The sequence below is a fragment of the Thalassophryne amazonica genome, chromosome 4 (genome assembly GCF_902500255.1).
Source record: "Thalassophryne amazonica chromosome 4, fThaAma1.1, whole genome shotgun sequence".
Taxonomy (NCBI): Eukaryota; Metazoa; Chordata; class Actinopteri; order Batrachoidiformes; family Batrachoididae; genus Thalassophryne; species Thalassophryne amazonica.
The window spans coordinates 134463447-134607625 of record NC_047106.1 but is presented as its reverse complement, the minus strand read 5'-3'; the positions used below and the strand labels follow the sequence as shown (position 1 = coordinate 134607625).

General features: G+C 41.5%; 3 protein-coding genes across 4 annotated transcripts in view; 2 read left to right on the top strand and 1 right to left on the bottom strand.

The window, feature by feature from the left end:
• The window catches only part of rsf1a (remodeling and spacing factor 1a), a 63155-nt gene extending 28069 nt beyond the window's left edge, over positions 1–35086 (top strand). The window contains exons 6-17 of the mRNA XM_034168626.1: positions 4077–5409; positions 5562–5724; positions 5828–6025; positions 6478–6582; positions 21170–21249; positions 21332–21380; positions 21490–21593; positions 22852–22916; positions 23586–23748; positions 24866–25077; positions 32537–32725; positions 32862–35086. Of these exons, the coding sequence (XP_034024517.1) occupies positions 4077–5409; positions 5562–5724; positions 5828–6025; positions 6478–6582; positions 21170–21249; positions 21332–21380; positions 21490–21593; positions 22852–22916; positions 23586–23748; positions 24866–25077; positions 32537–32725; positions 32862–33622 (3422 nt within the window). The 3' untranslated portion in view covers positions 33623–35086. The remainder of the gene's footprint in view (positions 1–4076; positions 5410–5561; positions 5725–5827; positions 6026–6477; positions 6583–21169; positions 21250–21331; positions 21381–21489; positions 21594–22851; positions 22917–23585; positions 23749–24865; positions 25078–32536; positions 32726–32861) is intronic.
• A 9024-nt stretch (positions 35087–44110) lies between these two features.
• clns1a (chloride channel, nucleotide-sensitive, 1A) lies at positions 44111–94087 on the top strand. Of its 2 annotated transcripts, XM_034168625.1 has the most exons (8): positions 44115–44226; positions 44300–44430; positions 55016–55152; positions 59892–60026; positions 61404–61511; positions 73379–73552; positions 81318–81384; positions 93834–94087. In XM_034168625.1, coding segments are annotated over exons 2-8 (741 nt in total). In that variant the 5' UTR covers positions 44115–44226; positions 44300–44311; the 3' UTR covers positions 93835–94087. The 2 variants fall into 2 exon arrangements, with proteins under 2 accessions (XP_034024515.1, XP_034024516.1); XM_034168624.1 differs by having other exon boundaries at positions 44111–44430.
• Positions 94088–108384: 14297 nt separating this feature from the next.
• aqp11 (aquaporin 11) lies at positions 108385–133432 on the bottom strand. The gene is made up of 3 exons (XM_034168969.1): positions 132835–133432; positions 127827–127943; positions 108385–108827 (listed from the first exon to the last, which is right to left on the bottom strand). Exons 1-3 carry the CDS (start codon positions 133430–133432, stop codon positions 108736–108738), a joined length of 807 nt encoding a protein of 268 aa, XP_034024860.1. The 3' UTR covers positions 108385–108735.
• Positions 133433–144179: the final 10747 nt, after the last annotated feature.

Sequence of the window (144179 nt, the reverse complement as noted above, 5' to 3'; positions counted from 1 at the left end):
GACGGATTTCATCCACCTCAGGAGCCTTGCCACCAAGGAGCTTTCTAACCACCTCGGTGACTTCGGCCTGGGTAATGGATGAGTCTGCCTCTGAGTCCCCAGTCTCTGCTTCCTCTTCGGAAGACCTGACAACGGGATGGAGGAGATCCTCGAAGTACTCCTTCCACCGGCCGACAACATCCCCAGTCAGGGTCAACAGCTCCCCACCCGCACCGTAAACAGTGCTGGTGGAGAGCTGCTTCTGCCTCCTGAGGCGTCGGACGGTTTGCCAGAATCTCTTCGAGGCCGACCGATAGTCCTCCTCCGTAGCCTCCCCGGAATCCTCCCAGACCCGAGTTTTTGCCTCTGCGACCGCACAGGCTGCGGCACGCTTGGCCTGCCTGTACCTGTCAGCTGCCTCTGGGGTCCCACCTACCAACAAAGATAAGTAGGACTCCTTCGGGTTCGGGGATTGCCGCCGCGACAGGCACCAGAGACCTTGCGACCACAGCTACGAGCAGCCGCATCGACAATGGAGGTGGAGAACATGGTCCACTCGGACTCCATGTCTCCAACCTCCCCTGGGATCTGGGAGAAGCTCTCCCGAAGGTGGGAGTTGAAGACCTTGCTGACAGAGGGTTCCGCCAGTCGTTCCCAGCAGACCCTCACGATACGTTTGGGCCTGCCAGGTTTGACCGGCTTCCTACCCTCCCAGCGGATCCAACTCACCACCAGGTGGTGATCAGTCGACAGCTCTGCCCCTCTCTTCACTCGAGTGTCCGAGACACATGGCCGAAGGTCAGATGATACAACTACAAAGTCGATCATCGACCTCCGGCTCAGGGTGTCCTGGTGCCACGTGCGCTTATGGACACCCTTGTGCTCGAACATGGTGTTCGTGATGGACAAATTGTGACTAGCACAGAAGTCCAACAACTGAACACCACTCGGGTTCAGATTGGGGAGACTGTGCTTCCCGATCACCCCCCTCCAGGTCTCACTGTCTCCTCCCACGTGGGCATTGAAATCCCCCAGGAGAACAATGGAGTCCCCAGTCGGAGCGCTATCTAGTACCCCTCCCAGGGACTCCAGGAAGGTCGGGTACTCTGCACTGCTGCTCGGCCCGTAGGCCAAGACAACGGTGAGATACCTGTCCCCGACCCGAAGGCGTAGGGACGCGACCCTCTCATTCACCGGAGTGAACTCCAACACTTGGCGACTGAGCTGGGGAGCAATAAGCATTGCGACCCCAGCTCTCCACCTCTCCCCGTGGGCGACGCCAGAAAAATGAAGCGTCCAGCTCCTCTCCAGGAGTTGGGTACCAGAGCCCAAGCTGTGCGTGGAGGTGAGCCCGACTATCTCTAGTCGGTATCTCTCAACCTCCCGCACAAGCTCAGGCTCCTTCCCCCCTAGCAAGGTGACATTCCACGTCCCAACAGCCAGGGGCTGTGAGCATGGACCGGGCCACCCGCCCTCGACCGCCACCCAATCCTCTCTGTACCCGACCCCCATGGCCCCCTCTGCAGGTGGTGAACCCACAGGAAGGCAGGCCCACGTCACTCTTTTGGGTTGAGCCCGGCCGGGCCCCATGGGCTAAGGCCCGAGCACCAACCCCAGACCTGGCTCCATGGTGGGACCCCGGATCCACCATACCGGGCGACGTCTCGGTCCTTGATCTTTTACTGGTCATGGAGGTTCTGAACTGCCCTTAGTCTGACCCGTCACCTAGGACCTGTTTGCCTTGGGAGACCCTGCAGGGAGCACAAAGCCCCCGACAACATAGCTCCTAGGATCATCCGGGTACGCAAACTCCCCCACCACGATAAAGTGGCAGCTAGAGGGGGAGACATTTTGGATTTAACAAAATTAATATGCGTTTTCCATATTATGTACTTACTTTGAAGTTACTAAGTGAAGTCATGCACACACACATGCATGCTTTTAATATATAGATGATTTACCTCCCCCAGCTGCAGGGCTGTGAAAACTCTGCGGATCCGAGGAATTCCGCAGCTTTCATCATGGGGAGGAGTGGGGGTGGGTGTTAGTGTTGTACTCTGTACTTGTGATCGTCACTGAGGTTTTAAAATGCCTTTCGCAAAGTGTTCTTTTTTTAATGAGATTGTGCAAGTTTTATAAGTCCGCAGACACTGATCTGTGTGTTACAGATAAAATCTGTGTCCTCGGATCTGAGGAACTCCACAGAGAAAAATCCCTCGCTCAAAGCGTGGATGTTGCGACAGTTGTCGTAAAGCGGGGCTGGTTGGTTGCTACGGCTGCTTCAAGCTAAACGGTGCATGTGGACATTGCATACTTTAAGAGTCATCAGGTTTTTAAAATAAGAATTTTGCGGCATGTTTGTGTAACGGAGCGATGTTGGACAGAGGGAAGATGGTGAGAAAGACTGTTTGGGAAAAAGTTTAATAAGGACAAGAATCCATGGAATTGTTGCTGGGTTGAATTTAAAGTTCGTCAACATGAACACATAAAAGAAACTGGAAAAGCTCACCGCATCTTGTGCCCTGAAGAAATACGATAGGAATTTTTATCTCCCTGGAAAATAAACATTGTGCTGTTCAAACAGGATTTCAGACAAGATTATGTGACTTTTTTAATTAATGTAGACTTTCTGTCACTGGAAAAAAGATATTGTGGCTTTGAATAGATTTACAGGAATTTACACAAGGATATAAGTGACTTTTTTACTATAAGGTATGTATTGATATTTTACTATGATTTTCAAAATATTCTCCAAACTTTAGCTGTGGTTTTTGAAATGCTTTAACAGTCTTTTCAGTCTTCATGAATTTCATGTAGTTTAATTGTTCTGAGTTGATACATAATTTGGTTTACAATTAAAAGGAAAATCATTCCAGGTCCTACTTCCATGTCATATTCTGTTATTTCAACATTATCATTGACAGTGCAAATGAAAGTTTGACTCTAGGATCATTTAAATATGCACTTCTTTTGGGATTTTTTTTTCTTCCAGGAGATGCTGAAAATGTATCATTAGATACAAAATGAATTTGGTTTCTGGGGCCCCATGGGCCCTAAACCCCGGCTCCTGGGGAGCTGTGCTCCCCAGACCCCTTGCAAATTTTCCTTGGATTTCGCAATTTTCATTTCACAGCGCTGCAGCTGGATTGGCATGTGAGTCCAGAATGTAAATATCAATGTCCAGTGTTCAACGTTGTTAGCTAATATATGTAGCTGTTTCTCTAAAAATATTAGTCCTATCAGCGTTCGGTTTTGGCACCATTCATCTTGCCCTAAAATATATAAATATGCCTAATGGCAAATCCCAGCTCTCCCCAGTTTGTGTGTGACCAAATTGCACGCACGCAGAGCTTTTTGGCTTATCTGCATTCTGCTGTAGGCAGGTGCTTTTCATTTGACAAACAGACCATGGCGGAAGACATTAAAAGCACTGCACTTTTCACTTCTGGTACCAACATGACACTTAAGTTACTCATGGTAATGGCAACATAAGACTTAACTAAACTGAGTAAACCAATTGAACTACAAAAACAAAATAAATCAATAATACTAACAACACTGTTAAACGAACATGAACCACAATAACATTTAAAACCCCGAACTCTAATGGTGCATTGCAGCACACTGTCCTTTGTTTACTGGTTAGCTAAAATCGCTAATTTCTTAAAAAATTATTTGTCTTATAACAGCATTCATTCTTGACCCAAAATACATAAGCATACCAAACGGCAATTGTCACCTCTCCCCAGTTTCCTCGTGATCGACGCCGCATGCACGCACACAGAAGCCACTTGTCTATTATAATATAGATGACAAACATTTATTGTAACATCACTTTTGAGGTGCAAATTGACAGATGCTGTATTTGGCATAAAAAAAAAAAAACCCTGCTGAGTTTGAAAATGCATTAAAAATGATTTAAAATAGGCATTTTGTTTGACTTTCTGTAATATTTCTAACATTGAATAAATGTTTATTTGTTAATGTGGGGGACAGGGCATCGTTGTGAAGGGGAGGTGGTAAGGTTGGAACCACAACTAAAGTTTCCTTCCTTCCATTTGCCTCTCTCTCTGATCTTCCGTGTCTGTTTTTGTCAGGAGATCATTCCCAGTCTGTCAAATGGGAAAATGATGAGTTTGAGGTGAAAAAACCGGAGGCAGAGGAACAAACCTTGGGTAAAGTGGAACCACTGTCTGCCATCTTTGATAACCGTGTGAGCACCATCACCACAATCATCAAAGCAGAATCAAAGGATGAAGATGTCACCAGGAACACGGTCTCTGTTGTCATGGCACCAGGCTCAGTCTCGGCAAAGCAGGAAATGAAAAGGGAGGATGATGCAGAGCGAGCATTTGTAAGGAGCAATCAGCAGGCCAAGATCCCACTGAAGAAAAGGGATCTCAAACTGACTGAGAGTTTCCACAGCAACCACCTTAGCAACAATACAAACAGCATCATTGTTTGTAACACTTCAGTCATCCAGGCTAAGGACAGAGAGGCCAAGCATCCAAACTCATCAGCCTCCCCTAGTGGTGCAGCCACCTCACAACTGCAGCAGCAACATGCAGATGCTGCATCATTGCAAGAACTGACCAATGGACGCACTGGCCTCATGGCACACAAAGAGGGACAGAATGGGGTCATTGGGGTCATAGGTCATATAGGAGTCATAAGTCGTGTGGGTGTCATCCGCAGCTCCATGGACCATCACAGAGTGCCTCATGTTGAGCAGTCACAGCAAAATGGTCCGAGTACAGAACAGCCAGTGTCTGGAGTCGTGGATGAAGCGAAGATGATGCGACGGCTGTCTGTGCTCGTAAATAAAGCAACCGCTGAAGAGCAGGTGGCAGCATCGGCCATAGTCCCACCTCACGTAGGAATGGGAGTGATGAGGAAACTTGATTCATCATCATCCCCCAAGTCTGATGTTCTCTGTCAGCATGTAGAAAATAAAAACTCTTTAAATTCTGGTAGCATCTCCTTTCAGGAACAGACTGTTAAAGAGCAGGTTAAAACGCCAGCAGAGGAACCATTGGAGGAGAAAGAGGTGGACAGTGCCGGACACCAGCAAAGACCGGAGGAGCTGAAGGAGAGGAGAACAGAGGGGTCGCTGCATCTTGTGGCTCAGACAGAGTGTCTACAGAAGAAGGACGATAGAACTGTCCAGCCTGGTCAGGATCCAGAGGCCCCTCAGACAGAGGGGGTCAAAGCCCAGACAATAGCAAAGGATTCCAGGCTTGAACTGAAGGACCAACAGGGTCCTCTGGAGGAAGCCTCATCTGAGCTCCAAAAAGAAGGAATCAGGCTGAAGATCAAGATTCCTCCTCACAGGAGAAACAAGCTAAAAGGAAGTGAGGGGAAAGACAAGAAAGACAGAGAGCAGGAGACACGAGAAGGGAGGACCCTGAGGAGATCTGCCAGGATCTGCAGGTACGTTAGGAGTCTGAAGTTGAGGTTGGTTTTTCTCCAGATATCTCAGGGTTTGGCCTAACTAAATTCAGGCTCATCTCAGGTTTTTCTGATGAAGGTGCACTCTGTTTTGTGTGTGTGTGTGTGTGTCTGTGTATATTTTAAATCCTCAGACCAAGCACAAAGGCAGCTGACAGCCCGAAGAAGAAACTTGAAAGGAAAGACCTTTCCAGAATAAGAGAAGGGGCGCAGGAGGAAGAAACTGTGGATGAGCACAAATCAGTTTCAAAGAAAGAAATAAAAGCAGTGCCTGCAGGACAAATCAGGAAGCGCAAGGTAGTGTGTGTGTGTGTGCGCGTGTGTGTGAACATCAAATAAATATGACCTATGTGCCCCCCCTTCTCTAATCGATGTCTGTCTTACTCACTCGTATTTCCAGGGTAAACGTAGGCACGGGCACCCTCGCTGGTCGAACACTCGCCCAAAGAGGCATAAGCTGGATGAGCAAGAGGAGGACAGAGGAAGGGAGCCGGGAGAAAGAGAGGGAGAGAGCGACTCTCAGCAATCCAGTAAAGCAGAAGAGTTTCAGAGTGAGGACGCCTGCACTCACTGTGGCCTCCCCAACCACCCTGAACTGGTGAGTGAGTGAGACATGGATTAGGTGGATCAATGTGACTATTGTTGAAATGAAGTATTGACAATTTGAACACAGAAGATACAATAGACACACACGTATATTATTTGCAAAGATGATATTTGATTCTTACTGATCACTTCCATTGGTTGAGCACTGTTGATTAATTGCAAACTCGGCATAGTGTGAAATATAGTTTTATTGTTTCAGTGACTTGTTTTTAAAATAATAACTGTGTAAATCTCTATGCAGAGTTGCAATGAAATCCAAGTGTGAGTGGGGAAAGCAGCTGCATGTTCATGTGAATGGAGAATGTTAAAAGCAGACAGCTTCTGCCACCTATAGAAATTTTGAATATATATTAAAAACTAGTTAAACATTTAGAGTTCGAACAGTGTAGGCCTATGCATTGCCTGCTTAGGTGACAAATGCTTGTTGGTATTCTGTGTATCCAGATTCTGCTGTGTGACTCCTGTGACAGTGGTTACCACACTGCCTGTCTGCGACCACCACTCATGCTGATTCCAGATGGAGAATGGTTCTGTCCCCCCTGCCAACATGTAAGCTTTGTCACATTCTCACAGTTAATGTGGATGTCTGGGTTTTGTGGGGTTTTTTTTTTTTTTTCTTTTTTTCTTTTTTTTTTTCTTGTTTTTGTCTTCCTGATTCTAATGGTTCTGCTCATCAATTCTCTTCATATTAGTTACCAGATTCATTATAAAATAGTTAAGTAAAAAAAGAGGTAAAATGTCCAGGTAACTAATCCAGCCATTGTTTGCATGTTAAATAGTTAAAGAAGTGGAGTGTGAGCAAGACTGCATGACCTGGGCATGAAATGAGGCCCAAACATGCCTCCCATCTTCCGTTTATTTAACGGGCTAAGCTAACAGGCTAACCTTTGTTTGGATATTTATTACAGCATATTTTTGAGGAGTGGGTGTTAGTTTCCATAATGATAATATTTGTATTTCCTCAGTAATGGTGAACGACTTGGACGATATGTCATCAAAGTACCGACAGCTGCTAAAAGTGCCAATGCTGTTAGCATACAAAATTAAACAAGACAAAAATTTTACTTAACAGAAGTAGAAATACTGGAGCACAGAACTCTTACATTACTATTGCATTATGTTAGGACAGTTAGCCACACAACAAGCTATATTATTAGATATTTATAATAAAATGCTTAGAAAGGACTAAAGTGCTTTTCACAGGAGCACACAAACGCAGCACGCATCGTTTTAAAATCCGTTATTTTCATTAATGAGCTTTGCGCAAATGGTGAATCACACCAAGCTTTTGCGATGCGACGACCGTAGCATGTGGCCACTTGACGTTAAACTCACAGCGGTCAAAGTTCAGCTCAATCCATCTTTCACCACTGTGCGCTATTATGTAGTTTCATGCATCCAATAGAAATGAGGCATCAGGCCAAAACGTGGAAGACAACAGAGTGTAGAATAGGGATGCACCAATCCATGTTTTCTCACTTCCAGTCCAATCCCAATACTTGAATTTGGATACCTGCCCATACCGATACTTTTCCAATTCGATACCAGAGCTCTGTTTGCTTTAATATTTTTATTATTGTCATTATTGGATTTTATATGAGGACTTTCTTAAAAAGGAGACCTGAAAGTTCAGCTACAATTTGCCAGGTGTATCTAAAGATGAAAGCCTAGATTTGATGTTTTGGTGAAAGAATTAAGTACTTTTATTATTTTTTTATTTTTATGGACTTATGGAAAGAGAAAAGACGGCATTCTCTCTCTGTCTGTCTCTCTTTCTCAATTTTCAATTTCAACGAGGTTTTATTGACATGGAAAACATGTTTACATTGTCAGAGCAACTGTTAAGAGAAAAAATGAAGTCCTCTCTCTCTCGCTGTGTTCCTGCTGAACAAACTTGGAATTTTTTAGAACATGAACCCTTTCAACTGTAAAATAAGCCATAAATTTCTAAATGTATCACCAGCTATGCTCGCTCAACAAACTCTGAATTAATACTGAAGGATTTTAATGGATATTTTTCCCTTTCAGTGGACAGAATCTCTGTTCGGCTGTCCTCCTCAGCTGCAGTCTCAGCTGCCATTTCACAGCCTTGGGACGCTGAAGTGGCTAACTTTAGCAACAGTTCACTTAATTTTTCGGAAAATCCGTGCTTGACGAACAGACAATTTGAACCCGAGAGCCTTTGCGGAAAATTTGCCGCCACCCTCAGCTTCGAACACTGTGGAAGAGAGCTCTCTCAAACAGCTCGGCTCCAGAAATCTCCCCCATCCCCTCCTCCCCTCGACAGCAAACAACAGCAGTTGAGAGGATTCACAGTGGCTCCTCTCCGGTATCGGAAAATGTCGCAGGTTGGATCGGTATTTTCCGATACGTGAATTACATCTGTATCGGAAGCCGATCCCGGATCGGATTGGCCGCACCCTTAACGTACAAATGTGTGACAGAGGAGCATCAGAACTGCCACAAAGCAGTTTTTTTAAAATTCCTTACAAGTGTCTTTTTTAACCTCCAGATTAATTTCTGATTACTATACATTTTGAAGTTAAAAAAAAGTTTCTTAAAATAACCTTGTAATTAATGTCTAGTTTGAAGTTTAAAAAAGATTCTTCAGAAATCTTTGATGTTCATCTGTAAATTAAAACCATAACTTATCAGTGGTTGTTGTTGTTTCAGATGAGATAATTTCTTGATTAACATCAATCAATCAATCAGTTTTATTTATATAGTGCCAAATCACAACAAACAGTTGCCCCAAGGCGCTTTATATTGTAAGGCAAGGCCATACAATAATTACGTAAAAACCCCAACGGTCAAAACGACCCCCTGTGAGCAAGCACTTGGCGACAGTGGAAAGGAAAAACTCCCTTTTAACAGGAAGAAACCTCCAGCAGAACCAGGCTCAGGGAGGGGCAGTCTTCTGCTGGGACTGGTTGGGGCTGAGGGAGAGAACCAGGAAAAAGACATGCTGTGGAGGGGAGCAGAGATCAATCACTAATGATTAAATGCAGAGTGGTGCATACAGAGCAAAAAGAGAAAGAAACACTCAGTGCATCATGGGAACCCCCCAGCAGTCTAAGTCTATAGCAGCATAACTAAGGGATGGTTCAGGGTCACCTGATCCAGCCCTAACTATAAGCTTTAGCAAAAAGGAAAGTTTTAAGCCTAATCTTAAAAGTAGAGAGGGTGTCTGTCTCCCTGATCTGAATTGGGAGCTGGTTCCACAGGAGAGGAGCCTGAAAGCTGAAGGCTCTGCCTCCCATTCTACTCTTACAAACCCTAGGAACTACAAGTAAGCCTGCAGTCTGAGAGCGAAGCACTCTATTGGGGTGATATGGTACTATGAGGTCCCTAAGATAAGATGGGACCTGATTATTCAAAACCTTATAAGAAGAAGAATTTTAAATTCTATTCTAGAATTAACAGGAAGCCAATGAAGAGAGGCCAATATGGGTGAGATATGCTCTCTCCTTCTAGTCCCCGTTAGTACTCTAGCTGCAGCATTTTGAATTAACTGAAGGCTTTTCAGGGAACTTTTAGGACAACCCGATAATGAATTACAATAGTCCAGCCTAGAGGAAATAAATGCATGAATTAGTTTTTCAGCATCACTCTGAGACAAGACCTTTCTAATTTTAGAGATATTGCGTAAATGCAAAAAAAGCAGTCCTACATATTTGTTTAATATGCGCATTGAATGACATATCCTGATCAAAAATGACTCCAAGATTTCTCACAGTATTACTAGAGGTCAGGGTAATGCCATCCAGAGTAAGGATCTGGTTAGACCATGTTTCTAAGATTTGTGGGGCCAAGTACAATAACTTCAGTTTTATCTGAGTTTAAAAGCAGGAAATTAGTGGTCATCCATGTCCTTATGTCTGTAAGACAATCCTGCAGTTTAGCTAATTGGTGTGTGTCCTCTGGCTTCATGGATAGATAAAGCTGGGTATCATCTGCGTAACAATGAAAATGTAAGCAATGCCATCTAATAATACTGCCTAAGGGAAGCATGTATAAAGTGAATAAAATTGGTCCTAGCACAGAACCTTGTGGAACTCCATAATTAACCTTAGTCTGTGAAGAAGATTCCCCATTTACATGAACAAATTGTAATCTGTTAGATAAATATGATTCAAACCACCGCAGCGCAGTGCCTTTAATACCTATGGCATGCTCTAATCTCTGTAATAAAATTTTATGGTCAACAGTATCAAAAGCAGCACTGAGGTCTAACAGAACAAGCACAGAGATGAGTCCACTGTCTGAGGCCATAAGAAGATCATTTGTAACCTTCACTAATGCTGTTTCTGTACTATGATGAATTCTAAAACCTAATGAATTCTAATTCTAAATTCTAAAAACTAATGAAAATAACTCAGACAGAACAATCAGATAGAAAGAGTCTAACCAAATACCGGCATCACTGAAAGCAGCCAAAGATAACGATACGTCTTTGGGATGGTTATGAGTAATTTTTTCTCTAATAGTTAAAATTTTATTAGCAAAGAAAGTCATGAAGTCATTACTAGTTAACGTTAAAGGAATACTCGGCTCAATAGAGCTCTGACTCTGACCCTTTGTCAGCCTGGCTACAGTGCTGAAAAGAAACCTGGGGTTGTTCTTATTTTCTTCAATTAGTGATGAGTAGTAAGAGGTCCTAGCTTTACGGAGGGCTTTTTTATAGAGCAACAGACTCTTTTTCCAGGCTAAGTGAAGATCTTCTAAATTAGTGAGACGCCATTTCCTCTCCAACTTACGGGTTATCTGCTTTAAGCTGCGAGTTTGTGAGTTATACCACAGTCAGGCACTTCTGATTTAAAGCTCTCTTTTTCAGAGGAGCTACAGCATCCAAAGTTGTCTTCAATGAGGATGTAAAACTATTGACGAGATACTCTATCTCACTTACAGAGTTTAGGTAGCTACTCTGCACTGTGTTGGTATATGGCATTAGAGAACATAAACAAGGAATCATATCCTTAAACCTAGTTACAGTGCTTTCTGAAAGACTTCTAGTGTAATGAAACTTATTCCCCACTGCTGGGTAGTCCATCAGAGTAAATGTAAATGTTATTAAGAAATGATCAGACAGAAGGGAGTTTTCAGGGAATACTGTTAAGTCTTCAATTTCCATACCATAAGTCAGAACAAGATCTAGGATATGATTAAAGTGGTGGGTGGACTCATTTACATTTTGAGCAAAGCCAAATGAGTCTAATAATAGATTAAATGCAGTGTTGAGGCTGTCATTCTCAGCATCTGTGTGGATGTTAAAATCGCCCACTATAATTATCTTATCTGAGCTAAGCACTAAGTCAGACAAAAGGTCTGAAAATTCACAGAGAAACTCACAGTAACGACCAGGTGGACGATAGATAATAACAAATAAAACTGGTTTTTGGGACTTCCAATTTGGATGGACAAGACTAAGAGTCAAGCTTTCAAATGAATTAAAGCTCTGTCTGGGTTTTTGATTAATTAATAAGCTGGAATGGAAGATTGCTGCTAATCCTCCGCCTCGGCCCGTGCTGCGAGCGTTCTGGCAGTTAGTGTGACTCGGGGGTGTTGACTCATTTAAACTAACATATTCATCCTGCTGTAACCAGGTTTCTGTAAGGCATAATAAATCAATATGTTGATCAATTATTATATCATTTACTAACAGGGACTTAGAATAGAGAGACCTAATGTTTAATAGACCACATTTAACTGTTTTAGTCTGTGGTGCAGTTGAAGGTGCTATATTATTTTTTTCTTTTTGAATTTTTATGCTTAAATAGATTTTTGCTGGTAATTGGTGGTCTGGGAGCAGGCACCGTCTCTGCGGGGATGGGGTAATGAGGGGATGGCAGGGGGAGAGAAGCTGCAGAGAGGTGTGTAAGACTACAACTCTGCTTCCTGGTCCCAACCCTGGATAGTCACAGTTTGGAGGATTTAAGAAAATTGGCCAGATTTCTAGAAATGAGAGCTGCTCCATTCAAAGTGGGATGGATGCCGTCTCTCCTAACAAGACCAGGTTTTTCCCAGAAGCTTCGCCAATTATCTATGAAGCCCACCTCATTTTTTGGACACCACTCAGACAGCCAGCAAGTCAAGGAGAACATGCGGCTAAACACGTCACTCTCGGTCCGATTGGGGAGGGGCCCAGAGAAAACTACAGAGTCCGACATTGTTTTTGCAAAGTTACACACCGATTCAATGTTAATTTTAGTGACCTCCGATTGGCGTAACTGGGTGTCATTACTGCTGACGTGAATTACAATCTTACCAAATTTGCGCTTAGCCTTAGCCAGCAGTTTCAAATTTCCTTCAGTGTCGCCTGCTCTGGCCCCCGGAAGACAATTGACTATGGTTGCTGGTGTCGCTAACTTCACATTTCTCAAAACAGAGTCGCCAATAACCAGAGTTTGATCCTCGGCGGGTGTGTCGTCGAGTGGGGACAAACGGTTAGAAATGTGAACGGGTTGGCGGTGTACACAGGGCTTCTGTTTAGGATTACGCTTCCTCCTCACAGTCACCCAGTCGGCCTGCTTTCCCAGCTGCTCGGGATCTGCCAGAGGGAAACTAACGGCGGCTAAGCTACCTTGGTCCGCACCGACTACAGGGGTCTGGCTAGCTTTAGAATTTTCCACAGTGCGGAGCCGAGTCTCCAATTCGCCCAGCCTGGCCTCCAAAGCTACGAATAAGCTACACTTATTACAAGTACCATTATTGCTAAAGGAGGCCGAGGAATAACTAAACATTTCACACCCAGAGCAGAAAAGTGCGGGAGAGACAGGAGAAGCCGCCATGCTAAACCGTCTAAGAGCTAGTAGCTGCGCTAAGCTAGCGGATTCCTAAAAACACACAAAGTGAATAATGTGTAAATACGAGGTCTCTTAGATAATAAACCGACCCTTTTATTTTTTTTTTAACTATATGGATTTGAATGACATGCGATTACACCAATCATGCTTGAACCCTCGTGCGCATGCGTGAGTTTTTTCACGCGTGTCGGTGACGTCATTTCCCTGTGGGCAGGCCTTGAGTGAGATGTGGTCCCGCCCTCTCGGCTGAATTCCTTTGTTTCACACGCTGCTCGAGACGGCGCGCGTTGCTTTATCAAAAATTTTTTCTGGACCTGTGAGGAATATCCGAGTGGACACTATTCGAGAAATTAAGCTGGTTTTCTGTGAAAAGTTTAACGGCTGATGAGAGATTATGGGGTGTTTCTGTCGGTGTAAGGACTTCCCACGGAGCGGGACGTCCTGCAGCGCTTCCAGGCACTGTCGTCGGCCTGTTTCGAGCTTAAAACATCCTAATTTAAGGCTTAATTCACCCAGGACATCGTGAGAGAACAGAGAAGATTCAGAAGAGGCCGGCATGAGGAATTTATGCGGACATTCCACTGTTTAAGGACATTTTTTTAATGAAAGACGTACGCGCAAATTCGCCGAGTCGTTTCCGTGACGACTCGGCAAATCTGTGTGCGCCGCGACAGGAAAAACACCTCCGTGTTGAAAACCATTTGTAGAATTCAGGCGGCTTTTAATGGCTTTCAACAAGTGAGTAACTGAGAAATTGTTTAACAGCTTGGGCATGTTCCAACTTGCCCGTTAAGATTTCCAACGGAGGTGTTTTTCCTGCCGCGATCCCCCGCGGTCGGGTCCAGCCCGACATGCGACTCTGCCCGCACGTTCTTTCATTACAAAATGACCGTTAACAATGGAATGTCCGAATAAACTCCTCATGCCGACTTCTTCTGAAAGTTCTCTGTTCTCTGACGACTTACTGCATCAACAGAGCCTGAAATGTGGAAGTTTTCAACTTGAAACGGCGAGACGCTGCCGCCTCGAAGCGCAGATCGCCGTCAGGCGCCGTGGACCGTCCTTACAGCGACACTACCAGACCAAAATCTCTCATCAGCCGTTAAAATTTTTACCGAAAACCAGCTGAATTTATTGAATGGTGTCCACTCAGTTGTGCCTTACAGTTTTGAAAAAATTTTTATCAAACAAAGCAACAGTCTCTGAGCCATTCCTAAACAATGAAAAAAATCGACGAGCGGGTGGACGACTCCTCACTCAAAGACTGTCCACAGGCGAATGACGTAACCGACAGGCGTGAAAAAACTCTCGCATGCCCACGAGGGTTCAAGCATGTCTGATGTAATCACACGTGATTCAAATCCATATGGTTTTTGAAAAAAAGATCAATTATTATATCATTTACTAACAGGGACTTAGAATAGAGAGACCTAATGTTTAATAGACCACATTTAACTGTTTTAGTCTGTGGTGCAGTTGAAGGTGCTATATTATTTTTTTCTTTTTGAATTTTTATGCTTAAATAGATTTTTGCTGGTAATTGGTGGTCTGGGAGCAGGCACCGTCTCTGCGGGGATGGGGTAATGAGGGGATGGCAGGGGGAGAGAAGCTGCAGAGAGGTGTGTAAGACTACAACTCTGCTTCCTGGTCCCAACCCTGGATAGTCACAGTTTGGAGGATTTAAGAAAATTGGCCAGATTTCTAGAAATGAGAGCTGCTCCATTCAAAGTGGGATGGATGCCGTCTCTCCTAACAAGACCAGGTTTTTCCCAGAAGCTTCGCCAATTATCTATGAAGCCCACCTCATTTTTTGGACACCACTCAGACAGCCAGCAAGTCAAGGAGAACATGCGGCTAAACACGTCACTCTCGGTCCGATTGGGGAGGGGCCCAGAGAAAACTACAGAGTCCGACATTGTTTTTGCAAAGTTACACACCGATTCAATGTTAATTTTAGTGACCTCCGATTGGCGTAACTGGGTGTCATTACTGCTGACGTGAATTACAATCTTACCAAATTTGCGCTTAGCCTTAGCCAGCAGTTTCAAATTTCCTTCAGTGTCGCCTGCTCTGGCCCCCGGAAGACAATTGACTATGGTTGCTGGTGTCGCTAACTTCACATTTCTCAAAACAGAGTCGCCAATAACCAGAGTTTGATCCTCGGCGGGTGTGTCGTCGAGTGGGGACAAACGGTTAGAAATGTGAACGGGTTGGCGGTGTACACAGGGCTTCTGTTTAGGATTACGCTTCCTCCTCACAGTCACCCAGTCGGCCTGCTTTCCCAGCTGCTCGGGATCTGCCAGAGGGAAACTAACGGCGGCTAAGCTACCTTGGTCCGCACCGACTACAGGGGTCTGGCTAGCTTTAGAATTTTCCACAGTGCGGAGCCGAGTCTCCAATTCGCCCAGCCTGGCCTCCAAAGCTACGAATAAGCTACACTTATTACAAGTACCATTATTGCTAAAGGAGGCCGAGGAATAACTAAACATTTCACACCCAGAGCAGAAAAGTGCGGGAGAGACAGGAGAAGCCGCCATGCTAAACCGTCTAAGAGCTAGTAGCTGCGCTAAGCTAGCGGATTCCTAAAAACACACAAAGTGAATAATGTGTAAATACGAGGTCTCTTAGATAATAAACCGACCCTTTTATTTTTTTTTTAACTATATGGATTTGAATGACATGCGATTACACCAATCATGCTTGAACCCTCGTGCGCATGCGTGAGTTTTTTCACGCGTGTCGGTGACGTCATTTCCCTGTGGGCAGGCCTTGAGTGAGATGTGGTCCCGCCCTCTCGGCTGAATTCCTTTGTTTCACACGCTGCTCGAGACGGCGCGCATTGCTTTATCAAAATTTTTTTCTGGACCTGTGAGGAATATCCGAGTGGACACTATTCGAGAAATTAAGCTGGTTTTCTGTGAAAAGTTTAACGGCTGATGAGAGATTATGGGGTGTTTCTGTCGGTGTAAGGACTTCCCACGGAGCGGGACGTCCTGCAGCGCTTCCAGGCACTGTCGTCGGCCTGTTTCGAGCTTAAAACATCCTAATTTAAGGCTTAATTCACCCAGGACATCGTGAGAGAACAGAGAAGATTCAGAAGAGGCCGGCATGAGGAATTTATGCGGACATTCCACTGTTTAAGGACATTTTTTTAATGAAAGACGTACGCGCAAATTCGCCGAGTCGTTTCCGTGACGACTCGGCAAATCTGTGTGCGCCGCGACAGGAAAAACACCTCCGTGTTGAAAACCATTTGTAGAATTCAGGCGGCTTTTAATGGCTTTCAACAAGTGAGTAACTGAGAAATTGTTTAACAGCTTGGGCATGTTCCAACTTGCCCGTTAAGATTTCCAACGGAGGTGTTTTTCCTGCCGCGATCCCCCGCGGTCGGGTCCAGCCCGACATGCGACTCTGCCCGCACGTTCTTTCATTACAAAATGACCGTTAACAATGGAATGTCCGAATAAACTCCTCATGCCGACTTCTTCTGAAAGTTCTCTGTTCTCTGACGACTTACTGCATCAACAGAGCCTGAAATGTGGAAGTTTTCAACTTGAAACGGCGAGACGCTGCCGCCTCGAAGCGCAGATCGCCGTCAGGCGCCGTGGACCGTCCTTACAGCGACACTACCAGACCAAAATCTCTCATCAGCCGTTAAAATTTTTACCGAAAACCAGCTGAATTTATTGAATGGTGTCCACTCAGTTGTGCCTTACAGTTTTGAAAAAATTTTTATCAAACAAAGCAACAGTCTCTGAGCCATTCCTAAACAATGAAAAAAATCGACGAGCGGGTGGACGACTCCTCACTCAAAGACTGTCCACAGGCGAATGACGTAACCGACAGGCGTGAAAAAACTCTCGCATGCCCACGAGGGTTCAAGCATGTCTGATGTAATCACACGTGATTCAAATCCATATGGTTTTTGAAAAAAATAATAAGGTCGGATACTTTTCTAATAGACCTCGTAATTTAGAGGTGATTCAGCAGAGGGAGTGCTTTAGTTAAGGCACGTGAAGATTACACTGTGAAACAAATCGTTATCTAGTTAAGTAGATCAATCTAACTGCGTAGATTAAACAGCTAACAGATACAGCAAAACACCGCTGTGCTCCGGAACAGGAAGTGATACAATACCGCAGTGAGAGCCAACCACCAGTAGAGGCAAGCAAGCTAATGAACTGTCTACATTTATTTTTAGACAAAATAGCTTGAAAAGTAATGAGTACATTTTTAAGACTGGTAGATTCATTAATTGATATCTGCATTTCAACCAGGAAAAAAAAAAACACTGTATATAAATATTTATTATAAAGACAGCAGGAGATGATGTAACAGTGACTCCAGTGTGTTTGTTAAAGATGTGCTTTCTACAGTCACATTTCATTTACATTTGATGGCTGTCAGCACATGTAGTCGTGACATAAACCTCATGATGAAATCATTTTTTTAATTTCGGAATTTCATTTGATTATGTCCTCATTGACTGTGTGATTGCTTTTAATGTAATAAGGACAGAAATATATTAATTGGACTAAATGTCTTTGGCTGAACTTTGACTTCACGGACATGTTTAATAATTCATTCATTTAATGTTAAAACATAAAAAGAAACAGCTTTTTCAAATAAAGTAGTTGCTCTTTAAAGAGCCTTTGTTTTATTTAGAAGCATAGCAGCAAGTGTGAGTTTTCAAAGACAGCAGGTGAGCTGGACCCTCAGGACATTTAACCAGATGAAGGGCTTTTCTGCAGCTTCAACCTCATGGTGGAGTTTTTGAAGAAATTTTCCTCACATTTTGCAGAACAGAGCTGTTCTCTTCTTCCTTCTGGACTTTAGGGGCCTCATGTGCTGTGCGCCATGCCAAGTTCATGCCTGGCATACGCATATTTCCACAGCTGTTGTTCCACTGCAGATGCATACAGGTGGTGCTGGGAAGCTGTTAATAGTGTGAAAACAAGAAGTCATCAGTGATGTGCACACCAGAGACACACTTATGAACAATTAACACACTCGCGTGTTTGCAATTATATGGGTGGATATGCAGTTGTGCTCAAAAGTTGACATACCCTGGCAGTTTTTTTTTGGGGGGGGGGGGGGGGGGGGGGGGGGGGGGGCATTTTTCAGAGAATATGAATGATAACACAAAATCTTTTTTCCAGTTAGTGGTTGGGTGAAGCCATTTATTATCAAACAACTGTGTTTACTGTTTTTAAATCATAATGACAACAGAAACTAACCAAATGACCCTGATCAAAAGTTTACATAACCCCGTTCCTAATACTGTGTATTGCCCCCTTTAACATCAGTGACAGCTTGGAGTCTTTTGTGTTAGTTGTGGATGAGACTCTTTGAAGGTAAAGCTGTCACTGAATAAGAATGTCATCCAGGTACGTCACATTCCAACATGAAAGCGCAATTTGCAGCGAGACCGGTTTCCCTAATGTAATCAGAGCTATTGGCTGCACACATATTGCTATAAAGGCACAATCACATGATGAATTTGTGTTTGTTGGGACGTTGTGTGAAATGTAAATAAAAACAGAATACATTCATTCATTCATTCATCTTCTACCGCTTAGTCCATTTAAGGGTCGCGGGGGGCTGGAGCCTATCCCAGCAGCCATAGAGCGCAAGGCGGTGTACACCCAGGACAGGACGCCAGTCTGTCGCAGAGCCCCAAAAAACGAACACAGACACACACACCTACAGACACTTTAAAGAGTCCAGTCCACCTAACCCGCATGTCTTTGGATTTGGGAGGAAACCGGAGCACCCAGAGGAAACCCATGCAAACATGAGGAGAACATGCAAACTCCACACAGAAAGGCCACGGGAATTGAACCCACGACCTTCTCACTGTGAGGCAACAGTGCTAACCACTAAGCCACTGTGCTGCCCCAAAACAGAATACAATGATTTGCAAATCCTCTTCAACCTATATTCAATTGAATACACCAGAAAGACAAGATATTTATTGTTCAACCTGATAGACGTTTTTGTTTTTGTGCAAATATTTGCTCATTTTGAACCTGTGCCGAATCAACATGCAGATCCACCTTGGATTTGCTGTGGTGACCCCGAGTGCAAACAAGGGAGCAGCCGAAGGGACTTACTTTTTATTTGCTCATTTTGAAATGGATGCCTGTAACACATTTCAAAAAAGCTGGGATGGGGCAAAAAAAGACTGGGCAAGCTGATGAATGCTCAAAGAACACCTGTTTGGAACATTCCACAGGTGAACAGGTTAATTAGAAACAGGTGAGTGTCATGACTGGGTATAAAAGGAGCATCCCCAAAAGACTCAGCTGTTCACAAGCAAAGATGGGGCAAGGATTACGACTTTGTGAACAACTGTGTGGGAAAAAATAGTCCAACACTTAAGAACAATGTTTCTCAATGTTCAATTGTGAGGAATTTAGGGATTCAATCAACTACAGTCTGCAATCAGAAGATTCAAAGAATCTGGAGAACTTTCGACATGTAAGCAGCAAGGCCGAAAACCACCATTGAATGCCCGTAACCTTCAATCCCTCAGGCGGGACTGCATTAAAAACCAACATTGTGTAAAGGATCTTACCGCGTGGGCTCAGGAACACTTCAGAAAACCATTCTCAGTTAACACAGTTTGTCGCTACATCTACAAGTGCAAGTTAAAACTCTACCATGAAAAGTGAAAGCCATATATCAACAACATGCAGAAACGCCGTCGCTTTCTGTAGGCCCGAGCTCATTTGAAATGGACAGACGCAAAGTGGAAAAGTGTGCTGTGGTCTGAAGAATCCACATTTCAACTTGTTTTTGGAAATTATGGACGTAATGTCCTCCGGACAAAAGAGGAAAAAGACCATCCAGATTGTTACCGGTGCTAAGTTCAAGAGCCAACATCTGTGATGGTATGGGGGTGTGTTAGTGCCCATGGCACAGACAACTTACACATTTGTGATGGCACCATCAATGCTGAAAGGTACATCCAGGTTTTGGAGCAACACATGTTGACATCCAAGCAACGTCTTTTTCAGGGACGTCCCTGCTTATTTCAGCAAGACAATGCCAAGCCACATTCTGCACGTTACAACAGCATGGCTTCATAGTAAAAGAGTGCAGGTACTAGACTGGCCTGCCTGCAGTCCAGACCTGTCGCCCATTGAAAATGTGTGGCGCATTATGGAGCAAAAAATACAACAACGGAGACCCCGGACTGTTGAACAACTGAAGCCGTACATTAAACAAGAATGGGAAAGAATTCCACCTACAAAGCTTCAACAATTACTGTCCTCAGTTCCCAAACACTTATTGAGTGTTGTTAGAAGGAAAGGTGATGTAACACAGAGGTAAACATACCACTGTCCCAGCTTTTTTGGGTGTTGCAGGCATCCATTTCAAAATGAGCAAATATTTGTACAAAAATACACACACACACGTTCCTGCTAACTCCAAAAAACAAACAAACAAACAAAAAAACAGATCAGAATGAAACATGAATGAACATTCTTGGGACACAGACCCTGGACAAGTTCAAAGATGGCTAACCTTGATGTATTTTAAGAGGTTAAAAAAGTCACATTCTGTTTCAATCTGATCTGTTTTGTTTTTGAGTGATGCGGGTGACCTAATCAGAGTAGAGCTGCACTGTGATGTCAGTCGGTCTCCTTAAAACCGCTTAGTTTCATGTGTTTATACACATGCTTCTCATATATTCTGTAAAAGCTAGAGAGAAATAAACACTTCTAAAACTGAAAATGCTGTTTTTGTAACCTGATAACACCTCTGGAGTCATTTAGAAGATGTTTTGTAGACGTTAGCTTGCACACTAACTTTTGCTAACTCAAAGCTAACTTCCTGTGGAGATAACTTGTCTCATTAATAACTGCAAATGCACAGAGGGTGATCCACAAAATATCCCTTGACTTGGACAACATGAACAAATGATGATTTGATTTGAACATGTACAAATTGTACGTAAGACAATAAGAGCTTAACAATTAATGAAACAACTGCCAGTTATAAAGAACACAATGCTCTGTAGCAGAACCAGGAAGAATATAATATGTGTTTTAGGATATTTGAAATTATTACTAATAATTTTACCTCGGAAAAGGGCACCACCTATCACTGATTTTAGGGTCAGTTCCTAGCGGGAGTTTTAGGAGTTAAATTCGTCCCAATCAGAAGGGAATTTACTTTGGTATTTATTAACGTGAAAGAAAATTAATAATGTTATTGGATAGTTAAATAAAGCCACTCTGTTTATCTGACATTGTAGCCCATTTTGTGAGCTTGATCACAGATCTTTCATGTTAATATAGCTGATTTTTGGTTTCTGCTCCCAAAAGAAACTGTTGTGTGAGAAGCTGGAGGAGCAGTTGCAGAATCTGGACAGTGTTTTGAAGAAGAAGGAGAGAGCAGAGAGGAGGTAAGCACAATCCAACCAGTTGGCATCCTAATAAACGGTCTCAAATGCAGCAGTTTTCACTTTCTGGTCTTCGTTTGTCCAGGAGGGAGCGGCTCGTGTATGTTGGAATCAGCGTGGAGAACATCATTCCTGTGAGTAAATTCTATGAATTTTTAAAAGCATACAGTGCATCCACATGTTTTTACTTGTTTGTATTATATGCCATTAAAACTTTTTTTGGGCGGGGGGTGGATGTCTCAGGAGAAAGATGAGGAAGAAGAGAAAACTGTGAAAAAGAAAGACAGCAAACACCTTAAAAATCTGGGGAGGAGATCAACCAGAACTCGAAAGAACATCAGCTACAGGTGGGTGTGGCCTATTGAGGTAAAAGTATGTAGTTTAACAATACATAACACCTTTCAGTCCAGGGGTCACAATATGCAATGGGGATTAAGAGTACCCAGAGGGCATATTTCCACCAACACTGGTCAACCTTTGTGATGATTTACTGCAAACACCAAATTATTACATCATAGAAATGATGAATCTGTTCGAACCATGAGCTGCTTGATAGCAGGTGTAATGTACTTTTAAATGTGTTCATGGAGCTGATCATGTTGATGATGTGTTTGTCTTTACATTGCAGCTCTGGATTCAAGTTATTGAGCTTGTCAGTCAGATCAGTAAGAAAGGCTAAATCCAAGAGCCACTGACTGCCTTCTAGCTGTGCCAATTCAGCATGAGTTGAATGTTTCAGAAATTCTTTAATTTCGGCAAACAATTCAAAAATTTACCTCTGCTACGCCACCTAACATCTGTGTTCAGCACCAGATCTGTGTGTGTTCTGCACCTGTGTCTTCCAGCTGCGCATGTAATAATCGTCTCTGCAGACTTCTGGTCCAAACAGAACAAGCAATCTTGTTAGCTACATCCATCACATCTTCCATATTTAAAATCTTTCAGCACATCCCTTGCTCATGAATTATACAGTAGGACATCTGGGAAAGATTCACACTGTTTGCACAATCCGATGAAGCCAGCAGTACATCCAACCATTGCTGGAGCCCCATCGGTTGTAATGGAGACGAGTTTGAAGAGACGCAACTGGCTCTTCCATAAAACCTTGAAAAATGCCTGTGCTTCTTGTGTGCCCTTCCAAGACACAATGGTCAGCAGTTTTTCTTTTATATTCATGACATCAAAAACTAGTCTAACGAAAACACATAGCTGAGCCACGTACACAAAATCAGTGAATTCATCAATTTGGAGAGAAAAACCCTCGCGTGTCAGTTGCCGTTCATCATCCTTGCCATTCCCTCGCATCGCTGTGTAACAGAATTTCTTGATGCAAATCCTGAATAGCAGGATGACCAACAGAGTTAGTTGTCACTTGAAGTCTAGTTGATAGATTCCGAAAGAACAGAATGCTGGGTGACACAGTCTTATATATTGTTACTCCAACAAAGTCACACCCACTAACGTGACTTTGTTGGATAAGATCTCGATCTCTGTGCATGTGAGTGTGGGATAATCCAGGTGCTAAGCACCGCCCTTTGGCAGTCATCCAGAATTCATAGGCCCGTACATAGTTAACTCCATTTTCGTTGTTTGTGTGCATTGTAGGTTTGATGACTTTGACGATGCCATTGATGAGGCAATAGAAGAAGACTGCAGAGATATTTGTCCAGGTGAGTGGATCAATGACCTTTATTAAAATTGAATTTGTTTAAAAAAAAAACAAAAAAAAAAACAAAAATGGAATTTGACCATTGGGGTTTTTCTGTAATTATTGTATGGCTTTTGCATTACAATATAAAGTGCCTTGGGGCAACTGTTTGTTGTGATTTGGCGCTATATAAATAAAATGTATTTGATTTAAAAAGTGTCACATTTTTTAAAATGCCTCACTTTCTCATTACACGTAGCCAATGGCAGCTACTTGGACTGGACTGCATTTATACAGTACTTTTCCATGTGAATTAGAAGCTCGAAGCGCTTTACATTAATGCCTCGCATTCACATACACACACACCGATGTCAGGGTGCTACCATGCAAGGTGCTCACTACAGGCCGGTAGCAACCTTGGGTTTAAGGATCTTACCCAAGGACGCTTAATGTTGTTGTCTGGCCTGCCTGGGGTTTGAACTAAGTCACGTCCACCACTTTACCACTAGACCATCAGTTTGAATGATGCTGTCTGTGGTGAACATGAGATGAAGTCAAATCTAGTAATTGGTAAGTATTAATATTTGCATTGATAAGTGTACAGGTGTACCTAGTAGAGTGGCATATGATTGGAGCTTCATTAAAATTCTGATGGTTGTACCTAATCTTTTTTTTTTTTCTCCTCTGCTAGGACAGGGACAAAATATTGGCACCATTGTGTCAGATGAGGGGAGACAGAGCCAGCGGCCAATGAGAAGCTTTTCTGCAAGGAACAAAAGGAGGCGAAGATTGAACGACCTGGAGAGCGAAAGCACAGCAGGCGAGAGTGAAGAAGAGTTTATGCTCAGCAACAGGTAACTAACTCGACTTTACAAGAGCGGTGCATGTGAGTGAAGCCTGTGCGTGCATACTATGCATGGTATTGATAAGATTTTATCAATATCAGTGACATTATTGATCCGATTCCTTATCAATTCCCTTATCGATACCGCTTGTGAATTTTCTTTGTACTAAAAGTATGCTTTAAGACACATTTTATTGTGTCTTAAAGTAAATAAATATGAAATTGGTCACTGGATCCTTGATCTCTGGACATAAATAGAAATAAACTCTAGTTTTTTCATCAAAAGCATTTCCTTTCAAACATTAAATGTCACTCCATACCTCTGAGCTCAGGTGACTGCACATCAGCATCAGTGTAATTCATAAAGAATGCAGCATGTCTCATTTTGAGAGGGGAAAAAAACATTTTAGTTGATTGTAGTTTGTTTGTATTACAGTGTTTGGAAAGAGGTGTCATTTGATTTAAAACGGTGATTTACTTTGAGGTTAATAATTCCGATTGGACTCTGACTTGACTCGGCAGAGAGCAGCACAGTGTTTGGAGCTGTGCGAATGGAACAGAGGACAATTCTCATTTCTTGACTGCAACAAGACAAGAGTCTCAGTTAGTGAATTTAATCCACACAAAAGTGACTCAAGATTGACATTTTAATGGCTTTGAGAGGGTTTAAGAAGCAGACTTGCTGCTTCTCAGGCGCAGCGACTCAAAGAACCAACGAGCCAGCGGATCGAAGCATTGATTCATTGGTTCATGCTTCAAAGCAGTGTCGTGCTGCACAAGTGGTTGATTACAGACCTGCTGCAAGGTCTTTAATCAGTGTAAAGAAATGATAATTTTCCTGATAAACACCCTCAAAAACAACGGCCGCTCTGAAGGGACTGATAAGAGAATCATTAAGTAAAAAGACTATTGATATCTGTGGATCAAATCATTTCTTAACGATTCTCGAAAAGAACCAGTAGTCGATACCCATCCCTGTGCAGACACGCTTATACATGTCCTCCTCCTTAGTATCTACTGAGTTGACGTGTTCAGCGTTCAGATTGGTCATAGAGTTGAGGGTGTGTTTGTGTGTGAGAGTGAGTGGGAACTCAGAAATGGACTGTTTTTCCTCCCTCCTGTTACAGCTCAGATGAGGAGGATTTTGCTGCATCGGGAGCAGATGATGACTATGGAGATGGGGGCAGTGAAGTGGGCAGCCTGGACAGCGGGACCCGACCCAGGCGTATCCTGAAAGGAAGACTGAAACGCAGACCCAGCAGGATCCAGCGGCGAACCAGAAAACCTCTGAAGGGAAGGCAGAGGCACTTCTCTGAGGATGACAGTGATGAAGTCCTTGGTGAGTTCACTGCCAGACTTCAAAACTCTGTAAAAGACTTTGCAGTATGACTAACACTGGCCCTTATATTATCTTGATTCACATCAGTGTTATCAGAATGTGCATTGTTTTGTACAATGGCTCAGTTTTTCAATCATCTCTGTGTCCTGTTGATACAACTCATTAACTATGACACTGTGTTGGCCCATCATAGTTTCTTGATGAGCTGAAAATACTTTTACACTTCTCATAATAATGTGTCTAATGTAGTACTCCAGCAAAATGTTGTGAGCCTTCTTGTCTCATTTATATACTATATTGGTTGGCTGATAGCATCGGCCGATATGAGCCTTTCATGAACATGTTGTACAGCTGTTATTTTTTCTGATATGAAAACTTTTTTTAACTAAATTAATGCAGAGAAACACTCTGTTGGAAATGGTGTCATTGTGTAGTTTGTCCAGCAGAGGACACTCTGACTGCATTGTTTAAGGCTGCATTTACAGTGGGACCCCATCACCCCTTTGTCACATCAGCTGCAAGATACAGACAAAGCAACCAGCTGTCATTCATTTCCAATCAGATTAGATGTTTTACAGCAACAAGAGACAAGTGGTCGCTATGCTGCCAGTTAAGCTGATGTCAACAATAGACGAGTCTAGTTTATGGAAATGCCGAGTGGTGCAGTACGATGCTTTTCATTCTAAGTGAAGGCAGCGTGACAACAGTGTAAGACAGTGCGACTGCTTTATTGAGCTGAAAAATTCATGTAACCCCAATAATTTGTAGCCTGTGTGCAGTTACTGTGATTGCTGTGCAGAATAGATGGAGGTTGTTTTTTTTCCCTCCACTGGATTCTAATGTTTGTCTGGGTTATGTTCTGGCTCAGACTCTGTTTAGGACTGAGTGGTAGGTTGGGGGGGGGTCCAGTAACTTAGATGTCATTGTCAGTGATGAAAGGTTTACTGACCTGAATTTGTGGATGATGCTGTGCTCGTTGGGCAATCAGTGGATGCTCTGATTGCAGCACTGTATAAGCTGTGTAAGGAGCTGCATTTGTGGTTGTCCTGACTTGACCATCAGAACTGTATCTGTTTGTGGTGAAAGTGTTGAACACAGTGACATGCTTGTCTGTGGGTCCTTGATCTTGAGGATCAAGACACACCTAGGAAGAGCTTATGGAGTTATGACATCACTGGACAGAGGTGTTTGGTGGTGCTGATATCTTTGCAGGAGAATGAAGGTCCAAGTCTTTAAGGTCCTGGTTAGGGCTGTCACAATTATTACAATATTCGTCAATCGCAATTATTTTTCATATTCGCGATTACCGTGAATTATTTATTTTATCCACAAAGCATAAAACGACTCAATCTGACGTCATTGTGCTGCAGCCTCGCTCTCGTCTTAACGCAGGACAATAACAAGGAGGCTGACAGCCGATTAAAACAGTGCCGTCTTCTTCAAAAGCCGTCTAAAATGTGGAGCTGTGTGTGTGTGTGTGTGTGTGTGTGTGTGTGTGTGTGTGTGTGTGTGTGTGTGTGTGTGTGTGTGTGTGTGTGTGTGTGTGTGTGTGTGTGTGTGCGTGTGTGTGTGTGTGCGTGTGTGTGCGCGCAGAGTTAACAGGCTGCAGACTGCGAGGGAGGGGGTGGGTGAGGGAGATTCCTGAATGCAGGCGCGACACGTTCAGTGCGCAGCGAGCGTGGAGCAGAGAGTGGATTTTAACCCGAGTGAACATGTTAACAAAACGAAAACGTGAAGCTGCTTTTACTTCTCTCTGAACTTTCTCTAAAGGTGTGATTCTGCTGTTACTGTCCTGTTCACACCATGTGCGCGTCGTATGCTGAATTTATGGGATCATGAGATGAAATAAACGGTCAAATATCTTTAAAAACATATTTAAAAAATGAGAATATATGAATGAACTGAGCCACAAAAAAAAACAATGTTCAGACGCACAAATCACAAAAAGCAGGTGAGAACTCTGAACTTTAACAGCTGTTATTTTCCAAAGGTATTTATTTGTTCAATCTTGAGCTTAATGCAGTGTTTAAGCACAAAACGTGACTGATGAGGAGAAACAATTTCAGAAATGCAACAGAAACAACCACAATTCAGAAAAAGTTGGGACTGTATGTAAAATGAAGATAAAAATAAAAATGTTGCACTATTCCCAGTTTCTCCACTCACAGAAGCCAAACATTCTTCCAGAGTTGTGTAATTATACTACAATAGTAGAATATAAAGAAGGGGAAAAAAATTAAAAAAAATAGATAATATATTCGTCAGTCGCAATTATTTGTCTGACAATTAATCGTCTCCAGAAATTCCTAATCGTGACAGCCCTCGTCCTGGTGCTACCTGTCTTAATGTACGGTTGTGAGACTTGGATGCTACAACTACGACTACTTTTGAGACACGAGGGTACGAGGGTAACCAGGTTGTCTACATGGGTGTCTGAAAACCAATCAATCAATCAACTTTTTTTTTATATAGCGCCAAATCACAACAAACAGTTGCCCCAAGGCGCTCTATATTGTAAGGCAAGGCCATACAATAATTATGAAAAACCCCAACGGTCAAAACGACCCCCTATGAGCAAGCACTTGGCTACAGTGGGAAGGAAAAACTCCCTATTAACAGGAAGAAACCTCCAGCAGAACCAGGCTCAGGGAGGGGCAGTCTTCTGCTGAGACTGGTTGGGGCTGAGGGAAAGAACCAGGAAAAAGACATGCTGTGGAGGGGGGCAGAGATCGATCACTAATGATTAAATGCAGAGTGATGCATACGGAGCAAAAAGAGAAAGAAACAGTGCATCATGGGAACCCCCCCACAGTCTACGTCTAAAGCAGCATAACCAAGGGATGGTCCAGGGTCACCTGATCCAGCCCTAACTATAAGCCTTAGCGAAAAGGAAAGTTTTAAGCCTAATCTTAAAAGTAGAGAGGGTATCTGTCTCCCTGATCTGAATTGGGAGCTGGTTCCACAGGAGAGGAGCCTGAAAGCTGAAGGCTCTGCCTCCCATTCTACTCTTACAAACCCTAGGAACTACAAGTAAGCCTGCAGTCTGAGAGCGAAGCGCTCTAATGGGGTAATATGGTACTACGAGGTCCCTAAGATAAGATGGGACCTGATTATTCAAAACCTTATAAGTAAGAAGAAGAATTTTAAATTCTATTCTAGAATTAACAGGAAGCCAATGAAGAGAGGCCAACACGGGTGAGATATGCTCTCTCCTGCTAGTCCCCGTCAGTACTCTAGCTGCAGCATTTTGAATTAACTGAAGGCTTTTTAGGGAACTTTTAGGACAACCTGATAATAATGAATTACAATAGTCCAGCCTAGAGGAAATAAATGCATGAATTAGTTTTTCAGCATCACTCTGAGACAAGACCTTTCTGATTTTAGAGATATTGCGTAAATGCAAAAAGGCAGTCCTACATATTTGTTTAATATGCGCTTTGAATGACATATCCTGATCAAAAATGACTCCAAGATTTCTCACAGTATTACTAGAGGTCAGGGAAATGCCATCCAGAGTAAAGATCTGGTTAGACACCATGCTTCTAAGATTTGTGGGGCCAAGTACAATAACTTCAGTTTTATCTGAGTTTAAAAGCAGGAAATTAGAGGTCATCCATGTCTTTATGTCTGTAAGACAATCCTGCAGTTTAGCTAATTGATGTGTATCCTCTGGCTTCATGGATAGATAAAGCTGGGTATCATCTGCGTAACAATGAAAATTTAAGCAATACCGTCTAATAATACTGCCTAAGGGAAGCATGTATAAAGTGAATAAAATTGGTCCTAGCACAGAACCTTGTGGAACTCCATAATTAACTTTAGTCTGTGAAGAAGATTCCCCATTTACATGAACAAACTGTAATCTATTAGACAAATATGATTCAAACCACCGCAGCGCAGTGCCTTTAATACCTATGACATGCTCTAATCTCTGTAATAAAATTTTATGGTCAACAGTATCAAAAGCAGCACTGAGGTCCAACAGAACAAGCACAGAGATAAGTCCACTGTCCGAAGCCATAAGAAGATCATTTGTAACCTTCACTAATGCTGTTTCTGTACTATGATGAATTCTAAAACCTGACTGAAACTCTTCAAATAGACCATTCCTCTGCAGGTGATCAGTTAGCTGTTTTACAACTACCCTCTCAAGAATCTTTGAGAGAAAAGGAAGGTTGGAGATTGGCCTATAATTAGCTAAGATAGCTGGGTCAAGTGATGGCTTTTTAAGTAATGGTTTAATTACTGCCACCTTAAAAGCCTGTGGTACATAGCCAACTAACAAAGATAGATTGATCATATTTAAGATTGAAGCATTAAATAATGGTAGGACTTCCTTGAGCAGCCTGGCAGGAATTGGGTCTAATAAACATGTTGATGGTTTGGATGAAGTAACTAATGAAAATAACTCAGACAGAACAATCGGAGAGAAAGAGTCTAACCAAATACTGGCATCACTGAAAGCAGCCAAAGATAACGATACATCTTTGGGATGGGTATGAGTAATTTTTTCTCTAATAGTCAAAATTTTGTTAGCAAAGAAAGTCATGAAGTCATTACTAGTTAAAGTTAATGGAATACTCAGCTCAATAGAGCTCTGACTCTTTGTCAGCCTGGCTACAGTGCTGAAAAGAAACCTGGGGTTGTTCTTATTTTCTTCAATTAGTGATGAGTAGAAAGATGTCCTAGCTTTGCGGAGGGCTTTTTTATAGAGCAACAAACTCTTTTTCCAGGCTAAGTGAACATCTTCTAAATTAGTGAGACGCCATTTCCTCTCCAACTTACGGGTTATCTGCTTTAAGCTACGAGTTTGTGAGTTATACCACGGAGTCAGACACTTCTGATTTAAAGCTCTCTTTTTCAGAGGAGCTACAGCATCCAATGTTGTCTTCAGTGAGGATGTAAAACTATTGACGAGATACTCTAACTCCCTTACAGAGTTTAGGTAGCTACTCTGCTCTGTGTTGGTATATGACATTAGAGAACATAAAGAAGGAATCATATCCTTAAACCTAGTTACAGCGCTTTCTGAAAGACTTCTAGTGTAATGAAACTTATTCCCCACTGCAGGGTAGTCCATCAGGGTAAATGTAAATGTTATTAAAAAATGATCAGACAGAAGGGAGTTTTCAGGGAATACTGTTAAGTCTTCTATTTCCATACCATAAGTCAGAACAAGATCTAAGATATGATTAAAGTGGTGGGTGGACTCATTTACTTTTTGAGCAAAGCCAATTAGAGTCTAATAATAGATTAAATGCAGTGTTGAGGCTGTCATTCTCAGCATCTGTGTGGATGTTAAAATCGCCCACTATAATTATCTTATCTGAGCTAAGCACTAAGTCAGACAAAAGGTCTGAAAATTCACAGAGAAACTCACAGTAACGACCAGGTGGACGATAGATAATAACAAATAAAACTGGTTTTTGGGACTTCCAATTTGGATGGACAAGACTAAGAGACAAGCTTTCAAATGAATTAAAGCTCTGTCTAGGTTTTTGATTAATTAATAAGCTGGAATGGAAGATTGCTGCTAATCCTCCGCCCCGGCCCGTGCTACGAGCATTCTGACAGTTAGTGTGACTTGGGGGTGTTGACTCATTTAAACTAACATATTCATCCTGCTGTAACCAGGTTTCTGTTAGGCAGAATAAATCAATACGTTGATCAATTATTATATCATTTACCAACAGGGACTTAGAAGAGAGAGACCTAATGTTTAATAGACCACATTTAACTGTTTTAGTCTGTGGTGCAGTTGAAGGTGCTATATTATTTTTTCTTTTTGAATTTTTATGCTTAAATAGATTTTTGCTGGATATTGGTGGTCTGGGAGCAGGCACCGTCTCTATGGGGATGGGGTAATGAGGGGATGGCAGGGGGAGAGAAGCTGCAGAGAGGTGTATAAGACCACAGCTCTGCCTCCTGGTCCCAACGCTGGACAGTCACAGTTTGGAGGATCCAAGAAAATTGGCCAGATTTCTAGAAATGAGAGCTGCTCCATCCAAAGTGGGATGGATGCCGTCTCTCCTAACAAGACCAGGTTTTCCCCAGAAGCTTTGCCAATTATCTATGAAGCCCACCTCATTTTTTGGACACCACTCAGACAGCCAGCAATTCAAGGAGAACATGCGGCTAAACATGTCACTCCCGGTCTGATTGGGGAGGGGCCCAGAGAAAACAACAGAGTCCGACATTGTTTTTGCAAAGTTACACACTGATTTAATGTTAATTTTAGTGACCTCCGATTGGCGTAACAGAGTGTCATTACTGCCGACGTGAATTACAATCTTACCAAATTTACGCTTAGCCTTAGCCAGCAATTTCAAATGTTCTTCGATGTCACCTGCTCTGGCCCCCGGAAGACAATTGACAATGGTTGCTGGTGTCGCTAACTTCACATTTCTCAAAACAGAGTCGCCAATAACCAGAGTTTGATCCTCGGCGAGTGTATCGTCGAGTGGGGAAAAACGGTTAGAGATGTGAACGGGTTGACGGTGTACACGGGGCTTCTGTTTAGGGCTACGCTTCCTCCTCACAGTCACCCAGTCAGCCTGCTTTCCCGACTGCCCGGGATCTGCCAGGGGGGAACTAACGGCGGCTAAGCTACCTTGGTCCGCACCGACTACAGGGGCCTGGCTAGCCGTAGAATTTTCCACGGTGCGGAGCCGAGTCTCCAATTCGCCCAGCCTGGCCTCCAAAGCTACGAATAAGCTGCACTTATTACAAGTACCGTTACTGCTAAAGGAGGCCGAGGAATAACTAAACATTTCACACCCAGAGCAGAAAAGTACGGGAGAGACAGGAGAAGCCGCCATGCTAAATCGGCTAAGAGCTAGTAGCTACGCCACCTAGCGGATTCCTAAAAACACACAAAGTGAATAATGTGTAAATAATTTAGAGGTGATTCAGCAGAAGGAGTGCCTTAATTAAGGCACCAGACAGGCCATGAAGCAGCACAGGTAACGCACGACAACAGCGAACGCACGACAACGGTGCTAAAATAAAATAAAAATCGACTAGACACGCTGTGGAGCAGCACAGGTAACGCACGACAACAGAAAAAAAAAAATAAAAACGAAAGCGTTAGCAAGCTAGTTAGCTTGCCAACGCTGATGAAAGTTAGCTGATAAAAGTGCTCCGTCGCGATGTTTCGACCGTTAGAGGTCTTCCTTAGGCGTTGGAGCACAGTGAAAAAGTAAAAAAAAGTAAAAAAGTCTTGAAAAAGACTGTTAGTTCAAAGTCCAAAGCAGCAGGTAGCAGTCTCTGTGTAAACAGTCCCAACAGAGAGCCAAAATTCTGATGCAACGTCTTCCTCCTTCCCACATAATGCCAAAACCAGAGGGTGGTTCTGTAGTGTGGTGGATGCGGTGACACACAGCAGTCCCAGACCAAATCTGTTGCATGTTCTGTTGTTTACACAACTTTAAGTATCTTTTCCTCTCTTTGTCCTTGCCAGGCTCCGACCAGTTCAGCAACATGTCTGACAGTGACATGGACAAAAAGAGGCTGGGTCTGAGGCGGGGCCAGCGACAGCAGGTCAACTACTATGAAGCTTCTGATTCGTCAGATAACTCTCCAGGTTCTGCCAAAGATAAACCCCATGGCAGCCGACGCAAGGAACACCTCTCCAGTGATTATAGTGATGGTTTGTTACCTGTAGTAGCCACGGGGCAAAAATGGAACATTCGTTTGGCATTGCAGGACCTAAAATGTAACTTTCACCCAACAAACCCTTTGCTCTCTTTTTGTTTGTTTGTTTGTTTTTTCTTTTCTTTTCTCAGAGTCACCTTCATCCAGGGACTCAGAGGAGGATGACTATGAAGAAGACGATGATGAGCAAAGAAGGGTGAGAAAGAGGAAAAGAGAGAGGGAGGCCTGCAGTCGATACATGACAAGACCAAAGAGAAGGCGGTACAAGGACAGCAAGGATGATAGTGACACAGAGAGCAGGAGGCAACCCAAAAGAAAACTGGAGGATGAAAAAACAGACATGACACCAGAGAGGACTAAAAAGGAAGGGGAAGATTTGGAGAAGATGGGCCGGGGGAAGAGGAGAGAGATACTCTCGCAGCAGAGGCGCAGACGACTTGCTCAGATGCTGAAGAATCGGCGGCCTTCAACTGATGACGAGGATGACGAGGAAGGGTCTGAGGACTCGGACTCTACCTCAGAGGAGGATCGGCCCATACGGAAAAGACTCAACCGCATAGACTCAGATGAAGGAGAAGATGAGGAGGAAGGAGTTCAGACGGCGACGACCCAAAGGTTTTCAGAAGCAGAGGGGAATTCTCGGGTTTCTGCAGACGATGACAATGAAGACAGTGTCACACAGGAAATGGGGAGGGGCGATGACCCCACCCCATCAAATGGACATTGGACCTCCAGAGGGTCTTCGGTGCCTGATGGGGGCAGTTCTGCAGGACACAGTGCAAGAATAGCCCCACAGGAAAGACAGAATGGACCCTTACACCCAGAATCTCCTGATGATGAGGAGGAGGAGTCGGACTCTTTAAACTCCCTCCAGAACAGTCCACAGTCCTGATAGATGTTTTTATGTAAATAAACACCCCCCCCACTGTCAGGCCTTTCACCATCTTTAAAATCTGATGCGTCTCCCTTCTTCTCCTACCTCTTTCTCTTCTCACCTTTTCTTTTCCTTGCTGTTGTATGATGGTGCCGTGCTCTCCATCATCACCACACACCATCAGCATAACTTAACGGTACCCAGTTAAGCTCAGCGTCACCGCCAGCACATTGGACCAAAAGCATCTCAAACACACACACACACAGGGTTTGAGCTCATTTCCCCAAGCCGTACCTTCTTTGTTTTTCTGAGTCTATCACCAACACAGTGGCCCATGGTGACGCAAACACGCCCCAGCTGGGTGTGATCTAAATGGACCCAATAGCTCATTTGTAGTGTATATCATTTCAAAATCTCTTGTTCTCATAGCACTTAAAGCTGCCAGCCAGGAGCGTGCCATTGACAGCCTGAGCACAGTCTGCCTTCAGACCCCATGCTCAAACTTTGTTGTAAATATGAAATTGTAGACTTGGTGTGAAAGTGGCCAAAAGAAAGCATAACCTGCTAGAAAAAAAGTTATGGATGCTTAGTTTTCTCAATGCAAGAGAAAGTTTTTACACCAAAGGGGAACTCCCTTAGAATTGGAGCTTGATTTTTTTTTAATTATTATTATTATTATATACACACAAATGTATATTGTGCAGAATGATTGCACAAGTCAACCAAGTAACCATAAGAGCATAAAATACAAATTCATAATTATGTTCTGTCATTAAACCAAGCCACAGGTGTGACAGTGTTGCCTCATTATTGGAGGTAAATGAAGAAGAACGGTCTTGAAGCTGATTGGCTGAGGCTGTGCAATGGCTACTTGACATAAGGCGAAGGAACGATGGCGAGGGCGCACTCTGAGAGCCACAGGGTTTGGCTTCACACTGGTCACTTTGACAGAGTTGGTCACATTTCCTGTACATAGTTTGCTCGTGCACTGTTCTTCCTCTGATAATAGACGTCCTGTCCTCTTGTAAAGTATAGTGTTCTATTTTCTATATGAAGGAGAGGAGGGTTCGTGCGAAGCTTCAGCAGCACGTTTTGTTTTCTTTCTTTGCTGTTGATTCTGTAAAACAACATGAACTCACGTTTGGAGATTAAATTTGGAGGGATTATTGGAATGTGTTTTTAAGAAGAAATACAGCTTTCTTCTGTTTTTTTTTTTCTCTTTTTTTTTGATTGAAGCTCAGGGGAGACAAAATATAAACACTGATCGCCAATCAGATGTTATGAGCATTTGGTTTCTCTGCTGGCTGCTTCGTCTTTGATATAATCACAGTTTGAGGATCTCTGACGTGTATAAAAGCTGTTGAGTTTAGGTACTCTAATGTACAAACACAGAATGGTCGAAACAATAGTTGCACTGTGTGGGTTTTAATTTTTATCCTGTTGATTGTTTTAGTTTTAATCATGGGGCCCAGGTCAAACTCAGCATTACGCCCGGAGATCTTTTCAAAACGTGGTAATGCTTTGAGAAAAGGGTTCAAGTGTTATGAGTCTAAAATACAATATTTCTTGATTTTAAAAATTGATAAAGGTCAAAATAACCGTTTTTAAAAAGTTGTTGAGAGAATTTACAAGAAATATCTTTCTGTATTCTCCACATTGCAGCTATTTTCTTAGAATAATTTATTTTAATGAGGTAATCTAAATCCACACTGGATCTGCTGTGGTGACCCTGAACAAACAGCAGCAGCCAGAAGACTTACAGATGTACAGTTACAACAAACTCTCATTAACCTTGAACCATTCATTCCATTTCTGATGTTTTCTGTATCAGTTGACATAAAGTGACAACTTTTTCATAATGTTGAATGTGGTTTTTTGTTTTCCCCCATAGAAATATGAATTACAACTATTTTCAACAACAATGATAAAGATTCTGATGTTAAACTTATAAATTACAACTTGATTGTAATAATTTATTAGCATCATTTCCACTGGGGCCTGTCTCCCCCCCCCCCCCCCCCCCTTTTTTTTTTCCTTTTTTTTTTTTTTTTAGAACTTATGGCAGGTTAGAGTGAACTCATAAATGTTTTTGTTTGTTTTTTCAGCCCTGTTTGGCTCTAGAAAACAAACATCAATGTGTTGAAGTAATGTCCCCACAAAGGTGCCCTGACTGAACTGGGTTTCTGTAACAAACACAGTTTGCACCGTGTGGATGGTATGTGTCACTGCAGCAAATCAGACAGGAATTTCACTTTTTTCTTTTTTGTTTGTTTGTTTGTTTTTCCCCCTGGACTACTGACAAGGTGTCTTCCCCTCCCCTCCAACCACACAATATACAGAGGTTGTGGTCAGTTGTCTGAGGCAGGTCTGATCTGGAAAAAGTGTATTTTTATAGCTACCTTTAATGTGTAAAAAATAAAAAATTGCATTTGTCACAGATTATAAAATGGAGGTGTTAAAACACTATGTGGAAAAAGAAGTGTAAAACTGAAGTGAAGTTGCACATAAAGAAGAGCTGTTACATGAGAAGGAGAAACATTCTGGAGTGTATTTTGTCCTGTATTCAATTTTCAACCAGAGATGTGATCTTTTAGAGTTTGGCACTTTATGTTTGCCAAGCTTTTGATAATGACTGCAGATGTGTAATAGTTTGTCTCAGAGTGTCTGTAGCCATGTGACTTTATCAGTACTCTTAAATCAGGGTCTGAAATGGCATTATTATTACTTTTTATTATTATTGTAGGAAATATCATTTTCTACAATAGCAGTAAATCAAAAGGACGTCTGCTCACATCTCAGACTGTGATGATTGTCTAGATTTAGCTTTGTGTCACTTTTTTTTTTTTTTTAAACCTGGAATTGTCAGCTTTAAAAGTAACTCCTTGGGCTCATTTTTGGGTCGTAACCTTTCAGTTTGTCACATACTGTAAATTGAGTTGAACCCGGTGGATGAAAGTGTAAATATTGAGTTGGGAACAAAGTGCTTATTGTTTTTACATACTGGTCCTGCTTTCTCACAGTCAAATAAATGGATATTGATTGAGTTTGCGTCATGTGTGGATGACCGGGTTTTTTTTTTTTTTTTCAGATTTTGGGTCATTATCAATGCCATTTTGGCACGAGTTCAACATAGGTGAGAAGACAGTTCAACATTTTATGCAACATCTGTTAAAGTATCCATAACCTTTGATATTTTCATTTTAGTTTTGTTTTTATTTAAAATGTACATCAAAGTCTTTAATGGAAGTGAAAATGGACCATGATCCAGATTAATTCCAAAACTGCAAGAGACACTCAAACTACATAATGTGCACCTTTTGTTTGACACGGAGTCATGCAAATTAAGTTTTAGGGATTCTGTGTTGCAGTAATGTGACTAAAAAGATTAATCTAGGTTTTGAGTATATTTCTTATTGTTTCATGGGAAACAAGGTACCACTAGATTCAGTAGGTTCTCACAAATCCAACAAGACCAAGCATTCATGATATGCACACTCTTAAGGCTATGAAATTGGGCTATTAGTAAAAAAAAAAAAAAGAAAAGGGGGTGTTCACAATAATAGTATCTGCTGTTGACGCTACAAACTCAAAACTATTATGTTCAAACTGTTTTTTTAGCAATCCTGTGAATCACTAAACTAGTATTTAGTTGTATAACCATAGTTTTTCATGATTTCTTCACATCTGCGAGGCATTAATTTTGGTGGTTTGGAACCAAGATTTTGCTTGTTTACTAGTGTGCTTGGGGTCATTGTCTTGTTGAAACACCCATTTCAAGGGCATGTCCTCTTCAGCATAAGGCAACATGACCTCTTCAAGTATTTTGACATATCCAAACTTATCCATGATACTTGGTATGTGATATATAGGCCCAACACCATAGTAGGAGAAACATGCCCATATCATGATGCTTACACCACCATGCTTCACTGTTTTCACTGTGAACTGTGGCTTGAATTCAGAGTTTGGGGGTCGTTTCACAAACTGTCTGTGGCCCTTGGACCCAAAAAGAACAATTTTACTCTCATCAGTCCACAAAATATTCCTCCATTTCTCTTTAGGCCAGTTGATGTGTTCTTTGGCAAATTGTAACCTCTTCTGCATGTCTTTTATTTAACAGAGGGACTTTGCGGGGGATTCTTCCAAATACAACCCCTGGCAGTAATTATGGTAGCACCGGCCTCGGAGGATGTTCATTCAGTTGTTTAATTTTGTAGAAAAAAAAGCAGATCACAGACATGACACAAAACTAAAGTCATTTCAAATGGCAACTTTCTGGCTTTAAGAAACACTATAAGAAATCAGGAAAAAAAATTGTGTCAGTCAGTAACGGTTACTTTTTCAGACCAAGCAGAGGGAAAAAAAATATGGACTCACTCAATTCTGAGGAATAAATTATGGAATCACCCTGTAAATTTTCACCCCCAAAACTAACACCTGCATCAAATCAGATCTGCTCGTTAGTCTGCATCTAAAAAGGAGTGATCACACCTTGGAGAGCTGTTGCACCAAGTGGACTGACATCAATCATGGCTCCAACATGAGAGATGTCAATTGAAACAAAGGAGAGGATTATCAAACTCTTAAAAGAGGGTAAATTATCACGCAATGTTTTGCAAAAGATGTTGGTTGTTCAGTCAGCTGTGTCTAAACTCTGGACCAAATACAAACAACATGGGAAGGTTGTTAAAGGCAAACATACTGGTAGACCAAGGAAGACATCAAAGTGTCAAGACAGAAAACTTAAAGCAATATGTCTCAAAAATCGAAAATGCACAACAAAACAAATGAGGAAAGAATGGGAGGAAACTGGAGTCAACGTCTGTGACCGAAAGGTAAGAAACCGCCTAAAGGAAATGGGATTTACATACAGAAAGCTAAACGAAAGCCATCATTAACACCTAAACAGAAAAAAAACAAGGTTACAATGAGCTAAGGAAAAGCAATCGTGGACTGTGGATGACTGGATGAAAGTCATATTCAGTGATGAATCTCGAATCTGCATTGGGCAAGGTGATGATGCTGGACCTTTTGTTTGGTGCCGTTCCAATGAGATTTATAAAGATGACTGCCTGAAGAGAACATGTAAATTTCCACAGTCATTGATGATATGGGGCTGCATGTCAGGTAAAGGCACTGGGGAGATGGCTGTCATTACATCATCAATAAATGCACAAGTTTACGTTGATATTTTGGACACTTTTCTTATCCCATCAATTGAAAGGATGTTTGGGGATGATGAAATAATTTTTCAAGATGATAATGCATCTTGCCATAGAGCAAAAACTGTGAAAACATTCCTTGCAAAAAGACACATAGGGTCAATGTCATGGCCTCCAAATAGTCTGGATCTTAATCCAATTGAAAATCTTTGGTGGAAGTTGAAGAAAATGGTCCATGACAAGGCTCCGACCTGCAAAGCTGATCTGGCAACAGCAATCAGAGAAAGTTGGAGCCAGATTGATAAAGAGTACTGTTTGTCACTCATTAAGTTCATCCCTCAGAGACTGCAAGCTGTTATAAAAGCCAGAGGTGGTGCAACAAAATACTAGTGATGTGTTGGAGCGTTCTTTTGTTTTTCATGATTCCATAATTTATTCCTCAGAATTGAGTGATTCCATATTTTTTTCCCTCTGCTTGGTCTAAAAAAGTAACCGTTACTGACTGCCACAATTTTTTTTCCTGATTTATTATAGTGTTTCTTAAAGCCAGAAAGTTACCATTTGAAATGACTTTAGTTTTGCGTCATGTCTGTGATCTGCTTTTTTCCTACAAAATTAAACAACTGAATGAACATCCTCCGAGGCCGGTGATTCCATAATTTTTGCCAGGGGTTGTAAATTAGCTTCACACAGGCGTCTTCTAACTGTCACAGCACTTACAGGTAACTCCAGACTGTCTTTGATCATCCTGGAGCTGATCAATGGTTGAGCCTTTGCCATTCTGGTTATTCTTCTATCCATTTTGATGGTTGTTTTCCGTTTTCTTCCACGCATCTCTGGTTTTTTTTCCATTTTAAAGCATTGGAGATCATTGTAGATGAACAGCGTATAATTTTTTGCACCTGCGTATAAGTTTTCCCCTCTCCAATCAACTTTTTAATCAAACTACGCTGTTCTTCTGAACAATGTCTTGAATGTTCCATTTTCCTCAGGCTTTCAAAGAGAAAAGCATGTTCAACAGGTGCTGGCTTCATCCTTAAATAGGGGACACCTGATTCACACCTGTTTATTCCACAAAATCACTCACTGACTGAATGCCACACTATTATTGTGAACACCCCCTTTTCTACTTTTTTTTACTAATAGCCCAATTTCATAGCCTTAAGAGTGTGCATATCATGAATGCTTGGTCTTATTGGATTTGTGAGAATCTACTGAATCTTCTGGTACCTTGTTTCCCATGTAACAATAAGAAATATACTCAAAACCTGGATTAATCTTTTTAGCCACATAGCACTACTATTATTCTGAACACTACTGTATGTTTATGCGTTCCTGACATTTAATCAGTTATGTCCAAAAATTCCACCATGTTTAAGCTATATTGGCCCCAAACGTTTGTTTAAATAGTTGTGACCTTGAGTTTCATCTTTCAAGTGCATCTGATGTCAAAGATCATGTGACCAATATAACGTTAATGCAGCAACATTACTGTTTCATTGTAAATATGCCATCTTTAACCAGTTATTCAAAGTATCTAAGATCAGTTTATCTTTTCAGTTGCCCAAAATCAAAGGGCATTTGACCAATATAAAGTTAATATTTAACTTCATATTAGTATTTGATTGTAAAACATAAACCAATTCCTCAAAATATTCATTTTGTTACTCTGACCACTGTTTAGTGGTGAATACTGTATCTAAGCAAATTCCTCAAAATATCTATTTTAAGTTCATTTAACCTTTCATTCACCCAAAGTCAAAGGTCATTTGACTAATGTGACGTTAATACAACTTAATATTAGTATTTCATAGTGAATAATATATTGAACCAATTTCTAAAAGTACCTATTCCAAATGAGATCCAGCCACCACAGAATGATGATATGACTTCATATTAATATATCAGCGTTAGAGATGAATCTTTGACCAATTCCTCAAAATAGCCATTCTAAATGAGATTGACCTTTCACAGTCACCCAAGATCAAAGGTCACATGGCCTATAGGAAGGTGATATATATGAGTGTATCTGTAACCAGTTCTTCAAAATAGCCATTTTACAACCTTGAATCAGAAAAAAAGTTGAGATGGAAAATGCAAAAAGACTTCTGTTTCATTGCAGGGAGAAGGAAGATATTTCATGTTTTGTGTGGTCAACACATTTCATTTGTTCATATACATTAATTCCCTTATTTAAGACCTCCAACACGTGCCAAAAAAGCTGGGATGGGGGGCTGTTTATTAAAAATATAAGTATTAAATCATCACTTTTACAACCAGTGTTCTTGCGACAAATCAGAAGATGAATACATTAATATTTCCAAGTTGGGGAATATGTCTCGGACTTCATTTACATCAATCGTTAGGTCAACATTCATGTGACCAACATAAATGTAACTAAATCTCATTGTTTAAGGGTAACCAAAGGTGTACATATCTTTAACCAATTCCTCAAAATAGCCATTCTACCTGCACCCTGTATGAAAGCATCGACTTCAGCCTTTGACCTTGACTTTTAATTGATTTTCATTAGAAATCAGATTGCTTAGTACAGGCGGGTTCAAAATGGAGTTATTTTAACAGATGGACACAAATGACCAAATACAATATCTTCACATACACTATCACTGCCCCCCCCCCCCCCCCCCCCCCACTTTTGAATGTTTGTTTGAAATAAAGATTTCATTCATTACTACTGGGCCCTGCAGCCTGAAAACAGGATGTACAACTGATCTATTATCTGTTCTTCTTTCTGCTGGAGATGGACCACGTGGTGATCTCAAGTGAACGCTGTGGTTCATGTCTAGGTTAAGTTGTTTTTTTTTTTTCTGGATCTGGGCTGTGGCTGTCCAGCACTGTGACATTAATGATGTGTTGACACCGTTTATGTGTTAAATTTGTGTCATTATCTTACTGTAATACAAATCTTTACAGACCACATCAGGATTGCTTGGATTTTTTTTTTCATTCATGTTTTTGTTCTCATTGAGCCTGCAGTAAATCAAGTCTACATCAACTTTAAATTCTACATTCTGAAACTTGATTGATTTCAATATCTTTTCCAGTTCCTGAGTATTTAAAAATGTTCATTGGTCCCTTATTGATTAATTTAAAAGCCATCATAAACTATTCCTGGGCCAGATTGAACTTTCTGAGCTGTCTGAGGAAGTACGTCCTCTGCTGGGACTTTTTCAAGAAGCCTTTAGGCTGTAATTGCTGCCAAAGGTGCATCAACAAAGTATTGAGTAATGGCTGTGAATACTTAAGTACCCATGTGATTTCTTACCTTTTTATTTTTAACAAATTTGCCCAAAATTCAAAAAAACTTTTTCATGCTATTATTATGGGGTGTTGTGAGTAGAATTGTGATGGAAAAATTAATTTACTCGATTTTGGACTAAGGCTGTAACATAGCCAATTGTGGAAAAAAGTGAAGCACTTGAATACTTCCTGGATACACTGTAAATGTACAACTAAATATGCATGTGTCTGTAATGGTGTTTTTTGACTATGTATGACTTCATCATATGACTTATGTGTGCCTTCATTAGGAAGGCGTTAACACAGATCTACTCACCTCAGGAAAACCTGGAAGGATGTTTGTCAGGTAACAGAGCAGAGCTATTTGGGACAATTGAATGGTTTTGAGATGATTGAATGGTTTTGATCCTGACCCAGAAAATGGAGGGCGTAAGACCAGGCAGAACAACCTAAGCATAGCCTGGAGTGACTACAAGAAAGCCTGCGACTCAGTGCCCCACACATGAATAATGGAGTGGAGTACAAGGCTAACACTGCACTGATAACCTTTGTTTGGAACTCAGTGGGACTGTGGAAGACGTCACTGACACCACTGAGTGGAAGATACCAAGGTGAGGGGTGCAAACTCATGATCCCCAGCATGGGAGGCGGACTCTCCAACCAGAAGGCCAAAAGCGAGGGCTCTGGCCTTGTGACCAGAGAATCCTTTTGAGCTGTTGGTGAGTGAGGTTTACTAACTACATATGTACAGCGACTCCTGCTGACCTCCGTTACATACAGCCATGGGCACAATTTGGTGGGGGACCTTTTCAACCGGGGGGACAGAATATGGTTTGTCCCCCCACCTTCTGACATATATGTGTGTACTTGAAACATGCTATGTCAGTTTTATGTGCAAAACCATGTCAGAATAGTATCTTTGTTTCTGCAGGTTTGTATTTTTAGCAGCATTGACTTGTTTACAACACCTGTTTCTTGTTTGTCACATTCAGAATTTTCTGGGACTGCACTTACCCAGATTTGAAACCAAAAATAGTTGCCTCTAGGGACTAGTGTCTACACATAAGTATCAATGGACCATATGCTAATTTACTAAATTCTGAAAGTTAGAAAAGGAAATGAGAAAAGCTATCTGGGACCTCAGAAAGCCCATCTGCAATTATTGCTTGATCTCCAAAATCAGTCTATGCAAATTATGTTCAGTATGAGTGTTGTCATTAGTGCCACTTCAAAATTTAAATTCATGATAAGTAATTTATCCTAAACTGTTGTTTTTTTTATCCTAATCTGTTGTTTTTTCAAACAAAAACAAATCTTGAGAAAAAAAAATACAGTATGCGATAGTTAATAATTCTTAAGAGCCTGTTCTTTCATATTTATGAATACATTTTACCACATTGCAGTTGTTTTTTTTTTTAATGAAAACTCAACCTATCATTCTTTCTGAGTTCTACATATGTGGTGATACCTTATTTACACCAGGATGTTAATAAAATCAATGCTGGCTATTCTCAGAATTAAGTACTTATATCCACAGTTTCAAATTGCATAAGTCAAATGGTGTCCACTTTATGGTCTTCTTAAAACATTAAAATTACTGTTCTGGATGCTCAGAATGCATCTGAGCTTATCTAGAAACCATTGGCTTCAGGGGCCTAAAGCGGCCTCCAGACCCCCGGCCTATGGGCTTCGGCCCTGCGGGCCTTGCACTTTGTCCCCCCAATTTTTAGTTCTAAATTGTGCCCTTGCATACAGCTATAGATTTAGGAGTGGAGTAACCATCAGCCACCTTCCTGTACATGGATGACATCATACTGTACTCCAAGAGAGAGCAAGACTGACTCACTGACTGACTGATTGATCGATCAATGTGTCTCACCACCAGGATCTACAGTCAGGATATCGGGATGTCATTCAGGGTGATATATAAAGTGTGTAAAAAAATATAGTTCATAAGTATTTTCTTTCTTTCTCGATTTTTTTGTGCATTACTCCGTCGCTAGGGGCGCTATATTTTCCTTGTGTGCCCTCTTGGGCACAGCGTGTCGTTTACTCGGACATCAATGCACCACTTCCTGTGACTCCGACGCGCCACAACATCTGAAATCACTGCTTATTTTATTTATGTATTTTTGTTTTTGCTTGTTTTCTAGCCTTTTTGTTCGTTTTTCTGACGACTTGTTGTGGTAACCTGGAACAGTAGGTTTGGTTCCTAAAGCTCGCGGCGGTGCTTCAGCCTCAGCTCTGCTTTATTTCGCTGTTTTCGTTCCAGCGGATCCTCGTGATGGTTTTGTTGAAAAACCTGCGTCCTCCTACCGAGGGAGTGCGGCACGAACAAGCCGAGACCGCGGCGGTGATGGACGGCCAGAAGCTGGGCTGTGGGACGCTGTACGTGGCCGAAACGTAAGTCCGCCCTCAGCTGCTAAAACACACACACACTCACACACACTCACTGCATTACTAATTCTGCCCACTTGTCTGCAAACTGCCCAAGTATGAGAGGGCAAATAAATGATTCCAGAGTTTAGGCGTTTGTGCTGTTAATTCTGCGCATGCGCAAAAATTGTCTGTTGAACCATAAACTACTGTTCAGTGCCATAAACACACAACTTTTTTTTTTCTTTTTTTTCTTGTTTGTCTTTTTTTATTATTATTTTTATATATATATATATATATATATATAACAAACATGGCTGTGTGTCATCAAAAGTTACACAGATGAGGGAACATTCAAGTGATACAGAATGAGAAATTCAAGCCATAAACACACAACGTTGACAGCGCGGTTCGGCGTCATGTCACTTCTGGCGAAGTGGCCAATCCGAAGGCGAGAATTCGTACAGACAGTTGCCCAGTTCCGGATCGCGTTTTTTAAAGTCCCGCTATAGAGGGTTTTCAATCACGTGACCGATTTGCTGCAGGACAGGTGCCGTCTCCATTCTGGATTAAAGGAGGCTGGCGCGTGATAGAAAAATGGAGAGAATGTACAGTTATTACGATGCTTTAAATCCTCGAGATAAAGATATTTATCGTGATAGATGTGTAGCAATTGGTTCAGTGGATCCGTATCTTATACCAGATAGTGAATTTAGTGGTGATGTAACTAACTGGCTGACAGTGTCACATTGCGATATTGTGAACTAGGAAGCTGCCGACCAGGTCAACCTCGCCGGCCTCCTGCAGAGCATCACAGCGGAGCTCTGAAAGTGGAGGTCGTCTTGAAGTCCTGAGCGATTTTCTGTCACCAGGCGCTGGAAGGGCAGCTTGCGGATCAGCAGCTCGGTGCTCGAGGACCGCAATGTAGATAAGCATCCGTATTGGAAGCGTTCTTTGTTATCCTCAGCGGTATTTTTATGTATTCTGCTGAATAAAGTTGTAATATACGTATACTAATATTATAATAAAAGTTAATTTCTGGTAGCGATGGATCTCTCTCAGCGCCACGGTGCCGTGAGGCTTCTTCACATCGACGTTGAAGCTTCTGCAATTGTTCGCCAAATGCATGTAGCGTATCACAGCGGCCACCGCGTCGTAATCCAGAATGGCCGTGGGACACAAAATGACGTGACCGATACGTCACATGAAAACCCGCTATACGCAGCCATAATGCAACTGAATGTCCTTTAATTGTGTATTGTTGTATTGGGTATTTGGATGTTATTTAGCTGAAAAAGTCTGGGTGGAGTAGCACTTCTACTTAGTCTGAAGCCGCATTATGTGTGGTGCAAACATTTGCCAGAAATGGATCACTTTTGCCGGTTCCGTATCACGACACTGTGTGTCACTTTGGGTTCATTCCTGGCATTTGGCTGGAGCCCTTCTAATGCAGAATGATACACACTGTGCCCAAGAATGTGTTTTAAACACAAAATGATAGAAATTATACTTATTAAATGAGAATTTACTTAGTTTCGAAAGATGCCGTTATACGTTTTTACGAGCAAAAAATGAAGTGTGGAGGTGAGATTTCTCCTGAATTAAAAAGTAAAAGCCCCCAAATTCATGCCCATTCATGATGTTGAGATGACCCCCAAAGTCCACATGACTCACAAGTACAGACACGAGGCTGCCGCTTCAGTGATCCGCAACTGCCAAATTTTTGCGTCAGAGATAAATGCGCGCAGCAATTAAACAGCAAGACATAACACACTGACATTTTCTACCCAAGTAAGTAAGTATTTTCCCACTCTAAAACCAAAAACACCAACTGGCTAACTCACCTTTGCTACGTTTTAGAGACCGTTACTTTAAAACTTGTAGGAATGACTGAGTGAGAAAAAGCGCGCACACCGCAGACACCGGGATGTTTTGATTCCTCTGCTGATCACAAGGATGGCTGGATCCGGTTGAGCTTGTGGTTGTTTGTAGACAAAACATCAGTCTTTCCATTGGTACCAAGTATTAGCTTATTCGTACTGATTACGAGAAATGGCGGCGCAAAAACTACAGCAGTGATCCGGAACTGGGCAAGTGACTGTACTTCCATTACTGGCCGCTCAGTGAAAACGTGCTCGGGCTGCGTTGATAGTCTACTGTTCACTAGTGTTGATAGTGTATTTAATGTCGTTCACCATTTGGCACCTGATTACCTTAAATCTAATTTTATTTCACATGTTTCATCTTATGAGACAAGGTCCAGCCATCTGTCTTTTAATGTCCCTAGAGTACAATCTTTTGTCGTATCATCTTTTACATGTACTGGGATCAAATTATGGAATAGTCTTCTTTTGTCTATTGGCTGTGGCTACGGGTACGTACCCGTATCTACAGAGACCGTTCTAAAGATACGGAGGGTGTCTTACCGACCAATCAGAATGCGCAAATATGTCCATACCCGTACCATATGCGGCTAAAGGTCCGGCAAGGCTTCAAAACTCATCCGTACATTGTCCGTATCTTCAGCGAACCCATGGAGCTGTATATGAGAACTAGAGAGCAGTCCCAATGCTGTGCACTAAACGAAAACGTCCCTTTATGGACAGCGACATGACATCTCCTAACCAGGCAAAATACTGATGAAGTACTCGGATGTTAATGCATTTTCAGTGGGGATTCGCGACTGAACACACTCAGAAAAATGCTTGCAAAAAACGTGTTAAAATGCCATTTTGACCTGGATATCGAGCCATTAAAATTAATTTACATTAAATTATGTCAGGAAAGTATTAAATTTACTCTGACACACACATTCCCAAATATTAGTGTTGAAAGTTACACGGATCTGCGCTGTTCAAGCTGCTGAGCTGAGGAGTCCTGCTGCAGCTGCTGCTGTGTTCAGTACAGCGCGGCTCCGTACCTTTAGCAGTCCCGCAAAAGATACGGATGTACGTACCCGTAGCCACTTCATTGTCTATTTGTGAAACTTCTTCTAGGCATGCGTTTAAACATCAAGTTAAGCAGTTCTTATTAACTGGGATTGTAAATTGTAGTCAAGCAGTCTTTATATTATTAACGTCCTCAAGAATACCCTTTTATCATTTTTATTTATTGTTATTTTGCTGTATTATTGTTTGGTTCGTGTATTTTCGTAACATATTTTGTAGAGTTTTTCTATTATTGGATTTTTTTTCCTTGAGGACCACAATGTAAATAATCATCTGTGTTGGAAGCTTTCTTGTGTTATCCTCTGCAGTATTTTTATGTATTCTTATGTAATTTTATTGCCGAATAAAATCAAATCAAAATTGACTTTATTGAGGAGTCTGACCCCTTTGAAAAGTGACCAGATTACATGTATTTGTATTGAGTTTGTGGTGCGTTCACTGACAAATCCAGCCCCTTGAGGTTAAATGCCTGGACAACTGACCTAGGTAATTCGAACGTGAATGATACCATCTTAATTATTTCATTAGTTTTCTTTTCAGATTAATCCACTTTGATTACTTCCTTATCTTCTTATTCTTCTTCTAGTAATGAAATTATATTCGTGCGTAGCTCTGTAGGTCACGTGATCATGAGGCTTCGTACTTGTTCATGTATTTACTATTGATACGTAGCTTCCTAAACTGCATTAACCATAACAAGGCTGTGCTACGTATGAATAGAAGAGTGAAGCACTTCAGCATCTCACCATGTCATTTAGGTCCTTCAGACTTTTTTTTTAATAAATAAAGCATTTACTAAAAAAAGTGGAACAAAAAAAAAGGTGGAGCACGAGCACCGACCTTTTAAACACACACATATATATATATATATATATATATATATATATATATATATATATATATACAGTGAGGAAAATAAGTATTTGAACACCCTGCGGTTTTGCACGTTCTCCCACTTAGAAATCATGGAAGGGTCTGAAATTTTCATCTTAGGTGCATGTCCACTGTGAGAGACATAATCTTAAAAAAAAAAAATCTGGATTTTTTTAAAAATAATTTATTTGTATGTTTATATATATATATATATATATATATATATATATATATATATATATATATATATATATTTGCCATTCAGCTTTGGAGGGGAGCTCTGCCTCTTCAGACCCCTCGCCTTTTTAAGTATTTTTTTTCTCCCTACAATATTGCCAAATTATCAGATGGGAATAGTCATATCACTATGATATATATGATATGACTGATTTCACACAAAGTGCAGCAACAGTGAAAATTAAACATTCTTAAGCAAACAGTAATAATGCCACACTCATTTTGCCCTCCAAAAGTATTGGAACACTTGGTATTTCATGCATATTATGTTTGAAAGATTAAAAAGAAAATAAGATTATAAAATCAAACCTTCACTGTGCCTTGTAATAGAATCACCGCAATGATCGCTCCAAGATGGCGGCCGCATTTCTTGTGCCTCAGCAACCAGTGCGGCGTCTACTCCTCTTTATAATGTCTATGTTCGTGTACCGTTGGTTTGTGGTTTTTTATGACAGTGTTGTCCGGTTTGTGACTTTTTCTCCACTGGGGCTGAATGTTTGTGCCTCTAGCTACCATAGAGCGAGCTGCGCTGCGCTCTGCTCATATAATACAGCTACATACCAATGGCCTATTCCACTTTTAAAAGAAATAAAATAAAATAAAAAAAATTCGAGCTCCACTGATAGTGATTTTGGGGATACTGATACGATACTGATATGGGGAGTAAAAAAATTAATGTTGCAGAATCTACAGATACATAGCAAAAATGGCAGTGACTCTGAACATCTCATCGTCAAACCCTCCTGACAAACAAATGTTTAAACTGTCACTTGGCAGCAAACAGCGCTGCACTAAGGATGCATATGCCAATATTGGTGCTATTATTTTTCCTTTTAATATCTGTCCTTTCCTGTATGGCATGAGGGTCATCATATTTTTGAATGCACTCTTCTACATGCACATGGAGGTTTGGGGCGTACATTGGCTTTTGATTAGACTTTCACTTGTATTCCAGGATCAGATGTGTTCAAAGAAATGTCCTTTTCTGAACATTTGTTGAACAGTACTTTTTTTCCTCATAAAAATTCCCTAAAACCAATTATGGCACATGAATTGCATTTATATCATGCTTTTCGATCTGAACCAGAAGCTCAAAACACTTTACATTGATGCTTCACATTCACCCCATTCATGTAAAGATGTTAGGGTGCTGCCATTCAAGGTGCTCAACTGTACAGCAGCTAGGGGATTAAGGACCTTGCCCAAAGCCGCTTAGTGATTTTCCTGCTTGACGGGTTTGAACTGAGGATCCTCTGGTCTCAAGCCCAGTGCTTAATCACTACAACATCAGTTCCACACATATTCTGTTGCAGTCATTGTTCACCTTGAGGTGGTGTTTTTTGTTTTGTTTTGTTTTTTTGTTTTTTTTGTTTTTTTTTTGCATCTGGTCATGTTGCACCATTTTGTCTCTGCTTCAATGATGGCTGGTCGTCACATGATACAGAAAACAAAAAAAAAACTACTTATTTTTCCCCATTTTCTGACTTTCACAGGTCCCTTAAACTCTTTATGTTGCAAAAATAAATAACTAAAAAAATACAGACTTTCTTTTGTGGTTCTGACAGCAGGAATTGCATCTCTGAACTTGTATAGTTCCACATCTTTGAGAGTTTTGTACATGAACATTTCTTACATATGCAGTAGGTCCAATAGCCTTATATGGTGGCATTAGGGTGTTATTTATACTAATTCAAACTGTCAGAAAAGCACGCTAATTTAGACTCTGGTGACATTCATTGTGTTGACACCAGTGATTTACACAGAAGGGAAGAGTGCAGAATACCCATCATCCATTTTCTGTGGTCACCAATTTGCCTAACCTGCATGTCTTTGAAGTGGGAAGAAGCCAGAGCACCTGGAGAGAACCCATGCTAACATTGGAGGTCATGCAAACTCCACACAGAAGGGACCAGGTCTGAAGCAAACCTGGGACCTTCTTGCTCTGAGTCAACAGTGCTGCTAACCATGGTATGAGACTGTTATTTAAAAAAAAGAGAGAAATTTGTGGACAATCCTTGCATACATGTTGAACTTGTACAGACATTCAGTTATCTTAGCATTGACGTTTGTGTCTCTGGGTCCTCGGCCTTTGAGATCAAAAGGCACCTGGGAAGAGCTTATGGAGTCATGAAGTTGCTCAAAATCTTTGCAGGAAAATGAATGTCCAAGAATGTAGGGTCCTGGTAGAATAGAATAGATGTTTGTCATTGCATTTCTGCAATGAAATTCTGGTGGCACTTTCCAAACAGCTATACACAAAAAACAGCACAACAGCAGCTTTAAAAAAACAACGAACAGCTTCACAGATGGCAAGAACTTCTTAAAATACAAAAACAAAACAAAAGGTGCTTAATAAATTTTAAGGTGCCTCTAATGCTCATTGAGGTAGGATAGTTTTAGATACGTAAAAAGAGTGAATGTCTGTGTTTGTGGTAGGGGGACGGGGTGGGGTGATAGAGGAAAAAGCTGTTCCTTAGCCTATTTGTTTGTGTCCTTTACAGTGTGGTACCTCTTCCCCGACGGCAGAGGAGCAAACAGAGAACATCCCAGGAGGTTGTTGTCCTTGCAGATGGCCCGTGCTTTCCTCTGCAAGCGCTCAACATACACAGAATCTAAGTCCGGGAGCTCAGCTCCTACAATCCTCTGTGCTTTCTTTAATGTAGTGGTGTTTCCTGTTTTACTATGTGGTTGTGAGACTTGGAAGCTATGTCACATGACTTTGTGTCAAATGAGTAGTTGCATGGGGTGCACCAGATGAGGAGTGTCTTCTACATTGTAAGGAAATGCCAGCTTTGACATTTTTGAACATTTGGTGCATTTCTCTGTGCATGATCCTGCATGTGCGTGCCTGAGTATTGAGGACCCCAGTGGTTGGAGGATGCCCCTGCTTCACCTGGCTGCAGCAGATAGATGGATACTTTCAAGGGATGGGGATAGACCAGTAGTCCGCCTGGATGCCTTTTTTTTTAATAAATAAAGCATTTACTAAAAAAAGTGGAACAAAAAAAAAGGTGGAGCACGAGCACCGACCTTTTAAACACACACATATATATATATATATATATATATATATATATATATATATATATATATATACAGTGAGGAAAATAAGTATTTGAACACCCTGCGGTTTTGCACGTTCTCCCACTTAGAAATCATGGAAGGGTCTGAAATTTTCATCTTAGGTGCATGTCCACTGTGAGAGACATAATCTTAAAAAAAAAAAAATCTGGATTTTTTTAAAAATAATTTATTTGTATGTTTATATATATATATATATATATATATATATATATATATATATATATATATATATATATATATATATATATATATATATATATATATATATATATATATATATATATATATTTGCCATTCAGCTTTGGAGGGGAGCTCTGCCTCTTCAGACCCCTCGCCTTTTTAAGTATTTTTTTTCTCCCTACAATATTGCCAAATTATCAGATGGGAATAGTCATATCACTATGATATATATGATATGACTGATTTCACACAAAGTGCAGCAACAGTGAAAATTAAACATTCTTAAGCAAACAGTAATAATGCCACACTCATTTTGCCCTCCAAAAGTATTGGAACACTTGGTATTTCATGCATATTATGTTTGAAAGATTAAAAAGAAAATAAGATTATAAAATCAAACCTTCACTGTGCCTTGTAATAGAATCACCGCAATGATCGCTCCAAGATGGCGGCCGCATTTCTTGTGCCTCAGCAACCAGTGCGGCGTCTACTCCTCTTTATAATGTCTATGTTCGTGTACCGTTGGTTTGTGGTTTTTTATGACAGTGTTGTCCGGTTTGTGACTTTTTCTCCACTGGGGCTGAATGTTTGTGCCTCTAGCTACCATAGAGCGAGCTGCGCTGCGCTCTGCTCATATAATACAGCTACATACCAATGGCCTATTCCACTTTTAAAAGAAATAAAATAAAATAAAAAAAATTCGAGCTCCACTGATAGTGATTTTGGGGATACTGATACGATACTGATATGGGGAGTAAAAAAATTAATGTTGCAGAATCTACAGATACATAGCAAAAATGGCAGTGACTCTGAACATCTCATCGTCAAACCCTCCTGACAAACAAATGTTTAAACTGTCACTTGGCAGCAAACAGCGCTGCACTAAGGATGCATATGCCAATATTGGTGCTATTATTTTTCCTTTTAATATCTGTCCTTTCCTGTATGGCATGAGGGTCATCATATTTTTGAATGCACTCTTCTACATGCACATGGAGGTTTGGGGCGTACATTGGCTTTTGATTAGACTTTCACTTGTATTCCAGGATCAGATGTGTTCAAAGAAATGTCCTTTTCTGAACATTTGTTGAACAGTACTTTTTTTCCTCATAAAAATTCCCTAAAACCAATTATGGCACATGAATTGCATTTATATCATGCTTTTCGATCTGAACCAGAAGCTCAAAACACTTTACATTGATGCTTCACATTCACCCCATTCATGTAAAGATGTTAGGGTGCTGCCATTCAAGGTGCTCAACTGTACAGCAGCTAGGGGATTAAGGACCTTGCCCAAAGCCGCTTAGTGATTTTCCTGCTTGACGGGTTTGAACTGAGGATCCTCTGGTCTCAAGCCCAGTGCTTAATCACTACAACATCAGTTCCACACATATTCTGTTGCAGTCATTGTTCACCTTGAGGTGGTGTTTTTTGTTTTGTTTTGTTTTTTTGTTTTTTTTGTTTTTTTTTTGCATCTGGTCATGTTGCACCATTTTGTCTCTGCTTCAATGATGGCTGGTCGTCACATGATACAGAAAACAAAAAAAAAACTACTTATTTTTCCCCATTTTCTGACTTTCACAGGTCCCTTAAACTCTTTATGTTGCAAAAATAAATAACTAAAAAAATACAGACTTTCTTTTGTGGTTCTGACAGCAGGAATTGCATCTCTGAACTTGTATAGTTCCACATCTTTGTGAGTTTTGTACATGAACATTTCTTACATATGCAGTAGGTCCAATAGCCTTATATGGTGGCATTAGGGTGTTATTTATACTAATTCAAACTGTCAGAAAAGCACGCTAATTTAGACTCTGGTGACATTCATTGTGTTGACACCAGTGATTTACACAGAAGGGAAGAGTGCAGAATACCCATCATCCATTTTCTGTGGTCACCAATTTGCCTAACCTGCATGTCTTTGAAGTGGGAAGAAGCCAGAGCACCTGGAGAGAACCCATGCTAACATTGGAGGTCATGCAAACTCCACACAGAAGGGACCAGGTCTGAAGCAAACCTGGGACCTTCTTGCTCTGAGTCAACAGTGCTGCTAACCATGGTATGAGACTGTTATTTAAAAAAAAGAGAGAAATTTGTGGACAATCCTTGCATACATGTTGAACTTGTACAGACATTCAGTTATCTTAGCATTGACGTTTGTGTCTCTGGGTCCTCGGCCTTTGAGATCAAAAGGCACCTGGGAAGAGCTTATGGAGTCATGAAGTTGCTCAAAATCTTTGCAGGAAAATGAATGTCCAAGAATGTAGGGTCCTGGTAGAATAGAATAGATGTTTGTCATTGCATTTCTGCAATGAAATTCTGGTGGCACTTTCCAAACAGCTATACACAAAAAACAGCACAACAGCAGCTTTAAAAAAACAACGAACAGCTTCACAGATGGCAAGAACTTCTTAAAATACAAAAACAAAACAAAAGGTGCTTAATAAATTTTAAGGTGCCTCTAATGCTCATTGAGGTAGGATAGTTTTAGATACGTAAAAAGAGTGAATGTCTGTGTTTGTGGTAGGGGGACGGGGTGGGGTGATAGAGGAAAAAGCTGTTCCTTAGCCTATTTGTTTGTGTCCTTTACAGTGTGGTACCTCTTCCCCGACGGCAGAGGAGCAAACAGAGAACATCCCAGGAGGTTGTTGTCCTTGCAGATGGCCCGTGCTTTCCTCTGCAAGCGCTCAACATACACAGAATCTAAGTCCGGGAGCTCAGCTCCTACAATCCTCTGTGCTTTCTTTAATGTAGTGGTGTTTCCTGTTTTACTATGTGGTTGTGAGACTTGGAAGCTATGTCACATGACTTTGTGTCAAATGAGTAGTTGCATGGGGTGCACCAGATGAGGAGTGTCTTCTACATTGTAAGGAAATGCCAGCTTTGACATTTTTGAACATTTGGTGCATTTCTCTGTGCATGATCCTGCATGTGCGTGCCTGAGTATTGAGGACCCCAGTGGTTGGAGGATGCCCCTGCTTCACCTGGCTGCAGCAGATAGATGGATACTTTCAAGGGATGGGGATAGACCAGTAGTCCGCCTGGATGGTTACTTGGTGGTGTGGATGCGTGGCCGGCACATGCTCACAGACTTCAATTATTTTGACGTGTAGTCTGGTGCATTACATGAATATCATCCTCAATAGTTCAGTGCAGACACTATTTTGCTCATGGAGTCGTACCATATAGGAGCAGTGTTTTGCTGCTCATCTTGATTAAAGTCCAAATTTGTCCTCCTGCAGTTATAACATTGTTAATGGGATCGTGTGTGTCTGTGTTTTAATTTTTAGGCGACTGTCATGGTTTGATGGCTCCGGAATGGGTTTCTTTCTGGAATATCCCTCGATTGGACTGCACGCCATCTCCAGAGACACCAGCACATACCCGCAAGAACACTTGTATGTCATGGTCAATGGCAAACTGAGTGGTGAGTAAACTCAGTGTCAGTGTATTGTAATGTCTTGTATCAAGAGAATACAATCCTTGTTCTTGTTCTTTAAGCTAAATGTAGCATGTGGACATCACATACTTTTTAGAGCCATTAAACTTTTAAAAGAAGAATTTTGCAGCATGTCTGTGTCCTGGTGCAATGTCTGCCAGAGGGAAGATGGCGAGAAAGACTGAAAAAGTTTGATAAGGAATCAAGGATCCATGGAATTGGTGCTGGCTTGAATTTAAAGTCGTCTTCATGAACTCATCCGAAAGATAACAAGATATAATAAACATTGTGTTGTTCAAACAGGATTTCAGACAAGATTATGCGACTTTTTTTTTTTTTTTTTTATTAATCTAGACTTTCTTTCATTGGGAAAAACGACATTGTGGCTTTGAATGGATCTACAGGAATTTACACAAGGATATAAGTGACTTTTTTTACTACAAGGTTTGTTATTGATTCCTTGGTCTTCCAATGAGTTGGAAGACCTAGGAAGTGCTACAAAGACTCCATGAAGGACTCTCTCAAGAAGTGTGGCATTGCTGCTTGTGCGCTTGAACTGCTAGCACAAAACCGCCCACTGGAAAGCCACCATTCAGAAGGGAATTTCCACCTTTGAGGAAAAGAGTGCGTACAAAATCCACCAGGCCCACCTTCAGAGAAAAGCTCTTGGCCCTGCTGACACCCCTTACAGATGTGCCACCTGCCCCAGGCCACGTGGATCGGCTGCTGGCTTCGCAGCCCATACCCTCACCATCCACCACCAGTAGTCTTCTTCGACTTGGATGTGACATCCATTATGTTATGATTTTCAAAATATTCTACAAGCTTTAGCTGTGGTTTTTGAAATGCTTTAGCAGCCTTTTCAGTCTTCATGAATTTTATGTAGTTTAATTGTTCTGAGTTAATGCATAGTTTGGTTTACAATTAAAAAGAAAATCGTTCCAGGTCCTACTTCCATGTCATATTCTATTATTTCAACATTTGCCTATAAGAGGGACAGAGGTACTGATGATGCCGTATTGACCTTCCTGGACATGATCTCAAAGCAGCTTTCACTTGCTAAAGCATACGCTCGGGTTTTGTTTGTAGACTTCAGTGCAGCTTTTGATTCTATGAAATTACATATTCTTCTGAAAAGGCTGGCTGATTTAAATGTTGAAAAGGGCCTGATGCTCTGGATCAGAGACTTTCTGTCTTGTCGCCCTCAAAGGGTTTGTGCTAACAACATTCTGTCAGGAGAGCTCATCATAAGCACTGGCTGCCCACAGGGTAGCGTTCTTTCACCTTTACTTTTCTCTCTTTTTACAAATGAATTTGCAGTTAATGACACAAATTTTAAACTGATTAAGCGGATGACATGGCCCTAGTCGGCCTGCTACAGAAATCTGACTCCTCTGGTGAAGCCTCCTATCTCGCTCACACTAAGGCTCTTGAAGCTTGGTGTCTCGACAGCCAGCTGGAAATCAATGTGTCTAAATCAAAGGAGCTTGTTTTTCATACAAAGCAAGAACTGACAGTACAGCCAGTTTCACTCGATGGCCAGCTTGTTGAAACGGTGGAAACTTCTAAATATCTTGGTTGTTCTTGATAGTCACTTGAGCTTCTCTGAAAACACTGATTTTATCTTTAAGAAATGTTCACAGCGACTCAGTCTTCTTAGAAGACTGAGTTGTCTTGGTGTTAATCCGCAGGTTTTAGAGCTTCTGTATTCTGCACATATTGAGAGTATTTTAACATTTCATCTTTGTGTTTGGTTTGGTCACTTGAGTTGTAAATGTAAGGACAAATTAAATACAATTGTAAAAATGGTGGGGAAAATTGTGGGAAAACCCCAGAAGCCTCTGGGATGAGGAGGAAAGCTCAGAGAGTCCTGGCAGACAGCTCTCATTCTCTGTCCTGTCAGTTTGAGCTCTTGAAGTCTGGGAGGTGCTACAGAGCTCCTCTGGCCAAAGGTTCTTTTAAAAAATCTTTTATACCAAATGCCGTCGCCATAATGAACTCAAAAAAGTGACCACTCCACAAAAAAAAAAAAAACCTGAACTGCTTTACTTCTGTTTTATTTAATTTTATTAGATCTTATTTTACATTTTATTTATCTTACTAGGTCTTATTATACTTCTTCCTTTACTTCTATGTATTTTATGTATCTTATCTTTGTTTTATTCATGTGTTTGTATTCATGTAAAATTTCCTGCTTTTAAACTCAGATAAAACTGAAGTTATTGTACTTGGCCCCACAAATCTTAGAAACATGGTGTCTAACCAGATCCTTACTCTGGATGGCATTACCCTGACCTCTAGTAATACTGTGAGAAATGTTGGAGTCATTTTTGATCAGGATATGTCATTCAAAGCGCATATTAAACAAATATGTAGGACTGCTTTTTTGCATTTACGCAATATCTCTAAAATTAGAAAGGTCTTGTCTCAGAGTGATGCTGAAAAACTAATTCATGCATTTATTTCCTCTAGGCTGGACTATTGTAATTCATTATTATCAGGTTGTCCTAAAAGTTCCCTGAAAAGCCTTCAGTTAATTCAAAATGCTGCAGCTAGAGTACTAACGGGGACTAGAAGGAGAGAGCATATCTCACCCATATTGGCCTCTCTTCATTGGCTTCCTGTTAATTCTAGAATAGAATTTAAAATTCTTCTTCTTACTTATAAGGTTTTGAATAATCAGGTCCCATCTTAGGGACCTCGTAGTACCATATCACCCCAATAGAGCGCTTCGCTCTCAGACTGCAGGCTTACTTGTAGTTCCTAGGGTTTGTAAGAGTAGAATGGGAGGCAGAGCCTTCAGCTTTCAGGCTCCTCTCCTGTGGAACCAGCTCCCAATTCAGATCAGGGAGACGGACACCCTCTCTACTTTTAAGTTTAGGCTTAAAACTTTCCTTTTTGCTAAAGCTTATAGTTAGGGCTGGATCAGGTGACCCTGAACCATCCCTTAGTTATGCTGCTATAGACGTAGAATGCTGGGGGGTTCCCATGATGCACTGTTTCTTTCTCTTTTTGCTCTGTATGCACCACTCTGCATGTAATCATTAGTGATCGATCTCTGCTCCCCTCCACAGCATGTCTTTTTCCTGGTTCTCTCCCTCAGCCCCAACCAGTCCCAGCAGAAGACTGCCCCTCCCTGAGCCTGGTTCTGCTGGAGGTTTCTTCCTGTTAAAAGGGAGTTTTTCCTTCCCACTGTAGCCAAGTGCTTGCTCACAGGGGGTCGTTTTGACCGTTGGGGTTTTACATAATTATTGTATGGCCTTGCCTTACAATGTGGGGCGCCTTGGGGCAGCTGTTTGTTGTGATTTGGCGCTATATAAAAAAAAAAAATTGATTGATTGATTTTAGTGTTGTCTTTTTTTGTGCTGGTGAGCCGAAGACAATTTTCCACATCGGTGGACAATAAAGAATTATTCTTTTCTATTCTGTTGTCATTGACAGTTCAAATGAAAGGTTGAATCTAGGATCATTTAAATATGTACTTCTTTTGAGATTTTTTTTTTCTTCTAGGAGATGCTGAAAATGTATCATTGCATACAAAATTAATTTGATTTCTGGGGCCCCACGGGCCCTAGCCCCTGGGGGGCTGCCCCTCCGACCCCCTGCAAATTTTCCTTGGAATTCACAATTTTCATTTCACAGCCCTGGTCCCACTGGATGCCGCATTTTATCCTGTTTGATGCCACATTATATAAAATAATCATTTCGTAGCAGATGACGCATTCACTCTCAGATCTTGGCTGATGAAACCATCTCTCATAGTTCCCAGAACCACAGAGAAATTAGTCTCTAATTTTCAGGGCTGGTGTGATGATGTCTGTGAAGGTGGGCAGCTTAAGGGTGGTTGAGCAATGTCTAAATGTAAAGATATTTCAGTAAAGTTTTGTGTGTAGAATATTTCTAGTAATTACAACTCAGTGAAAGCTTGGGAGCAGTAAAATTCTAAAAAATGTTTTTTGAACCACCCTACTGCAGGCATTCCATTTTATCAAACACTGTATTAAGTCAGAATGTCAGTTTTATTTCAAAATAATGGTTGCAAGTAGGGCTGCAGTTGCATTGCAGTAGTAATCATGATACTGAACTGTGCAGTTATGTAATTGTGAAATGATGCAATTTAAAAAACACCTTCAAGCCCCTGTTGGGGTATGGACTTTTATCACAGCTATATCTGCCTTTAAAGTAATTATCACATAAGGTTGAGTTTGAGTACCCCAAATGCTCTAATTGTACCTCAGATTATTAAAAGAATTACTGAATACTTTGGAAGAAATTCATTCATTCATTTGTCATTTTATGACACTTATCTGAGCTGCAGTAGCTCATCCCACACTTCCCTGTCTTCGGCCATGACCTGTAACTCTTCCCAGGGGATCCAGAGGTGTTCCTAAGCAACTGGGAAAAATAATCCCTCCAGCGTGTCCTGGGTCTTTCCTGTAGCTTCCTCCCAGTTGGATGTGCCTGGAACGCCTTCCTAAGATGAAGACCAGGGGGCATTCTCCCCAGATGTCCGAAGCATCTCAGCTGGGCAACCAAGGGCAGCGTCTCTCACAGAGCAGGCAGGAGTCTGCATGTGGACTTCTGTTACCCAGGTCCCAGAAGTCAGAGACAAACAGTTTCAGCCTTAGGTTTTGTTTACGGCATTACTAAATCAAGACTGATGTTGAGAGATGGAATATGTGTATATGTTCTGTGAGTCTCTCTAACTCTGTGTTGACCTTTGACAGGTGAAAATGAGGCAGAAATGGCAGAAAAAGCCCCTGAGGAGGACGACGACGGCAACAGCAGTGGTGCTGATGAAGATGATAATGATGAAGGCGCAATCACAGAAATTCGATTTGTGCCCGGTGACAAGGCAGCATGTGAGTGAGGATTTATTTACTTATTTTACATTTCTGACAAGTGTTGGTCATCCACTGATCTCAGTGGGTGTGCCAATATTCAGATCCACTGTATTGAACACACGTGATAAAACTTGTGCTTGATTAATTTTGGCTCCTAAAAATGACGGACAACTGTGGGTGATCCTTCATTTTTAGGAGCCAAAAGGATTAACAAATGGAATAGTTTTGACTGTATTGAATGTTTGGTCTTCTAAGCAAAGGTCAGAAAAGGTTGACGTTCATTGGATGCTGTGACATGTGTTACCCCGTAACATGATAACTAAGCATGACAGATGGTGCAAACTATTCCTTTTTAAAGTGTTATCAACTCAACCAATAATTTGCATAATTTTTTACCAAAATTGGAGCAACTTTAACTTTTGACCCCTGTACAAACTGAAACTGACCTTTGTCACCATTTTTGCTGTTTTTACCCCATAACTCCAGAACATTCAGTCATAGATAGTCCAACCTATACCTTTTTGGAATAGTTATGATCGGACAAATAATGTGGTATAGTTTTCAGCATGATTGGAGCATTTTTAAATTTTGACCCCTGTGTAATTCTTTATTGACCCCTGTAGTTCATTAGAGTTCAGTTCCAGGATGTCACCATATCTGAAAATAAACATTAGTTAATTTAGAATATGTGTGCCAAATTTCATGCTTTTATCACAAACTGAACGATTATGGAAATGTTAACTTAAGCTGCACCACTGTGTAAGCTAAAATAGTGCTAAAACTCCTCCCAGATCTTAAGTGAAGTTTTGACAGTTCCATTCTTAGTATAAGAAGAAGTGGGAGAATGAATAGGCGAGTGCACTAAAGCCTTTCAAGTCGCTGGATTGGTAGAGTTTGACTCCACAGTTTGCAACACCGGAGGAGGATCAAAAGTCTCCTACTGAAGGCAATATTTAAGAATGCTAATATTAGTAGATCGTGAAGTTTGGTAAAGCCAGTCCTCCAAGCGGCTTAGGCCTTTACAAGTATTGTTTACTCAGCTTACAACCAGTGTTCAAAATCTTCCAGAATTTGGGTCAACAAGGGGACAAAGTTAGCTTTGTCCCCTTTGTAGAGGTTTTCAAATTTGTGTGTGACTTGAACTCCAAGATAAGAAAAAAGATTGTGGACAACTTTAAAAGTGAAACTGTGTAAAGTATAATTCTTGGTAGCTGAGTTGATAGAGAGTATCTCACTCTTCAGTTCAATTTGTATCCAGATATTTGACCAAATTCTTGATGAGTGACAACGGCAGCAGGGACTGAAACAGACAGATTGGCTGGAGACATAAAAGAAGGTTTTACGCATAAAAAGAAATCTTTGCCACATAATTCTGTCTCTGCTCTCCACCTGTAGTGGAGTCCATGTTCTCTGCCATGTGTGAGTGCCAGGCGCTGCACCCCGACCCAGAAGATGAAGACTCGGATGAGTTTGAAGGTGAAGAGTACGATGTGGAGGAAGCTGGTGAGAGAAAGCAACCCACACAAATAAATATATCACCTTGGGCTGTCTCATAACACCAGGGGCCTCATTTATAAAACTGCATAGACTCACGACTAAAACAAACAGCAGAAACATGTATGTGTTTGCAGGATTTTCACCAGAGTTATGAAACTGTTGGTGTGTGTATATGGTTGTCTTTTATTAATCTCAGTTGTTGTGGAAGTGTACATATATCCACAGGCCTACTGTTCACACCCATCTTTAGCCATGAATGGAAAAGGAAACAACACACTGGAGAGGTGTAATTACACAGAGTGAACTTAAGATTGTCCTTAGGGAGTCAAGCTGGGGAGCATGTGTTGCTGTCCAGCTTTGGTGCCAACTTGACACCACAGATCTAGCTTGGGTTCTGGATGTGCAGCCAGACAACTGGTCCATCTCCATATCAAGAAAGTAACCATCTGTCTGCTGCAGCCAGGTGAACCATGGGTGTCCCCTTGGCCTTCTCCAGCCACTGGGGTCCTCAGCACTCACGCATGTGGGTGCAGGATCATGTCATGCACAGAGAAATGCACCACATGTCCAAAATGTCAAAGATGATGCTTCAGTGACACTTCTAATCTTAATCCCCATAAGTAACCGCTTGTTAGATACAAACTTGTTCTAGCGATACCCAAAGATCCTCCAAAGAGACCTGGTATCAAAGACATCCAGTCATCATAGGTTTATTCAGATTTTTGGAGATTTGAATGAATGAATGAATGAATGAATTAGTTTTATTCAGCACGCACATAAACAAAATACCAACATAAAAATCTCTTAGTAACATATCAAATCAAAAAACAAAAAATACAACAATAACTCAAACAATTTCCCAATTGGGTGTGGCTGAAAGGGCATGGGCTGAAGCAAAAGCTTATAACGCCCACCCCGTACACCAGTTACTATGCACATTTAGATACACTCAAAACAAGGTAACAATCAGAAAATAGCTGAACTAAACAGAACAATCAATAATATGATGTGCACATAAAGAACCACAAAAACAGTTAGCCTAATATAACATACTATAGTAAGAAATTGCATTGTTTTTATAAAGCCTTTTAACACCTACCAATGTACCACATGATTTAATACTATCAGAACAATTATTCCAAATTCTAACACCTTTTACAGAAATACAGTGACTTTTAACAGTAGTTCAAATCTTTTTTTTCTTTGAAATATCAATGTTCCTCACAAATGATAACTGACTCAACTCAACTAAACAACTCCTGAACATGTAGAGGCAAAACATTTTTAACTTTGCACATGATCTGTATCGTAAAATAATCCACCAAATCTTGAAATTTCAAAATACACAGACAAGCAAACAATTGGTTTGTTGGTTCGTAATATGTTTTTTTACTTATAACTCTTATAGCTTTCTTTTGTAACAGAAAAACTGAATTTGTTTTTGTTTTATACGTATTTCCCCAAACCTCAATACAATAGGTCATATATCAAATCATCAAATCAAATCAATTTTATTTATATAGCGCCAAATCACAACAAACAGTTGCCCCAAGGCGCTTTATATTGTAAGGCAAAAGCCATACAATAATTACAGAAACCCCAACGGTCAAAACGACCCCCTGTGAGCAAGCACTTGGCGACAGTGGGAAGGAAAACTCCCTTTTAACAGGAAGAAACCTCCAGCAGAACCAGGCTCAGGGAGGACCAGTCTTCTGCTGGGACTGGTTGGGGCTGAGGGGAGAGAATCAGGAAAAAGACATGCTGTGGAAGAGAGCAGAGATCAATCACCAATGATTAAAAGCAGAGTGGTGCATACAGAGCAAAAAGAGGTGAATAAAAAGAAACATATATGGGACAAATAATGAATGATACAGCATGTCCAACAAATGTTGGGGGAGAAAATAATGTGCTTTATACAAAATTGAAATAACTTTTGAAGTTTTAGATTTGACATTTATTTGAGTTTTCCAACTTGCCGTATTTTCTGCACCATAAGGCGCACCTGATTATAAGGCGCGGCCTCAATTAGCGGGTACTTAACCCTTACAAAAGGCGCACGCTAAAACATATAGTCTACAAAAAAAAAAAAAGGTCACAGAAGCAAAATGGTGAGTTTATTTGAACTTTTTAACAACTTTGAACTACCGGTATTTAACAATATGGTACTCACATTATTTTTTATTATGGTTCTGTCACAAATCCATCGAAGTCTTCATCTTCTGTGTCTGAATTGAACAGCTGGTCTTCTAGCTGTGGCCACCTTGCTTTGTTTCTGCGGAAACTCCATTTGGTCTTTTTAACTTGGCGCAGTTCATTTTCTTGTTTCCTCTCGCAGCTGCTCTATTCCCATGAACAACAGCGTAACTGATAGCCTGCAGTTTGAATTGTGCCTCGTAAGCATGTCTCTTCGCTGGCGCCATTTTCGGGGGTCCTTAGACAAACAAATGTTGTTTTGCAGGATACCTGTAGTCTACGGTAACTACTGGAGGAGTGGCGGAGGTGAGTGTACGTACCACGGACTCACGGACTCTTCTCTGATTGGTTTATAGCTGGCAGCGTACGTACTCTACGCTGCTAGCGTACGTACTTTACGTATTACGTCCTTGTGTCAGCGGGAAATGGTCCGATATTCCGACGGTCAAAGACAACGTCGGTCATTTTTACAGATTTTGGAATTCAGTGCGCACATAAGGCGCGGAAAATACGGTAATTTATCATCAATAAAAATGCCAAGACATTTAGTTTCAGATACAATTTCAATTTCAACATTGTTCAATGATAAGTTTCTATTTAAATTCCTAGGCTTATTTCAAAATATAATGCACTTATTAGTCTTACCAAAATGAAGTAACAGTTTATTAGAATCAAACCAATATTTAAAATTTAAGAATTCCTTCTCCATCTTTTCCAAAAGTTGTCCCCACTACCGAACACAGTTGTGTCATCGGCAAACAAAATACAATGTACAGACTTTGACACCAAACTTATATCATTGACATACAACAAAAACAGCAACGGCCCAAGGACTGACCCTTGGGGCACCCCACATGTGATCCTCAGCAATTCTGAATCTGTCCCTCCAAAACGAACACACTGATACCTATTTGATAACTAGCTAACAATCAGTGGCTAATCCTAATGCTGTACTTCTTTTATTTGTCCAATAATAAAGAATGATCTATAGTATCAAATGCTCTATGTAAATCAAAGAAAACCCCTAAGTGTATTGCTTCATCTCTATTGCATTTGTAAATTGTTAAACAAAATGAATTATAGCCAGAGAAGTGGTATGACTTCTTCTAAAACCATACTGCTGTTCACTAAGTATATGATGTTTGGATATAAAACCATTCAGCCTCTTTACACATTTTTTTTTTCCAGAATTTTAGGAAACTGTGATAGCAAAGAAATTGGCCAATAATTTTAAAAGACATGCTTGTCACCAGATTTAAACAAAGGTATCACTTTAGCTATTTTCATTTTAGAAGGGAATTTCCCAGTCATTAGTTACGAATTGCAAATATAAGTTAAAGGTTTAATAATACAATGACTAACATTTTTTATCAAAAACATACCAAAGTTATCACAATCAGTTGATTTTTTCCCCCCTTTAATTTATAAACAATTTCATCTACTTCTTTAATGTATATTGAATCCAAAACAGTATTTTTTTGTTGTCTGTATAATGTGTTTTACAGCATATAATTGAATTTGATAAATTTTTACCCACGTTAACAAAATAATTATTGAAATGATCTGCAATAACTTTGTTTTTTACGGTTTTATCAGAATCTGTATAAAAATAAGATTTGGAAACTAAACATTTTTAGAAAGCTTATGAAATGAGGAATCTTAAAAAAAAAACAATGTTTCAATTTTATTTATGTATTTGTAAACCTTTTTCAAAACTATGGCCACTCTCTGGACTTCTGGTTAACCTAGTATCATGAATGAAGTGACTAGATAAGAATTTTGGAGGGCAAGGATCTGAAGATACTAATTACAAATTACTGAAGCTAAGTAATAGTAATAGTGTGTGTTGCCATTTTGCATTTTTATTGCATGTAGTAGCTAACATCAGTGACTTATGGGAAATCAGAAGCTGATCCATGTGGGTGTCTTTTCCTTACTCATCAGATCCAGATATTTGTATTTATGTATTCAAAGCCTTCTTGGTTATGAATTCAGAAACCAAGAATGGCGCTGTTATTTGTTAACTGCATACCACAAAGTACTACAAATAATAGCTAATCAAGAAAGTGAAAGTTTCCTTCCTAAAGGTGGCCATAATGGGCTTTGGAAAAAATTGAAAAAATTTTTTGGATTCCTCATTTCATAAGCTTTCTAAAATTGTTGGAAAAAAAATTGACATTGCGTATTTATTTATTTTTTATTATTATTTCTTTTGCCCATAGTGATATATATTGTTATATGTGAATATCATTGCAGGATCATCCCAAAATGTTGTAGTACATATGCCAAGCCTGTATGTGGCACTGAGCTAATCAGTGTAGCAGCAGACAGTTAGAATGTTTCAAAAAGGCAAGCTGAGTAAAGAAAGCCTTTTAATCTTATCTGTTTTGTCATTTCAGCCGAATTCATCATCACAGCCTGACAAACTTATTTATCCACATCAGATGCTCTTGTTTAGGAAGACGCTGTTTGCAAATAGTTTAATTCTTTATCGTGGAAATTGCTTGTGAATAAACTAGCAGTTTTAAAGCAGTCCTTCTGTTTTGTAATATGGTGCACTGGGTGCGTTCTCAGCCTGAACTGAAGGAAGCCACCAACAAGAAGATAAAGAACTTATTTTAAAAGCTGAAAGTCCTTTCAGCAATTATTTTATCAGCACAACAGCGTTCCATTTATTTACAGTCAGTGTTCACTACAGCAATGTGTTGCCTCTTCAGCTTACTGCTCACAACACAAATGGTGCACCAAAACAAAAAAACAAAAACAAATGTATGATTAAATTACACTGTCAACAATAACTGGATGTCATTAATTATGAGCGGTTGAGGTTACAGAGGTAGATGAGATGTAAATCCAGTGTTTTCAGATTTGTCCACTCTGGAACCTGGTTTCAGAAAGTAATGTTTTCAGCCACCAAAAACAAGACAAGTTGTGAGGGAGATGCCTGATTTTTTTTTTTTTTTTTTTTTTTTTCCTCCTTCAGTTGAGAACATGATTGATGCATGTAGCACAGTGAGTGAGAAGGTGCATGGCACATACTCACTTTACCAGCATTGAGTAAATTCAACGTCTCAACGAAAGCAGATTTTTACCCTCATCACGTGCCAATGTAAACCTGCATGCTTAATTTATTATGCCATATCGGGAGTCCTGCGATGTAACAATTGCACACGTACATGTTGGATACCTATTCTCAAACGATATATCGTGCAGACCTAACTTGCCTTACTTTTCATTTCCACTTCACCGTGTCAGGGCTTACTTTCTCTGAAAAGCATGTGCATGTGTAGTTTTTCTATGTGCATATAATTTATAAATGAGGCACCTGCAGTATGGATTTGTTGGGTCACAGCACATGGTTTACTTTTACAGAACATATGCACAATAAAATTATTTTTAAAAGTGATAAATGATGTCACCTGCTTGAAATCAATTTGAAAACCTTGACCATTGCCTTTTTAAAAATTGCTTTTCTTAATTCACATTTTATTTTATTACATTTTTATTTATTTATTTTTGTTTATTTATTTTAGCTATTCTGCCTCAGCACCCAAACAAAAACCAACTGTAGCCACATGTCCTGTTGTCTCTGAGGTCACATTTTAGAAATATACACCATCATAACCAGGGGTGCACATACAGTTGCACTCATAGGTTTGCCTACCCTGGCAGAATTTTTATTGTTGGCCATTTTTCAGAGAATATGAATTATAACACAAAACTTTTTTCACTCATGGTTAGTGGTTGTGTGAAGCCATTGATTGTCAAACAACTGTGTTTACTGTTTTAAATTCATAATGAATTCCGTAAACTACCCAAATTACCCTGATCAAACGTTTACATTCCCCAGGTCTTAATACCATGTATTGTCCCCTTTAACATCAATGATAGCTTGGAGTCTTTTGTGGTACTTATGGATGAGGCTCTTTATTCTCTCTGATTTTGAAGCTGCCCACTTGTCTTGCCAAAAGGCTCCAGTTCCTGTAAATTCCTGGGCTGTCTTGCATGAACTGCACATTTGAGATCTCCCCAGAGTGGCTCAAGGATATTGAGGTCAGGAGACTGAGATGGCCACTCCAGAACCTTCACTTTATTCTGCTGTAGCCAATGACAGGTCGACTTGGCCTTGTAAACATGCATCGTTGTCATATTGGAATGTCCAAGTACATTCCATGTGCAGCTTCCGGGCTGATGAGTGCAAACTTTCCTCCAGTATTTTCTGATAACATGCTGCATTCATCCTGCCATCAATTTTGACCAAGTTTCATGTGCCTTGTAGCTCACACATCCCCAAATCATCAGTGATCCTCCTCTATGCTTCACAGTAGTAAGGGTGTACCTTTCATCATAGGCCTTGTTGACTCCTCTCTAATGTTTATGGTTGTGGCCAAAAGTGTTGTGAAAGTGTAGGTACACGGACCCACAACAGGGGGCGTAATGAACGGACAATGGAGAAAGGTGAATAACAAGTTTTACTGTTGTGAAACGAGCACAACGAATACAACAATTAACAATTTGGGGTCGAATCCGCTGGTGTCATGTGGCGATGAGGCACGGGCAGTGGCTGTAGCAGCCCTGAGGTCTTTCGGTGGTCTGCCTTGCCCCTGGCGCAGGTGGTACAGGCCTGGACGTAGTCCCGGACGTCGGCCTCCAGGGACGCCCACCAGAAGCGTTGCCGGACGACTGCCACGGTCCTTTGCACCCCAGGGTGACAGGAGAGCTTAGAACCGTGACAGAAGTCCAGGACTGCAGCCCTAGCCTCTGGTGGGACATATAGTCTGTTCTTTGGTCCGTGTCCGGGGTCCGGGTCACGGGTCAGGGCCTCCCGGACGGTCTTCTCCACGTCCCAGGTGAGGGCGGCCACGATAGCGGACTCCGGGATGATGGGATCCGGGGGATCCGACGGTTCCGTTTTGACTTCGTCTTCATGCACCCGGGACAATGCATCCGATCTTTGATTCTTGGTCCCGGGACGGTAGGTAATCCGGAAGTCAAAACGGCCAAAGAACAGTGACCAGCGGGCTTGCCTGGGGTTCAGCCGCTTGGCGGTCCTGATGTACTCCAGGTTCCGATGGTCAGTGAAAACCATGAATGGCATGGCTGTTCCCTCCAACAGATGTCTCCACTCTTCGAGGGCCTCTTTCACAGCAAGGAGTTCCCGATTGCCGACGTCATAGTTCCGTTCAGCGGGGGTCAACCTGCGGGAAAAATAGGCACACGGGTGAAGAACCTTATCGGTCTTCCCGCTCTGGGAGAGCACCGCTCCTATCCCTGAGTCCGAGGCATCCACTTCAACCACTAACTGGCGGCTAGGATCGGGCTGCACCAGAACTGGTGCAGACGAAAAGCGTCGTTTCAACTCCTTGAACGCGGCTTCGCACCGATCCGACCAGGTGAAGGGGACTTTTGGAGAGGTCAGGGCTGTCAGGGGGCTAACTACCTGACTGTAGCCCTTAATGAACCTCCTGTAGAAATTAGCAAAGCCGAGGAACTGTTGCAGCTTCCTACGGCTTGTGGGTTGGGGCCAATCTCATTAGAGGAGGAGTTAGAGGAAATGATAAACCCCAGGAAGGACAAAGAAGTGCGGTGGAATTCACACTTCTCGCCCTTCACAAACAGGCGGTTCTCCAACAACCGCTGCAGGACCTGACGGACATGCCGGACATGAGTCTCAGGATCCGGGGAAAAGATGAGTATATCGTCTAGATACACGAAGACGAACCGGTGCAGGAAGTCCCGCAAAACATCGTTTACCAACGCTTGGAAAGTCGCGGGAGCATTAGTGAGACCGAACGGCATGACCAGGTACTCAAAATGACCTAAGGGGGTGTTAAATGCCGTCTTCCATTCGTCTCCCTTCCGGATCCGAACCAAATGATACGCATTCCTAAGATCCAGCTTGGTGAAGATTTTGGCTCCATGCAAGGGGGTGAACACTGAATCCAACAAGGGCAACGGGTATCGGTTGCGAACCGTGATTTCGTTCAACCCCCTGTAATCAATGCATGGACGAAGCCCGCCATCCTTTTTACCCACAAAAAAGAAACCTGCACCCATCGGAGAGGTGGAATTCCGGATCAACCCGGCAGCTAATGAGTCCCGGATGTAGGTCTCCATTGATTCACGCTCCGGCCGTGAGAGGTTGTACAGCCTACTGGACGGGAACTCACTGCCTGGAACCAAATCAATGGCACAATCATACGGGCGGTGGGGAGGAAGCGTGAGAGCCAGATCCTTGCTGAACACGTCAGCGAGGTCATGGTACTCCGCCGGCACCGCCTTCAGATTGGGCGGGACTCGGACCTCCTCCTTAGCTTGGGAGCCGGGAGGAACCGAGGAACCTAGACACTCCCGATGGCAGGTTTCGCTCCACTGAACCACTACCCCGGACGGCCAATCGATCCGGGGATTGTGCTTTAGCATCCAGGGAAAACCCAAAACCACACGGGAGGTGGCCTGAGTCACAAAGAACTCGATCACCTCCCGGTGGTTACCTGACACCACCAGAGTTACTGGAGGTGTCTTATGCGTGATTGGTGGGAGTAGGGAGCCATCTAGCGCCCGAACCTGCACAGGCGAGGTAAGAGCCACCAGAGGGAGCCCTATCTCCCTGGCCCATCTACTGTCAAGCAGATTCCCCTCAGAGCCCGTGTCCACCAGTGCTGGGGCCTTCAGGGTTGAATCCTCAAACAGGATCGTGACTGGGAGTCGTGTAGCAATGTGGGTGTGTCCCACGTGAATGTTTTGGCCCACCCCTGGCCCAGTCTCTAGGGGCGGGCGTTTGCCGTTTGACCGCTCGGGGCAGTCTCTCACATGGTGCTCTATTGAACCACAAACAAGACACGCTCCGTGGGTCCATCTCCTCTGTGCATCTGGTGCCCTAAATGTTGCCCTACTCGTGTCCCTAGCTTCGTCAGTAGGGGGAGCTGTGACCCCACGGAGCGCAGGGGCTGTGGAGCGTGGGGAAGGCGGAGCTCGATCGGAACCGGAAGGGAGAGGGACGACGCGTGCCTGGCCACGCCCTTCGCCTCGTTCCCGACGGCGTTCTTCTAACCGGTTGTCGAGTCGTATGACCAGATCGATGAGCCCGTCTAAGTCCCGCGGTTCGTCCTTCGCCACCAGGTGCTCTTTTAGGACCAATGACAGTCCGTTTACAAAGGCGGCGCGGAGGGCAGTGCTATTCCAGCCGGATCTCGCCGCCGCGATGCGGAAGGCGACTGCATAGGCAGCTGCGCTCCGACACCCCTGTCTCATTGACAGTAGCGCGGTTGAAGCGGACTCTCCTCTGTTGGGATGGTTGAACACCGTTCTGAGCTCCCGTACAAACCCAACGTATGTATGAAGGAGCCGTGAGTTCTGCTCCCAGAGCGCTGTAGCCCAAGCGCGTGCCTCCCCGCGAAGCAGATTTATTACATAAGCTACTTTGCTAGCATCAGTCGCGTACATCACGGGACGCTGTGCGAAGACGAGCGAACACTGCATCAGAAAATCCGCGCACGTCTCCACACAGCCTCCGTACGGTTCTGGAGGGCTTATGTATGCTTCTGGGGACGGAGGAAGGGACCGTTGAACGACCAGTGGAACGTCACTTTCACGCGCAGGGTCCTCGGGAGGGAGAGCCGCAGCGGCGCCCGAAGGGCGCGCCTCCACTTGTGCGGCGAGAGCCTCCACCCTGCGGTTTAGGAGAACGTGCTGCTCGGTCATTAAATCGATCCGAGAGGTGAAAGCGGTGAGGATCCGCTGCAACTCACCGATTACCCCTCCCGAAGCCGCCGACGCGCCTTGGTCTTCCATTGGCCGTTCAACAGCCGGTTGACGCCCCTCGGGGTCCATGACGCTGGCCGAGATATCCTGTTGTGAAAGTGTAGGTACACGGACCCACAACAGGGGGCGTATAACAAGTTTTACTGTTGTGAAACGAGCACAACGAATACAACAATTAACAATTTGGGGTCGAATCCGCTGGTGTCATGTGGGCAGGCTCGAAGGTAGGAGACGTCCGTCTCAGTCGAACCGGAACCACCCAGATCTCCTCTGCCACCGAACCCTGGAAATACTGGAACCGCCAAGTCCCGAATTCCCAGGTGGCCACTGCCTCCGCTCGTCGGATCCGGTACTGCTGGCGGGAGAGAGCAACAACACACAGGTGTGGAATGCGACAGCACCCAGTAACGGAGAGGGGAAGAGCCGCCTCCACCTCTTGTCAATATATAGCAGGAAGGTGAGTACTTATCCAAGCAATTTAGCTATCAGTAGTCAGCAGTCCTGAAAAGGTTTAACAAGTTTTAGCTGGTTATTCAGTATATGAATGCAGAGAACGTTACCTCAGTCTTAAGGCGATATCTCGGCACTGAGGTGGAGACGCCGTCCTGATGATATACCCCCGGGCTGAGTGGAGTCAGCTGTGTCCAGTAATGGGTGACAGCTGTCACCCTGACTGCTCTCGTACGGCGGCGGCGCCCTCTGGTGCCTGGAGCCCGCACTCCAGGCAGGGCGCCCTCTGGTGGTGGTGGGCCAGCAGTACCTCCTCTTCAGCGGCCCACACAACAAAAAGTTCAATCTCAATAGGTTAATATCTGGTCTCATCACTCCAAATGACTTTGTTCTCTGTGCTGTTTGGTGTATTGTAAGTGAGAAACTTTGTGGCATTTACGTAGTAATGGCTTTCTTCTGGTGACTCGACCATGCAGCAGATTTTTCTTCAAGTGCCTCCTTATATTCACCTTGAAACAGCCACACCATTTTGTTTCAGAGAGTCCTGTATTTCAGCTGAAGTTATTTGTGGGTTTTTCTTTGCATCTTGAACAGTTTCCCTGGCAGTTGTTGCTGAAATTTCTGTTGGTCTACCTGACCATGGTTTGGTTTTCCTCATTTTCCCTCTTCTTGATTAGAGTTTGAACACTGGTGATTGGCATTCTTAAGTCCTTGGATATCTTATTATATCCCCTTCCTGTTTTATACAGTTCAATTACCTTTTCCTGCAGATCCTTTGACAATTCTATTGCTTTTCCTACAATTCAGAAACCAGAAACGCCAGTGCAGCCCTGGATCTAAGAAGCAAGGGTCTGTCAGGAGCCCAGAAACTTACTGACCTTTTTACAAACACACAGTGATTACAAGCAAACAGATCACAGGTGAAGATGGCTACCTTTTGTAGCCATTCAAACCTGTTTGTGTCAACTTGTGTGTATGTTATCAGGCTACAATCACCAGGCTATGTAAACTTTTGACTAGGGTCATCTGGTTAGTTTCTGTTGTCATTATGATTTAAACAGAGTTATCGCAGTTGTTTAACAATAAATGGCTTCACACAACCACTAACCATCATTAGAAAAAAAAAGTTTTGTTATTCATATTCTCTGAAAAATGGGGGGGGAAAAGTAATGATAATAAATCAATAAAAAATATAAAATTCTGTCAGGGTATGTAAATGTTTGAGCACAACTGTAAGTTTTTGACTTCTCATTGGTTTAATTTGGGGATCATAGTTCACAAACAAGTGGCTAAAGAATTGTTCATCGGCGTCTCTGCAATAAGAACTTTCCCTCATTTTACGTGGAGCACAGTATGACCTGGTCAGCAAACATGGTTACTTGATTTAAAGCCATATCCACTCGTCAAAAAGCACACATTCACAGGAGGAAACTAAAATGAGGTCCCCCTCTGCCTCTCCCACCCAGAGCTAAGTCATGGTGACATCCCCACGTTCTACACCTGTGAGGAGGGTTTGTCGTCGCTCACTCAGGAGGGCCAGGCCACACTGGAGAGGCTGGAGGGAATGCTGGCCCAGTCCGTCAACCAGCAGTACCACATGGCCGGAGTTCGGACTGAAGAAACCAGCGCTGACTTTGAAGGTTCACATCACACATCTGCAGTTTTTATTTCATAGGACATTGCAGTTATTAAATGGATATTATACAGTCCTGGACAAAGTTCTTAGCATTTCCAGTCTTCAAACACATAATTCAGAACATCTTCAGAAATAAATGGAAAAGAATCAGTTTTGTAGAATGAGAAAGTTGAATAAAAATGTCAAGTTATTGAACAACAGTGACAAAAATGTTTTCCTATAGTTAAATGTACTATATTTAAATTTAGTTTTTAGACAGGACTCAAATAACACTCTCTGCCTGATGTCCACTTAGTTTTGAGCATGCACACAACTTTCTGACGAACTCGGCATACATCAGCTGACAAAGAACTCATTTTGTGCTTTATAAAATTAACTTTATTCTTCAAAACCACGGCACACAACCGTGATCATTCAGTGTCCATTGGGCAGTCATGTTGTGCTGTGTGTGTTGCCTATACAGTATTTGAGCATCCTCCAGCCTTGGAGACGCTTCTGCCTTTGTCTGTTGCAGCTCCATTTCTATGGAATTCTGTAGTGTTTGCCACTGACATTCCCTCCCTACAGACCTAATGCAGCTTTGCAACATGTGAACTATTAAAATAACTAAAACCTGACTTAACCCTTAAAAATGCAAATTAGCAGGGATTTTTTTATTTTTATTTTTATAAACCTTGTGCTCATAGGGGAGGTGTGTTCCCACAAATGACTCTGGAAATTAATTTCTGTGTCCACAAAAAATAGCTAAGCTCAAGAACAAATACACATCAGGATTTAAATAATAACTAAGGATGGGACCGATCCGATCCAGTGTCTGTATCGGCTTCCAATACCAACGTATTTCAGGTATTGGAAAATACTGATACAACCTGTGGTGTTTTCTGATAGCAGAGAGGAGCCACTTCTGTGAAACCTCAAGTGCTGCATGCTCTCTGCTTTGTTCGCTGCTTTGCCATGATTACTCTTGCTTGCCTCTACTGGTGGTTGGCTCTCACTGCGGTATTGTATCACTTCCTGTTCCGGAGCACAGCAGTGTTTTGCTGTATCTGTTAGCTGTTTAATCTGCGCAGTTAGACTGATGTAGTTACCTAGATAACGATTTGTTTCACAGTGTAATCTTCACGTGCCTTAACTAAAGCACTCCTTCTGCTGAATCACCTCTAAATTATTTACACATTATTCACTTTGTGTGTTTGTAGGAATCCGCTAGCTTAGCGCAGCTACTAGCTCTTAGCCGGTTTAGCATGGCGGCTTCTTCTGTCTCTCCCGCACTTTTCTGCTCTGGGTGTGAAATGTTTAGTTATTCCTCGGCCTCCTTTAACAGTAATGGTACTTGTAATAAGTGTAGCTTATTCGTAGCTTTGGAGGCCAGGTTGGGCGAATTGGAGACTCGGCTCCGCACCGTGGAAAATTCTACAGCTAGCCAGGCCCCTGTAGTCGGTGCGGACCAAGGTAGCTTAGCCGCTGTTAGTTTCCCTCTGGCAGATCCCGAGCAGCCGGGAAAGCAGGCCGACTGGGTGACTGTGAGGAGGAAGCGTAGCCCTAAACAGAAGCCCCGTGTACACCGCCAACCTGTTCACATTTCTAACCGTTTTTCCCCACTCGACGACACACCCGCCGAGGATCAAACTCTGGTTATTGGTGACTCTGTTTTGAGAAATGTGAAGTTAGCGACACCAGCAACCATAGTCAATTGTCTTCCGGGGGCCAGAGCAGGCGACATTGAAGGAAATTTGAAACTGCTGGCTAAGGCTAAGCGTAAATTCGGTAAGATTGTAATTCACGTCGGCAGTAATGACACCCGGTTACGCCAATCGGAGGTCACTAAAATTAACATTAAATCAGTGTGTAACTTTGCAAAAACAATATCGGACTCTGTAGTTTTCTCTGGGCCCCTCCCCAATCAGACCGGGAGTGACATGTTTAGCCGCATGTTCTCCTTGAATTGCTGGCTGTCTGAGTGGTGTCCAAAAACTGAGGTGGGCTTCATAGATAATTGGCAAAGCTTCTGGGGAAAACCTGGTCTTGTTAGGAGAGACGGCATCCATCCCACTTTGGATGGAGCAGCTCTCATTTCTAGAAATCTGGCCAATTTTATTAAATCCTCCAAACCGTGATTATCCAGGGTTGGGACCAGGAAGCAGAGTTGTAGTCTTACACACCTCTCTGCAGCTTCTCTCCCCCTGCCATCCCCTTATTACCCCATCCCCGTAGAGACGGTGCCTGCTCCCAGACCACCAATAACCAGCAAAAATCTATTTAAGCATAAAATTTCAAAAAGAAAAAAATAATATAGCACCTTCAACTGCACCACAGACTAAAACAGTTAAATATGGTCTATTAAACATTAGGTCTCTCTCTTCTAAGTCCCTGTTAGTAAATGATATAATAATTGATCAACATATTGATTTATTCTGCCTAACAGAAACCTGGTTACAGCAGGATGAATATGTTAGTTTAAATGCGTCAACACCCCCGAGTCACACTAACTGCCAGAACGCTCGTAGCACGGGCCGAGGCGGAGGATTAGCAGCAATCTTCCATTCCAGCTTATTAATTAATCAAAAACCCAGACAGAGCTTTAATTCATTTGAAAACTTGACTCTTAGTCTTGTCCATCCAAATTGGAAGTCCCAAAAACCAGTTTTATTTGTTGTTATCTATCGTCCTCCTGGTCGTTACTGTGGGTTTCTCTGTGAATTTTCAGAACTTTTGTCTGACTTAGTGCTTAGCTCAGATAAGATAATTATAGTGGGCGATTTTAACATCCACACAGATGCTGAGAATGACAGCCTCAACACTGCATTTAATCTATTATTAGACTCAATTGGCTTTGCTCAAAATGTAAATGAGTCCACCCACCACTTTAATCATATCTTAGATCTTGTTCTGACTTATGGTATGGAAATTGAAGACTTAACAGTATTCCCTGAAAACTCCCTTCTGTCTGATCATTTCTTAATAACATTTACATTTACTCTGATGGACTACCCAGCAGTGGGGAATAAGTTTCATTACACTAGAAGTCTTTCAGAAAGCGCTGTAACTAGGTTTAAGGATATGATTCCTTCTTTATGTTCTCTAATGCCATATACCAACACAGTGCATAGTAGCTACCTAAACTCTGTAAGTGAGATAGAGTATCTCGTCAATAGTTTTACATCCTCATTGAAGACAACTTTGGATGCTGTAGCTCCTCTGAAAAAGAGAGCTTTAAATCAGAAGTGCCTGACTCCGTGGTATAACTCACAAACTCACAGCTTAAAGCAGATAACCCGTAAGTTGGAGAGGAAATGGCGTCTCACTAATTTAGAAGATCTTCACTTAGCCTGGAAAAAGAGTCTGTTGCTCTATAAAAAAAAGTCCTCCGTAAAGCTAGGACATCTTACTACTCAATTCAATTCAATTTTATTTATATAGCGCCAAATCACAACAAACAGTTGCCCCAAGGCGCTTTATATTGTAAGGCAAGGCCATACAATAATTACGTAAAAACCCCCAAAGGTCAAAACGACCCCCTGTGAGCAAGCACTTGGCGACAGTGGGAAGGAAAAACTCCCTTTTAACAGGAAGAAACCTCCAGCAGAACCAGGCTCAGGGAGGGGCGGTCTTCTGCTGGGACTGGTTGGGGCTGAGGGAGAGAACCAGGAAAAAGACATGCTGTGGAGGGGAGCAGAGATCAATCACTAATGATTAAATGCAGAGTGGTGCATACAGAGCAAAAAGAGAAAGAAAGACTCAGTGCATTATGGGAACCCCCCAGCAGTCTAAGTCTATAGCAGCATAACTAAGGGATGGTTCAGGGTCACCTGATCCAGCCCTAACTATAAGCTTTAGCAAAAAGGAAAGTTTTAAGCCTAATCTTAAAAGTAGAGAGGGTGTCTGTCTCCCTGATCCGAATTGGGAGCTGGTTCCACAGGAGAGGAGCCTGAAAGCTGAAGGCTCTGCCTCCCATTCTACTCTTACAAACCCTAGGAACTACAAGTAAGCCTGCAGTCTGAGAGCGAAGCGCTCTATTGGGGTGATATGGTACTATGAGGTCCCTAAGATAAGAAGGGACCTGATTATTCAAAACCTTATAAGTAAGAAGAAGAATTTTAAATTCTATTCTAGAATTAACAGGAAGCCAATGAAGAGAGGCCAATATGGGTGAGATAACTCATCACTAATTGAAGAAAATAAGAACAACCCCAGATTTCTTTTCAGCACTGTAGCCAGGCTGACAAAGAGTCAGAGCTTTATTGAGCCGAGTATTCCTTTAACTTTAACTAGTAATGACTTCATGACTTCTTTGCTAATAAAATTTTAACTATTAGAGAAAAAATTACTCATAACCATCCCAAAGACGTATCGTTATCTTTGGCTGCTTTTAGTGATGCCGGTATTTGGTTAGACTCTTTCTCTCAGATTGTTCTGAGTTATTTTCATTAGTTACTTCATCCAAACCATCAACATGTCTATTAGACCCCATTCCTACCAGGCTGCTCAAGGAAGCCCTACCATTATTTAATGCTTCGATCTTAAATATGATCAGTCTATCTTTATTAGTTGGCTATGTACCACAGGCTTTTAAGGTGGCAGTAATTAAACCATTACTTAAAAAGCCATCACTTGACCCGGCTATCTTAGCTAATTATAGGCCAATCTCCAACCTTCCTTTTCTCTCAAAAATTCTTGAAATGGTAGTTGTAAAACAGCTAACTGATCATCTGCAGAGGAATGGTCTATTTGAAGAGTTTCAGTCAGGTTTTAGAATTCATCATAGTACAGAAACAGCATTAGTGAAGGTTACAAATGATCTTCTTATGGCCTCAGACAGTGGACTCATCTCTGTGCTTGTTCTGTTAGACCTCAGTGCTGCTTTTGATACTGTTGACCATACAATTTTATTACAGAGATTAGAGCATGCCATAGGTATTAAAGGCACTGCGCTGCGGTGGTTTGAATCATATTTATCTAATAGATTACAATTTGTTCATGTAAATGGGGAATCTTCTTCACAGACTAAGGTTAATTATGGAGTTCCACAAGGTTCTGTGCTAGGACCAATTTCATTCACTTTATACATGCTTCCCTTAGGCAGTATTATTAGATGGCATTGCTTAAATTTTCGTTGTTACGCAGATGATACCCAGCTTTATCTATCCATGAAGCCAGAGGACACACACCAATTAGCTAAACTGCAGGATTGTCTTACAGACATAAAGACATGGATGACCTCTAATTTCCTGCTTTTAAACTCAGATAAAACTGAAGTTATTGTACTTGGCCCCACAAATCTTAGAAACATGGTGTCTAACCAGATCCTTACTCTGGATGGCATTACCCTGACCTCTAGTAATACTGTGAGAAATCTTGGAGTCATTTTTGATCAGGATATGTCATTCAAAGCGCATATTAAACAAATATGTAGGACTGCTTTTTTGCATTTACGCAATATCTCTAAAATTAGAAAGGTCTTGTCTCAGAGTGATGCTGAAAAACTAATTCATGCATTTATTTCCTCTAGGCTGGACTATTGTAATTCATTATTATCAGGTTGTCCTAAAAGTTCCCTGAAAAGCCTTCAGTTAATTCAAAATGCTGCAGCTAGAGTACTGACAGGGACTAAGGTAAGGAGAGAGCATATTTCATTCTAGAATAGAATTTAAAATTCTTCTTCTTACTTATAAGGTTTTGAATAATCAGGTCCCATCTTATCTTAGGGACCTCATAGTACCATATCACCCCAATAGAGCGCTTCGCTCTCAGACTGCAGGCTTACTTGTAGTTCCTAGGGTTTGTAAGAGTAGAATGGGAGGCAGAGCCTTCAGCTTTCAGGCTCCTCTCCTGTGGAACCAGCTCCCAATTCAGATCAGGGAGACAGACACCCTCTCTACTTGTAAGATTAGGCTTAAAACTTTCCTTTTTGCTAAAGCTTATATACTCAACAAAAATATAAACGCAACACTTTTGGTTTTGCTCCCATTTTGTATGAGATGAACTCAAAGATCTAAAACTTTTTCCACATACACAATATCACCATTTCCCTCAAATATTGTTCACAAACCAGTCTAAATCTGTGATAGTGAGCACTTCTCCTTTGCTGAGATAATCCATCCCACCTCACCGGTGTGCCATACCAAGATGCTGATTAGACACCATGATTAGTGCACAGGTGTGCCTTAGACTGTCCACAATAAAAGGCCACTCTGAAAGGTGCAGTTTTATCACACAGCACAATGCCACAGATGTGAACAATATTTGAGGGAAATGGTGATATTGTGTATGTGGAAAAAGTTTTAGATCTTTGAGTTCATCTCATACAAAATGGGAGTAAAACCAAAAGTGTTGCATTTATATTTTTGTTGAGTGTAGTTAGGGCTGGATCAGGTGACCCTGAACCATCCCTTAGTTATGCTGCTATAGACTTAGACTGCTGGGGGGTTCCCATGATGCACTGAGTGTTTCTTTCTCTTTTTGCTCTGTATGCACCACTCTGCATTTAATCATTAGTGATTGATCTCTGCTCCCCTCCACAGCATATCTTTTTCCTAGTTCTCTCCCTCAGCCCCAACCAGTCCCAGCAGAAGACTGTCCCTCCCTGAGCCTGGTTCTGCTGGAGGTTTCTTCCTGTTAAAAGGGAGTTTTTCCTTCCCACTGTCGCCAAGTGCTTGCTCACAGGGGGTCGTTTTGACCGTTGGGGTTTTTACGTAATTATTGTATGGCCTTGCCTTACAATATAAGGCGCCTTGGGGCAACTGTTTGTTGTGATTTGGCGCTATATAAATAAAATTGATTGATTGATTGATTGATTTGCGTGAGGAGAGGGAGGGGGAGATTTCTGAACTGAAGCCAAGCTGCTTGAGCGAGGTCTCTTCCACAGTGTGCTAGCCACAGATGGTGCCTGTGGCTAGAACATTGCACCCAGCTGTGCCGCAGAGCACCGATTTTCTGAAAAATGAATTTAATTGGTGCTGAAAAATCAGCTGATTCACCGTCCAAAGGCTGTGAAACTCTATGAAATGGCAGCTCAGAGCGCAGCTGAACATAGTTTCTATCTGCTGAATGGTGGGGTGGGGGGTGGACTTCATCAAAATCCTTCATTATTAATCCAGAGTTCCTCACATGAGCATAGCTGATGGTACATTTATAAATTTATGGTTTATTTTACAGTTGGAGGTAGGGGGGCAGAGAGAGATTTATTTTTAATTTTTATTTGAAAACTTGCTTTGGCAATGTAAACATGTCTCCCATGTCAATAAAGCTCCATTGAAATTGAGAAGGAGAGACAGACAGAGAGAGAGAGAGCATGGTCTTTTCTCTTTTAAGTCTATAAAAAAAAAGCATATAAAAAAATAAATAAAAGTACTTAATTCTTTCACCAAAACATCAAATCTAGGCTTGCATCTTAGATGTACCTTCTGGCAAATTGCAGCTGAACTCTCAGGTTTTTTAAGAAAATACTCCTGTAAACACTTAATCATGAAGCTGCATAACTGGGAATACAAAATATCCTCATATAAAATTGACAGTGATGATCATAATAATATTAAAGCAAATGCAGTTCTGGTATCCAGATAGTAGGTATAGGCAGATATCTAAATTCAGGTATCAGGATTGGATCGGAAGTGAAAAAAAAACCGGTGCATCCCTGCTTTGGTTCATCGTGAGTGGGACTTTGTGTTGGGACACGTCTAACAGCTTATCCAAACTTTACTTCATGCTTTCTGTGGAAGCGACACACTCATGATTCGACTTATTGAGACTGTATTTTTGTTTTTTTGTAGATGGTATGGAGGTGGACGCGGCAGGGACAGAGGTTGGTCAGTTTGAGGATGCAGACGTTGAACACTGGTAAGTATAACGACGATAAACAGAACCATTTTAAAGGTGAACACGTAACCAGCCTGTGATTCTTTTTGTACTTGTTGTTTAATTTAATTTTTAATTTAACCTTTGTTTAATGGCTCAGTCACATGGCATACAATGATTCCTGAATGAAGTAAAAAAAGTCACAAATCTGTACAAACCTGGACAAGCATCTGTGCATTTATAGTTCTTATGTGGGAACTGGAAAAGGTATAATATAATAATACTAATAACAACCTTATTTATTAGAAAGAACCTCTGATTGAAGAGGAACAGTTCGGGTTCCATCCTGGCCATGGAACAACCAACTAGCTCTTCACTGTCACAAGAATCCTGGTGGGTGCCTTGGAGTATGCCCATCCAGTCTACATGTGTTTTGTGGACTTGGCGAAGGCTTATGTTTGGGTAACTGTGGGAGGTGCTGTGGGAGTATGGAGTGAGGGGGTCCCTTCTCAGGGCCACCCAATCTCTGTACTCAGAAAGCGAGAGCTGTGCTTGGGTTCTCAGCAGTAAGTCTGAGTTTTTTCCAGTGGGGGTTGGACTCCGCCAGGGCTGCACTTTGTCACCAATCCTGTTTATGATATTCATGGGCAGGATATTGAATTATGTGCTTAAATTGAGGTAGTTAAAGAGTGTTTAAAATCAGGTCAAACTGGATTGTGGGATGTGCAGGTGTAGTGAGGGGTCAAGTGCCCATCTTGAGAGTGTGGAGGAGCATATGGTATTTATTTATTTTCTGACACGCCTTCATGTCTAGGTCAAACAGTCTGACAGTGGCTGGAAAAACTGTGTAGCTGTTGAACGATGTGGTGCTAGTGGTGACGCTCACTGGCTGTTGATGCAGTTTGGGTTCTTCTACATGAAAAGTGAGCTGTGATTTTTGTATTAATTTAGCCATGGAAGAAAAAGCAACGGAGATGGTTGAGCGAGGTGCACGGTGAATGGGGTCCGTAAGTGAGAGAGGACACTTCCGCATAAACCTTTGTTTTCTGATTATTTGAGGGCTATTGTGTTCTGATTCTCAAATAAAACTGTCAAGGCAACAAAACTCTGCAGAATATTTTTTTTTCGTGGATGTAGCTGAAGCAGCCACGCCTTCTCTCACGCGTTCAACAAATGAGGACTTTTGAAGTTTTGCATTGCTTGAAATGAGCTTGTTTTATAGCAGAGCTTCAATAATTAATCAGTTTCTAATTAACCAGCACGTATTTTGATAATTGATTAATCAAGGATTCAAGGATTCAAAGGATTCAAAAGAATTTTATTGTCATATGCACATAGGAACATGTTCCTTGCACAATGAAATGTGTCTACTGCATTTAACCCATCCTAATTGCCAGTTAGGAGCAGAAGTTGCCTTTAGGCGCCCGGGGACCAGCTCCAGATGTACTTCTCTGCCTAGGTCAACAGCAGGGCTGAGCAAACCATGACCGGCTCTTTACAGACAACACACACAACACACATGAGCCAGCCCGGTACATGAACACATATAAAAGCACACACAAGGTAAAAACGTGGGATAGAAAAACCTTCATAGCTGCTGCATTACACAGCAGCAATGCAGGAAAAAAAAATCCCATCAGCACAAAAAACAATGATCACACACACAGACAGGAGACGAAAGACGACAACCGAGATTTGAAAGTCCAGTTTATCAGAACAACCGGAGGCAGCCTTTAGGCGCCGTCAACGGCCTTGTTCATCCATCTGGAAGGAGGAGGGGCTCAGCCCTGAACAGTTCACTGTCCACAGTCAACATCAGAGCTGGAGAAGCTGAGGGAGGGAGAGACTGGGGAGTGAGGTTTAAGTGTTGTCCTTCCTTCAGGAGGTTTTTATCGCAGCAGCCTTGAAGTGCAGCTGTGTTTTTGGGAAGCCAAATGAATATCCAGATTAGCAGACACCTGAAAGATTCCACCGAGTGGCTCTCAATACATCTGAATGTAGAAAGGATCATTTTGAGTGTTGGTTATTTATCTATTTAAATCCACATTCTCTGACTTCAATCAATCAATCAATCAATTTTATTTATATAGCGCCAAATCACAACAAACAGTTGTCCCAAGGCGCTTTATATTGTAAGGCAAGGCCATACAATAATTACGTAAAAACCCCAACAGTCAAAACGACCCCCTGTGAGCAAGCACTTGGCGACAGTGGGAAGGTAAAACTCCCTTTTAACAGGAAGAAACCTCCAGCAGAACCAGGCTCAGGGAGGGGCAGTCTTCTGCTGGGACTGGTTGGGGCTGAGGGAGAGAACCAGGAAAAAGACATGCTGTGGAGGGGAGCAGAGATCAATCACTAATGATTAAATGCAGAGTGGTGCATACAGAGCAAAAGAGAAAGAAACACTCAGTGCATCATGGGAACCCCCCAGTAGTCTAAGTCTATAGCAGCATAACTAAGGGATGGTTCAGGGTCACCTGATCCAGCCCTAACTATAAGCTTTAGCAAAAAGGAAAGTTTTAAGCCTAATCTTAAAAGTAGAGAGGGTGTCTGTCTCCCTGATCCGAATTGGGAGCTGGTTCCACAGGAGAGGAGCCTGAAAGCTGTAGGCTCTGCCTCCCATTCTACTCTTACAAACCCTAGGAACTACAAGTAAGCCTGCAGTCTGAGAGCGAAGCGCTCTATTGGGGTGATATGGTACTATGAGGTCCCTAAGATAAGATGGGACCTGATTATTCAAAACCTTATAAGTAAGAAGAAGAATTTTAAATTCTATTCTAGAATTAACAGGAAGCCAATGAAGAGAGGCCAATATAGGTGAGATATGCTCTCTCCTTCTAGTCCCCGTTAGTACTCTAGCTGCAGCATTTTGAATTAACTGAAGGCTTTTCAGGGAACTTTTAGGACAACCTGATAATAATGAATTACAGTAGTCCACCCTAGAGGAAATAAATGCATGAATTAGTTTTTCAGCATCACTCTGAGACAAGACCTTTCTAATTTTAGAGATATTGCGTAAATGCAAAAAAGCAGTCCTACATATTTGTTTAATATGCGCCTTGTGAATGACATATCCTGATCAAAAATGACTCCAAGATTTCTTACAGTATTACTAGAGGTCAGGGTAATGCCACCCAGAGTAAGGATCTGGTTAGACACCATGTTTCTAAGATTTGTGGGACCAAGTACAATAACTTCAGTTTTATCTGAGTTTAAAAGCAGGAAATTAGAGGTCATCCATGTCTTTATGTCTGTAAGACAATCCTGCAGTTTAGCTAATTGGTGTGTGTCCTCTGGCTTCATGGATAGATAAAGCTGGGTATCATCTGCGTAACAATGAAAATTTAAGCAATGCCGTCTAATAATACTGCCTAAGGGAAGCATGTATAAAATGAATAAAATTGGTCCTAGCACAGAACCTTGTGGAACTCCATAATTAACCTTAGTCTGTGAAGAAGATTCCCCATTTACATGAACAAATTGTAATCTATTAGATAAATATGATTCAAACCACCGCAGCGCAGTGCCTTTAATACCTATGGCATGCTCTAATCTCTGTAATAAAATTTTATGGTCAGCAGTATCAAAAGCAGCACTGAGGTCTAACAGAACAAGCACAGAGATGAGTCCACTGTCTGAGGCCATAAGAAGATCATTTGTAACCTTCACTAATGCTGTTTCTGTACTATGATGAATTCTAAAACCTGACTGAAACTCTTCAAATAGACCATTCCTCTGCAGATGATCAGTTAGCTGTTTTACAACTACCCTTTCAAGAATTTTTGAGAGAAAAGGAAGGTTGGAGATTGGCCTATAATTAGCTAAGATAGCTGGGTCAAGTGATGGCTTTTAAAGTAATGGTTTAATTACTGCCACCTTAAAAGCCTGTGGTACATAGCCAACTAATAAAGATAGATTGATCATATTTAAGATCGAAGCATTAAATAATGGTAGGGCTTCCTTGAGCAGCCTGGTAGGAATGGGGTCTAATAGACATGTTGATGGTTTGGATGAAGTAACTAATGAAAATAACTCAGAGAGAACAATCTGAGAGAAAGAGTCTAATCAAATACCGGCATCACTAAAAGCAGCCAAAGATAACGATACGTCTTTGGGATGGTTATGAGTAATTTTTTCTCTAATAGTTAAAGTTTTATTAGCAAAGAAAGTCATGAAGTCATTACTAGTTAAAGTTAAAGGAATACTCGGCTCAATAAAGCTCTGACTCTTTGTCAGCCTGGCTACAGTGCTGAAAAGAAACCTGGGGTTGTTCTTATTTTCTTCAATTAGTGATGAGTAGTAAGATGTCCTAGCTTTACGGAGGGCTTTTTTATAGAGCAACAGACTCTTTTTCCAGGCTAAGTGAAGATCTTCTAAATTAGTGAGACGCCATTTCCTCTCCAACTTACGGGTTATCTGCTTTAAGCTGCGGGTTTGTGAGTTATACCACGGAGTCAGGCACTTCTGATTTAAAGCTCTCTTTTTCAGAGGAGCTACAGCATCCAAAGTTGTCTTCAATGAGGATGTAAAACTATTGACGAGATACTCTATCTCACTTACAGAGTTTAGGTAGCTACTCTGCACTGTGTTGGTATATGGCATTAGAAAACATAAAGAAGGAATCATATCCTTAAACCTAGTTACAGCGCTTTCTGAAAGACTTCTAGTGTAATGAAACTTATTCCCCACTGCTGGGTAGTCCATCAGAGTAAATGTAAATGTTATTAAGAAATGATCAGACAGAAGGGAGTTTTCAGGGAATACTGTTAAGTCTTCAATTTCCATACCATAAGTCAGAAGATCATCTAAGATATGATTAAAGTGGTGGGTGGACTCATTTACATTTTGAGCAAAGCCAGTTGAGTCTAATAATAGATTAAATGCAGTGTTGAGGCTGTCATTCTCAGCATCTGTGTGGATGTTAAAATCGCCCACTATAATGATCTTATCTGAGCTAAGCACTAAGTCAGACAAAAGGTTTGAAAATTAACAGAGAAACTCACAGTAACGACCAGGTGGACGATAGATAATAACAAATAAAACTGGTTTTTGGGACTTCCAATTTGGATGGACAAGACTAAGAGTCAAGCTTTCAAATGAATTAAAGCTCTGTCTGGGTTTTTGATTAATTAATAAGCTGGAATGGAAGATTGCTGCTAATCCTCCGCCTCGGCCCGTGCTACGAGCGTTCTGGCAGTTAGTGTGACTCGGGGGTGTTGACTCATTTAAACTAACATATTCATCCTGCTGTAACCAGGTTTCTGTAAGGCAGAATAAATCAATATGTTGATCAATTATTATATCATTTACTAACAGGGACTTAGAAGAGAGAGACCTAATGTTTAATAGACCACATTTAACTGTTTTAGTCTGTGGTGCAGTTGAAGGTGCTATATTATTTTTTCTTTTTGAATTTTTATGCTTAAATAGATTTTTGCTGGTTATTGGTGGTCTGGGAGCAGGCACCGTCTCTACGGGGATGGGGTAATGAGGGGATGGCAGGGGAAGAGAAGCTGTAGAGAGGTGTGTAAGACTACAACTCTGCTTCCTGGTCCCAACCCTGGATAGTCACGGTTTGGAGGATTTAAGAAAATTGGCCAGATTTCTAGAAATGAGAGCTGCTCCATCCAAAGTGGGATGGATGCCGTCTCTCCTAACAAGACCAGGTTTTCCCCAGAAGCTTTGCCTATTATCTATGAAGCCCACCTCATTTTTTGGACACCACTCAGACAGCCAGCAATTCAAGGAGAACATGCGGCTAAACATGTCACTCCCGGTCCGATTGGGGAGGGGCCCAGAGAAAACTACAGAGTCCGACATTGTTTTTGCAAAGTTACACACCGATTCAATGTTAATTTTAGTGACCTCCGATTGGCGTAACCGGGTGTCATTACTGCCGACGTGAATTACAATCTTACCAAATTTACGCTTAGCCTTAGCCAGCAGTTTCAAATTTCCTTCAATGTCGCCTGCTCTGGCCCCCGGAAGACGATTGACTATGGTTGCTGGTGTCGCTTCAGCTTCACTTCAGCTTCTTTAATGTGAATACTTGTATATTTGATGACTTTCTTTGCTCCTTTTTGGCAGTAGACTACATATTTTTGGGTTGTGCCCTAAACAGGACATTTAAACGCATCATTTTGGGCTCTGGTGGACTTTTTGACCATTTCCTGTCAATTTCTGGCTATAAATAACTAATTAATTATTTGGTTGGTTATTTTCTCAGTTATTCAACTATGAAAATAACCATTAGATGAAGCAGTATTTTACCGTTGGGGTCCCCCCACCCTTGTTTCTAAGGCTGAGCTCTGGGGACCACATAGATTATGGCAGCTTGTTAAAATTCCCCACAGCCAATATAGAAGCAGATTGTTATGCATATCCAAATATCAACGTACACAAAATGGTCATTGAACAAGAAGTAGCTGCTCTAATGTTAAATTTTCTTTGTTGGTGGGGACAAGTCTGGCTGAAATAATCCGACACAAGAACACTACAAGAAAACAAGCTATAAAACCCTTGAGGAGGGAATCTTCACGCTGTCTTGTTGAGGCTCATCCACTTTTTTCTCATCACATGTTTTGAATATTTTTGGAATGCTGCATCATTTCCCATTCAACAAACAGGCTCTGACAGGTGGACTCTCAGAGCACAGACAGATATAAATAAAGGCGACCTGCTGTTTATTCATAAGGTGGCCTCCTGAGACTTCTCACCCTCTCCCTCAGTGGTACCAATTTCCTTTCTTGCTTTGTCAGTCAAACTTTGCATCCTGAGACCTTGTTTCTGTCCCAGGGTCTAATCTGCTGCAATTCACATCATGTCTAGTTTGACAAAATTTCATCTCTCAAGTAGGGGGCGTTAGTTTGAAATTCTAATCCAATTACATTTGTTCCGCAAATCTGATTGGTTAATCGTGTGAGATTTCTGACCATAAAATATTGCGTTGGCAAAATATTCGACCGTTTCACATTTGATGTATTACGCTGCGCCCTGACCGCTTTGCTGTGCAGATGTCAATAACGGCGCTGTCAGCTGAGAGCGATTAGAACTGGTGGAGCGACAACGAATTTAATCTACAAACCCAATTCCAAAGAAGTTGGGATGTTGTGTAAAATGTAAATGAAAAACAGAATACAATGATTTTCAAATCCTCTTCAACCTATATTCAATTGAATACACCACAAAGACAAGATATTTAATGTTCAAACTGATAAACTTTATTTTTTTTGTGCAAATATTTGCTCATTTTGAAATGGATGCCTGCAACACGTTTCAAAAAAGCTGGGACAGTAGTATGTTTACCACTGTGTTACATCACCTTTCCTTCTAACAACACTCAATAAGCATTTGGGAACTGAGGACACTAATTGTTGAAGCTTTTTGGTTGGAATTCTTTCCCATTCTTGCTTGATTTCAGTTGTTCAACAGTCCAGGGTCTCTGTTGTCGTATTTTGAGCTTCATAATGCGCCACACACACATTTTCAATGGGTGACAGGTCTGGACTGCAGGCAGGCCAGTCTAGTACCCGCACTCTTTTATTACGAAGCCACGCTGTTGTAACACATGCAGAATGTGGCTTGGCATTGTCTTGCTGAAATAAGCAGAGACGTCCCTGAAAAAGACGTTCCTTGGATGGCAACATGTGTTGCTCCAAAACCTGGATGTACCTTTCAGCATTGATGGTCCATTACAGATTTTCAGACCTTTTGTCTGACTGGAGGATTAGCAGCAGTCTTCCACTCCAGCTTATTAATTAATCAAAAACCAAGACAGAGCTTTAATTCATTTGAAAGCTTGTCTCTTAGTCTTGTCCATCCAAATTGGAAGTCCCAAAAAACAGTTTTATTTGTTATCTATCGTCCACCTGGTCGTTACTGTGATTTTCTCTGTGAATTTTCAGACCTTTTGTCTGACTTAGTGCTTAGCTCAGATAAGATAATTATAGTGGGCGATTTTAACATCCACACAGATGCTGAGAATGACAGCCTCAACACTGCATTTAATCTATTATTAGACTCAATTGGCTTTGCTCAAAATGTAAATGAGTCCACCCACCACTTTAATCATATCTTAGATCTTGTTCTGACTTATGGTATGGAAATTGAAGACTTAACAGTATTCTCTGAAAACTCCCTTCTGTCTGATCATTTCTTAATAACATTTACATTTACTTTAATGGACTACCCAGCAGTGGGGAATAATTGTCATTACAGTAGAAGTCTTTCGGAAAGCGCTGTAACTAGGTTTAAGGATATGATTCATTCTTTATGTTCTCCAATGCCATATACCAACACAGTGCAGAGTAGCTACCTAAACTCTGTGAGTGAGATAGAGTATCTCGTCAGTAGTTTTACATCCTCATTGAGCACAACTTTGGATGCTGTAGCGCCTCTGAAAAAGATAGCCTTAAATCAGAAGTGCCTGACTCCGTGGTATAACTCACAAACTCGCAGATAACCCGTAAGTTGGAGAGGAAATGGCGTCTCACTAATTTAGAAGATCTTCACTTAGCCAGGAAAAAGAGTCTGTTGCTCTATAAAAAAGCCCTCCGTAAAGCTAGGGCATCTTACTGCTCATAGCTAATTATAGGCCAATCTCCAACCTTCCTTTTCTCTCAAACAATCTTGAAAGGGTAGTTGTAAAACAGCTAACTGATCATCTGCAGAGGAATGGTCTATTTGGAGAGTTTCAGTCAGGTTTTAGAATTCATCATAGTACAGAAACAGCATTAGTGAAGGTTATAAATGATCTTCTTATGGCCTCAGACAGTGGACTCATCTCTGTGCTTGTCCTTTTAGACCTCAGTGCTGCTTTTGATACTGTTGACCATAAAATTTTATTACAGAGATTAGAGCATGCCATAGGTATTAAAGGCACTGTGCTGCGGTGGTTTGAATCATATTTATCTAATAGATTACAATTTGTTCATGTAAATGGGGAGTCTTCTTCACAGACTAAGGTTAATTATGGAATTCCACAAGGTTCTGTGCTAGGACCAATTTTATTCACTTTATACATGCTTCCCTTAGGCAGTATTATTAGAAAGCATTGCTTAAATTTTCATTGTTACGCAGATGATACCCAGCTTTATCTATCCATGAAGCCAGAGGACACACACTGATTAGTTAAACTGCAGGAATGTCTTACAGACATAAAGACATGGATGACCTCTAATTTCCTGCTTTTAAATTCAAATAAAACTGAAGTTATTGTACTTGGCCCCACTATTGTATTGTAGTTCATTATTATCAGGTTGTCCTAAAAGTTCCCTGAAAAGCCTTCAGTTAATTCAAAATGCTGCAGCTAGAGTACTTACGGGGACTAGAAGGAGAGAGCATATTTCACCCATATTGGCCTCTCTTCATTGGCTTCCTGTTAATTCTAGAATAGAATTTAAAATTATTCTTCTTACTTATAAGGTTTTGAATAATCAGGTCCCATCTTATCTTAGGGACCCCATATCACCCCAATAGAGCGCTTCGCTCTCAGACTGCAGGCTTACTTGTAGTTCCTAGGGTTTTTAAGAGTAGAATGGGAGGCAGAGCCTTCAGCTTTCAGGCTCCTCTCCTGTGGAACCAGCTCCCAATTCGGATCAGGGAGACAGACACCCTCTCTACTTTTAAGATTAGACTTAAAATTTTCCTTTTTGCTAAAGCTTATAGTTAGGGCTGGATCAGGTGACCCTGAACCATCCCTTAGTTATGCTGCTATAGACGTAGACTGCTGGGGGGTTCCCATGATGCACTGAGTGTTTCTTTCTCTTTTTGCTCTGTATGCACCACTCTGCATTTAATCATTAGTGATTGATCTCTGCTCCCCTCCCAGCATGTCTTTTTCCTGATTCTCTCCCCTCAGCCACAACCAGTCCCAGCAGAAGACTGCCCCTTCCTGAGCCTGGTTCTGCTGGAGGTTTCTTCCTGTTAAAAGGGAGTTTTTCCTTCCCACTGTCGCCAAGTGCTTGCTCACAGGGGGTCGTTTTGACCGTTGGGGTTTTTCTGTAATTATTGTATAGCTTTTGCCTTACAATATAAAGCGCCTTGGGGCAACTGTTTGTTGTGATTTGGCGCTATATAAATAAAACTGATTTGATTTGATGTGTATGCCATGGGCACTAACACAACCGCATACCATCACAGATGCTGGCTTTTGAACTTTGTGCTGGTAACAATCTGGATGGTCTTTTTCCTCTTTTATCCAGAGGACACAACATCCATGATTTCCAAAAACAATTTGAAATGTGGACTCATCAGACCACAGCACGCTTTTCTACTTTTCGCCTGTCCATTTCAAATGAGCTCGGCCCAGAGAAGGTGACAGCGTTTCTGGATGTTGTTGATGTATGGCTTTCACTTTGCTTGGTAGAGTTTTAACTTGCACTTGTATATGTAGCTACAAACTGTGTTAACTGACAATGGTTTTCTGAAGTGTTCCTGAGCCCACGCAGTAAGATCCTTTACACAATGATGTTGGTTTTTAATGCAGTGCCGCCTGAGGGATCAAAAGTCACTGGCATTCAGTGTTGGTTTTCAGCCTTGGTGCTTGCATGTAGAAAGTTCTCCAGGTTCTCTTAATCTTCTGATTATATTATGGACTGTAGATGATGGAATCCCTAAATTCCTTGCAATTAAACGTTGAGAAACATTGTTCTTAAACTGTTGGACTATTTTTTTTCACACAGTTCACAAAGTGGTCATCCTTACCCCATCTTTGCTTGTGAACAGCTGAGCCTTTTGGGAATGTTCCTTTTATACCCAATCATGACACTCACCTGTTTCCAGTTAACCTGTTCACCTGTGGAATGTTCCAAACAGCTGTTCTTTGAGCATTCATCAACATTCCCAGTCTTTTGTTGCCACTGTCCCAGCTTTTTTGAAACATGTTGCAGGCATCCATTTCAAAATGAGCAAATATTTGCACAAAAACAATAAAGTCTATCAGTTTGAACATTAAATATCTTGTCTTTGTGGTGTATTCAGTTGAATATAGGTTGAAGAGGATTTGCAAATCACTGTATTCTGTTTTTATTAACATTTCACACAACATCCCAACTTCATTGGAATTGGGGTTGTATCGTATGGAAGTATTGATGTGGGTTCTGATACAGAATTATTCAGTGCAGTTGATGAGATGGAGAAATCTGTGGGTCTGCTCACAGAAGTTCCAGTTTAGCATAAAGACGCTGTTGCTACAGTAAGCTTCGCCGACCAAATTACTTACAGAAAACTGAATTGTGCAAACGATGGAATTGGATTAGAATGGGAATAACCCTCTTGTGTCTGATTTACGGACGTTAATGCTGGATTACGGTTGCAAATCAGACACAAAAAAAAACTCCAAACCAAATAAAAACAAACAAAAATACTACAAAACCACTCGCTGTGAACACGTGTGTGTAATTATAGTGATATGTGGGCAGCAGCACAGGTAAGCGATCATCTTGCATTCTTGCAGATCAGTTACATCATGTACATCTTGAGATCTAACATTTCCAGAATCATATTGATTTCTTCATCAAAATTTTTGCTAAACTACATGTTTAACAGGAGATGTTTTAGGTGCATTTAACTGATATATTAATATCGATCGTAAATGTAATGAATTATGAAAATTAAATGTGCACTTAAAGCTGTGCAGATCAGATCTGCCATCATCTGAACTCACTATTAAACAATAAATCACCCATCTGTCAACCACCTGCACCAAAACTTTATCCCCAACACCCCCAAATTAAATTATTTTACTGTGAAATTCATGGTTCTGCATTAAAAACAAAGTCCACCAATGGAATGGCACACGTCTGTTTGTGCCTGTATGGGAGGTGTTCAGATCACCTACTGTGCACAAGGAGTGTGTGTCACTGCACACCTCTGCAGAGTGCAGTCAGTTTAATTAATAATAATTAGCTGAGAAATAAGTAAGAAGTGACTGTGAAGACTATTCCGTCCTTTCAGAGCTGAGACTGAAGGAAGAAAATGCAGAAGCCTCTTTTTGAGGTGCACCCTGTTTATTGAGTCGCCTCCCCAGGCCTCTTGTATATCGATCCCACTTCATCCCGCGCTGTTTGGTCATAAGTGTTAATTACTTCACCTCCTTATATAAAACTAATCTCAAAAGCTCAACCCAAATCTTATTTTCAAGATAAAAACTCAGACGCTGCTCTCCACTGTGGTGGTCCACGGTTACGCCACTGCTGCACGTGGTCTCCCGTCCTCTGCCCAGAAAGTCCTCACTGCTCCTCCCTCCACATTTCATGTAAATAATGTCATGAACACGTCGCAGGAACACTTCCCACTGTCGCCAAGTGCTTGCTCACAGGGGGTCGTTTTGACCGTTGTGGTTTTTCTGTAATTATTGTATGGCTTTGCCTTACAATATAAAGCGCCTTAGGGTAACTGTTTGTTGTGATTTGGCGCTATATAAATAAAATTGATTTGATTTGATGAACATGTAACACATTTGTTCTTCTCATGTTTGTGTCTTTCTGTAGATGGGCGTCGGCAGCAGTGTTGCATCCTGGGATGGATGAAGAGGACACGTGAACGTCTTTATAACCTCTCACGCTCGTGTTCTAAAGACATGCAGCAGGAAATGTCTGTTTCCTACTGTAAAAAAAAACAAAAAAAAAAACAAAAACTGATTGTTTCCACCTAAAGATCAGCTTCTTCTTTTTTTTTTTCCTGCTTTGGGACAGAAATGGTGTTTGTATGAAACTGAATAAATGCATAGTTTTTGTATAGAAAACTGGTTTTGACTGTTATAATTTTGACCCTTTTCTTCAGCCAGCACAGAATACAGCACAGCCAGGCCATACGTATTTGGACACCAGCAGTTTTGTCTGTCAGAGTGTGTGGCAGCCAGAATCAGATAAATATTCAAAGATTAAGAGCCAATTTTTATAAGAATCAGGCAATTTGCATGGGGCTATGAAAGTGACCAACTCAGATTTTGATCAAACTTTGGTAACTGGATGCACCCACCACCAAACAAACATACACCAAAAATTTTGGCCAAATTCCATACGGTGACCTCACCATGGGTCATCAAAGTTCACACCCAGAATGGCCTTAAACTGAAATTTGGTGAACAGGAAAGATTTGGACAGCTCTTACATGAAATGTGTTCAATCCCCCAAAGTACTTTTGTGATTTAAGTATTATAGGAGGACAGTTCTTCAAAATAATCACAAATCTGGGTTGGGGGATTGAACGCGCTAGGGGGCACTTCAGGTTGACGAATTTTCAGAAATGTTCATATTTTTGAACGCTATTACTCAATATGCGTTTAATCCCCCAGCAAGGTTTTTATTGTACTAGAAAGGGTAAGACTTAGCCTCTTTTTAAAAAAAAAAATAAATAATAAAAAAAAAATCATTGGGGGATTGTATGCGTTGGCCACCAGGTGGCGCCAAAGTGGTCAAATTTGTGTTTTTCATACAACTTTAGCGCCCCCTGGTGACCAACAAGTTTAATGAATTATAAACTGCATTTCTGTTGAGACTAATCCTTCTTTTATACAAATTAATTGGAAAATCTTTTTTTGATAAAAAAAAAAAAGCATTTTATTGGCACGGTAATCGGCTATTTTTCCACATGGTGATGTAAGCATTATTGGCCCTACATGAAGAAGATAAAATAGTGAGTAGCAATTGTGAAGTCTTTTCTGCCTAGGCCTAGCAACATAGCCCAGATAGTGGTGCCATCTATTGTTGGCTATGATAACTACTCAATTAATTCTTGAAACAATACAAAGGGGGTGGTGCTTGTCTTAGGAAGCCATTTTACTGCTTGGCTTCTAGCTGTAATTTCATATGTTCAATCCGTAAATATCTTGTGAAATAATTGTAATTGCTTATTGAGATGCCCCCCAAAGATGTTTCAGTGGATATTAACACAATACAGGCTCCAGCACCCCGCGACCCCTCAATGGACTAAGAGGTAGAAGGTGAATGAATGTTAATCTTCTGAAAAACCTGTTGGCCCTCAGAGGGCGCCAAAGTTGTATGAAAAACAAATTTGATCACTTTGGTGCAGCCTGGTGGCCAACACATAAAATCCCCCACTGATTTTTTTTTGTTGTTTTAAAGAGGGTAAGTATTGCCCTTTCTAATATAATAAAAATCTTGCTGGGGGATTAAACGCATATTGAGTAATAGCCTTAAAAAATATGAGTATTTCTGGAAATTCACCAACTTGAATCGCCCCCTATAGTCAAAGCCTTCAATCCCCCAACCCAAATTAGTGATTATTTTGAAGAATTGTCCTCCTATAATACTTAGATCACAAAAGTACTTTGCTGGATTGAATTCATTTCATATAAGAGCTGTCTAAAACTTCCCTGATCACCAAATTCCTGTTTTAGGCAGTACTGGGTGTGAACTTTGATGACCCCTGGCAAGGTCACCGTAGGGGATTTGGCCAAAATTTTTGGTGTATGTTCGTTTGGTGGAGGGTACATCCAGTTACCAAAGTTTGAGCAAAATCTGAGTTGGTCACTATCACAACCTGCCTGACTCTTATAAAAATTGGCTCTTAAATGGCCGCAGTGTTCAAATATAATTGGACCTGACTTCAAGCAACAAGTGATTATAGGTCCTAGTTGCTCGTCAGTTAGTTTAAAGGATTCAAAGGATCAATGATGAAAAGAGAAAATTTGGGACAGTCTCATGTCTCAGCCCAGTCCAGACCCTTTAAAAATACACACATTTTAAGTGTTACTGGGAACCCCTTGAAAGCTATATTTTATTTTATTTATTTATATATATATATATATACACCCTGTTTTGCATCTCATTTTCATCAGCCTTGAACACACAAAAGTAATTTTCGAATGCTACTTTTGCAAATGTGTCAGCCAAGTCATCCGCGGACCTGTGCCAGATGTTCCAATTTATCACAATCTACAAGACCGAATTCTGTCCTGCACAGTTGAACCCATAAGCTCACCACCCCGCTGACATCCATGTGTGCTGTCCAAATCCTCCACACTTCCCCCAGAGGTTTGCACTCTGGTCCTCTTCTAGTTACCAAGTACTGAAGCTGAAAACATTGTTACAAAGAAACTTTGACACTAAAATTACTCTTTATCACAACACACCAAGTCATGTGGATTCTCCACCTTGTACAATTATATATATATATATAAAAAAACTTAGTTATAAAGTTACAAATCCATCTTTCCTTTTGGTAAAGCGCACTCACTAACAACCTGCAGAAACAGGAAAGGAGTTTTAAAGACATACATCAGGAGAAAATCATAAAATCATCCTGTTGTGGCACAAAGATGTGTTTAGAATGGGGTTTTTTTTGGGGGGGGGGGGGGGGGGGGGGGCATAGCAACAATGTGACATTGAAATGAAGAATTTAGGTGGAAACTGCTGAAAGTCTCCACAGATTTTTGGTTGAGTCCAATGTGACTTTATGTCACTGTCCAGTGTGGACGGTTTTCAAGCGTTTGAACCCACCAGTGTCATTTCATTTATGAAAATCTGCATTTTCTAATATCTGGGAATTCATGTTTTCTCACTTGAGGTAAAATACACTTTTTTTTTGCATATAAACTCTTCAAATGCATAAACTGAATAATTTCTGACTTCACTATAATAAAGATGGGTGGAATTTGTGCATCTCCACATCTGGAAAAATCCAGAATCATCTTAATCTGTATAATCCAGAGGCTCCACAAAAGCAAACATCCCTGTGAAACGTTTGAATTCACTTTACAGAATAAATCTCACGCTTGTAGATGAAAACACCAGCTTTATTCACAGTCCACCTAAGAATTCAAAACACGTGTGCGCACATCTGCATTATCACACAGATGGTCCGATCGTGTGAGAATGAATCACTCTCGCAGCATCAGATACTCACACGTTATCTATTCAAGTCATCTTTAAAAAAAAAATTACATTTGATCATCAGTCAAACTTTGTTCTTGTAGGTTTTTGTCAGTGGTCCGCAGAAAGTCAGGTCACTCTGATGAGGTCACGTTTTTCTGATGCCTGCAGCTCCTCCATCGGCTCCTTAGTTGGAATTATGGATTAGCATTTTTGACGAGTACGAGCATGATACGAGTAAAACTCAATATCTGTGCTCTTGCTGAAGGAAAATCCTGACTGTCTTCACGCTCTGTGATTGGCCAGTCACATACAGCACCCGCCCCTCCCAACACAGACATGGCTCTGCACCCAAACCTCACTCTCACACTCATACAGACAGGAACTGATCTCTCTCTCTGTGCTTGGCTTGACTCTACCTCGTGTCACTCTCTCAGTACTCATTAGGTTTTCTTCAATTCGCCTCTATTTTGGTTTGTATGGTATTTAAAGTTACTTGGTGAACTTGTTTCGTAATGTACACAGTGCATTTGACAAGACAGAGCTGAAAACGACTTGTGTTGTGTCCAGTGGCGGCTGGTGAAAAACAGTCTTGGTGGGGCTGCAGTGCCAATAGATTCCCTTGCCTTGTCCAGTACAGGCATTCAAGTGAACAGTCGGAAAATTACTACAATTCCACAATAATCATTTCATGTCCTTCTCAAAATCAGCAGTTTTACAGATAAAGTTAACCATTTACAGCTATATTAGGCCCCATTTCTCCTTTTGAAAGGAACAGTATCAAATACAACACTCAAGTTCTTGAGCAAAGAACATTTCACCATTTGACACCAATTACACACATAGTACACCAAACTGTACTGCACTGCCATTATCTTGCCTTACAATATAAAGCGCCTTGGGGCAACTGTTTGTTGTGATTTGGCGCTATATAAAAAAATTGATTGATTGATCTTCAGACAAACAGATCCTGGGGTTCACAATGACACCCCATTAGCAAAATGGAAAATATCACCAAATTTACACTCTTTCAAAATATGGAAAAATTCTTCAATTGACAAAAGAACATTATGTACATATTACAATGTTCACACCACCTTCAGAGAGAGAGAATATTTGTGTGTGTGAGAGAGAGAGAAAATGTTTGTGTGTGTGTGTGTGAGAGAGAGAGAAAATGTTTGTGTGTGTGTGAGAGAAAGTGTTCGCGTGTGTGTGAGAGAGAGAGCAAGAGAGAGAGACAAAGTGTTTGTGTGTGAGCGAGAGAGAGAGAGCGTGTGAGAGTGAGGGAGTGTGTGTGTGTGTGAGAGTGAGGGAGAGAGAGAGTGTGTGTGTGTGAGAGAGAGAGAGCGAGAGAAAATTAAGGTAATATTTTGCATGAACATTACTGAGTGGAATGGAGGCAAACTAAAGAAGCTAGAAAAACTTAAATTAAATAACTTGACTAATAACACCAAAACCTTTAAATTGGTTAAAATTAACAGTTTAGAGGACAAAGCAAATGAAGTATACAAAACCACTTAATTAAATGCGTTGCTAAACCTGGGTTTGACTTACTATAAGTGTCTTGTGTGAACTCAGTGGCTGAGTTAGAATTTCTTTAAAAAAACATGCAAATTGCTATTTTAGGGTTTTGTTTTGTTTCGTTTTTAAACTGAGCAAATAATTTGTTTTAGAGTGTGGAATACTCCAAAGAATATTTCACTTCTGTGGACTGATCCTCATAACGTGTAAAGTGAAATCAAAATACCAGCATGGCTGCAGCTTTGAACACTGTTACAAACAGCCCCGGCCTCCCCTATTACCATTATAACTGGTCTGCTGTCCCAATAAAGATCACAGCTTTGATCCCCTAAAACAAACAAACAAAAAACATCACTCATTCGTTTTATCTTAAATTTTCATCCTCGTTTCCACACCAGGAGCAACATTCGGGAATAAATCCGAGCAGCTCGTCAGCTCACCTGAGCTGAAGTGGATCCAGAGGAGTCAGTCTGCAGCTGGCAGAGGTGGATGCCTCCTTTCCACCCCGCAGTAAAGAGCGCAGATCAGCAGCCTCCGTGACGTGTGCGCGCTGACAGTGTGAATGAAGCCTGACACGGTTTATAACGAGTCAGACAAACGACTCTCCTCCAACCGGGATGTGCAACTGTCATTAAACCACGAGAAAGATCTGATGTGCGCACCTCCATGCGCCTCCAAAAGGATTCCCGCCAAACTTTGGCGTCACTGATTTGATTAGTTTTGTCCCGTTTTAAACCTCCGAAGAGTTCTTCAACTTACTCCAACAAAACAAACGGAGACAAAATAAAAATAAATAAATATAACCCAGACGTCGTCATCACCATCATCTCTTCCTGACTGACTGACAGCAGCAGCTGCAGCGTCACGTATATCACTGACTGTAGCAATCTAACCTTCCCGCATTTTTATGGCAAGGGCTAAAATTCCAGCGCCCCAAAGCCATTAATTTTGGCAATGTTGATTTGCTACTTATTAATTTTCCCTAGCAACTACATACAATTGGTTATTTCGCTGCACTTCAAGGGCGATTTGAATGATCGCCCAAGACGAGGAATGATACGTTTTCTGCTTCTGTCGGTGGAAATGCACTGTTGAAGGAGAGTCAGTTGGAGGAAGTGTTGTTTTAATCATTCATATTACATGTAGGCACATACTATTAAGTAAAACTGACATTGATAATACTTTTTAAATATATATATATTATGACTTTTCCCCTCCACATCTAGGAGGGCAGTGCCCTAGCGCCCCCTATGGGCCAGCCGCCACTGGTTGTGTCGGTCACCAGGTCACCACCTCCACTCCAGTCGGGTTTGTTTGTTTTTTTGTTTTTTTAACCGTATGCTTGCTCTTAGTTTGGCTGATGATATGAAGTCAGTTGGAAAACTTTGCTCATACTGAACGCAGTGTTTTTGAGAAGAATACAGTGAACAAGGCTGACACATTATTTCCCTGTTTACATCAATCAATCAATCAATCAATTTTTTTTTATATAGCGCCAAATCACAACAAACAGTTGCCCCAAGGCGCTTTATATTGTAAGGCAAGGCCATACAATAATTATGTAAAACCCCAACGGTCAAAACGACCCCCTGTGAGCAAGCACTTGGCGACAGTGGGAAGGAAAAACTCCCTTTTAACAGGAAGAAACCTCCAGCAGAACCAGGCTCAGGGAGGGGCAGTCTTCTGCTGGGACTGGTTGGGGCTGAGGGAGAGAACCAGGAAAAAGACATGCTGTGGAGGGGAGCAGAGATCGATCACTAATGATTAAATGCAGAGTGGTGCATACAGAGCAAAAAGAGAAAGAAACAGTGCATCATGGGAACCCCCCAGCAGTCTACGTCTATAGCAGCATAACTAAGGGATGGTTGAGGGTCACCTGATCCAGCCCTAACTATAAGCTTTAGCAAAAAGGAAAGTTTTAAGCCTAATCTTAAAAGTAGAGAGGGTGTCTGTCTCCCTGATCTGAATTGGGAGCTGGTTCCACAGGAGAGGAGCCTGAAAACTGAAGGCTCTGCCTCCCATTCTACTCTTACAAACCCTAGGAACTACAAGTAAGCCTGCAGTCTGAGAGCCAAGCGCTCTATTGGGGTGATATGGTACTATGAGGTCCCTAAGATAAGATGGGACCTGATTATTCAAAACCTTATAAGTAAGAAGAAGAATTTTAAATTCTATTCTAGAATTAACAGGAAGCCAATGAAGAGAGGCCAATATGGGTGAGATATGCTCTCTCCTTCTAGTCCCCGTTAGTACTCTAGCTGCAGCATTTTGAATTAACTGAAGGCTTTTTAGGGAACTTTTAGGACAACCTGATAATAATGAATTACAATAGTCCAGCCTAGAGGAAATAAATGCATGAATTAGTTTTTCAGCATCACTCTGAGACAAGACCTTTCTGATTTTAGAGATATTGCGTAAATGCAAAAAAGCAGTCCTACATATTTGTTTAATATGCGCTTTGAATGACATATCCTGATCAAAAATGACTCCAAGATTTCTCACAGTATTACTAGAGGTCAGGGTAATGCCATCCAGAGTAAGGATCTGGTTAGACACCATGTTTCTAAGATTTGTGGGGCCAAGTACAATAACTTCAGTTTTATCTGAGTTTAAAAGCAGGAAATTAGAGGTCATCCATGTCTTTATGTCTGTAAGACAATCTTGCAGTTTAGCTAATTGGTGTGTGTCCTCTGGCTTCATGGATAGATAAAGCTGGGTATCATCTGCGTAACAATGAAAATTTAAGCAATACCGTCTAATAATACTGCCTAAGGGAAGCATGTATAAAGTGAATAAAATTGGTCCTAGCACAGAACCTTGTGGAACTCCATAATTAACTTTAGTCTGTGAAGAAGATTCCCCATTTACATGAACAAATTGTAATCTATTAGACAAATATGATTCAAACCACCGCAGCGCAGTGCCTTTAATACCTATGGCATGCTCTAATCTCTGTAATAAAATTTTATTGTCAACAGTATCAAAAGCAGCACTGAGGTCTAACAGAACAAGCACAGAGATGAGTCCACTGTCCGAGGCCATAAGAAGATCATTTGTAACCTTCACTAATGCCGTTTCTGTACTATGATGAATTCTAAAACCTGACTAAAGCTCTTCAAATAGACCATTCCTCTGCAGATGATCAGTTAGCTGTTTTACAACTACCCTTTCAAGAATTTTTGAGAGAAAAGGAAGGTTGGAGATTGGCCTATAATTAGCTAAGATAGCTGGGTCAAGTGATGGCTTTTTAAGTAATGGTTTAATTACTGCCACCTTAAAAGCCTGTGGTACATAGCCAACTAACAAAGATAGATTGATCATATTTAAGATCGAAGCATTAAATAATGGTAGGGCTTCCTTGAGCAGCCTGGTAGGAATGGGGTCTAATAGACATGTTGATGGTTTGGATGAAGTAACTAATGAAAATAACTCAGACAGAACAATCGGAGAGAAAGAGTCTAACCAAATACCGGCATCACTGAGAGCAGCCAAAGATAACGATACGTCTTTGGGATGGTTATGAGTAATTTTTTCTCTAATAGTTAAAATTTTGTTAGCAAAGAAAGTCATGAAGTCATTACTAGTTAAAGTTAATGGAATACTCAGCTCAATAGAGCTCTGACCCTTTGTCAGCCTGGCTACAGTGCTGAAAAGAAACCTGGGGTTGTTCTTATTTTCTTCAATTAGTGATGAGTAGAAAGATGTCCTAGCTTTACGGAGGGCTTTTTTATAGAGCAACAGACTCTTTTTCCAGGCTAAGTGAAGATCTTCTAAATTAGTGAGACGCCATTTCCTCTCCAACTTACGGGTTATCTGCTTTAAGCTACGAGTTTGTGAGTTATACCACGGAGTCAGGCACTTCTGATTTAAAGCTCTCTTTTTCAGAGGAGCTACAGCATCCAAAGTTGTCTTCAATGAGGATGTAAAACTATTGACGAGATGCTCTATCTCACTTACAGAGTTTAGGTAGCTACTCTGCACTGTGTTGGTATATGGCATTAGAGAACATAAAGAAGGAATCATATCCTTAAACCTAGTTACAGCGCTTTCTGAAAGACTTCTAGTGTAATGAAACTTATTCCCCACTGCTGGGTAGTCCATCAGAGTAAATGTAAATGTTATTAAGAAATGATCAGACAGAAGGGAGTTTTCAGGGAATACTGTTAAGTCTTCTATTTCCATACCATAAGTCAGAACAAGATCTAAGATATGATTAAAGTGGTGGGTGGACTCATTTACATTTTGAGCAAAGCCAATAGAGTCTAATAATAGATTAAATGCAGTGTTGAGGCTGTCATTCTCAGCATCTGTGTGGATGTTAAAATCGCCCACTATAATTATCTTATCTGAGCTAAGCACTAAGTCAGACAAAAGGTCTGAAAATTCACAGAGAAACTCACAGTAACGACCAGGTGGACGATAGATAATAACAAATAAAACTGGTTTTTGGGACTTCCAATTTGGATGGACAAGACTAAGAGTCAAGCTTTCAAATGAATTAAAGCTCTGTCTGGGTTTTTGATTAATTAATAAGCTGGAATGGAAGATTGCTGCTAATCCTCCACCTCGGCCCGTGCTACGAGCATTCTGACAGTTAGTGTGACTCGGGGGTGTTGACTCATTCAAACTAACATATTCATCCTGCTGTAACCAGGTTTCTGTAAGGCAGAATAAATCTATATGTTGATCAATTATTATATCATTTACCAACAGGGACTTAGAAGAGAGAGACCTAATGTTTAATAGACCACATTTAACTGTTTTAGTCTGTGGTGCAGTTGAAGGTGCTATATTATTTTTTCTTTTTGAATTTTTATGCTTAAATAGATTTTTGCTGGTTATTGGTGGTCTGGGAGCAGACACCGTCTCTACGGGGATGGGGTAATGAGGGGATGGCAGGGGGAGAGAAGCTGCAGAGAGGTGTGTAAGACTACAACTCTGCTTCCTGGTCCCAACCCTGGATAGTCACGGTTTGGAGGATTTAAGAAAATTGGCCAGATTTCTAGAAATGAGAGCTGCTCCATCCAAAGTGGGATGGATGCCATCTCTCCTAACAAGACCAGGTTTTCCCCAGAAGCTTTGCCAATTATCTATGAAGCCCACCTCATTTTTTGGACACCACTCAGACAGCCAGCAATTCTCGGAGAACATGCGGCTAAACATGTCACTCCCGGTCCGATTGGGGAGGGGCCCAGAGAATGCAAATCATGTGGTTCATGTGATTCATGCAAACATCACTGGATGTTTGCATGAATCACCAAGTTCATACAGATCACAAAAAAATAAACAGCCGTAAGCCCCTTTCACACCGTGCCTGCTTCGAGTTGCTTCATGCGGCGTCATGATGACGCAGGAATGTCTGCATCAGGTGCGTGCAGCAGGGGGACAGAGAGGTGAGGACGCAGAGGAGAACCTGCAGGCAGTCTGGCTGCAGCCAGATTGTGCATTCTGATTTCTCTTCTAGTTTATATTTGTTCTTGTGCAGGGCTGCAGGGCTATGCTCTGTTTTCTGTTATAGTTTATCTTTCTTCCTTTGACTCAATCAATCAATCAATTTTTTTATATAGCGCCAAATCACAACAAACAGTTGCCCCAAGGCGCTTTATATTGTAAGGCAAGGCCATACAATAATTATGTAAAACCCCAACGGTCAAAACGACCCCCTGTGAGCAAGCACTTGGCTACAGTGGGAAGGAAAAACTCCCTTTTAACAGGAAGAAACCTCCAGCAGAACCAGGCTCAGGGAGGGGCAGTCTTCTGCTGGGACTGGTTGGGGCTGAGGGAGAGAACCAAGAAAAAGACATGCTGTGGAGGGGAGCAGAGATCAATCACTAATGATTAAATGCAGAGTGGTGCATACAGAGCAAAAAGCGAAAGAAACAGTGCATCATGGGAACCCCCCAGCAGTCTACGTCTATAGCAGCATAACTAAGGGATGGTTCAGGGTCACCTGATCCAGCCCTAACTATAAGCTTTAGCAAAAAGGAAAGTTTTAAGCCTAATCTTAAAAGTAGAGAGGGTGTCTGTCTCCCTGATCTGAATTGGGAGCTGGTTCCACAGGAGAGGAGCCTGAAAGCTGAAGGCTCTGCCTCCCATTCTACTCTTACAAACCCTAGGAACTACAAGTAAGCCTGCAGTCTGAGAGCCAAGCGCTCTATTGGGGTGATATGGTACTACGAGGTCCCTAAGATAAGACGGGACCTGATTATTCAAAACCTTATAAGTAAGAAGAAGAATTTTAAATTCTATTCTAGAATTAACAGGAAGCCAATGAAGAGAGGCCAATATGGGTGAGATATGCTCTCTCCTTCTAGTCCCCGTCAGTACTCTAGCTGCAGCATTTTGAATTAACTGAAGGCTTTTTAGGGAACTTTTAGGACAACCTGATAATAATGAATTACAATAGTCCAGCCTAGAGGAAATAAATGCATGAATTAGTTTTTCAGCATCACTCTGAGACAAGACCTTTCTGATTTTAGAGATATTGCGTAAATGCAAAAAAGCAGTCCTACATATTTGTTTAATATGCGCTTTGAATGACATATCCTGATCAAAAATGACTCCAAGATTTCTCACAGTATTACTAGAGGTCAGGGTAATGCCATCCAGAGTAAGGATCTGGTTAGACACCATGTTTCTAAGATTTGTGGGGCCAAGTACAATAACTTCAGTTTTATCTGAGTTTAAAAGCAGGAAATTAGAGGTCATCCATGTCTTTATGTCTGTAAGACAATCCTGCAGTTTAGCTAATTGGTGTGTGTCCTCTGGCTTCATGGATAGATAAAGCTGGGTATCATCTGCGTAACAATGAAAATTTAAGCAATACCGTCTAATAATACTGCCTAAGGGAAGCATGTATAAAGTAAATAAAATTGGTCCTAGCACAGAACCTTGTGGAACTCCATAATTAACTTTAGTCTGTGAAGAAGATTCCCCATTTACATGAACAAATTGTAATCTATTAGACAAATATGATTCAAACCACCGCAGCGCAGTGCCTTTAATACCTATGGCATGCTCTAATCTCTGTAATAAAATTTTATGGTCAACAGTATCAAAAGCAGCACTGAGGTCTAACAGAACAAGCACAGAGATGAGTCCACTGTCCGAGGCCATAAGAAGATCATTTGTAACCTTCACTAATGCTGTTTCTGTACTATGATGAATTCTAAAACCTGACTGAAACTCTTCAAATAGACCATTCCTCTGCAGATGATCAGTTAGCTGTTTTACAACTACCCTTTCAAGAATTTTTGAGAGAAAAGGAAGGTTGGAGATTGGCCTATAATTAGCTAAGATAGCTGGGTCAAGTGATGGCTTTTTAAGTAATGGTTTAATTACTTAACTGAGCGAACGAACCATCTGTGGGTAAATGTGGAGATGCCTGGAGTTGTACTTGATGTGGACATGTCCTGTCTCTGGCAATCAGTCTGTGAGCAGGACTTGTGTCCTTTTTTGTTTTTTATTTATGACAATTATGAGAGTTTGAGTGGTGGCCAAGTGGTTAATGCGCTTGGTTTCAGTTCAGAAGGCTCCGGGTTCAAATCCCACCCCTGCCACATTTCTCCATGTAACGTGGAGTTGCGTCAGGAAGGGCATCCGGCATAAAACCTGTGCCAATTCAACATGCAGATCCACCTTGGATTTGCTGTGGCGACCCCGAGTGCAAACAAGGGAGCAGGCTGTTCTGTAAATAGTTTTCAAATAAGCAATAAATATAGCAACTTGTGATCAATCCATATCAATTTCAGACTTAAAATAATGTACTGAAGGGACTTACTTTACTATGAGAGAGTTTAAGGGGAGAGCGAGGAACTGCCTGCAGCAGCAGCCAGGCTGAGCCTTTTTTTTCTGTGCTCTTTGAGCATGTAGTTTTACTGCATTATGTACATGGTATAAAAGGGTGATTCTTTAACTATGGGCACTATTGGCCTTGTAAATGTAATTTCCACCACACCATTGCCTTACAATATAAAGCGCCTTGGGGCAACTGTTTGTTGTGATTTGGCGCTATATACATGTGCTCTGATGTCACTGTTTATCTCCATAGAAACTACCCAAACAATCTTTCATACAAACTGTTTAAAGGGACATTACAGTGTTGTGGTGGAAATTACGGCAATAGTGTGGGACAACTACATTTTGTTTAAAAAAAATCACAACAGTTGTATGACATTGAATACCCCAATTATGTTTTGATTATTTTACTGATATTTTATTCAGAGATATTTTAAAAAAAACGTTAGAAAAAACGTTTCTTTACCATTCATTTTTATCATTGAAGATCAAAAGTCTGGGTGTGGGACAAGCACAAAACGGCAATATTTGCATATAATGATGCTGAAAAAAGGTGAAAAAGTCATCATAGACTACTAGAACAAATTTCTTAACACACTTTCATTGTAAAGATAACTATAAAAGTGTGAAATTTCCCCTTTTTTCTGTTTTTCATACAATATGATCAAAGGACATAAGTGCCCGTAGTCTAAGAATCACCCAAAATCAATCCTGCGTGATTTATACTTCGGGAACAATGGAACACAGTAGGATTCATAAACTGGTGTCGGGTAACATTGTATTGTGAGGGTGTGGCTTGCAGCCACGTTGAGTACCTTTACTTTGCCCTGACTGGCATTGAAACCACTTCCTTTCTGCGTCCTGTGCTCAATGCAGAAAAAACATGTTTAATTTTTGGCATCCGATTCGCTTCGTCCTTTGCGTCCGTCACAGTGTTGTGGCGTCGAGCTACATCATCTCGGCCCTAAGTTGTATCCATGTGGCCGTCGTCATGACGCCGCATGACGCAACTTGAAGTGGGTGCGGTGTGAAAGGGGAATATTCATGTTCCGAGTTCATAAAAACTTGTTCTGTAAATAGTTCTCTTACTTTTGTGATCAAAATCATTGATCTGAATCTCAATTTTGAGGCTGTTCTGTAAATAGTTTTCAAATAAACAATAAATATAGCAACTTCTGATCAATCCATATCAATTTCAGACTTAAAATGACCCATTTCTTGTTAAACCACGCCCACTTCCACATTCAGCCCCGCCCGTTAGGAGTGCCGATACAGATAGTGGTGTACTCGCTCATCCCTAGCTGGAATCCTGCAGTTCTGTCAGAACTCTAAGATGAAACTTTAATTACTGGGTATTAATTTGTGTCTTCTTTCCTCAATAATGTAACATCTGTATGGTCCCGACTGTCTTATAGCAGACTAATGTCACTCATGGTACCAATTTTGTTTATTTTTTGCCTGGGCTTACTTGTTTTTTTGGTCTGGGCTTGCTTGTTTTTTGGTCCCCTTCTTAAATGGAAGAAGCTTTTAAAAGTAATTCCATCATTCTGTTTAAGGAGGCATTACGTCTTGGTGAGTATAAACTGGTGACTCCTGACTAAAAACTATTACAGCTTTTTAAATAACATTCTAACTTAATATACACACTCTGTTCCATCAAATGGAATATGTGCAATTTTTTAGTCAACATGTGTATAAACTTTTGTGCTCTTGGTGTGAGATGTGCATTAGTACACGCTGTTTCACATTATAGATCCACAGACACAAATCTGTCAGTTACTGTTGAAACTTTTTTGAGGTAATGTTTAAAAAAAAGAAAAAAAGAAGAAGAAGTTGTCACCTGACAGGAAATCACATATGACCATACCCAAAAGTGTGTAACCACCCACCCACACACCCAGAGTTCACACCATCTTCGACCTTTAACCTTAACCAGCTGCATGGTCTGAAACGTTGGCGCCCTCATGTGTGCGATTCTGCTCTAATATAAGATGATTTCTTTGTGATACCAGTAGGTAAAAAGTGCCTGGAGGTTTTTGGGACACCCAGTGTGGTAATGCTGTGATGCAGCTGTGTGTCAAACGCACGGGTCACGGCCTCATTAGCAGCTTCTGGTTGGATGATTCTGGTCCATTGTCAAAAACACTGCAGTCTTTACAAAGTGCACATCGGTGCCGATGGTAGTTAACCAGCAGTGAAACAGAACTGATACTTCTATGTGGCCCCTGAATGCTGCACCTCAGCTCCTCTTCTTGGCCTGTAGGGGGCGATAGGGAGCTGTCTGCTGCAGAGCGTGGAGTTTGTTGAACAGCAGCACGGAGCTCATCATACCTGAAACGAGAGCAGGACAGTTGATGCATTGTGGGTAATTTTTGCATCCCCTTGAGTCTCTACCAGATCCTTTGAGACGTGCCAGATCCGTTATGCACATGTGCAGCACAATTACAAGCATTAATCGTTTCAAAACGGACTGTTTAATGTTCATGCAGTTTACAGCGAGAGTCTGTTTAGTTAAGAAATATTAATGAGGTAACTTAGTACTCCAAAACTAACACTGAACTGTCTGTGCAAGTGCACAACACATCTGGTACCAACACAGACTTTGGTCAGACGGTACATCCGGAAACTATTCACAGTGCTTCACTTTTTCCACATTTTACGTTACAGCCTTATTCCAAAATGGAATAAATTTATTTTTTCCCCTCAAAATTGTACTCTGCAGAAGTTGTGATGGAGGAAGGAGACACAATTTCCCCATTTTGGCAATACAAGTGTGTGCTGTTTATTGCTCATGTTTCTATCTACATCTTAATCGCTCCTGTCACCTGGCAACCTGGATAGCTACACAGGCCCAGCTAGCGTAGTGGGCATCACCCATAATTTAGTTATAATTTTTCAGTACTTCTTTATGCTTTACTTAAAATATTACTTATTTACAACTGTACATACAGAGCTAAAATTGACCAATGGGTTTGTCTGGGAGGAAATTGCGTATTCTAATCAAATTACCTTTTTCCGCAAATCTTAATCTTAATCTTCCGTTAATCATGTGAGATTTCAGACCGTATAATGTCGGATATAAGGTCGCAAAATATTCGACCATTTCACATTTAATGTGTTACTCCGCACCCTGACCAGCCGCGCATGCTGCTATGCAGATATCAATAATGGCACTGTTAGCTGAGAGCGAGAAAATGTCATGTACGATGCCAAAATGGGTGAATTTAAGATACCATACGAAAGTATTGATGTGGATTCTGATACAGGATTACCGTTTCACAATTGATAGATTTTCACATTTGATGGATGACTCCGCGCCCTGACAGCTGTTGGAGCGACGCTGTCTCACTGACCGAATTACCTACAAGAAAATAAACCGGAATCTGCTGCCTTTTTTTTTTTCTTTTGTTTTTTCCATGTGTGTGGGTACATGTTTATATATATATATATATATATATATATATATATATATATATATATATAGGTGCGTGTATGTATATATGTGAATACATTCGTGTTGGGAAATTTAATAAAAAGATTTTGAAAAGAAAAGAAAGAAAATAAACCATGAAAATGATGGAATTGGATTAGAATGGGAATAACCCCCTCGTGGCTGATGATTTGTGGACATTCATACTGGATTATACAACCCCTGGCAAAAATTATGGAATCACTGGCCTCGGAGGATGTTCATTCAGTTGTTTAATTTTGTAGAAAAAAAGCAGATCACAGATATGACACAAAACTAAAGTCATTTCAAATGGCAACTTTCTGGCTTTAAGAAACACTATAAGAAATCAGGAAAAAAAAATTGTGGCAGTCAGTAACGGTTACTTTTTTAGACCAAGCAGGGGAAAAAAATATGGACCCAGTCAATTCTGAGGAATAAATTATGGAATCATGAAAAACAAAAGAACGCTCCAACACATCACTAGTATTTTGTTGCACCACCTCTGGCTTTTATAACAGCTTGCAGTCTCTGAGGCATGGACTTAATGAGTGACAAACAGTACTCTTCTTCAATCTGGCTCCAACTTTCTGTGATCGCTGTTGCCAGCTCAGCTTTGCAGGTTGGAGCCTTGTCATGGACCATTTTCTTCAACTTCCACCAAAGATTTTCAATTGGATTAAGATCCGGACTATTTGGAGGCCATGACATTGACCCTATGTGTCTTTTTGCAAGGAATGTTTTCACAGTTTTTGCTCTATGGCAAGATGCATTATCATCTTGAGAAATGATTTCATCATCCCCAAACATCCTTTCAATTGATGGGATAAGAAAAGTGTCCAAAATATCAACATAAACTTGTGCATTTATTGATGATGTAATGACAGCCATCTCCCCAGTGCCTTTACCTGACATGCAGCCCCATATCATCAATGACTGTGGAAATTTACATGTTCTCTTCAGGCAGTCATCTTTATAAATCTCATTGGAACAACACCAAACAAAAGTTCCAGCACCATCACCTTGCCCAATGCAGATTCGAGATTCATCACTGAATATGACTTTCATCCAGTCATCCACAGTCCACGATAGCTTTTCCTTAGCCCATTGTAACCTTGTTTTTTTCTGTTTAGCTGTTAATGATGGCTTTCGTTTAGCTTTTCTGCATGTAAATCCCATTTCCTTTAGGCGGTTTCTTACAGTTCTGTCACAGACGTTGACTGCAGTTTCCTCCCATTCGTTCCTCATTTGTTTTGTTGTGCATTTTCGATTTTTGAGACATATTGCTTTAAGTTTTCTGTCTTGACGCTTTGATGTCTTCCTTGGTCTACCAGTATGTTTGCCTTTAACAACCTTCCCATGTTGTTTGTATTTGGTCCAGAGTTTAGACACAGCTGACTGTGAACAACCAACATCTTTTGCAACATTGCGTGATGATTTACCCTCTTTTAAGAGTTTGATAATCCTCTCCTTTGTTTCAATTGACATCTCTCGTGTTGGAGCCATGATTCATGTCAGTCCACTTGGTGCAACAGCTCTCCAAGGTGTGATCACTCCTTTTTAGATGCAGACTAACGAGCAGATCTGATCTGATGCAGGTGTTAGTTTTGGGGATGAAAATTTACAGGGTGATTCCATAATTTTTTTCCTCAGAATTGAGTGAGTCCATATTTTTTTCCCTCTGCTTGGTCTAAAAAAGTAACTGTTACTGACTGCCACAATTTTTTTCCTGATTTCTTATAGTGTTTCTTAAAGCCAGAAAGTTGCCATTTGAAATGACTTTAGTTTTGTGTCATGTCTGTGATCTGCTTTTTTTCTACAAAATTAAACAACTGAATGAACATCCTCCGAGGCCGGTGATTCCATAATTTTTGCCAGGGGTTGTAGTAAAGCTCAATTTGCCAGCATAACCAGCATGAACGTCTGTAAATCATCAGACACAACTGGGTTATTCCCAAAATGGCATCTATAGCAAGGAATCATGGAACTGTTTGGGTCATGAAGGATCCACCTGATGTAGCCTAAGTTTTTGGAGGAAAGCAGGCTGCGTACGTCGGCTGCTTGTTGAAGTGGGACAGTTTAATCGCACCACTTGAAAAATGGCTGATGATTACTGCTGTAGAAGCGTGCAGCTGGTGAACTGGATCACAGCCATTATGACTCACTTATTTCCTCACTAATCCTGAATTAAGGATTTAACATCATGAAGCTACTCATAGCTGCTAATAATGCTAATAGCATTAGCATCCAAAATTATGTCCCAACATAATTTTACTCGATGCAAATAACGGCACACACAGATGATCCGTTTGTAAAATTAACCACACAACAAGCCATATTATTACAGGTTTTTGTAATAAAATGCTAAAACAAACAAACAAAGATGGGCCTTCACAGCAGCTGCAGCCTCTGACTGACCGCAGCGACTAGAGTGCCTTGATTGGAGCGTGGCGTCAACTCAGAACATGGCGCCATTATGGGTTCAACTGTGCTGAAGTACTGAATGGACCTTTAATGTTTTCAACATTTTTTAAAATCACTTAACCACATACAGCAACACATCCGGGTACAGGTGCTACCAAAATAAATATAAAAAAAAAAGCCTGATTTTATGCTTCTGCGGCTCTGTAACTCTGTGTCAATGCAATGATGTGCATGACAGTTTTAAAGTTCTCCGTCTCTGGATTATGATTTATTCTGGACTAATTTGACCTTCAACACGCTTTTTTTTCCTACAATCATCACCTCCAAATCAAAGGTAAGCTGCACAATTTCCTCTTTTTACTTTGTGCTGTAACTGTGATGTGGACTTTTCCGATCCATTTATCAGCCTGCGCGCTATATAATATGGCAGACGAAGGATTCAAAGCAGAAAAGTGTCAAATCACAGCCTTTTATGTTTGATTTAACAGGTGCACGTCAGACTTCAGACACAGTGCTTGGGACTCCGACGAGGGCGGTCGCATCTCCTCCACTCTCCCTTAGTGTGTTTTATCTGTGAGGCTGCCAGCCCTGCTCCTCTGGAAAACGGCAAAATGGATCTGATCTAGTGGTCTCTGATACTATTTTTTCCACAAGACACTCGGGAGCAGAGGAGGACATTGAAGATGTTTACATGTTTGGAGCTGTGGTGACTGGGTTTCTGCTGTGTGGAGCGGCCACAGCACTGGTCTACCGGAAAATTAAGAAGGTGGAGGCAGCATTAATCGGCCCGTCCAGGCTGCCCCATATGATCGATTAGATTGGAAGGGCAGTGTCAGCTCAGTCGGCGGGTGTCAACCGCATGTTGGAATCCATCTCGGGGAGAATGGCTGCCAGACTGCTTGGGGTTTTTAATGGAAATACATTGTGATCAGACGGGACATTTTATCTGATAATATGTATGTAACGGATTAGTTACAGTCAGGAGGCACCAAACATCTACAGGGAATCCTGCATCGGGACGTGCGCCTCATTAGTGACTGGGTCAAAATTACCTCTGAATTTTTTTTCTGCCAAATGTATTTGATCCATTATCAAAATGTTATCTGTTATGTTATCTTGCGCACTGTAAAAACTATTACAATATGATGAGAGATGAAGGAGTGAAAGCAGCAAAGTGTGAAATCACAGACTTTTGCTGTATCTGAGGATTTAACAAGTGCATGTCAGGCTGAGGCTCCGAGTCTGATCACGGTGTGAAAAAAATAAACAGTCGTACTTTTAATAACATAAATGTCTCCGGTCCCACATGCAAGGGGTTTTAATGGAAATACATTGTGATCGGACGGGACATTTTATCGAATGTGAATGAAAAATCTGCTGCACAAAATCAGTTATATACGGTGTTTATTACATAGAAAAAAAATACAAAAAATTTGGGACTTTTTTTTTGTCCAGTGACTGTGAATATCTGGTTTATATGATGAAGGTTTAGGAGAGTTTTACTGTACATAGGACTGAACAACAAATTTACCTCTCAAAGCTTTGATGATGATGTCGGCTTCCATCCCACATGGCTGACTTTATTTTCCCAACTTTTTCTTGTGTTTGGATCTGAAGGGAATCTGTACATCTTGAAGCCCTTGTTGTGTCTATTTGTGCATCCAAATGCACAGCAACACAGCATTTTTAGTGAATAAATAAATAACTGGATTTACATGAAGACACAACAGCCAATGCTATTTTGAACCCAAGATGGCACCGTGAGTCACATGACCGATTTTTTTTGACTCGTCATGTCGCCACTCTCTCTAATCAAGGCACTCTGACAGCGACCACACACAAGCTATCGTTCAAAGAGAACATGTCCCTGAAGTATAACTGGGATTTATATCTTGGTACCTTATTTATATTGTATGGCCTTGCCTTACAATATAAAGCGCCTTGGGGCAACTGTTTGTTGTGATTTGGCGCTATATAAAAAAAAAATTGATTGAAATTGATTGATCTGAGTACAGGATCATGCACTGTGTAACCAAACATATACAGGTATTAATGTCTGGCGGAACCCCTGCTGCTTTTGGCCCCTGGGACCCTGAAGAAGGGGCAAAAAAATGTGCTGGGTCAAACACTGTGGGTACACATACGAGGTCTATTAGGTAATAAACCGACCCTTTTATTTTTTTTTTTAACTATATGGATTTGAATGACGTGCGATTACACCAATCATGCTTGAACCCTCGTGCACATGCGTGAGTTTTTTCACGCGTCGGTGACGTCATTTCCCTGTGGGCAGGCCTTGAGTGAGATGTGGTCCCGCCCTCTCGGCTGAATTCCTTTGTTTCACACGCTGCTCGAGACGGCGCGCGTTGCTTTATCAAAATTTTTTCTGGACCTGTGAGGGATATCCGAGTGGACACTATTTGAGAAATTAAGCTGGTTTTTGGTGAAAAGTTTAACGGCTGATGAGAGATTATGGGGTGTTTCTGTCGCTGTAAGGACTTCCCACGGAGCAGGACGTCGTGCAGCGCTTCCAGGTGCCTTCGTCGGCCTGTTTCGACCTGAAAACATCCTAATTTAAGGCTTAATTCACCCAGGACGTCGTGAGAGAACAGAGAAGATTCAGAAGAGGCCAGCATGAGGACTTTATGTGGACATTCCACTGTTTAAGGACATTTTGTAATGAAAGACGTGCGTCACGGAAACGACTCGGCGAATCTGTGTACGCCGTGACAGGAAAAACACCTCCGTGTTGAAAACCATTTGTAAAATTCAGGCGGCTTTTGATGGCTTTCAACAAGTGAGTAACTGAGAAATTGTTTAACAGCTTGGGCAAGTTCCAACTTGCCCCTTAAGGTTTCCAACGGAGGTGTTTTTCCTGTCGCGACCCCCCGCGGTCGGGTCCGGCTCGACATGCGAGTCTGCCCGCACGTTCTTTCATTACAAAATGTCCGTTAACAATGGAATGTCCGAATAAACTCCTCATGCCGACTTCTTCTGAAAGTTCTCTGTTCTCTGACGACTTACTGGGTCAACAGAGCCTGAAATGTGGATGTTTTCAACTTGAAACAGCGAGACGCTGCCACCTCGAAGCGCAGATCGCCATCAGGCGCCGTGAGCCGTCCTTACGGCGACACTACCAGACCAAAATCTCTCATTAGCCGTTAAAATTTTTACCGAAAACCAGCTGAATTTATCGAATGGTGTCCACTCAGTTGTGCCTTACAGTTTTGAAAAAATTTTGATCAAACAAAGGAGCAGTCTCTGAGCCATTCCTAAACAATGAAAAAACGACGAGAGGGTGGGCCACTCCTCACTCAAAGACTGCCCACAGGCGAATGACGTAACCGACAAGCGTGAAAAAACTCTCGCATGCCCGCGAGGGTTCAAGCATGTCTGATGTAATCACACGTGATTCAAATCAATCAATCAATTTTATTTATATAGTGCCAAATCACAACAAACAGTTGCCACAAGGCGCTTTATATTGTAAGGCAAGGCCATACAATAATTACAGAAAAACCCCAACGGTCAAAACGACCCCCTGTGAGCAAGCACTTGGCGACAGTGGGAAGGAAAAACTCCCTTTTAACAGGAAGAAACCTCCAGCAGAACCAGGCTCAGGGAGGGGCAGTCTTCTGCTGGGACTGGTTGGGGCTGAGGGAAAGAACCAGGAAAAAGACATGCTGTGGAGGGGAGCAGAGATCAATCACTAATGATTAAATGCAGAGTGGTGCATACAGAGCAAAAAGAGAAAGAAACACTCAGTGCATCATGGGAACCCCCCAGCAGTCTAAGTCTATAGCAGCATAACTAAGGGATGGTTCAGGGTCACCCGATCCAGCCCTAACTATAAGCTTTAGCAAAAAGGAAAGTTTTAAGTCTAATCTTAAAAGTACAGAGGGTGCCTGTCTCCCTGATCTGAATTGGGAGCTGGTTCCAGAGGAGAGGAGCCTGAAAGCTGAAGGCTCTGCCTCCCATTCTACTCTTACAAACCCTAGGAACTACAAGTAAGCCTGCAGTCTGAGAGCGAAGCACTCTATTGGGGTGATATGGTACTATGAGGTCCCTAAGATAAGATGGGACCTGATTATTCAAAACCTTATAAGTAAGAAGAAGAATTTTAAATTCTATTCTAGAATTAACAGGAAGCCAATGAAGAGAGGCCAATATGGGTGAGATATGCTCTCTCCTTCTAGTCCCCGTTAGTACTCTAGCTGCAGCATTTTGAATTAACTGAAGGCTTTTCAGGGAACTTTTAGGACAACCTGATAATAATGAATTACAATAGTCCAGCCTAGAGGAAATAAATGCATGAATTAGTTTTTCAGCATCACTGTGAGACAAGACCTTTCTAATTTTAGAGATATTGCGTAAATGCAAAAAAGCAGTCCTACATATTTGTTTAATATGCGCATTGAATGACATATCCTGATCAAAAATGACTCCAAGATTTCTCACAGTATTACTAGAGGTCAGGGTAATGCCATCCAGAGTAAGGATCTGGTTAGACACCATGTTTCTAAGATTTGTGGGGCCAAGTACAATAACTTCAGTTTTATCTGAGTTTAAAAGCAGGAAATTAGAGGTCATCCATGTCTTTATGTCTGTAAGACAATCCTGCAGTTTAGCTAATTGGTGTGTGTCCTCTGGCTTCATGGATAGATAAAGCTGGGTATCATCTGCGTAACAATGAAAATTTAAGCAATGCCGTCTAATAATACTGCCTAAGGGAAGCATGTATAAAGTGGCATGCTCTAATCTCTGTAATAACATTTTATGGTCAACAGTATCAAAAGCAGCACTAAGGTCTAACAGAACAAGCACAGAGATGAGTCCACTGTCTGAGGCCATAAGAAGATCATTTGTAACCTTCACTAATGCTGTTTCTGTACTATGATGAATTCTAAAACCTGACTGAAACTCTTCAAATAGACCATTCCTCTGCAGATGATCAGTTAGCTGTTTTACAACTACCCTTTCAAGAATTTTTGAGAGAAAAGGAAGGTTGGAGATTGGCCTATAATTAGCTAAGATAGCTGGGTCAAGTGATGGCTTTTTAAGTAATGGTTTAATTACTGCCACCTTAAAAGCCTGTGGTACATAGCCAACTAATAAAGATAGATTGATCATTTTTAAGATCGAAGCATTAAATAATGGTAGGGCTTCCTTGAGCAGCCTGGTAGGAATGGGGTCTAATAGACATGTTGATGGTTTGGATGAAGTAACTAATGAAAATAACTCAGACAGAACAATCGCAGAGAAAGAGTCTAACCAAATACCGGCATCACTGAAAGCAGCCAAAGATAACGATACGTCTTTGGGATGGTTATGAGTAATTTTTTCTCTAATAGTTAAAATTTTATTAGCAAAGAAAGTCATGAAGTCATTACTAGTTAAAGTTAAAGGAATACTCGGCTCAATAGAGCTCTGACTCTTTGTCAGCCTGGCTACAGTGCTGAAAAGAAACCTGGGGTTGTTCTTATTTTCTTCAATTAGTGATGAGTAGTAAGATGTCCTAGCTTTACGGAGGGCTTTTTATAGAGCAACAGACTCTTTTTCCAGGCTAAGTGAAGATCTTCTAAATTAGTGAGACGCCATTTCCTCTCCAACTTACAGGTTATCTGCTTTAAGCTGCGAGTTTGTGAGTTATACCACAGAGTCAGGCACTTCTGATTTAAAGCTCTCTTTTTCAGAGGAGCTACAGCATCCAAAGTTGTCTTCAATGAGGATGTAAAACTATTGACGAGATACTCTATCTCACGTACAGAGTTTAGGTAGCTACTCTGCACTGTGTTGGTATATGGCATTAGAGAACATAAAGAAGGAATCATATCCTTAAACCTAGTTACAGCGCTTTCTGAAAGACTTCTAGTGTAATGAAACTTATTCCCCACTGCTGGGTAGTCCATCAGAGTAAATGTAAATGTTATTAAGAAATGAAATAATAGATTAAATGTAGTGTTGAGGCTGTCATTCTCAGCATCTGTGTGGATGTTAAAATCGGCCACTATAATTATCTTATCTGAGCTAAGCACTAAGTCAGACAAAAGGTCTGAAAATTCACAGAGAAACTCACAGTAACGACCAGGAGAACGATAAATAACAACAAATAAAACTGGTTTTTGGGACTTCCAATTTGGATGGACAAGACTAAGAGTCAAGCTTTCAAATTAATTAAAGCTCTGTCTGGGTTTTTGATTAATTAATAAGCTGGAATGGAAGATTGCTGCTAATCCTCCGCCTCGGCCCGTGCTACGAGCATTCTGGCAGTTAGTGTGACTCGGGGGTGTTGACTCATTTAAACTAACATATTCATCCTGCTGTAACCAGGTTTCTGTTAGGCAGAATAAATCAATATGTTGATCAATTATTATATCATTTACTAACAGGGACTTAGAAGAGAGAGATCTAATGTTTAATAGACCACATTTAACTGTTTTAGTCTGTGGTGCAGTTGAAGGTACTATATTATTTTTTCTTTTTGAATTTTTATGCTTAAATAGATTTTTGCTGGTTATTGGTAGTCTGGGAGCAGGCACCGTCTCTACGGGGATGGGGTAATGAGGGGATGGCAGGGGGAGAGAAGCTGCAGAGAGGTGTGTAAGACTACAACTCTGCTTCCTGGTCCCAACCCTGGATAGTCACGGTTTGGAGGATTTAAGAAAATTGGCCAGATTTCTAGAAATGAGAGCTGCTCCATCCAAAGTGGGATGGATGCCGTCTCTCCTAACAAGACCAGGTTTTCCCCAGAAGCTTTGCCAATTATCTATGAAGCCCACCTCATTTTTTGGACACCACTCAGACAGCCAGCAATTCAAGGAGAACATGCAGCTAAACATGTCACTCCCGGTCCGATTGGGGAAGGGCCCAGAGAAAACTACAGAGTCCGACATTGTTTTTGCAAAGTTACACACCGATTTAATGTTAATTTTAGTGACCTCCGATTGGCGTAACCGGGTGTCATTACTGCTGACGTGAATTACAATCTTACCAAATTTTCGCTTAGCCTTAGCCAGCAGTTTCAAATTTCCTTCAATGTCACCTGCTCTGGCCCCCGGAAGACAATTGACTATGGTTGCTGGTGTCGCTAACTTCACATTTCTCAAAACAGAGTCGCCAATAACCAGAGTTTGATCCTCGGCAGGTGTGTCGCCGAGTGGGGAAAAACGGTTAGAAATGTGAACGGGTTGGCGGTGTACACGGGGCTTCTGTTTAGGGCTACGCTTCCTCCTCACAGTCACCCAGTCGGCCTGCTTTCCCGGCTGCTCGGGATCTGCCAGAGGGAAACTAACGGCGGCTAAGCTACCTTGGTCCGCACCGACTACAGGGGCCTGGCTAGCTGTAGAATTTTCCACGGTGCGGAGCCGAGTCTCCAATTCGCCCAGCCTGGCCTCCAAAGCTACGAATAAGCTACACTTATTACAAGTACCATTACTGCTAAAGGACGCCGAGGAATAACTAAACATTTCACACCCAGAGCAGAAAAGTGTGGGAGAGACAGGAGAAGCCGCCATGCTAAACTGGCTAAGAGCTAGTAGCTGCGCTAAGCTAGCGGATTCCTAAAAACACACAAAGTGAATAATGTGTAAATAATTTAGAGGTGATTCAACAGAGGGAGTGCTTTAGTTAAGGCACGTGAAGATTATCCATATGGTTTTTGAAAAAAATAATAAGGTCGGATACTTTTCTAATAGACCTCATAAAACCAAGTTTTTCAAAATGGGCATACTTCACAGACTTTCGAGTAGGCCCTGCCAGACATATTGTCCTCTGCGTAAGGGTCGCCAGACCCCCTCGAAGGGGTCCCTAAATATGGGCTAGATTAAACACTGAAGGTACCACATGAAACCAAGTTTAAATGAACAATTACACTCCACTAAATATAAAATGACTAATGCCAGACAAATTGCCTGCTGCTTTGGCCCTGCCAGACACCCCCAAAATTGGACAGTTTTACAGCAGTGGTCTCTGCTGGCTTTGTTCAGTAAGAAATCTGATAGGTTGCAGAATATGTGTAGTAGGCCTGGGCTGTACATGGTTATTTCTATGTTTTAGGAGGTTAGAATTTGAAAGCTGCAATTTTAATGAACATATTATTAATATGTGTCCTACAGTATTATAATATAGGCCTAGGTTATTTATGCCCCACTGAAACACTGATACCCATCAATAAGGCACACACACACCTGTACCTCTTGTATCACATAGGTGAACTACATCATGAATAAAAGATTGAAGATGGGCCCACTTGATATGATACAGGATTTACTTTATATTTTTGCTCTACACTTTCTCTTGAACATTTCCAACTGTGACAGCCACATGAACCACATATTAGACATAATATTTTAGGCTTAATGATCATGTTGTCGGGCGGTGGAAGGAGTACTTCGAGGATCTCCTCAATCCCATCGTCATGTCTTCCGAAGAGGAAGCAGAGACTAGGGACTCAGAGGCGGACTCATCCATTACCCAGGCCGAAGTCACCGAGGTGGTTAGAAAGCTCCTCGGTGGCAAGGCTCCTGGGGTGGATGAAATCCGTCCTGAGTACCTTAAGTCTCTGGATGTTGTGGGACTGTCTTGGCTGACACGCCTCTGCAACATCGCGTGGCGATTGAGGACAGTGCCTCTAAATTGGCAGACCGGGGTGGTGGTCCCTCTGTTTAAGAAGGGGGACCGGAGGGTGTGTTCTAACTATAGGGGGATCACATTCCTTAGCCTCCCCGGTAAGGTCTATTCCAGAGTACTGGAGAGGAGAATTCAACCGATGGTCGAACCTCGGATTCAGGAGGAGCAGTGTGGTTTTCGTCCTGGTCGCAGCACACTGGACCAGCTCTACACGCTCCATCGGGTGCTCGAGGGTTCATGGGAGTTCGCCCAACCAGACCACATGTGTTTTGTGGATCTGGAGAAGGCGTTTGACCGTGTCCCTTGGGGCACCCTGTGGGGAGTGCTCCGGGAGTACGGGGTCCGGGGTCCTTTGCTAAGAGTTATCCAGTCCCTGTACGACCGCAGCAGGAGCTTGGTTCGCATTGCCGGTAGTAAGTCAAACCTGTTTCCAGTGCACGTTGGCCTCCGCCAGGGCTGCCCTTTGTCACCAGTTCTGTTCATTATTTTTATGGACAGAATTTCTAGGCGCAGCCAGGGTGTAGAGGGGGTCTGGTTTGGGAACCACAGAATCTCGTCTCTGCTGTTTGCGGACGATGTGGTTCTGTTGGCTTCGTCAAATCAGGACCTTCAGCGTGCACTGGGGCGGTTTGCAGCCGAGTGTGAAGTGTCCGGGATGAAAATCAGCACCTCCAAATCTGAGGCCATGGTTCTCGACTGGAAAAAGGTGCTTTGCCCTCTTCAGGTCGGTGGAGTGTCCTTGCCTCAAGTGGAGGAGTTTAAGTATCTCGGGGTCTTGTTCACGAGTGAGGGACGGATGGAGCGTGAGATCGATAGACGGATCGGTGCAGCATCTGCAGTGATGAGGTCGCTGTATCGGACCGTCGTGGTGAAGAGAGAGCTGAGTAAGGGGGCAAAGCTCTCGATTTACCGATCGATCTACGTTCTGATCCTCACCGATGGTCATGAGATTTGGCTCATGACCGAAAGAACGAGATCGCGAGTACAAGAGGCCGAGATGAGTTTCCTCCGCAGGGTGGCTGGGCGCTCCCTTGGAGATAGGGTGAGGAGCTCAGTCACTCGGGAGGAGCTCAGAGTCGAGCCGCTGCTCCTCCACATCGAAAGGAGTCAGTTGAGGTGGCTCGGACATCTTTTCCGGATGCCCCCTGGACGCCTCGCTGGAGAGGTGTTCTGGGCACGTCCCATTGGGAGGAGGCCCCGGGGAAGACCCAGGACACGCTGGAGGGACTACATCTCTCGGCTGGCTTGGGAACGCCTTGGGGTTCTCCCAGAGGAGCTGGGGGAGGTGTGTGTGGATCGGGAGGTCTGGACGGCTTTGCTTAAGCTGCTGCCCCCGCGGCCCAACTCCAGATAAAGCGGAAGAAAATGGATGGATGGATGGATGATCAGGGTGAAGGAGACAAAAAAGTTTAAGGAATGGTTGAGGATTCAGAACAGACAATATTGGAGGACACAAATCAGAGGATGATTTAAAATTGTTCATGCAGTTTTCAAGGAGATATTTTATTTGAAAACTGTATGTGGTTAATACTGGCATATATACACATTGCTACTTAAGGTTCAAATGAAAATTTGGCAAATCAACCTTTCTTTATATTCAGGTACTAAATGTAGGTCCTGTGGATAAGCCCATGATGAACTCTGAGCATATCACTACCCTCACTGATCTAGAAACATCTCATCAGCAGGTATGTATCATCGGAACATTTAAAAAAAAAATTGTGTGGTTAAAATTAGGCACAAAAAATAAATACCCTCATTCAGTGACTATTAACCACCCCAAGACAACAGCTTAGTGTGTTGCACAATTTATAATTTGTAGGTGTGTCACTTATTTATTTTCAACCTCCCATCTGATATGTCAAATTTATATTCTAGCTGTACCATTTATCATCAGAATTGCACCAGTTTGATGATTTCAAATATCCACATCTACAACCCCTGGCAAAAATTATGGAATCACCGGCCTCGGAGGATGTTCATTCAGTTGTTTAATTTTGTAGAAAAAAAGCAGATCACAGACATGACACAAAACTAAAGTCATTTCAAATGGCAACTTTCTGGCTTTAAGAAACACTGTAAGAAATCAAGAAAAAAAGATTGTGGCAGTCAGTAACGGTTACTTTTTTAGACCAAGCAGAGGAAAAAAATATGGAATCACTCAATTCTGAGGAAAAAATTATGGAATCACCCTGTAAATTTTCATCCCCAAAACTAACACCTGCATCATATCAGATCTGCTCGTTAGTCTGCATCTAAAAAGGATTGAACACACCTTGGAGAGCTGTTGCACCAAGTGGACTGACATGAATCATGGCTCCAACACAAGAGATGTCAATTGAAACAAAGGAGAGGATTATCAAACTCTTAAAAGAGAGTAAATCATCACGCAATGTTGCAAAAGATGTTGGTTGTTCACAGTCAGCTGTGTCTAAACTGATGACCAAATACAAACAACATGGGAAGGTTGTTAAAGGCAAACATACTGGTAGACCAAGGAAGACATCAAAGCGTCAAGACAGAAAACTTAAAGCAATATGTCTCAAAAATCGAAAAATGTACAACAAAACAAATGAGGAACGAATGGGAGGAAACTGGAGTCAACGTCTGTGACCGAACTGTAAGAAACCGCCTAAAGGAAATGGGATTTACATACAGAAAAGCTAAACGAAAGGCATCATTAACACCTAAACAGAAAAAAAACAAGGTTACAATGGGCTAAGGAAAAGCAATTGTGGACTGTGGATGACTGGATGAAAGTCATATTCAGTGATGAATCTCGAATCTGCATTGGGCAAGGTGATGATGCTGGAACTTTTGTTTGGTGCCGTTCCAATGAGATTTCTAAAGATGACTGCCTGAAGAGAACATGTAAATTTCCACAGTCATTGATGATATGGGGCTGCATGTCAGGTAAAGGCACTGGGGAGATGGCTGTCATTACATCATCAATAAATGCACAAGTTTATGTTGATATTTTGGACAATTGAAAGGATGTTTGGGGATGATGAAATCATTTTTCAAGATGATAATGCATCTTGCCATAGAGCAAAAACTGCAAAAACATTCCTTGCAAAAAGACACATAGGGTCAATGTCAATGAGCAGATCTGATTTGATGCAGGTGTTAATTTGGGGGATGAAAATTTACAGGGTGATTCCATAATTGTTTCCTCAGAATTGAGTGATTCCATATTTTTTTCCTCTGCTTGGTCTAAAAAAGTAACTGTTACTGACTGCCACAATCTTTTTTCTTGATTTCTTATAGTGTTTCTTAAAGCCAGAAAGTTGCCATTTGAAATGACTTTAGTTTTGCGTCATGTCTGTGATCTGCTTTTTTTCTACAAAATTAAACAACTGAATGAACATCCTCTGAGGCCGGTGATTCCATAATTTTTGCCAGGGGTTGTATTCCATGGCGCTTGATGCAGCCTACTACAGATGATGCACAAGGAAGCATTCACGTGTGCTGCTCTCATTTGCCAAGGGTGTGTCATGTACCTGAAAGCACTGAAAATTTAACTTTAGTTATCTATTATAAAATTGTTGGTAAACTCAAATACATGAAAAACACAGATTTTATTTTATATATATATATATATATATATATATATATATATATATATATATATATATATATATATATATATATATATATATATATATATATATATATACACTCAACAAAAATATAAACGCAACACTTTTGGTTTTGCTCCCATTTTGTATGAGATGAACTCAAAGATCTAAAACTTATTCCACATACACAATATCACCATTTCCCTCAAATATTGTTCACAAACCAGTCTAAATCTGTGATAGTGAGCACTTCTCCTTTGCTGAGATAATCCATCCCACCTCACAGGTGTGCCATATCAAGATGCTGATTAGACACCATGATTAGTGCACAGGTGTGCATTAGACTGTCCACAATAAAAGGCCACTCTGAAAGGTGCAGTTTTGTTTTATTGGGGGGGGATACCAGTCAGTATCTGGTGTGACCACCATTTGCCTCATGCAGTGCAACACATCTCCTTCGCATAGAGTTGATCAGGTTGTCAATTGTGGCCTGTGGAATGTTGGTCCACTCCTCTTCAATGGCTGTGCAAAGTTGCTGGATATTGGCAGGAACTGGTACACGCTGTCGTATACACCGGTCCAGACCGCCGGACATTTTCAGCTTCCAAGAATTGTGTACAGATCCTTGCAACATGGGGCCGTGCATTATCCTGCTGCAACATGAGGTGATGTTCTTGGATGTATGGCACAATAATGGGCCTCAGGATCTCGTCACGGTATCTCTGTGCATTCAAAATGGCATCAATAAAATGCACCTGTGTTCTTCGTCCATAACAGACGCCTGCCCATACCATAACCCCACCGCCACCATGGGCCACTCGATCCACAACATTGACATCAGAAAACCGCTCACCCACACGATGCCACACACACTGTCTGCCATCTGCCCTGAACAGTGTGAACCGGGATTCATCCGTGAAGAGAACACCTCTCCAACGTGCCAAACGCCAGCGAATGTGAGCATTTGCCCACTCAAGTCGGTTACGATGACGAACTGGAGTCAGGTCGAGACCCCGATGAGGACGACGAGCATGCAGATGAGCTTTCCTGAGACGGTTTCTGACAGTTTGTGCAGAAATTCTTTGGTTATGCAAACCGATTGTTTCAGCAGCTGTCCGAGTGGCTGGTCTCAGACGATCTTGGAGGTGAACATGCTGGATGTGGAGGTCCTGGGCTGGTGTGGTTACATGTGGTCTGCGGTTGTGAGGCTGGTTGGATGTACTGCCAAATTCTCTGAAACGCCTTTGGAGACGGCTTATGGTAGAGAAATGAACATTCAATACACGAGCAACAGCTCTGGTTGACATTCCTGCTGTCAGCATGCCAACTGCACGCTCCCTCAAATCTTGCGACATCTGTGGCATTGTGCTGTGTGATAAAACTGCGCCTTTCAGAGTGGCCTTTTATTGTGGACAGTCTAAGGCACACCTGTGCACTAATCATGGTGTCTAATCAGCATCTTGATATGGCACACCTGTGAGGTGGGATGGATTATCTCAGCAAAGGAGAAGTGCTCACTATCACAGATTTAGACTGGTTTGTGAACAATATTTGAGGGAAATGGTGATATTGTGTATGTGGAAAAAGTTTTAGATCTTTAAGTTCATCTCATACAAAATGGGAGCAAAACCAAAAGTGTTGCGTTTATATTTTTGTTGAGTGTATATATATATATGTGTATATATATATATATATATGTATATATATATAGTGTAATTGTTCATTTAAACTTGGTTTTGTGTGGTACCTTCAGTGTTTAATCCCACCCATATTTAGGGACCCCTTCAAGGGGGTCTGGTGACCCTTACGCAGAGGACAATATGTCTGGCAGGGCCTATTCGAAAAATATGTGAAGTATGCCCATTTGAAAAACTTGGTTTTATGTGGTACCCACAATGTTTAACCCAGCACATTTTTTTGCCCCTTCTTCAGGGTCCCAGGGGCCAAAAGCAGCAGGGGCTTCCCGCCAGACATTAGTACCTGTATATGTTTGGTTACACAGTGCATGATCCTGTACTCAGATATTGGTACCTTGTTTGTTTGACCAAAATGCTCTGGGCTGCTGCTCTATTTATTCATTTCTTCAGCTTGCTTCAGCACACACTACCAGTTTCTACACAACCGATGTTAAAGCCATTGAAATAAAATAGCCATGTCGTATACAACACTGAAATAAGTGCAATATTTTTTAATGTGCAATATCCACTGCCACTGTGAAAAATATCCAGTTTTGTACTGACCTCGTTTCTCCCTCAGCCCCAACCAGTCCCAGCAGAAGACTGCCCCTCCCTGAGCCTGGTTCTGCTGGAGGTTTCTTCCTGTTAAAAGGGAGTTTTTCCTTCCCACTGTAGCCAAGTGCTTGCTCACAGGGGGTCGTTTTGACCGTTGGGGTTTTACATAATTATTGTATGGCCTTGCCTTACAATATAAAGCGCCTTGGGGCAACTGTTTGTTGTGATTTGGCGCTATATAAAAAAATTGATTGATTGATTGATTGATTATATGTTTGTTTTTTTTTTCCGACTACATACGTACTGTTTTTTTTAACTAGGATTTGTACATGCTTTTTTAGTCTGTTAAATTTTATGTTCATTTTCTTTTTTCCCTAGACCTTGTAAGTCTGCATGTTGTATATTTATAGATTTATATTTGCACTGAAATGGCTTGCGTCTTACTTTTCTCTTGTACTTGTTAGAATGACAAAGATTCTGACTCTGTACTGAGCAACAGTATGTTCAAAGATGATGACAATAACCACACACACACAAAAAAAAAATCCTGACAGCACCCATGGCCACTATTTACAGTCTTTTTCAAACAATTCATTGTCATCTTCTTTCGGCTGCTCTCATTAGGGGGCGTCACAGCAGATCAGTCATTTCCATCTCACCCTGTCCTCTTTCACACCAACCACCTGCATGTCCTCCCTCAGCACATCCAAACACCTCCTCTTTGGCCTCCCTCTTCTCCTCCTGCCTGGTGGCTCCATCCTTAGCATCCTTCTCCCTATATATCCTGGGTCCCTCCTCTGCACATGTCCAAACCCTCTCAATCTTGCCTCTCTGACTTTGTCTCCAAACTGTCCCACCTAAGCTGTCCCTCTGATATGTTCATTCCTAACCCTGTCCATCCTCGTCGTCACTATCAAAGAGAACTGCAACATAATTCTTTCTCTAAAACAATAAAACATTGCCTTTGTACATGTACAAATATTTATGGGCCCAAGTATTCACACCAGATAATCTGACTCACCCAGCAGAGGGCCGAGCCAGTAGACCAGGCAGTACTCCAGCAAGGTGTTCCCACTGCAGGGGAACTGTGTGGAGAAGGCCAACGCCGGGTTAAACACTGCTCCAGTTACGTCGCCTCCTGTGCACGTACACACACACACACACAATTATCACAACAGTGTTCACATCAAACCATTACATTCTGTTTTTTTATAGGCTGGAGATTCCTGAGCTTCATCAGCGACCATGACATCAAGCAGCGGTTTGTACACACTGGAAATGTGTGACTGTACCATGCGATGCTGTGTGCAGCATTCAGTGAGGACACTCGTGTGAGAATTCGTTTTTACTTTTGATGATAAAACTGTAAGGTAGAAATGTTGAAAAAGTTTCACTCTGGTCCTGAATACATTGTCATTTGACATTTAGAACATATTTTCTTGTAAGTATGACCTTTCTACCAAGTGTGACCATCTTCCACTGCTGTCGTGGCGGGATCTGACAGCTGTGTATAACTAGGAATGTTGATGAATGCTCAAAGAACACCTGTTTGGAACATTCCACAGATGAACAGGTTAACTGGAAACAGGTGAGTGTCATGACTGGGTATAAAAGGAGCATCCCCAAAAGGCTCAGCTGTTCACAAGCAAGATGGGGCGAGGATCACCACTTTGTGAACAACTGTGTGAAAAAAATAGTCCAACAGTTTAAGAACAATGTTTCTCAATGTTCAATTGAAAGGAATTTAGGGATTCCATCATCTACAGTCCATAATATAATCAGAAGATTCAGAGAATCTGGAGAACTTTCTACACGTAAGCGGCAAGGCCGAAAAGCGACACTGAATGCCTGTGACCTCGATCCCTCAGGCGGCACTGCATTAAAACCTAACATCATTGTGTAAAGGATCTTACCATGTGGGCTCAAGAACATTGAGTCCACATTTCAAATTGTTTTTGGAAATCATGGACGTCGTGTCCTCCGGACAAAAGAGGAAAATGACCATCCAGATAGTTACCAGTGCAAAATTCAAAAGCCAGCATCTGTGATGGTATGGGGGTGTGTAAGTTGCTCATGGCATGGGCAACTTACACACCCCCATACCATCACAGATGTGTAAGTTGCCCATGGCATCAATGCTGAAAGGTCCATCCAGGTTTTTGAGCAATACATGCTGCCATCCAAGCAACGTCTTTTTCAGGGACGTCCCTGCTTATTTCAGCAAGACAATGCCAAGCCACATTCTGCACGCGTTACAACAGCGTGGCTTCACAGTAAAAGAGTGCGGGTACTCGACTGGCCTGCCTGCAGTCCAGACCTGTCGCCCATTGAAAATGTGTGGTGCATTATGAAGCGCAAAATACAACAACGGAGACTCCGGCTATTGAACAACTGAAGTTGTACATCAAGCAAGAATGGGAAAGAATTCCACCTACAAAGCTTCAACAATTAGTGTCCTCAGTTCCCAAACGCTTATTGAGTGTTGTTAGAAGGAAAGGTGATGTAACACAGTGGTAAACATACTACTGTCCCAATTTTTTTGAAACATGTTGCAGGCATCCATTTCAAAATGAACAAATATTTGCACAAGAACAATAAAGTTTATGAGTTTAACATTAAATAACATTAAATTAGGTTGAAGAGAATTTGCAAATCATTGTATTCTGTGTTTATTTACATTTCACACAACATCCCAACTTCACTGGAACTGGGGTTGTAGATCCATTTCAGATATTTATCTGAAATGGACTATAGTTACAAATAACTATACAAGCAGATTGTCATCTTCCTGGAGGTTCCAGTGAGATAACCCCATTTGTTGGTGTATACATTTTACAAAATCTAAATATTAAGGTGTACATTATTCACAAGAACAGGCAGGTACACGCTACCTCGCGGAGGCCGCATGGCGCAAAGCAACGCCGTGATGAAGCCTCACAGGACATGTTCTGGCATGTCCAGGCTCATCCACAATTTCTCGGATAGTCACATGACTGAAAAACCAACGAAAGCCGTCTGAAAGCCATCTCAAAGCTGTTCTGTGAGACCAACACGGAGGTGGTTTTGTGCCGCGCCATGAACGGCTCCGTGTCACATCCCTCTGCTTCTCTTTCCATGAAAAAAACTTCTGTAACAGTGGAATGTGCCGAAAAAGTACTGATGTCCACGTCTCCTGCCATTTTTGTGTAAGTCAGACGACGTCCCGGATCAACAAAGCCTTCATGTTGGAAATGATCTGGTTGATTCAGCCTGTCGATCGTGCTCGGAGCGTGGCGCGCTCTCAGCAGCTGTGGGCGGTCTTTAAACTGGCTGGAGCACTCCTTAATCTGTGTAATCCCCATAAAATCGCCCCTGAAAGCCATCTGAATTTTCCGAATGGTGTCCAGCTGGAGGTCTCTCACAGTTTCTGGAAAAAATTGATGCAGCAAAGCTCCAAATCGTTCAGACATTTATTCACAATAAAAATCCAATGAGAGGGGTGGACCACTGCTCACACAAAGCCTGCTCACAGGCGAATGACACAACCGACAAGCGTGAAAAAACTCACGCACGAAGGTTCAAGCTTGGCTGATGCAATCACACGTGATTCAAATCCATATGGTTTTTGAAAAAAATAAAAAGGTCGGATACTTTTCTAACAGAACTCGTATGTGCACCGCATCACATCACCTGCCTCTGATAAATGCTCAAAACCTGAAGCTGTCACAGACATGAACTTTGGTGACATCATCTCAGGTCACGCCCCTGAAATGAATGGGTGAAAATGTAATTTTTTGTGTGTATGACATCAGTGTTTTTTGTGTACTTGGACAGTGAATATGTCAGAATAGTTAAAATGTGTGTTTTGCAAGGACAAAGTCACCAGTGAGTCTCGCTGAGGAACTCGCTTCTGTGATCACGAGTTAACAGGAGGAGGACCGGGACGTGGATCAGCTTCCAAGCATTTTGCGTTATTGGCTGAGCTGAACTAAACCAATGGCTAAGCTAAGCAAAGCTACCAGGAGACGTCCAAAGAAGGCTGTAGAGGAACATTGTTTTCCTGTAGTGCCACACAGTGGAGTTCTACATGACTGTGTGTGTGTGTGTGTGAACACAACAGGAGTGAAAATGTAATCATTATTATTCAGTCTTATTGAAATGTATGTGATGTTTTTCTTTTTGTTTTTTCTGAATACACCGCAAGTTACAAAGAGGCAGAAGAAGAAATGTTGATGTAAAATATATTTACTCTTTGTTATGGTTCTTGAGTTATTTTGATTCATGTCATGTCACTTTGATTTTATCTTACTGTTTTGTTTTTACTGCCTGTACAGCACTTTGATTGAAAGCGTTTTATAAATAAAATTATTATTATTAAGAATTTGATTAGAAAACCATATTAAAGCCATATTACATTTGGAGATAAAAAAAACAAACTAGTATGCTCGGTGCATCTCAAAGCTCTCTCAAAGAGCTCCTAACAGCCTAAAATATCCTGGCAAGGACTCCGAGCCTCAGAGAGACCCAAGAGGTGTCTGAGAGCAACTCTATAAGTCGTGAACACACGTGGACTGACCTTCTAATAGTCAGCACCTGAGGTGACGTCACTTTTATGGCTAAAAATGGCTCTGGATCTGTGTGTGTTTTTCAGACACTGTATGATTAAAGTAGACCTGCATTGAAATAAATGTGGTCAGATTTCAGAAAGAAATAGCTGATATGTATTTATAAGACCCTTATCAATGCAGTAAAGTAAATCTGTAAGCCCAGATTTGTAATTCAGCGGAGAAATCTTCATTTAAAAATGACAAATTTGCAGCTACAATTTGGTCCTCAGCAAAAGCTGTTTGTACATCCGGGTCATTGCAGTGACGTCCGGCAGAAGACGGAGCGCTCCCGCCTTCAGTCCGATCCCGCATTGAAATTGATTTTATCTGTTAGTAATGTTGCTGTTATACACATCATGGTTTCAACATCCAAAAGTAAGCAGCAATGAATGTGAGATACAGATCTGCATGCTCAGATCAGCGGCGACATCGACAGCGGGCGACGTTCTTCCCCGACGCCTCGCTCTCTGCCTCCGCTGCGCTTACTGAGTCTGCATGCTCGGTAAACACCGAAGCGGGCCACTCACACCGCCCCCGTGTCTGCTGTGCAGCCGGCACCACGTCCCTGTCTACTGAATGGAGGTGCAGCCAACTTGGCAAAAGTCCAGAGACTACGCTCACTGTTTTGATGCGAGCGGCTGGTGACACCTGTTGCTCCAAGGACAGACTTTCCGCAGCGCTGCACGTCTCGGTAATCGGAGCCGCAGAGCTCCATGGCTGCTGAGAGAGGTTTATATCTTTTTAATGACTTGGATTCTTTGCGGGTCCCGCCTCCGTACCCCGCGATGGTAACACCGGAGGCGAAAGACAGTAGATTTTCAATGCGACACCACTCAATCAAACGGGCGTATGAAAAAGTCCCCCAAAATAATTTTCAAGCACAAATAAAAAAAATGTGTACTCACCAAATGTGAAGACAATATGAAGTTTTTAAAAAAGTAGATCCTTCTGTATAAGACAAGAAAAAGGTGCAGCTGCAAACTGACGTAAATCCACAAATTACATTTGGCGCGCGCAATGCATGCTGGGAGAGGGTCTTCTCTCTGACGTCTCCCGGCATCCCGGATGTGCTGACAGTTTTGCGGAGGGCTAAATTTTAGCTGTAAATTTGTCATTTTTAAATGAAGATTTCTCAGTTGAATGACAGATCTGGGCTTGCAGATTTACTTTACTACATTCAGAAGGATCTTATGTGTCATTTTTTGGTCCAAAGATCTGACTGCATTTATTTCAATGCAGGTCTACTTTAATTTTATTTTTATCACCTACATCAGGATTTGCACAAGTTCAGGAGCTGAAAGTAATGAGTCATAATCCGGTGTATAATTTTTTAAAAGATAGTGCTGATTGGAGTGAGATCTGCCCTTTAAGAAGAAAAACATTCTGACACAAGTCCAAACCACCACGTTAAGTTTGCTAAAAGCGCACAGATTAACATATTACCTGCATAAACCGCTGCGGTGATGACCGCTGCTATTCCGTGCACGCGGTATTTCTCCTCCACTGTGCGCGTGTGCGTGATAGCAGTCTGAACCGTGAATGCGCACGCGAGCTCCACGGCGGCCGCGTGCGGCAGCGGCGCGCGAATGGGGCTCGCGCAGCGGTAACCGTGCATCTTGTGGCGCACGTGCAACCCGGACAGCTCGAGACCCCAGATCAAAGGCACCGCTGCGCGCGCCACGGCGGCCGCAGCGAACTGACACGCGATCCGCCGCACAGCGCACACGGCCGACAGCCTGGCGTGGAGCGCGTGCTCGAGCGTGGTGGAAGGGTTGCCGAGGGCCCCGCGGAAAGTAAGTCCGTGGACCACAGCCGCCAAGTACGTCAAGGTGAGCGCGAGGCGCTGGTCGATCCCGCCCACCTCGGACAGCAGCTTGAGCTCGTGCGTGCAGCAGCAGAGCTGGAAGGTGGACACGAGCTCCACCGCGCACGCCGACAGTCCGCCGTGCGCGACGGTCCGCGTCAATAAGCGGCGAGTGACGTCACTGATCGAGATGATAACCGCGAGCACCGACAGCGACACGGCCACGTCAGCAATCATGTCCGCAGAGCCGCTGCTGGCCGGAGAGCCGAAAGGATGAGCCGCTACGATCAGCTCACAGTGCCGGGAAGTCACGTGGTGCGGAAACGACTGAGCCTGCAGAGCGCGCACTCACGAGCGCCAGTTTAGCTTATGACAAGCTAAAAGTGGACGCTCTCGTTATGGCCGAACAACTGTCCAGTTTCTGGGTATTCTGTGTTAGTAGGCGCCCGCGGCCGACGTGCTTGATGAATTCCTGCGCAAAAAATAGTTCCCAGATAATTGTGATACTGTGAGATAATGACTAGGCAGGGCAAAGGTTAACCACGACACCTTCACAGTAATAAGGTCGGTCCTGTTCTGTGATTGTGAACATTTGGGGAACGTTGAAGTAAATGATTGTGAACACTAGGTGACAATTCAGGGTAGTGATTGAACCCTGAGGGCACATTTAGTGATGTAATTGAACATTTGGGGCACATTTAGGGCAGTAATTGTGAACACTCGGTGACAATTCAGGGCAGTGAATGTGAACACTGGGGGCACATTTAGGGTAGTGATTGTTAACACTGACGGCTCACTTTGTGTGGTAATTGAACCCTGAGGGCACATTTTGGGCAGTGATTGTGGTCACTGGGACCACATTTTGTGATGTAATTCAACACTATAGGCACATTTAGGTTGGTAACTGAACACTGGGGGCTCAATTACGGCAGTGATTGTGAACACTGGGGGCACATTTAGGACAGCTGATTGTGAATACTGTTCAAAGAGGTCTTGTGGCACAACTTATTTACCTTAAGGCAGATGTAGAGGCCAGCAGAAGCTTTAAAATCCGTCATCATAGAGCCTGGGTTTGACTTTCAGCATCAGGTGAAACACAATCAATCAATCAGTTTTATTTATATAGCGCCAAATCACAACAAACAGTTGCCCCAAGGCGCTTTATATTGTAAGGCAAGGCCATACAATAATTACGTAAAAACCCCAACGGTCAAAACGACCCCCTGTGAGCAAGCACTTGGCGACAGTGGGAAGGAAAAACTCCCTTTTAAGGAGATTGGCCTATAATTAGCTAAGATAGCTGGGTCAAGTGATGGCTTTTTAAGTAATGGTTTAATTACTGCCACCTTAAAAGCCTGTGGTACATAGCCAACTAATAAAGATAGATTGATCATATTTAAGATCGAAGCATTAAATAATGGTAGGGCTTCCTTGAGCAGCCTGGTAGGAATGGGGTCTAATAGACATGTTGATGGTTTGGATGAAGTAACTAATGAAAATAACTCAGACAGAACAATCGGAGAGAAAGAGTCTAACCAAATACCGGCATCACTGAAAGCAGCCAAAGATAACCATACATCTTTGGGATGGTTATGAGTAATTTTTTCTCTAATAGTTAAAATTTTATTAGCAAAGAAAGTCATGAGGTCATTACTAGTTAAAGTTAAAGGAATACTCGGCTCAATAGAGCTCTGACTCTTTGTCAGCCTGGCTACAGTGCTGAAAAGAAACCTGGGGTTGTTCTTATTTTCTTCAATTAGTGATGAGTAGTAAGATGTCCTAGCTTTACGGAGGGCTTTTTTATAGAGCAACAGACTCTTTTTCCAGGCTAAGTGAAGATCTTCTAAATTAGTGAGACGCCATTTCCTCTCCAACTTACGGGTTATCTGCTTTAAGTTGCGAGTTTCTGAGTTATACCACGGAGTCAGGCACTTCTGATTTAAAGCTCTCTTTTTCAGAGGAGCTACAGCATCCAAAGTTGTCTTCAATGAGGATGTAAAACTATTCAATCAATCAATCAATCAACTTTTTTCTTATATAGCGCCAAATCACAACAAACAGTTGCCCCAAGGCGCTCCATATTGTAAGGCAAGGCCATACAATAATTATGAAAAACCCCAACGGTCAAAACGACCCCCTATGAGCAAGCACTTGGCCACAGTGGGAAGGAAAAACTCCCTTTTAACAGGAAGAAACCTCCAGCAGAACCAGGCTCAGGGAGGGGCAGTCTTCTGCTGAGACTGGTTGGGGCTGAGGGAAAGAACCAGGAAAAAGACATGCCGAGAAGGGGGGCAGAGATCGATCACTAATGATTAAATGCAGAGTGATGCATACGGAGCAAAAAGAGAAAGAAACAGTGCATCATGGGAACCCCCCCACAGTCTACGTCTAAAGCAACATAACCAAGGGATGGTCCAGGGTCACCCGATCCAGCCCTAACTATAAGCCTTAGCGAAAAGGAAAGTTTTAAGCCTAATCTTAAAAGTAGAGAGGGTATCTGTCTCCCTGATCTGAATTGGGAGCTGGTTCCACAGGAGAGGAGCCTGAAAGCTGAAGGCTCTGCCTCCCATTCTATTCTTACAAACCCTAGGAACCACAAGTAAGCCCGCAGTCTGAGAGCGAAGCGCTCTAATGGGGTAATATGGTACTACGAGGTCCCTAAGATAAGATGGGACCTGATTATTCAAAACCTTATAAGTAAGAAGAAGAATTTTAAATTCTATTCTAGAATTAACAGGAAGCCAATGAAGAGAGGCCAACACGGGTGAGATATGCTCTCTCCTGCTAGTCCCCGTCAGTACTCTAGCTGCAGCATTCTGAACCAATTGAAGGCTTTTTAGGGAACTTTTAGGACAACCTGATAATAATGAATTACAATAGTCCAGCCTAGAGGAAATAAATGCATGAATTAGTTTTTCAGCATCACTCTGAGACAAGACCTTTCTGATTTTAGAGATATTGCGTAAATGCAAAAAGGCAGTCCTACATATTTGTTTAATATGCGCTTTGAATGACATATCCTGATCAAAAATGACTCCAAGATTTCTCACAGTATTACTAGAGATCAGGGAAATGCCATCCAGAGTAACGATCTGGTTAGACACCATGCTTCTAAGATTTGTGGGGCCAAGTACAATAACTTCAGTTTTATCTGAGTTTAAAAGCAGGAAATTAGAGATCATCCATGTCTTTATGTCTGTAAGACAATCCTGCAGTTTAGCTAATTGGTGTGTATCCTCTGGCTTCATGGATAGATAAAGCTGGGTATCATCTGCGTAACAATGAAAATTTAAGCAATACCGTCTAATAATACTGCCTAAGGGAAGCATGTATAAAGTGAATAAAATTGGTCCTAGCACAGAACCTTGTGGAACTCCATAATTAACTTTAGTCTGTGAAGAAGATTCCCCATTTACATGAACAAACTGTAATCTATTAGACAAATATGATTCAAACCACCGCAGCGCAGTGCCCTTAATACCTATGACATGCTCTAATCTCTGTAATAAAATTTTATGGTCAACAGTATCAAAAGCAGCACTGAGGTCCAACAGAACAAGCACAGAGATGAGTCCACTGTCCGAAGCCATAAGAAGATCATTTGTAACCTTCACTAATGCTGTTTCTGTACTAGGATGAATTCTAAAACCTGACTGAAACTCTTCAAATAGACCATTCCTCTGCAGGTGATCAGTTAGCTGTTTTACAACTACCCTCTCAAGAATCTTTGAGAGAAAAGGAAGGTTGGAGATTGGCCTATAATTAGCTAAGATAGCTGGGTCAAGTGATGGCTTTTTAAGTAATGGTTTAATTACTGCCACCTTAAAGGCCTGTGGTACATAACCAACTAACAAAGATAGATTGATCATATTTAAGATTGAAGCATTAAATAATGGTAGGACTTCCTTGAGCAGCCTGGCAGGAATGGGGTCTAATAAACATGTTGATGGTTTGGATGAAGTAACTAATGAAAATAACTCAGACAGAACAATCGGAGAGAAAGAGTCTAACCAAATACCGGCATCACTGAAAGCAGCCAAAGATAACGATACATCTTTGGGATGGTTATGAGTTATTTTTTCTCTAATAGTCAAAATTTTGTTAGCAAAGAAAATCATGAAGTCATTACTAGTTAAAGTTAATGGAATACTCAGCTCAATAGAGCTCTGACTCTTTGTCAGCCTGGCTACAGTGCTGAAAAGAAACCTGGGGTTGTTCTTATTTTCTTCAATTAGTGATGAGTAGAAAGATGTCCTAGCTTTACGGAGGGCTTTTTTATAGAGCAACAAACTCTTTTTCCAGGCTAAGTGAAGATCTTCTAAATTAGTGAGACGCCATTTCCTCTCCAACTTACGGGTTATCTGCTTTAAGCTACGAGTTTGTGAGTTATACCACGGAGTCAGACACTTCTGATTTAAAGCTCTCTTTTTCAGAGGAGCTACAGCATCCAAAGTTGTCTTCAATGAGGATGTAAAACTATTGACGAGATACTCTAACTCCCTTACAGAGTTTAGGTAGCTACTCTGCTCTGTGTTGGTATATGACATTAGAGAACATAAAGAAGGAATCATATCCTTAAACCTAGTTACAGCGCTTTCTGAAAGACTTCTAGTGTAATGAAACTTATTCCCCACTGCTGGGTAGTCCATCAGAGTAAATGTAAATGTTATCAAGAAATGATCAGACAGAAGGGAGTTTTCAGGGAATACTGTTAAGTCTTCAATTTCCATACCATAAGTCAGAACAAGATCTAAGATATGATTGAAGTGGTGGGTGGACTCATTTACATTTTGAGCAAAGCCAATTGAGTCTAATAATAGATTAAATGCAGTGTTGAGGCTGTCATTCTCAGCATCTGTGTGGATGTTAAAATCACCCAATATAATTATCTTATCTGAGCTAAGCACTAAGTCAGACTAAAGTTCTGAAAATTCACAGAGAAACTCACAGTAACGACCAGGAGGACGATAGATAACAACAAATAATACTGGTTTTTGGGACTTCCAATTTGGATGGACAAGACTAAGAGTCAAGCTTTCAAATGAATTAAAGCTCTATCTGGGTTTTTGATTAATTAATAAGCTGGAATGGAAGATTGCTGCTAATCCTCCGCCTCGGCCCGTGCTACGAGCGTTCTGGCAGTTAGTGTGACTCGGGGGTGTTGACTCATTTAAACTAACATATTCATCCTGCTGTAACCAGGTTTCTGTAAGGCAAAATAAATCAATATATTGATCAATTATTATATCATTTACTAACAGGGACTTAGAAGAGAGAGACCTAATGTTTAATAGACCACATTTAACTGTTTTAGTCTGTGGTGCAGTTGAAGGTGCTATATTATTTTTTCTTTTTGAATTTTTATGCTTAAATAGATTTTTGCTGGTTATTGGTGGTCTGGGAGCAGGCACTGTCTCTACGGAGATGGGGTAATGAGGGGATGGCAGGGGGAGAGAAGCTGCAGAGAGGTGTGTAAGACTACAACTCTGCTTCCTGGTCCAAACCCTGGATAGTCACGGTTTGGAGGATTTAAGAAAATTGGCCAGATTTCTAGAAATGAGAGCTGCTCCATCCAAAGTGGGATGGATGCCGTCTCTCCTAACAAGACCAGGTTTTCCCCAGAAGCTTTGCCAATTAAGGTATCACCGTAATGCCAAGATTACGTAACGTTAATATACGTATGGTGTTATTTCATGCAGTGTTTGGTTGTATCAAACGCCAGAAAATGAGTAAATAAGATAGCAGCTAATGCTACAAACACAGCTTACCCGTTTGTCTCACTAGCATCCGCCGTGGCTTCTTCAATGGAGCGTTATAGTCCAACCATTTCTCTGGGTAAAGATCCAGTGGTGTGGGTTTTTTCTCCATAAAATAAGAACAGACCGGGACGTCTCGGTGGATTTTTCAAATTCAGCGCCTTTAGCGAGAACCGGAGATCCTCGTATTTCATTGGAGGAGGGAACAAGTTAAATGCTGGTCCACAGCACTCAGATCTCTGCTTTCCATGTTCAAAACATCGTTCTGAAAGTGATAGTTTCCTCTTCTTCCAGTTGTTGTGGCACTAACGAACTGAACAATTAATGCTACTTGTGTTCAGACACTTCTAGTGTACTGTGTTCCCACGGAGATAATCACTGACAGTGACAAATCGGAAGTTGCTTAACAAAATGACGCCGCCCACCCTGACTGCCTGAATAAGGTGAATAACTCAACGCCATAAGTTCTTTTCATTAAGCTGCGTTCACCGCAGTTAGGTTAGTTTGATTTTCGATATTCAGACATTCAGCAAGGATACAGTTAAATAAATCATCATTCACGCAGTCAGTGAAACCCAAACACCTCATACATGACATGAAAGAAGTAAACTTAAGTTTCACAGCTCTTACTTTAGATAGTTTCGCTGTTGTTTCGAAGTGCACAGGGAAAAGTGATTGGGAGACGCATGGAAAACGCCAACAATTGCGAACATAAGTGGTCGCTGATTTAGGGACCATCGAACAATTACGTAGTAAGTCCCTTCGGCTGCTCCCTTGTTTGCACTCGGGGTCGCCACAGCAAATCCAAGGTGGACCTACATGTGGAACTGGCACAGAACAATTACGTATCAACTAAAAAAACTTGGAATCTTGACGTCTCATCCCCTACATTAACATAACAACTAAACTTAATGTCATTCACTTGCCTAGAAAAGAGCACTTGTACAGCTAAAACAAAAAAAAATGCTCTTTGGAATGCTTGACAAAATATATTTTCTTGATATTGATATTTCCCTATGTTTCCAAATCAGAAATGTATTCCCATGTATAATCAAATTAAATGTGACTTCTTCAGTGTGTCTGATCTTATATGTCATGCTTGCTTAATTTAGGTCAGATATCTCTATGTAAAGTTTTGAAATTCTATTCATGTCATAAAAGGGGCATTTGTATGTATGTATTTATTTTATATATATATATATATATATTTTTTTTTTAGTCCTGGGGCCAGGTTTATTTTTCGGATTTGTCCATGACCTTTATTTTTGGGTAAAAACCTTGACATAATGGGCAAATATGTAACCTGGGCTGAACGACCATTTACACCATAGAACCTGATCAACTTTGTTGTCATCAGTTTCAAAGTGGCCACTTTTCAGAACCTTTATTCATTGGAAGATTTCAAGAATCAAGGGCAAATATGGATCCTGGACCTAACATTTTCAGTTACTTCTCAATAACATTTCCAATTTTCATCCAAGCATAAGGCAAATTGCCGTATTTTAATCTGGGGCCATATCCTCACCTTGCACAAGCTTTCTTTTTGGGGGAAAATCCCAACTTTATGGGTAAAGAAGGAGCCAGATGCCCAAATGTCATGTTTTTCCTCAATAGCTTTTTACATTGTCAACCTATTTCTGGGGAAATTGCTTCATTTTAATTTGGGGCTATATCCTCACCTTGCACGACCTTTCTTTTTGGGGCAAATCCCAACATCAGGGTTAAATAAGGTGCCAGAGGCCCAAATTTCATGTTTTTCCGCAATAGCTTTTTCAAATGTCAACCTATTTCTGGGGAAATTGCTTTAATTTAATCTGGGGACATATCCTCACCTTGCACAAGCTTTCTTTTTGGGGAAAAATCCCAACTTTATGGGTAAATAAGGAGCCAGATGCCCAAATTTCAGCTTTTCCTGAATAGCTTTTTCAAATGTCATCCTATTTTTGGGGAGATAGCTTTAATATAATCTGAGGATATATCCTCACCTTGCACAAGCTTTATTTTTGGAGAAAAATCCCAACACCAAGGTTAAATAATGAGACAGATGCCCAAATTTCATGTTTTTCCTCAATAGCTTTTTACAGTGTCAACCTGTTTCTGGGGAAATTGCTTCATTTTAATCTGGGGCCATATCCTCACCTTGCACAAGCTTTCTTTTTGGGGAAAAATCCCAACTTTATGGGTAAATAAGGAGTCAGATGCCCAAATTTCATGTTTTTCCTCAATAGCTTTTTTCAAACGTCAACCTATTTCTGGGGAAATTGCGTTAATTTAATCTGGGGACATATCCTTATGTTACACAACCTTTATTTTTGGGGGAAAATCCCAACATTAGGGTTAAATAAGGTGCCAGAGGCCCAAATTTCATGTTTTTCCTCAATAGCTTTTACAAATATCATCCTATTTCTGGGGAAATTGCTTTAATTTAATCTGGGGACATATTCTCACCTTGCACAAGCTTTCTTTTTGGGGAAAAATCCGAACTTTATGAGTAAATAACGAGTGAGAGGCCCAAATTTCATGTTTTTCCTCAATAGCTTTTTCAAATGTCAACCTATTTCTGGGGAGATTGCTTTAATATAATCTACGGACATATCCTCACCTTGCACAAGCTTTATTTTGGGGGAAAAATCCCAACATCAAGGTTAAATAATGAGACAGAGGCCCAAATTTCAGGTTTTTCCTCAATAGCTTTTACAAATATCTACCTATTTCTGGGGAAATTGCTTCATTTTAATCTGGGACCATATCCTCACCTTGCACAAGCTTTCTTTTTTGGGAAAAAATCACAACTTTATGGGTAAATAAGGAGTCAGATGCCCAAATTTCATGTTTTTCCTCAATAGCTTTTTTCAAATGTCAACCTATTTCTGGGGAAATTGCTTTAATTTAATCGGGAGACATATCCTTACCTTACACAAGCTTTATTTTTGGGGAAAAATCCCAACATCAGGGTTAAATAAGGCGCCAGAGGCCCAAATTTCATGTTTTTCCTCAATAGCTTTTACAAATATCATCCTATTTCTGGGGAAATTGCTTTAATTTAATCTGGGGACATATCCTCACCTTGCACAAGCTTTCTTTTTGGGGAAAAATCCCAACTTTATGGGTAAATAAGGAGCCAGATGCCCAAATTTTCAGGTTTTTCCTGAATAGCTTTTTCAAATGTCATCCTATTTCTGGGGAAATTACTTTAATTTAATCTGGGGACATATCCTCACCTTGCACAAGCTTTATTTTTGGGGAGAAATCCCAACATCAAGGTTAAATAAGGAGCCAGAGGACCAAATTTCAGGTTTTTCCTCAATACCTTTTTCAAATGTCAACCTATTTCTGGGGAAATTGCTTCATTTTAATCTGGGGCCATATCCTCACCTTGTACGAGCTTTATTTTTGGGGAAAATATCCCAACATCAAGGTTAAATAAGGAGCCAGATGCCCAAATTTCATGTTTTTCCTCAATAGCTTTTTCAAATGTCAACCTATTTTTGGGGAGATTGCTTTAATATAAACTGCGGACATATCCTCACCTTGCACAAGCTTTATTTTGGGGGGAAAATCCCAACAGCAGGGTTAAATAAGGCGCCAGAGACCCAAATTTCTGTTTTTTCTCAATAGCTTTTTCAAATGTCAACCTATTTCTGGGGAAATTGCTTTAATTTAATCTGAGGACATATCCTAACCTTGCACGAGCTTTCTTTTTGTGGAAAAATCCCAACTTTATGGACAAATAAGGAGCCAGATACCCAAATTTCATGTTTTTCCTCAATAGCTTTTTCAAATGTCAACCTATTTTTAGGGAGATTGCTTTAATATAATCTGCGGACATATCCTCACCTTGCACAAGCTTTATTTTTGGGGGGAAATCCTAACATCAGGGTTAAATAAGGCGCCAGAGGACCAAATTTCATGTTTTTCCTCAATAGCTTTTTCAAATGCCCAAATTTCATGTTTTTCCTCAATAGCTTTTTCAAATGTCATCCTATTTCTGGGGAAATTTATTTAATTTAATCTGGGGCCATATCCTCACCTTGCACGAGCTTTCTTTTTGGGGAAAAATCCCAACATCAGGGTTAAATAAGGCGCCAGAGGCCCAAATTTCATGTTTTTCCTCAATAGCTTTTTCAAATGTCAACCTACATCTGGGGAAATTGCTTCATTCTAATCTTGGGCCATATTCTCACCTTGCATGAGATTTATTTTTGGTGAAAAATCCCAACATCAGGGTTAAATAAGGTGCCAGAGGCCCAAATTTCAGGTTTTTTATCAATAGCTTTTTCAAATGTCAACCTATTTCTCAGGAAATTGATTTAATTTAATCTGGGGCCATATCCTCACCTTGCACGAGCTTTCTTTTTGGGGAAAAATCCCAACATCAGGGTTAAATAAGGCGCCAGAGGACCAAATTTCATGTTTTTCCTCAATAGCTTTTTCAAATGTCAACCTATTTCTGGGGAAATTGCTTCATTCTAACCTTGGGCCATATTCTCACCTTGCACGAGATTTTTTTTGGGGGGGAAAATCCCAATATCAGGGTTAAATAAGGAGCCAGAGGCCCAAATTTCAGGTTTTTCCTCAATAGCTTTTTCAAATGTCATCCTATTTCAGGGGAAATTGCTTTAATTCAATCTGGGGCCATACCCTCACCTTGCACGAGCTTTCTTTTTGGGGAAAAATCCCAACATCAGGGTTAAATAAGGTGCCAGAGGCCCAAATTTCATGTTTTTCCTCAATAGCTTTTACAAATATCATCCTATTTCTGGGGAAATTGCTTTAATTTAATCTGGGGACATATTCTCACCTTGCACAAGCTTTCTTTTTGGGGAAAAATCCCAACTTTATGGGTAAATAACGAGCGAGAGGCCCAAATTTCATGTTTTTCCTCAATAGCTTTTTCAAATGTCAACCTATTTCTGGGGAGATTGCTTTAATATAATCTACGGACATATCCTCACCTTGCACGAGCTTTCTTTTTGGGGAAAAATCCCAACATCAGGGTTAAATAAGGCGCCAGAGGCCCAAATTTCATGTTTTTCCTCAATAGCTTTTTCAAATGTCAACCTACATCTGGGGAAATTGCTTCATTCTAATCTTGGGCCATATTCTCACCTTGCATGAGATTTATTTTTGGTGAAAAATCCCAACATCAGGGTTAAATAAGGTGCCAGAGGCCCAAATTTCAGGTTTTTCCTCAATAGCTTTTTCAAATGTCATCCTATTTCAGGGGA

Bases quoted from the DNA above. Each gene is read 5' to 3' on its own strand.
- clns1a (XM_034168624.1), top strand. From the start codon at position 44,312: ATGGTTTTGTTGAAAAACCTGCGTCCTCCTACCGAGGGAGTGCGGCAC. The intron at 55,153-59,891 runs GTGAGTAAACTC...GACCTTTGACAG, and splicing joins GGTCAATGGCAAACTGAGTG to GTGAAAATGAGGCAGAAATG. The intron at 73,553-81,317 runs GTTCACATCACA...GTTTTTTTGTAG, and splicing joins AACCAGCGCTGACTTTGAAG to ATGGTATGGAGGTGGACGCG.
- aqp11 (XM_034168969.1), bottom strand. From the start codon at position 133,432: ATGATTGCTGACGTGGCCGTGTCGCTGTCGGTGCTCGCGGTTATCATC. The intron at 127,944-132,834 runs GTAATATGTTAA...GTACGTGCACAG, and splicing joins CACCGCAGCGGTTTATGCAG to GAGGCGACGTAACTGGAGCA. The intron at 108,828-127,826 runs GTGAGTCAGATT...CTCTCGTTTCAG, and splicing joins CTGGCTCGGCCCTCTGCTGG to GTATGATGAGCTCCGTGCTG.